This window comes from Diospyros lotus, chromosome 14, assembly GCF_014633365.1.
Source record: "Diospyros lotus cultivar Yz01 chromosome 14, ASM1463336v1, whole genome shotgun sequence".
NCBI classification, from domain to species: domain Eukaryota; kingdom Viridiplantae; phylum Streptophyta; class Magnoliopsida; order Ericales; family Ebenaceae; genus Diospyros; species Diospyros lotus.
In genome coordinates, this window is record NC_068351.1 from 4,004,575 (window position 1) to 4,123,385 (window position 118,811).

The 118,811-nt window shown below is 33.9% G+C and overlaps 10 protein-coding genes and 1 long non-coding RNA gene across 14 annotated transcripts; 5 read left to right on the forward strand and 6 right to left on the reverse strand.

Moving 5' to 3' along the window:
• Positions 1–17,892: 17,892 nt before the first annotated feature.
• LOC127790832 (vacuolar protein-sorting-associated protein 37 homolog 1) lies at positions 17,893–24,456 on the forward strand. The gene is made up of 7 exons (XM_052320535.1): positions 17,893–18,077; positions 19,773–19,994; positions 22,338–22,425; positions 23,480–23,519; positions 23,642–23,688; positions 23,777–23,897; positions 23,983–24,456. The coding sequence occupies exons 1-7, from the start codon at positions 18,061–18,063 to the stop codon at positions 24,144–24,146; spliced, it is 699 nt and encodes a 232-aa protein (XP_052176495.1). The 5' UTR covers positions 17,893–18,060; the 3' UTR covers positions 24,147–24,456.
• Positions 24,457–31,351: 6,895 nt separating this feature from the next.
• On the reverse strand, positions 31,352–32,397 carry LOC127790882 (pistil-specific extensin-like protein). Its single transcript, XM_052320611.1, has 2 exons — positions 32,161–32,397; positions 31,352–31,844 (listed from the first exon to the last, which is right to left on the reverse strand). The coding sequence occupies exons 1-2, from the start codon at positions 32,348–32,350 to the stop codon at positions 31,519–31,521; spliced, it is 516 nt and encodes a 171-aa protein (XP_052176571.1). The 5' UTR covers positions 32,351–32,397; the 3' UTR covers positions 31,352–31,518.
• Positions 32,398–33,549: 1,152 nt separating this feature from the next.
• LOC127790129 (protein PELOTA 1-like) lies at positions 33,550–34,650 on the forward strand. The gene has a single exon (XM_052319419.1). The coding sequence runs from the start codon at positions 33,550–33,552 to the stop codon at positions 34,648–34,650; it is 1,101 nt and encodes a 366-aa protein (XP_052175379.1).
• A 98-nt stretch (positions 34,651–34,748) lies between these two features.
• Positions 34,749–40,703, reverse strand: LOC127790755 (DEAD-box ATP-dependent RNA helicase 38). Its single transcript, XM_052320412.1, has 8 exons — positions 40,255–40,703; positions 39,866–40,159; positions 39,277–39,504; positions 38,646–38,711; positions 36,439–36,855; positions 36,248–36,359; positions 35,310–35,398; positions 34,749–35,112 (listed from the first exon to the last, which is right to left on the reverse strand). The coding sequence occupies exons 1-8, from the start codon at positions 40,486–40,488 to the stop codon at positions 35,050–35,052; spliced, it is 1,503 nt and encodes a 500-aa protein (XP_052176372.1). The 5' UTR covers positions 40,489–40,703; the 3' UTR covers positions 34,749–35,049.
• A 4,816-nt stretch (positions 40,704–45,519) lies between these two features.
• LOC127790134 (aspartic proteinase 36-like) lies at positions 45,520–52,558 on the forward strand. 3 transcript variants are annotated; one of them, XR_008020730.1, is made up of 10 exons: positions 45,520–46,219; positions 46,731–46,860; positions 46,966–47,213; positions 47,772–47,999; positions 48,898–49,060; positions 49,978–50,051; positions 50,165–50,261; positions 50,410–50,586; positions 51,721–51,792; positions 51,878–51,954. XR_008020730.1 is itself a non-coding variant. In XM_052319425.1 (10 exons), exons 1-10 carry the CDS (start codon positions 45,972–45,974, stop codon positions 52,048–52,050), a joined length of 1,500 nt encoding a protein of 499 aa, XP_052175385.1. In that variant the 5' UTR covers positions 45,524–45,971; the 3' UTR covers positions 52,051–52,558. The 3 variants fall into 3 exon arrangements, 1 of the variants encoding a protein (XP_052175385.1); XR_008020731.1 differs by having other exon boundaries at positions 45,521–46,219; positions 50,393–50,476; XM_052319425.1 differs by having other exon boundaries at positions 45,524–46,219; positions 50,410–50,476; positions 51,878–52,558.
• Positions 52,559–54,690: 2,132 nt separating this feature from the next.
• On the reverse strand, positions 54,691–60,736 carry LOC127790135 (uncharacterized). Its single transcript, XM_052319426.1, has 4 exons — positions 60,186–60,736; positions 56,236–56,319; positions 56,059–56,148; positions 54,691–55,401 (listed from the first exon to the last, which is right to left on the reverse strand). The coding sequence occupies exons 1-4, from the start codon at positions 60,594–60,596 to the stop codon at positions 55,135–55,137; spliced, it is 852 nt and encodes a 283-aa protein (XP_052175386.1). The 5' UTR covers positions 60,597–60,736; the 3' UTR covers positions 54,691–55,134.
• Positions 60,737–65,076: 4,340 nt separating this feature from the next.
• On the forward strand, positions 65,077–71,305 carry LOC127790560 (polyadenylate-binding protein 7-like). Its single transcript, XM_052320122.1, has 10 exons — positions 65,077–65,460; positions 66,025–66,143; positions 66,288–66,481; positions 66,623–66,876; positions 66,957–67,063; positions 67,154–67,343; positions 69,121–69,404; positions 69,513–69,659; positions 70,289–70,489; positions 70,846–71,305. Exons 1-10 carry the CDS (start codon positions 65,265–65,267, stop codon positions 71,041–71,043), a joined length of 1,890 nt encoding a protein of 629 aa, XP_052176082.1. The 5' UTR covers positions 65,077–65,264; the 3' UTR covers positions 71,044–71,305.
• Positions 71,306–72,288: 983 nt separating this feature from the next.
• Positions 72,289–84,852, forward strand: LOC127790359 (cactin). The gene is made up of 13 exons (XM_052319831.1): positions 72,289–72,645; positions 72,763–72,854; positions 77,315–77,414; positions 78,915–78,986; positions 79,184–79,246; positions 79,380–79,520; positions 80,268–80,363; positions 82,977–83,261; positions 83,343–83,481; positions 83,555–83,694; positions 83,784–83,960; positions 84,039–84,305; positions 84,416–84,852. Exons 1-13 carry the CDS (start codon positions 72,325–72,327, stop codon positions 84,533–84,535), a joined length of 2,013 nt encoding a protein of 670 aa, XP_052175791.1. The 5' UTR covers positions 72,289–72,324; the 3' UTR covers positions 84,536–84,852.
• A 319-nt stretch (positions 84,853–85,171) lies between these two features.
• LOC127790360 (peptidyl-prolyl cis-trans isomerase FKBP16-4, chloroplastic) lies at positions 85,172–88,581 on the reverse strand. 2 transcript variants are annotated; one of them, XM_052319834.1, is made up of 10 exons: positions 88,418–88,581; positions 88,172–88,312; positions 87,347–87,402; positions 87,177–87,232; positions 86,797–86,854; positions 86,511–86,585; positions 85,977–86,066; positions 85,781–85,858; positions 85,551–85,591; positions 85,172–85,450 (listed from the first exon to the last, which is right to left on the reverse strand). In XM_052319834.1, the coding sequence occupies exons 1-10, from the start codon at positions 88,485–88,487 to the stop codon at positions 85,423–85,425; spliced, it is 693 nt and encodes a 230-aa protein (XP_052175794.1). In that variant the 5' UTR covers positions 88,488–88,581; the 3' UTR covers positions 85,172–85,422. The 2 variants fall into 2 exon arrangements, with proteins under 2 accessions (XP_052175794.1, XP_052175795.1); XM_052319835.1 differs by lacking the exon at positions 85,977–86,066.
• Positions 88,582–89,038: 457 nt separating this feature from the next.
• LOC127790599 (protein CHUP1, chloroplastic) lies at positions 89,039–90,693 on the reverse strand. Its single transcript, XM_052320170.1, has 2 exons — positions 89,819–90,693; positions 89,039–89,637 (listed from the first exon to the last, which is right to left on the reverse strand). Exons 1-2 carry the CDS (start codon positions 90,596–90,598, stop codon positions 89,206–89,208), a joined length of 1,212 nt encoding a protein of 403 aa, XP_052176130.1. The 5' UTR covers positions 90,599–90,693; the 3' UTR covers positions 89,039–89,205.
• A 10,073-nt stretch (positions 90,694–100,766) lies between these two features.
• On the reverse strand, positions 100,767–103,017 carry LOC127790579 (uncharacterized). The gene is made up of 3 exons (XR_008020795.1): positions 102,642–103,017; positions 101,866–102,522; positions 100,767–101,028 (listed from the first exon to the last, which is right to left on the reverse strand). It is a non-coding gene; the product is annotated as an uncharacterized LOC127790579 (long non-coding RNA).
• Between the last annotated feature and the right edge of the window lie 15,794 nt (positions 103,018–118,811).

The window sequence follows — 118,811 nt, forward strand, 5'->3', positions numbered from 1 at the left end:
CGGCGAGGCGGACCGCCTCGCTTCTTCGAACAGCCTCCAAACCTTGACGAAAATGCTCCAAATGCTCCAGAACCCTTCTAATCGATGTAAGGAGCAAAAGCCCCTTAACCACTCCCTTCGATTTGCTCCCCATCGCGAGAAATTTGAATGTTAATTTTCGGCCAAAACCTAGGTTTTTATAGCGAACCTCCGGCCCATTTCCGGCCAATCAGCGACCGAGGCTTGGCTTACAAGTTTCCTAGCGCCGGATACTACCTCCCCCGAACCACCCTCGGCCGTCCCATCGCCTGAAACGACCTCCACGTGCGGCGGAAGGCGGCGGCCGAAATCCTTCTTGCGTTCACACTGTGCAGCTTTTGTTAATTTGCACTTTAGCCCCCCCTAATTTCATCAATTCTCAATTTGGCCCCTTCCTTAACACTCCTAATAAATCCAATTATATCACCATGTCCCGCAAGTTTAGTACATCTCATTAGACCCTCGAAACTCCTGAAAAATTACCGTTTTGACCTCCCTCGGGTAAAATTAGAAAATTGCACTTAGGCCCGATTGGTCAAATTGACCTTAAATCCATTTGATTCAACCCGAAATCGCTTAAGGGTTGTTCTACACATTAAATACTAGTCCTTGACGCGCTCCGTTGATCTTCTGGACGTTTCCTACGTCGATTCGATTTTCTCAGCCCGATCGACAGCTGTACCGAAAACTGTTCCCGATCCCACTTCTTTCATCACTAAAAATCATAATTCGAATCACTTGTCGATACTGTACAATTTTCTTTAGCTATCTAAGGTCCAGGTTACTCCCTCCGACTGATTTAATCATCTAAGACTGCGTTAGTGTGTCCTAAAGCCTTATTCTTTTGATAATTCCACTTGTACCATTCATCAAATATCATCTATACTCTTAATAATTTCCCGGGTATTACACCCGGTGTGACCGGTGTTAAGAGGATGAGAAATGGAGTAAGAAAACTTTCAAAAATGCCCTTGAGAATGTGCTAGATCCTTGAGATTGAGGGTGCCCTATGAGATGGGTATTTTGGTAATTTGGATAGTAAAGTCCAATAAAGGGTATTTTGATAAACTAAAAATAATTCCTATGTGGAATTAGGTGTGTAAGTGAATAAAATCTAAAATTGGTATTTATGTGGAGATATATGGGATTAATAAATTCAAAAATGGTATATTGGGAATTTTGGAATTAATTCCATAAAGGAATTTAATTATGAAAAATAGGGAAATTGTGGAAATTAGTCCCATTAAATTAAATGGGAAAGAAATTAATTATGTCTCTCAAGTGTGATAGTTATGAAAATAGTCTCATTTAATTAAATGAGAAATTCAAGAGATTTAATGGATGAGATGTATTCTTGAAATAGAGAATAAATTCAAGAGTGGGGATTTAAAGAGAGGAAATGGCATGGATTGCCAACCTATTAAAAGGTGCTTTCTTTAAATGGTGGGGATTAAGTCTTGAAAAGACCAAATAATCCAATGAATGAGATTAATCAAGACAAAAGCACATGGATTGTGCTTTCTTGTGTGGTTAGGATTTTCTCTCAAAAAGCAAAGGGGAAATCAAGGGCAAAGATGAAGCCTTGAAATTGAGATTTCAAGACAAGAGAAGTATAAAAAGGAGAATAGAACTTTTATCTCAAATTTTTGCCATTTGAAGAGCCTTGAAGAAAGAAAGAAAGAAAGAGAGGAGATGAAAGAAAATAAAAGAAAGGGGGAAGCTTTCCAATGAAAGGGAAAGAGAAGAAGAAATGTATGGTTTCTACCTAAACATGGTGTAAGTTCTTTTATTTCTCTTATTGGTGGCTTAGTTCTTTAAATTTTTCTTTAAGGGTCTCTTGGGAAAAATGGATGGAAGGAAGCTAGCAAAGGTTTAAAGCTTCAAAGAAAAGAGGTAAGGGATGGCCCCATGGGAGGGTGGCCTTGCAATGTGTTGTAAATATGTTTCATAAATGTATATGTTGCATTTGGCATATTCTTTTATGTTCATGAGACTTGTAGCCATAGGTTAGTTTGGGAACATGGTTGAAATGGTGGGTTGATGCCTCTAACCTTGGAGGGTTGTGAGGGCAAAGAAACCTAGCCACACTTGCATGCATTTGACATCATATAATCTTGTTATGTTCATATTTATTTGGCATTGCACCCTTATTGAGCTTAATAACTCATAAAGTTTTTACCCTCACATGTAGGTTATGAAAGCATGGTAAAGTAAAGGCAATGGTGGAATGGCATATGAAAGCATGGAAAGAAGATCCAAGAATAGGGTGTAGCATATGAAAGGCCTACATTGTTGTGATTAGTTCATGCCTTGTAATGTATTTGGTTGTTAATGGCTTGTTAAAGCCCAAGATCATGTGTGTATTTCATATCTTGGAAGTATTTGATTTTATTTTAAAATGAGATGTTGGCTTATGGCATGTTGAAGCCTAAGTTGTGGTGTAAGTCTCATTGTTGGGTGTGTTGTGGGAAGCAACCAAGAAGTAAAAATAAAATGATTTTGTTGGAAAATTAAGTCAAAAATTGGATGAAAGTGGAGTCTTTTATTTAATTAAATTTCTAGAAAAATTTGGGGTTTAAAGCCCAAGAGAAAGAAAAAAAAAAAAAGGGAAGAGAAGTGAGCAGGGGCAGCAAGCAACAGGTAGCAACAGGGTGCAGGCAGGCGGGCGCACTGCCAGCGCGCAGCTGGGCCTCGAACGGGCTCTGGGGCACCCCGTGGGCCCCACCAGCCAATTTTTTTAAAAAAAATTAAAATTTTTGGGGTAATTCTTAATTGATTTTGGGCCCAGGAGGAATTTTCAAAATAAAAGGATTTTTTGGGGCATTTTGGAGAATAATGTCGAAATTGTGAAAAATTAAAAATTTGAGTTTTTCCTCCAAAATGATTGATTTTAATGGTGATTTACAGAGCCCGGAAAAATTCTTGGATGGAAAAAGAATTAAATGCAAATAAGAAAATGGCGGTTGGGCATCTTCGTGAGTTTTCTTTCAACCAAATGCGGTGTGGTTGAAGCCCAATTCTGCTAGTGAATCCTGGGGTTGAGGGAAGAGAAGGACGAGCCTAGTTCCCACCTAGGGCGTTTCGTCTTGAAATATGGTCCACCATTCACCAAAGATCGGGCAGGTGGGCAATTCGGGTAATTGTTCACGAATAACACCCGTAAGTGGGAGCGAGGCATTACAGTTTAGTTGTTTAGGACTTGGTTGGAGTGCATGGAAAGTCAGACACCCATTGGTATAATAACATATCAGCTAGGCTCTGTCACACAGGACTAATTATCCATGATTCGATCATCCTCGATAACCACAGTTATCATATCTTTCATTGTAAGGATTTTGACTAATGACCTCAAATCAACAGTCCCTAAATATCTAGGATCCATAATCATGGTTACCGAGTTAACCTTACATCCGAATCACATCATTGGATCCTAACTTCAATAGCTAGATCATTTCGCTTATACCAGCTTCCATCAGGCTTCCACTATTTACTGAGAATAGTAATTGTATACTAGAATAGTGTCTATTCGTGAATAGTACACCAGGTAAGTTCCCAAGAAAGAGAGATGGATCATAAACGGACACACTTAAATATCAAGTCTTTTCTTAGCCAAAACTTTCCTAAACATGCATTTTCATTATACCACACTTAAATCCAATAACCTTTAAGACTTCAACCGAACCATTAGTCTAGGAATTTTTAAGTAGGGATTTCATCTTACGAATCATTAGTCTTTTTTCCTCTAAGCCTCCACTTGGGATTTCTACTAATTGGCTCTAATTGAATCAGATTCTCTTAAGTCTCCAAATTAGACTTCTTCTAAGTCTCCAAATAACATTCCGCTCTAATATCAATTATATCAGAGTCACTTAAGACTTTTCCTATATCTCTGAATAAACATTCTCTCTGATACCAATTGTAATACCCCACTTTCTCGAGTGTGTTATAACTTAGGACAATTATAGGATAATAAATTTTTTTCTTAAAAATTATTGCTAAACCATATCATTTCTCATATCCATTCCAAATTTTCATACATCTATCTCGAAAGAGAATTATCATAAACATCAAATGCGGAAGGTAGAATCGAACCTAACATCTTAACATTAATCATAAATCAATTCTTACATTCTCATTAACCATAATTAATGTTATACATCATCATTTCTCAAAACGTTCAAAATTCAAAGTAGCAAAACTTAAATACATGGGCTACATAACATACATTCAACTTATCATACAACTCATTATGCACTTTGTGAAGTGTCATTTCATGCCTCATTCATAATCGTTTATACTACAATCTCTATCTGGAACATTTGAATATTCCAGGGGCAAAGCCCAAGTTAGATGATAAATCATCTAAGTAAGGGAACAAAACATTTAATGCTCATGTATGTATGCAATACACATAACATCGTAACTCTCTATTTGGGTCGACCGTACCTTAAGATTACCCGTCATTTTTTACAGTCTCTTTACCAAACCAAGGTGTATGGATGCACCATTGGCAAAGTAACGGCACCAATACCTAATCCCAAACCCATGCAACATATGACCGTGAATCTCATCATGCTCATATGCATATTTTATCATCAATATATGTAAATGCAATCTATATGATATACTCACATCAAGGCATGACAACATGACAAAATCATTTACATAAAATCAGATTTTGAGTCAAACCACTTACCTTTAGCACGAAGTTCGGGATATCTCGAAAAACGCGCATTACTTCAATTTGGATGCTCGACCTCGATTTTCATACCAAATCTCAAAAGTTGCACAAATCACTAATCCTCAAGCACAACAATAATATAAAACATATTTATCATGAAAAATATCAATACTCTAATTTCTCCACATTTTTTCCTTCATTTTTCTCCCATTCTCACTTCTAAAATTTTAAATAAATACCTCCTTAACTATTTTCTACAATCTTTTTCCACAACAAATCATAATAACCTAAGAACTTCAAAAGAATTACTGAACTTACCTCATTGCTTCAATTTCACGCAAAACAAGGCTGGTGGATGCCAAAATCGAGACATCGGGAAGGCAAACACCAAATATCTTTGCACAACCCTCGAGAACACAATTTTCTAGGAATTATAAGATTTTTTCCACCTTCCACACACCCGCACGTGCTCACACACGCTAGGGCAAGTGGCTGCTCATGAAGACCAGCGCGTGCAGCTATTCACCAGTCATCTTCTCCGGCAACGACAGATCTTGATGCCATCGTCTTCTCCTTCCTCAGTCGATCCGAATGGTGTATCATTTGGCTCGAAATAAGCACGTTAAAGCCTCCGATTTGCTGGCCAAAATCTCGGCATCACGGACCGCTTCCTATCTCCGGCCATCTTCGAAACCATGCCAAACAACCATCAAAATGCTTCAAACTTACCAAAATGCATCTACTACTCATGAGCAACAAAATCCCCTTATTTTCGAGCCTCGGTTCGTTCACAATCAGGAGCAATTTGAAGCTCCATTTGTTTGAAACCTTCGGCCACCCATCGCTATTTATAGGCAGATCCGAGTAATGAAATGCCCTTGGCCGCTCAATACAACCTCTTAGGTGCCTCAACCTCCCCTAGATCGACCTGGAATCAACCCTAGTCGACCAAAAGTCCCACTTGCAAAGCTTGACAAAAATAACCGAACTTTCGGTTGGAAATCTCAATTTTTCGGCCACCCTCGTGGCTATTGTCGGCCAAGACTTAACCCAAAGACGTCCCCAACCAACCCTCGTGGGTTCCCTGTGGCCGATTTCAACGATTGGAAGGTTGGTCGTCCATGGATGCTTTTTTTGAAAATTACACTTTCATCCCTTGAATTTTTGAAATGCCATTTTGGCCATTTCCACAAGGCTCCCAAATTTTCCAAAACTCCTGTTGTGACCCTCGTATTCTAACCTTCTCATTTGACCCCCAAAGTTTTGGAAATAATGTCGTTTCGACCTCCCTCTAGCAATTTCAAAAAACTATACTTAGGCCCGAATCTTCGTTTTGGTCATAAACCCTCTCATTTCTTCCTGAAACTGCTAAAGGGTTGCTCTACATGCCGAATATGAATCCCATCAAGATTCTGTTGACTTCCCAAAAGTCCCCTATAATATTTTGATTTTTTCAGCCTGAATCGCAGTTGCATTTTAGTTGTACCGAAAATCGTTCATGATCCAATTATTTCTGATACCATAAATCATGCCTCAAAATGCTCGTCAAACTTGTATCATTTTTCTTAGATATCTCGGCTCCAGGGCACTCTATGCAGTCGATTCGGTACTTATAACTGCTATCAAGTCAATTTTTCGGCATCTTAAACTTATTTAAATTATGTGGTAATCTCATGAAAATATGGGTTCTTATAAGAGATGTGTGTAGAGCATACACGAGAGTTAAAATCAATTATAATGGTTGGGTTCGCATTCCTGAGCATGTAAGATACGATCAATTGCAAAGTTTATCTGCCAATGTGGTAAATTTGGTAGTATACGATGAAGAACGTACTTGCGAGTTCATGGAGTTGCTCAAAAATCAACTGAACAATCTGACCATATTAATACCGAGAAGAAGTTGTGGCAGCAATCTCCTTTCCCAATACAGTGTTCAAATCTCTATTGCAAGGACATCATCCAGACCCATTTTGGATCCGTAATGTATGAAAACAAAGAGATTTCTTAGAAAACTTCGTCAAAATGGGCCATTGGAAACGAGTACTAATAAAAACATGATATGTTTACAACTCTATTTTAGTTATCTATTATCTACTGGTAGTATCAAATGTTCGCATATAATGGCCCATACTATTTTTGCACATGTAACTTTAAAGTCAAGCAAAGGAAACCGCCTAATGGAAAATGATGCACAACATGGTCAAGCTCTAATACAAGTAGCAAAAGATGCAGTAAATCCCATGTTAACCCCACTCACTTACTCACAACAATTGATGGTGCATGATTGTTAGATCATATACTTATATATTATATTTTGTCATTTTTTATAGTTAAACTAAAATTTGTTATCCTCTTTGCAGGGTGCTAACTATCAAGCTTATGGAGTGAATTGGATGCCAACTTATGGAATAGCTCAACCATTTATGCTAACCTATGTGCCACATCGATGTCCTAAGGAAGACGAGATGGGGATAGAGCTGATGAACACCAATTTGCTCAAAGAGATGTTGCTTTGACCAAATTCCATCAGAAGAGGAAAGAAATCAGTTCGTGCTTTAATCATATATATTGTTTTTGCTCTTGCATTGTGGTTAAGATCCTTATCTATATTGGATTAAATTGGTTTCCTAATTAATTTTGCAAATTTGTCTGGATAGATGTTGAAATACATGTCAATGATGTCAAGCCAAAGTCTTACACTCTTGGAAATCATTTCATACCTTTTTCTAGCATATAAATAGTTGCAAATAAACTATTTTTAATTTAATTTAGTTAAAAAATTATTGGGTTCACAAAGCAAATGTTATATTTTTTAATTTAATTTAATTTAGTAATATTACACTGCTATAAACCATGTCAATGGGTTCATATCACACGATATTACATCACAAAGCAAATGTTATACTTTTGATACTGTCTTGATTCAAATTTAGAGATTGAAATTTTGGTTAACTTTTTATCTTGGGGTGCCATCACTACAGTCACAAGAGATATTGAAGACAGTGACAGTGTAACACCCTAAAATTTTGTAAATAAGCATTTTCATGGAAATATGAAAATTCGTGAAAAATAAGATATCAAAATACCCTGAATAGGTGATCGAATCAACTGCGGGAAGTACCCTAGGGATTACATGTCTAAAGAAAAGGGTATGTCAGTGACAAACGTCTCGAGGAAAGATTTATGATGTTGAAAAAAAATAGATAAAAAACAGTTTTCGGTACAACTATGATTCAACCTGAAAAATCGAATGGTTGTAAGAGACTTTCGGGAAGTCAATGGAACCCTGAGAAGGTTCACATTTAGTATAAGGAGCAACTCTTAAATAGTTTTAGGATAAAACAAAAGGATTTACGGTCAAAACACGATCTTATTTTTATTTGGGTCTAAGTGTAATTTTTTAATTTTACCCAAGAGAAGTTGAAAAGATAATTTTTCTAAATCTTCGAGGGTGATATGAAGGGTTTAGAACTTATGGGGCTTAATGGAATTATGGGATAACTCAGAAGGTTCAAGGAGAGGGCTAAAATGCAAAAGAAAATTTCAACTGAGCAAAAGTGTAAATTTTGAAAATGGTTGGAGTAAGTGGTCGGACCTACCACTGCGCATGGGTCAAAAATTCAGTGATGGGACATCCATCTCTTATTAAGGCATAGCTAAGCATGGTCTAAAAGGCCTGTGGGTGAAGCTAAGGTCGGTGATTGGTCAAGGCATGATTGGATTTTGCCTATAAATAGGTGAGGGTTTTGGAGTGTTTTCAAGAGATTGGATAAGGGGCTTTAGTTCCTTAGTGTGTGAGGATCATTTCTAGAGGATTTTGTGAGGTTTCATCAAGGTTTGAGGGTGTTTCAAGCTTGGTTGAAAAGTCACGATCGGTGCTGGAGTCGGTTTGTTTTTTACCAAATCAAAGTGTTTTCAATGATTATTTCGGGCCAAAGGTAGTGCCAAGATGACTGACTGAAAGAGGGCTTCGAGGTGGTGAGGTCGGGAAAGATTTTTGGTCATCGACCGGCAAGAAACTCGCCGGAGAAGAAGATGCGAGTGCATTAGACAAACGATTTCACATGCATAACCCACGCGCAAGCTCGTGAGGGATCAAGGTAAAATTCTAATTTTAATTTTAAAAATTTTTAGAAAAATATTTTATGATTTGTTAAGGAAAAATATTTGGGAAATATTTTAGGATATTTATTTTGAAATTATCTAGGAAAAAATAGGGAGCAAATAAGAGAAAATTATGAAAAAATTAGGAAAAATGGATTTTGATATTTCTTTGAATAAATACGATGTATAGGATCGTTGAGACTAGAGGTTGAGTAAAAGAACGGTTGTTTGAGGTCTAGCATGAAAACTGAGGCCGAACACGTTATTCGAGACATTCTGAGTTACGTCAAGATAAGAGTTCTTACCCTAAACTTGGTTTATTTTGGGTGGTTCGACCCTATACTTGATTTATTTTATACAAACGGTTTGACCTGTGATAGGTTGGTTTTATGTGGGAAGTTCGTCCCAAATTGTTTTATACCTGTGCATTAAGTTTCGTACGTTATAAATTCATACATTGAAATGTTGATTTTATATAACACATGTTACGTGTTGCGGCATTGACATGTTTATGTGTTGTCCATGTGCGATGTGGGTTATCAACCTGTGTTGTGGCACTTGAGTGATAGCACTCAGGATGCATGTTAAGGATTAATGTTATGTGACCCACTTGGGATGGCACTGAGATAGATATCACCCTATGCTACTCAAGTGGCGGAGCTGAGAGTGGATACTACCTCAGATGTTTGCTCAAGTGATGGGGCTGAGAGTGGACACCACCACAGGTTCCTTTGAGAAATAGCATTAATGCCGAGATAAATGTTGATTCTAGGGACAGTGCTGATGTGATCCTCTTGTGGCTAGGTTTGTGTTGAAATCTGGGATACTTTTTGAGTGGGAACGTAGTACCTAACATGACAGTAGGGTAATTCCCAAGTTCATGCATTGATGTTGCCCCTCTTAAGCATAATTGTGTTATGCTAATGTGTTATTGTGGTTATGTTGCCTTTAAAAATATTTCATTTTCCCTGGTTAGGGTTAAGTGTTGTGTGAGATTCTCTTGGACTGGGACATGTTGAGATTTATCGATTGTATTCATGGTTTTGCATATATTCATGAAAATATTTTTGAATTCTCGCTTATATGATTCATCATCTAATTTGGACTTTGTCCCTAGAACATTCAAACGTTTCAGGTGAAAGCAGCAACGCCAAAGGAAATGAGGTTTTCGAGATATAATCGTTATTTCATTGGAAATATTTAGCATATATTTTGTCTATGATCAAGTTGTTAGTAGTTGTTGTTGAGAAATGAGTCTCTATGTATTTTGTTTTGAAATGTCATGTCAAACAATGGTACAAATTCTATGTTATGAATAAAGAAATTACGATTATGTATCATTGAGGTTTCGATCTTACTTTCGCTAATGTGATGATATTAGTTGTCTTAGCTCATTCCTTTAAGTTAATATGCTAAGAAGGTAGAATTGGAATTGTCGAGAAATGATTTATGTTGAGTGTATGTATGTCGAAAGACTTACGTTATGTGTATGATGAAAAAAAAATATTTCAAAAATCTCGAGTTAACGCATGTTTGGAAAAAGTAGGGCGTTACAGGCAGATTGTAAGAAAGACTGTAATAGTGGAAATTTGAAAATGGGTCAATTGGAGCTGTGTTGAAATGATTGTCATGAGGGAACAAAGACAAAACTAAATTTATTTTTTTATTAGAATATTGTATGTTCTGAAAATAGTTGTTTAATTGTGTTGAAATAATTGTTATGAGGGAACAAAGACGAAACTAAACTATGTTTTTTTTATTCGAATATTGTATGTTCTAGAAAATAGTTATTTAACTGTGTTGAAATGATTGTCATGAGGGAACATAATGACATGTGAGTATAATGAAGCAAAATTTAGTGCTAACTTCCATGATTATAAGATACATATTGAAGACAAAGAGAAAGTAAACTCCTCATGATATGCACAACTACAACTAAAATTGCCCCCACCTATAACTTTTCTTTCCCCTTCCCATGCACAGTTCCATTACCCTTTTTAATGGTTATGTTAAGGTATATCTCCACGTCGTCTTCATCACTTATCTGTGCACACATTTTTAGTAGTCATGCCAAATCTTCAGTGTCAACCTTTGTAATACCCCATATCTGTGTGAGATCATCGCGTAATTTGGGCAAGTTTAAAATACCGAAAAGTGGGTTTGATAATAAAATAAATCATCGAATTAGCTGCAAGGAATGTCTTGAGATTGAGATTTCAAAGGAAAATAATATGTCATTGCTAAGCCTCCCGAGATAGGATTTTTAGCATCAAAAAAAATCAAATCGGAGTTAATTTTCGATACAGCTTCAGTTCGGGCTGAAAAGTGAATAGTCGATAGGGAGCACCTTAGAATTTAGATATTTAAAAGAAATGATATATTAGATTATAGTTATTATTATTTTTTTATAAAAGATATTATAGTTATCATGTAAAAAAAAAAATCAAATTTCGGCGTGAGGCATGGCCGAACTGGCATGGACGTGAAGGGAAGGGTCTCTAGCTCACGTTACCCCTTGTGATTGGTTGAGAGAGGCTCGGATTTGGCTATAAATAGCCAAGTTTTGGTTGAAAATTTTCATCAAAGTTCATAATCTTAAATCGAGAGTTTGGGAAAGAATTAGAGCGTTTTGATAAGGGGCTTTTGTTCCCTAGGTTGTGAGAAGCAATTCTAGAGATTTTGAGAGTTTTTGGAGTGGTATATGAGTGTTTTTGCATTCAGTCATATATATATATATATATATATATCGAGTGAAGGTGAAATTGGGTTATAGAGTGATCGATCGAGGGATCTAATAAGGGGCTTTTGGTCGCGAGGTTATGGGTAACTAATCTGGAAAGTTTCGTGTCAATCGGAGTTCGAATCGAAGGTCAATTTGGCTCGCCGGAAAACGCAAAGCTTTGCCGGAGTCGGATTTTTATAAACTTCTGAGAAAATTCCAGAAGGATAAGAAATTTATTTTATGAGTTTTGGTGATTTTTCTTGAAGTAGATTCGAAGGAAATCAATGAGAAATAAATTTTCTCAAGGAAAATTAATTATGAAAATTTGAGAAAATAAGAGAAAAATCTGAAAATTTTCCAGAAAATTCCATAGGCTTATAAATATTGTTTTATGAATTTTTGTGGAGAAAAATTTAGAAAAATGCTTGAAGAGGTATTTACTTGAAATTATTGAGAGAAAAATAGGAAGAAATTAGAGAAAAATAATGAGAAAATTGGGAAAATAGATATTGATTTCCCTTTGAATGCATATGATGTTTAGGGTATCATTAAAGCTCGAGGTTGAACTAAAGAGCGCCTGGCGTGAGAATCGAGGTCGATCGGGCACGCATTTCGAGGAATCTTGAATTTAGCCCAAGGTGAGTGATTCTACCCGAAAAGACTTATAGTGGCATGTGAACGGTTTACTGTGAGTGTTCATCCCTATGGCTCGGTTTATTGTGATGGTCTGTCTAAACGGTTATTTACACATGCATTGAATTTCGTACGATCGCATACATCGAACTGTTGATTTTTAAGTTATACATGTTATGATTTTTCAGCATTGGCATGTTGTGTTGTCCATGTGGGACGTGGGTTGTTAACCTATGACGTAGCTCTCGAGTGTTAGCACTCGGAATGTGTGCCAAGGGTTAATGCTATGTGACCCACTTGAGACGGGGTTGAGACGGACTTCACCCTATGGTACTCAAGTGGCAGGGCTGAAAGTGGACACCACCCCGATTGTTGGATCAAGTGGCGGGGCTGAGAGTGGACACCACCCCGGGTTCCCTTGAGCAATAGCATTAAGGCCAAGGTGTCGTGGATTTCGGGAATAGTGCTGATGTGACACTCTTGGGGCTAGGGTTACGTTGGGTTTTGAAATGCTTTTGAGTAGGAACGTAAAGCCTAACAATGACAATGGGGTGATTCTCGGGTTCATATGTCGAGGTTGTCCCTCTTAAGCAGGATTAGTTTGCCAATGGGTTGGTGTAGTCGTGTCGCCTTTAGAGAGATTGCATTTTCCCTGGTTAGGGCTAAGTGCTATGCGGGATTCTCTTAGGCTAGGGCATGTTGGGATCTATCGGTTTTATATATAATTTTGCATATCTGCATGAAAATGTTTTTGAACTCTCACTTAGATGATTCAGCATCTAATTTGGACTATGTCCCTGGAACATTCAAACGTTCCAGGTGAATGCAGTGGTGCCAAGGGAAGGAATATCATCGAGATGTAGCTGCTATGTTTAGTTTTCATAGGTTTTTGTCTATGATTACGATGTTTAGACGTTATGTAATATTTTGATATTTTCATGTGAAACGTCGATTTGGTTATTGTAAAAGGAATTGTCGGTTATATATCATTGAGGTTTCGATCTTGCTTCCGCTGATGTGATTGATAATACATGTCTTAGTCTATTAATTATTAAATTTTGATATACTGAGAAGGTACGATCGGGACTGTCGGGAAATGATGTGTATCGAGAGACTTATGTTGTGTATGAGAATATTAAAAAAAAAAAAATATTCCCGAAATCTCGAGGTAATGCTCGTTCTGGGAAAACGAGGCGTTACAACCTTACTACCTGATTTATCCGAGCCACATCCACTTGATTCCCCTTCATCCCACTTAAAAATCCGCACTTCTTGTCACAATAGAAGAATAACCTTCCTCGGTTCGGTGACATCTTCTCCACCTCTAGCCATCTTACAAATCCTCATCCATAGTTTGGGCAACGCCATTTTGTTGGGTAGTTATCTATCCAGTGCCCCGACTATCTACAACTGTTGCATATTCCGTAGTTCTTTCTCATCGTTATAGTTCTTGTTACAGTTCTTGTTGTTCAAAGTGATAAACAGTATTTATTGACTCAAAGTAATCAAATCAGCAAACAATCTACTAATAGAAGATGAGTCAATGTAAACAATCTACCTAACAAATTCACTTATTTTCAATTAAAGTGCAATTTTCGAGTATTGGCAATGAATTGATATAAATAAACAAAATACACCCAAATTCACTTCCCATACATTACATTTACATTTACTGAAAACAAACCCCAACTTGGTCTATCATAATGTTCAAGAAATTTGCACGTGCAAAATCTCTCAAACAAACCCCATTGATATCACTTCGTCTATCATAATGTTCACAGGTAACTAGCTAAGCACCATAATATCAAATCAAAAACCAAACAAGAGACATTATAACATGAGAGCTATCAATATAACATGTGAAGGGTCTAAAAAATTAATCAACTAAGATAAATACAAATAAAATCAATTGATTGAATCCCAAAAATTATAAATATATAATAACTAAATTTATAAATGTATAATAAACAACTCACGCACCAAAGGATCGAGGACGGCCAAAATGCTTTGAAGGATCGTCGGAGACGCTCACGTGTGCAAGGAGGGGAGAAAGAGAAAGTAATGCTCGGAATGAGCCTTTGGATTGTCGGAGAAAGAGCGACGTGAGAGATACCGATGGCCGGAACGAGTCGAAGGCACTTTGGAGGGCCAGTCGCACATGTGCGCGAGAGATGCACGTCAAAAGAGACGTCATTTTTTTTTATGTATTTTCTATTGATTACTTCAATTTTTCTCGATTTTTTTTTTTTGTGTGTGTGTTTCTTCAATTTAATTGATTCGGTTCACTTTACGCAAGTTAGGTTCAATTTTTTTTATTATTGATTAGTTCGATTTTTTAAGTTAATCGATTTGATTTTGTTTCTCAGTTTGATTTAATCAGTTTATAGATTTTGGTCAGTTCAATTATCAAATCGACCATTTAGACACCTTTACATGCTTTTACATAGCTTTTATAGATTTTGGTCAGTTCAATAATCAAATCGACCATTTAGACACCTTTACATGCTTTTACATAGCTTTTAGTATATTTGATATACATCTAATTTCACATTCAAAGTTCTTTATATTATTAAAAATATAGTATTTTTCGCTCAACTAATTCATGTCCACTATTCATATTTAAACTAATATTTTAAATAATTTTTTAATCTAAAAGTCAATAGCAATGACAAATTATGCTTCATTCAAAACGCTTGAAGGACATCTTCCATTTAAAGGCTTTATATACCTCAGCACTCACCAAACTATATAAAAAAATATTGTGTTTCATTCTTCTCTAATTCATGTTTACTATTTATCTTTAAATTAATATTTTAAATCATTTTTAATTTAAAAATTAATTGAGAGTAAAAAAAAAGTTTAACACTAACACATAATAAGGTGAGCAAGAAAGATGTCAGATAAATTTATACACATCATAAAAATATTTACATATTAGTGTTTAAATGGCCAATTATTTTTATATATATAAAAGTACGATAATCTTGAAAAAGTAAATTTTCTCCCAAAACTTGCATTAATGATTTGTAATTAATACTTATTGCATTAATAATTTGTATTTTATAATTTACATTAATAATTTAAATCTTTCAATTATTTTGAAATAAAAAGTAGTAATAAAATTTTTTCCCAAAACTTGCATCATTGATTTGCATTTAGTACTTATTACATTAATAATTTATATTTTATAATTTATATTAATAATTTAAATCTTTCAATTGTTTTGAAATAATATATACTAATTATTGTAAAATTAATAATAAATTTTAAATACACGAGTTTTTCAATGCTAATCAATACATTATTATGTGAATATTAAATATTTAATTAATTCGTCAATCAATCAAAAATAAATACTATTTATTAGTAATATGAATAGACACTTAAACTATTAATTAAATCACAGAAAATTGTTCATTTATATAAAATTATATCTTTATATAATATAATATATAATATATAGTAGAATAGTATGCAAATATTTCTTCCTTTCAAAAATTTACCAAACTATTTTTTACATCTAAAATTTGTATTAAACTTGCATGAATTTTTCAATATTATTACTTATTCAAAAATAAATATTTTATGTTAGATCTTCTCATTAATTAATTCTTCAATAAATCAAAAATAAATATTATTTATGAGAAATATGAATAGACACTTAAAGTATTAACTAAGTTATGGAAAATTATCCATTAAATAAAATCTTATCTTTGTATAATATAATAATATATAATATATTATATTAAAGTAGAATAGTTTGCAAATTTTTATTCCCTCTAAAAATCTGCCAAACTGTTTTTTGCCTTTAAAATTTGTATCAAATTTGCATGAGTTTTATGAGAAATATTAATAGATAACTTAAACTATTAATTAAGTTATAGAAAATTGTCTATTTATTTAAAATATTATCTTTATATCTTTATTCTATATATATTTATATAATATTAAAATATGATAGTCAAACAAAGCATTTTGCCAAGTGTCATCAATGGTGAATTTTTTCCCTCAAAAATTTGCATTAAATCAAAGGTAGTGATTAATTAATTATTAATTATTTTAGTGATTATATTATAGTCTTGAAAATGTGATATCTTAACAAATTCATAAAAAAATATTTAAGATTGTTAAATGCTAGAGTTTTTTAATGCTAATTAATATTTAAAGTATCACATTTTTAAGATTATGAAAAAAATCAAAATTCATATTTTTAAATGTTGTTATTATTGAAAAAACTTATTCTTACTCATATTTAAGAGTTTTAATTTATAATTATAATTATAATAATATGATAAATAGAAAATAACGAACGTATTTGAGTGGATATATTATAGATTTTATAATATTTATTTATAAATAAATATAATATAATAAATAAAAAAATTATAAGTATTTTGTCAAATGATCTACTTAATGTGTTAATTATTCTTTAACACATTGAATGATAGTTTATTGAATTAAAAGTGTTTTACATTAATATATTGAATAATGAATAATTAATTGAACTTAAATTTTAATAAATAATTAAAAATTTAAAAAAATTTATAATTATCAATTCTGATAAAATTATTTAAAATAACAAGTTTATTTTTTTTATTTTTAAATTAAATTCTCCGGTGTATCACACGGGTTCATCACTAGTTAATAATTAAAATATTTATTGTCCTTCTTGTACAAATAAAGATAAATTTTAAATAATATTAGTAATTTAAATGATAGGTCATCAGGTGATTTAAATGACATGTTAGCATTTAATTGATACATCAAAAAATGTAATTGTGAAATCAAGGTTCGCCCGAGTCCCTCGTCCAATAAATTTGTAATACAAGTTTGATATTTTCTAAGAAATTAAAGGTTTGTTCAACTCTCCAAAGTATCAATTTACATATATAAAAATTTGAGAAACCAAATTAAGTTGTATTCAACAATTAATGTATTTATGTGATAGAAAATGAGTAAAATATTTATATTGTCCATGTCGAATAACATAAAATTTGTCCGACGCTAATAAATTGAGAAATAGCGGGCGTGAGTCCTATAAGGGGTAAGTTCCACACACTCATCCCCTATGAATCCAGATCTGCTATCCCAATTTGGTGTCCCTTTCTTTGTTCAGCCAATCAAAAACAGCCACATCACCTATCATCAAATAGTAATTTTTGTAAAAATATTATAAAATCAAACAAAAAAAATTATAAATGATATATACGTTCGTTATATATATTATATTATATATATGTTGGTATCATTTACGTTCGTTATATATATTATACTATATATATGTTGGTTATATATATTTGATTTTATAATTTTTTTTATTTGATTTTATAATAATTTTGCAAAAATTACTATTTGATTATGGGTGATATGGCTATTTTTGATTGGCTAGACAAAGAAGAAGACACCAAATTGGGACAGCAGATCTAGACTCATCCCCTATAGTCCTCGTCGAACAAAATGGGTCTATTTAAATTGTTTTGAATATATTTAATTATCTAATCTTGACAAAATTTAAATAATAATAAATATTATTTTAAGTCCATAAACAAAATTCAATTAGACACAACATAAGGTTATTATTATTAAATTTGATCTTTTGATATTTTATTTATTATATTTTTTAATTATATAATATATTTGGAGAAATTAAAAATTGTGATGGGAAAGGAAAAAAAAAAAATTACTTCCAATTTCTTGCGTTCACGCGGTGCTTCCTTCCTTAAGCACCAGGCTTACGTACACGTGTATTTCAACTGCAGTTGGACGAAAACCTGTTCTTCTAGAGAGACACGGAGAGCCGATCTCTGATTCTCTGACTCGTCTCGGGGAATCGCCGTTTCCGTTATCTGACGTTCTTCGCTTTCGATCAATCGGACGATCGGCGGTCTCTCTTTCCCAAGTCATGTTCAAGTCCTTCTGGTAATTGATTCTCTTTCGAGCTAAAATTCCAGTTTTAATTCGTATGTTAGGGTTCTTTTTTGGGCACTATGATCATTGAGTTGAGTCCGATTCATTCTGTACGGTTATTAATTTCATTGGCCGGCTCAATTCTAAGGCGGTTTATATTGTTGCGTTCCACACAAGCATCGGTATCTCATATAATCGGGAGCAAGGCTCGTTGAGCCGAGTAGACCAGAGTTGTGTTGATTATTATTAATCAGGTAGCATCCGATTTAGGGGTTCTGGTGCTTAATTCGAGGATTATGATTGTATATTTTTGGAGAATATTTGGATATGGGTCTAACAGCTGTTTGGATTTTCTTTTAATAACTGGCAGTGCGTATTTTGTAATTTTCTCACCAAGTTCAGGCATTTTTTCTTCTCTAGAATTTGTTCAATTCTAGAGCTTTTGGTTTCTATAGTTGTATTCTACACAAGTAGCTGAGTAGGATGCAGTTGGATTTTGCTGCTTGATTTTTTTTGCATTTATTTTGGCCCCGAACATTTTTTTTTAAGCATCCAGTAGTTATTTCCAACATAGTGGTTTTTAGTCCTTAAAATCTTTTTTGTTATGAGGCATATGATTGGAAGTTTGAAGTATTTGAGTATTCCTCAAGCTGCTGTTTTGTAATTTTGTTTCTTTTCTAATAGCTGGCAGTAAGTCCTATGTAATTTGGTCAACCAAGCATGGGGAGGTTTTTTTATTTTGCCTCTTTGCTTATATTTGATGGGAATCTGAATCTTCATCTTCATCTGGTTATTCTATGAGTGTGGGGTTTGGGAAATTCAAAGTAAACGACTCCAAATTGAAAGAACACAAGGTTTTGCTGATTGATGGTGTTTTTGAGGTTAACAATCGTGGAGGATAGGGTTGGGTATGATATGTAATAGACAAGAACAGTATGGGTGAAGATCAAGAAGATAGTCATAATTTAAGAAAGAATGATGGGTGGAAACACTGGAGAAGGTAAAGGTAAAAGGGCTTTAGTGGGTTTGTCTTAATGGATGAGATTTATGGGAATGGAGAAATAGGGAAGTTAAGAGGATTCCTGATGAGTGTTAAGAGAAAAGATGAGAAGGGCACAAATGCTGGTCTCCTGCAAAACTGGATGGACCAAAAGGTAGCAGAATAGCTCCTCTGCAATGAGAAAATCTTATCTATTTGATGCATAATAGTAACTTAATTTCCCCTTCCACTGGGAAAATACAAATTGGGCTCTACTTGTTAATAAAGGGCAACTCATATCAGGTCTTAGCTTCTGCTATGAATTTTACTACACATGCTACCATCAATGCACCTCATGGATACATCATATTTTAAGTATTTAAATGTTCACACCTCTTGTTTCTCTCTCAGATTTAGTATACTTTGCAACCCCTTTTTATTACTTCATATTGCTTCGACTTGGCTGATAAATGCTTTGTGCTGAGAATATTAGTTAGTGCTAGATTATACAAGTTTTTTCTGTGATTCCTCTATTATTTTTATTAGTTAGCTTTGTCTTTCAAGTGTGCGCTGTATTTTCTCTTATATACGTATACCTATTGAAATTAATTGCTATAGATTTAAAAAAAAAAAGAATCGCTTTAAATAGAATTAATGAGCTTTGATATAATTGTTTCGATGCTTTAAATATTATAAGGGGATTTACTAATCATTATATTCACTTACAGGGGTTCACCAGAGCAGCAAGCTCAGCCACGTCCACAAGAGATTTCAAATTCATGGTATCCTCCATCTGTAATTAGCTCTCCAAGTTCTTCCCGTCCTGGAACACCTAGTAGCAACACTTCTGGTAGCTTCAATCTACAAAGGCCTTCAGATCGGCCACATTCACCATCACATGTTTCCCCTGCTGAGGCTGCAGGAATTATTGCTGTTCTAAGGGATAAGAGGTAAGGTTGTTGGATTCCTGTTAATTCTTTTATTTTCCTCGTGATTTATTGCTTTTCTGAATTTGCAGACTTCTGAAATCAGCTTAGATAGTTTAGTTGATTTTCCCACATTTGTTTTTTGTCCTAAGTTATGTTTTATGACATGCCATCTTGTGTAATGATTCCAATGAGAGTGATTAACAGTCCCTGAGGATTAAATTTATGCTTGTTGAACCATGATGCATGGCAAATCAATAGGTGCACTCGGAGCAGATTCTCATTTTTACCTCTCACTCAAAGGAAAAAGCATGGTTGAGAGAAGTTTCTACCCCCATCACTTCAATACCCCGTTGATTAGGACCTTGAGGTTGCTATTGGACATCAAGTAGCTATGGTATTATAAATAGCTAATGGTAGATTCGTTAAGATGTGTAAAACAAACATAGGATTAAAGAATAACAAAGTACGTTAAATGTTTCACTGAAGTTGATCCACAGGCAATATTAGAAATTAATACTATCTCTATAGAGGTTTGTTGGGAAAAAATCCACTTCTCTTTTGTAGGTAAAAATGCACTGTTTTCAGTGTTATTAACAGTTAGCACAAAGAGCAAGATTCAAAGTAAAGTTGAAGTTAGTTTCTGATTTCAAATTTATATTGTTTTCTTTTGTCTAGGTCAAATTTGTAATATTATTGTGATATACTTTTATCATTATTACATTTGACAAGGTGTGCTAGAAATGTGAGAGAGAAAAGATTGCAGATAGGCATTAGAATCATAGATTCAGGATTCTCATAATGTTATTATTTGAGATTTAAAACAAAAATTCATGTTCAAATTGTCCTTTTACATTTTGCTTTATTGGCCTGAGAATGTCGGTAGTAATTTAAAAATCCAAAAGGATTTTGTTTCAAATTTCAATGTATGGAATGAATGTCTCATTTCTGTCCTAAGTAAGATGTGTCATCCTATGTGAATACACGTCCTTGATAGCACACAAACAATCAACATCACTGTTATTTCATGCATGCGAATTTATATATTAAAACAGAGACTTATTTCAGTTGTTTACTTTGATTCTTGTTCTGAAATGGAAATTCATTGCAATCTAATTATATTAATGTCAATTTTATAATACCTTTATATAATCTGATTCTTATTATAGTTGATGTGGCATGCCAAAAAACAATAATAATGATATACTATTAACATTATCAAAACAATGAAATTGGCATTTTTTTGGTTTTGTTTTTGCATTTTGGTGCAGTCAATGTCCCTAAAGATTAATCTGATTTTTTTCATTTACACAAGAGCTTCTAGATAATGTTGCAAACAGATTTTGATGGAACTTATTAAAGATTACTTTCCTTTACTTCTATTAAAGATGTTTTGGGTGAGTATAAATAATTTGATTTAGAGCTCACTATTGACTGACATGATAGTGAAACTGAAAATTGTACGTTTTTCTTAAAAATGAGCAGTGCAATGTTGATGGCCTTAACCAATGGGTGGAGGCTCTTTATTTGTCCTGAACTCATGAGGCCATGAACTTTCTGTTTTTCGGGCAAAAGCTTGAAGAAATTAAATGGAGGCAAAGGTTTAAAGAGTATGTAAGGTATAATATTTACACCATATTTAAAAACCTGACCCTTACAACTTCCAAATAGAGGAATTTAAACACATGAAGGTTCAATTCCATTTTTTTAACATATAAATAAATATAAAGAATAAAGTATTTGTTAAATAAAAATTCACGTGTTTTGTTGCTGGATGACTTATATGTTTATTTGTTCTTGTGTTCCTGCCATGTCCTTTTCATAAACTTTTTCCATGTGCCAGATTAAAATCTCCATATTGTGTCATAAACTCCGTGTGTGTGTGTGTGTGTAATTTCTTTACTTTATAGAAGGTTTTAATGTAATTACATAACTACTTAGTTCCTCCTTTGGAGTATCAGAACATATGAGAAGATTTATGCTGAGAATGCTCACTATACTAGTGATAGAAGGAAAGCATATCAGGACTTTAAATTGGACTCCTGTTTAATGAAGAGATAACGTTCCTTTTCTACTGTTTGCTGGAGAAAGCCTATGATTACCATTTCAGTTGTTTGGGCTTTTGATAAATATATTTTATTCTGCTAATCACAAAAATATGTGTTTTGAGGGTAGAATAAACTATTCGTTTGTTTGGACAAGTAGACAGTAGACCGGTGTTCGGGGTTGGAAACTCTTATTGAATCAATTTTCATTGATTTTAGATTGCCAAAATTTAATCTATTTATCTTACTTCTTAAGCTTCTTGCTTCCATTTGTTTTTATATTGTTTGCTTATTCTCTTCTTTTCTTGTTTCATAAATTTAGTGTTGATGAATTACGGAAGCTTTTGACTGACAAAGATGCATACCAGCAGTTCTTACTTTCACTTGATCAGGTTAAAACCCAGTACAATGTAAGTTGATTTTGTTTCCCAATATTTAATTTTCGTAGCTTAGTTGCTTGAATTTACTGCACTATGTATTTCTCCATATTTGTAAAACTAGAAATGTTTTGCTCAGCAACCAGAAATGAGCATAGAATATTATGGGAGCAGACCCCATCTGGCTAGACCTGAAATGGTTTGGCTTTCTAATTGAGGAAATAACTATGAATCAGATGTATTATGAAAACTAGAAAATGGTGAGGCTCACAGAGGGCTGATTAGTATTCTAAAAGCTGTTGGAAGTTGGAACGCAAGAATCTGGTTCCCTGTGTATCTTGCATGCTTGCAAGGATGCAATGTTGGGCCATTGAAGAGAATGTTTTATCTGGTGTTAGATACGTGTAGCCCTTTTGTAGTGATGAATGGAAGACTCTATTACAGATAAATAAGGGATATTTTGTTTATTTGCTGTTTGGTGTGGGGTTGTGACAGGCTCATTCAGAGATGCAGGTAGATGTTGAGTCATACATTAAGTTTGTAAGATACATACAGCAGCAGCAGCAACAACAATGATCGCAAGCCTTTTATCCCATTATGTTGGCCGGCCACATAAACTTTAGCTCTTGACCCATCTCTATTTATGGTCATATGATCTGTAAGGCCATTACGTTGTAATATCTCATTTAAGGGATGTTTTATTTTTCTGGGATATGGATATCAGCATTGTTTGTAGATTTGTTATTCTAGTATTGTATAATTTTCCAGTCTTGACAGTGGCACACACTTTGCAGCAGTCCAGGGTTGCAAAACAATATTTTCTTTTTGATTTTTACGTTATGAATATTTGAAAAGTGATCATGATATATATTTCTCAACTTAAGATATACTTTAGGGTGGATTGCACGTAGGCCTCCTGTGGTTTGGGTCATCTGCAAGGAGCCCCCATGTGGTTTAAAAGTGTTTATGGAGATCCCTGTGACTTTTCATGATATTTATAAATAATTTTGTGATAAGATGGCTTCTCTTTTAATGTCTCTGTAATTGTTCTGACTTTCTCCCTCTGTTTCTGTGTGATAAACTTCAGTTAAGAGATGAACTTCGAAAGGAGACCTTGCAGCTCGCCAGTGAGTTCTGACACTTTCTTTGTGCTCAACATTTCTCTGTCTCTCCAACACATGCACTTATGCACACTCATTTGTCTCATAGGCAGTGGAACCATTGTATTTTAACTGACATCTTTATGTAGGGGAAAATTTGGAGAAAGAACCTCGCATAATGGAACTGCGGAATCAGGTGAGCTGTTTAAGCTGTTACTCCAATTTCTTAATTCTGAATGAATACTAAATGCGAACGGGTTCTCCCTGCTGTTTCAACTCTGCAGTGCAGAATCATTCGCACAACTGAACTGGCTGCTGCTCAAGAGAAGCTAAATGAGCTAGAGAGGCAAAAAGAAGAGACCCTGAAGTTTTACTCGCCAACATCCCTGCTCCACAGGCTTCAAGGTAAGAGTTTTATCATCATTGAGAGAAATAGACAGCTTTTTATGTCACATGCTCCAAGTTATAAGATACCTTTCCGTGGTTTCAGAGGCAATGAATAAAATAGAAGAAGAATCTGAGACACTGCATAGGCAACTTATCGACAGGGAGATCGAGGTTGGAGTGTTCGTGCAGAAATACAAGAAGCTCCGCTACACTTACCACCGGCGCGCTCTCACACATCTGGCAGCCAAGACTTCACTGGTTGGATGATCTACATTACCATTACAAAACCTGTGTGTATAGTTGGAGGGCTGAGTCTGTTGTGGTTTTCAAACCCTCCTAATTTGTCTAGCTGTTAATCTGGAAATTCTTCTTGTTTTTTAACTGAAGAAGCTTCTGGAAGAATTTGAACCTTCTAATTGCATTTTGGTGCTTTCTAAGCTCCTCTTTACTTGCTCTGTTTTGTATCAAATTCACCAATAGATTCTGCAGTATAATGCAATTCGGTTATGTGTTTGTGTAGAATCAGATGTTATCCAAACACAAATATGGCCCTTTTATTTCAGATTGTGTTATTTTAGTTTCTCTTCCCACATGATAAGATAAAAGCTTCTTATCTAGTTGATTGGTGCTGCTTTTGTTCAGAATTGAGCCCTTTTATCTAGCAACCAAAGAACCCATTTATATTTCCTTGGAATTAATAGCAAAAATTTGTATCCCTCTTGAGGAAAAGATTCATGAGTTGGTTTGATTCTAGTCGAGTTAGGATGTGTTTTGCTATGTTTATAAAATAAATAAAATTATGATATAAAAAAAATTGAAATCATAAAATTCATCACTTTTAACATTTAATAGTAGATTTAAAAATATATCAAGTAATATTATTTCACAATTTAAAAAGAATATACAACAATAGCATAAATTTTTAATGGAAAAATAAATCTCAAGATTAAATATTTAAACTAAAAATAAAAAAATTACAAAAAAATATTAAACATACATAACATACATAACACATAACATACATAACATCTCAAATTACTATTTTTCATATGCCTAAAAATTACATACATAACACATGTTTTTTTAGATTTAGTTTAAACTAAATCTATCTCCTTATCTAGGTAATGCTTAGAATCAACTTGTTACCTAGGTCAAGCCCAACTTTGACTCATTATTTTAGTCTAGTTCAATCCAATATTTAATGGGGTCGCTCACAAATCCAAAGACAAATCAATCCAAGTCAGGTTTAGACAAGTTTTATGACCTTCTAAGGAATAAAATCAACTATGATTGAGATATATTCCACTCAAAGTTTAATGATGAATGATGGATTATCAAGTTCAATTGGAATTTTCTCCTAAAATTGAGAGATAAAGTCCGATTATGATTCCTTCCAGAGTTTAATGATTTCTTCAAATTTGTTTATAATTGCACTCTCAAATGAAGCTAAATAAGGTGATCTAATCTTAACAAAAATTAAACTAAACAAGTGTTATCTCAAAATCCTTATAAATAAATGAGGATCTCTCATCCTCTAGGATAAGTATTAATATCAACACAGACTATAATTATATTATGTTCTCTTTGTTATTTTTTCACATTTGACTTAGATACCGAAGTAGCTTTTTTGATAAGTCTCAATATATTCTAATGATTCATCCATTTGTAAAAATCCAACTTATAAATATAAGATTTGAGATTTGAGGTATTTGAGTCATCGGTTACATTTTTTGAACAAATAGGTTAATAGTTAATTTCTTATATCATCACTTAGGATCAAGGTCCGATTTGTGCACCATTATATCTAGGGAATTTCCTGACATATTTAACCATTGCCATGCAAAAGTAGCTAAGTACTTTTGAAGTAAACCCACCAACTACGATTGAAGATCTTCAAGCATTGTTACTCCAATCTTAACAATAATGTTCTTAGGTTTGGAATCGATGAGTGTGATTGAAATCAAATCCTCCATCGAAGCTGGTGAAGATAGTTGGTATTCCTCCAAAACCCTAACTCATTTCTACTTGTTTCCCAATAGACTATAGTCTTGGGCCATGTTTTACTCTCCAACCACAACAATTCCCACTCGATTGGGACTTGGTTGGAAATTTAACCTTAGGATGAAAGGTTAACACTATATATAGCTTCAAGGGCATTCAAGGTAAGCCTCTTGAGGATGGTAGTATACATGCTCGAGGTCTTAATGACCATAAAATCTCTCATGATTGTTCTTTGGTAGAGTTTTCCTTAACCCTTAATGCTAATGAAATTACCCCTTTTGGAGTGACACTGTCAATTAAAGATGAAATATGTTGGAAAATACACCAAGCAAAAATGAGAAAATACAACTCTGCCAGATTTCTCTGTTAAAACATAAACATCTTTCCATTGCAATCAAATGAGAGTTACAAAGCCATTTATATACTAGTAACGTAATATATTAATGCTATGAATGTGGACTAGAATATTAATAATAACTCAAATTCCTAAGAGACTTAATACATGCATCCAGAGAACTTATCAACTTCCTAATCAATTAAGCTTTATCTTCAAGATTCATGGAATAATTCTCAATTAACATTCTCCTCCTTGGGAATTGTTCCATGTACTCCCAACATGCTTCTCATCTTCTCAAATCTTCCCTTTTGAAGACTTTTGGTCATGACATCTGTTACTTGAGCTTCAGATGGACAATAATTTAGCTTAATTTCTTTATTAGTCACCATTTCTCTTATTGCATGAAACTTGACCCGAATATGTTTGGCAATGCCATGAAGAACTGGATTTTCTGCAAGAGAAATAGCAGATTTGTTGTCCACATTTAAGACCACAGGTGAACTGACATTTATGCCCAAATCTGAAAGTATTTTTTGAATCCAAATAGCTTGATTTGCAGCATTTACAGCTGCAATATATTCTGCCTCAGTAGAGGATTGAGCAACAATTTCTTGTTTCTTTGAACACCATGAAAACACACCATTTCCAAGGGTAAATGCATAACCTGAAGTACTTCTGCTGTCAGCTTCATTTCCAGCCCAATCTGAGTCTGAATATCCCATTAACTCCCCTGAATTTCTGGAGTTGAACCAAATACCATAATTTATGGTTCCTTTCACATATCTCAGAATCCTCTTAGCACATTTAAGATGCCTTTCACATGGCTTATGCATAAATCTTGATAAATAGCTCACAGGAAACATAATATCTGGCCTGGTGTGTGTGAGGAAGAGAAGACCTCCAATGATGCTTCTGAAAAAGGTTGTATCAACCATTTCACCTTCATCATTTTTTGACAACTTCTCATTGCAAGCCATTGGAGTTGAGACTGGCTTGCAGTCCTCCATCTTACATCTTTTCAACAGATCTTTAGCATACTTGGATTGAGACATGAAAATACCTTTTTCTGTTTGCATGATCTCCATTCCAAGAAAGTAGTTCATAACTCCAAGATCTGACATCTCAAATTGCTTTTTCATTTCCGCTTTGAATTGCTGAAGTGCATCCTTATCATCTCCTGTTATTAATAAATCATCAACATACATAGAGACAACAAGAGTTTTGTTGTTAGAACCCTTCTTGACATATAATGTTGCCTCATGTAGACTTCTTTGAAAGCCACATCTGGACAAATAAGCATCAATCTTTCCATACCAGGCTCTTGGAGCCTGTTTCAGCCCATACAAAGCCTTATGAAGCTTCAAGACTTTATCACCTTCTACCTCAGCTGGAAAACCTTGAGGAATATCCACATAAATATCCTCTTTCAAATCACCATTGAGAAACGCTGATTTTACATCCAAATGATAGATTTCCCAGCCAAGTTTTGCAGCTAAAGCAACCAGCAGTCGAACCGTGTCGTGCCTTGCAACAGGAGCAAATGTTTCCCCATAATCCAAACCAGCCTTTTGAGCATATCCTTTCACAACTAATCTTGCTTTTAGCTTGTTGACTGAGCCATCTGGGTTTCTTTTCACCTTGTAAATCCATTTCAAACCAATTGGCTTTCTTCCTTTAGGTTTGCTTACAAGACTCCAAGTTTGGTTCTTGTTGATCATGAACAGCTCCTCCTCCATAGCTTGAATCCATCTAGGATCTTGAGAAGCCTCTTCATATGAATCTGGTTCAGAAATGACCAAATTACAGCTCTCATATATATCAGTAAGACTTCTGGTTTTTTGCTTTAATGGCTCATTTTGACTATCAAATTCATCTTTGGCATCTACATCTTCATTGCTTTGCTGTTGAAATTGCAATTCCTGAGTGGGTTCAGAAATGATATCTTTATGTGGCTTTAGTTCATTCTCATCAAAACTCCAATACGAGCCTTCATCAATCACCAAATCTCTAGTGATAAGGACCTTTCCTTCTTGCACATCATAGACTTTATAACCTTTAGTCATAGGAGCATAACCTAGGAGTATCCCAGGTCGAGACTTTTGATCTAATTTGGATCTCTTGATTGCTGGCACATGAACATAACATCCAGAACCAAAGATCCTCACATGCTTTACTGAAGGTTTATGACCTGTCCATGCTTCAACAGGTGTAACTCCCTTTAAGGCTAAAGTAGGAAGTCTGTTTATAAGATAAATTGCTGTGTAAGCAGCTTCTGCCCAAAATTCATTTGGGAGCTTCTTTTCAGCCAACATACACCTTACCATCTCCATGACAACTCTATTCTTCCTCTCTACAACACCATTCTGTTGCGGGGTATATGGAGTTGTGAGTTGATGCGAAATACCATACTTACTGCAAAATTCTTTAAATTCTGTGGAGTTAAACTCAAGACCGTTGTCAGTTCTGAGAGCCTTGATCTTGCAACAACTTTGAGCTTCAACCATCCTTTTGAACTTCTTGAAAACATCAAAAGCTTGTGACTTACTTTTGATAAAATAGATCCAGGTACTCCGAGTATAATCATCCACAAAAAGGACAAAATATTTATTCTTGTTCAAGGATTCCTTCTTCATGGGACCACAAAGGTCACTGTGAATGAGTTCAAGCTTGTTCTTCGCTCTCCATGTGGCTTCAGCAAGAAATGGAAGTCTGTGTTGCTTCCCCATTTGACAAACCCCACACACTTCATTTGGGATCATTACATCTGGCATTTTTCTTGCCATGCCTTCCTTACATAATTTAGAAAGAGCATTATAGTGAAAATGACCAAATCTACAATGCCACAACTTGGATTCATCAACAGTTACATTACATGCATCTTCCTTTTGGATATTAAAATTTAACATGAAGGACTTGTTAATCATAGGCATCCTTACGGTTAAAGAGCCTTCTTTATCATAGATGTAACATGTATTTCCTTTGAAAAGAACTGAATAACCATTCACTAGCATTTGAGGCACACTTAGGAGGTTATGAGAGAGTGAGGGGACATAAAGAACCTGATTAATATATCTTGGCCCAACCTTGGTTTGAACCAAAATAGTTCCCCTTCCAGCAGCTTCAACAAATTGACCATTTCCAAGTCTGACTTTGATCTTTACAGACTTGTCCAGGCTATGAAATAGACTCTCCTTCTTTGCCATATGACTTGTGCAACCACTATCAACCAGCCATGTATGAGAATCAGTTTCAGATAATTGCGAGGCAAGAAATACCTTTGCTTCAGGCTCATTTTCTTCTTCTTTTGTGATATTTGCTTGTTGAGTTGCCCCCCCCTTTGCCTTGAGCTTTTTTCAGTCTGCAATGTTTTTCAAAATGGCCCACCTTGTTGCAAAACCTACATTGAATGGGAGGCTTGCCTTTGTATCTGCAATCTTCCTCTTTGTGGTTTGTTCTAGTGCAATGTTTGCATGGTGGATAGCTTGACTTTTTGTCTGAATCTGCAGAAATCTGCACGCCTTTCCCTTTGTCTGAACTTCCTTTTGCAGGTTTCTTGCCATATCTTTTGTCTTGCTTGCCTTTGTCCCTTGCTTGGAATGCTCCTTCGACATCATCTTCTTCATCTCTAATGCTTAGCCTTTTTTCAAAGGCATGGAGCCTACTGATCAGTTCTGAAATACCAAGAGTCTTGGGATCAATAGACTCTTCAATGGCTGAAATCTTCGATTCATACTTCATTGGTAGGCTGAGAAGAATTTTTTCAATAATATTTTCATCTGGAAAATCTTGGCCCAAAAATCTGATCTTGTTTGCCACATCAAGTAGCCTGGAAGTATATTCTTTAACACTTTCTCCTTCCTTCATTTTCATGAGATCAAATTCCCTCCTTAAAGTTCTTAAATTGACAGACTTCACTCTGTCGTTGCCTTCAAATTCCAGCTTCAGTTTGTCCCACACTTCCTTTGGAGACTTAATATTGATAATTCTTGTGAAAATTGCCTCAGAGACAGCCTGGTGAATGCAGGTCAAAGCTTTTGGTTTCCTTTGCTTTGCCTCATCATGAATTTTAATTTGATTGAGAGTAGGATTTGCAGGTAGAGGAGGTGGATTAGAATCAAGCTCCACTACTTCCCATAGATTGAGGGCTTCGAGATATGCTTCCATCCTGAAAGCCCATAAATGGTAGTTGTTACCGTCAAACCTTGGAGGACCAGACCCAATTTGCTCACTTGAAGACATTTTGGAGTTAAATGAACAGATCCCTCAAGAATATGGCTCTGATACCACTTGTCAATTAAAGATGAAATATGTTGGCAAATACACCAAGCAAAAATGAGAAAATACAACTCTGTCAGATTTCTCTGTTAAAACATAAACATCTTTCCATTGCAATCAAATGAGAGTTACAAAGCCATTTATATACTAGTAACGTAATATATTAATGCTATGAATGTGGACTAGAATATTAATAATAACTCAAATTCCTAAGAGACTTAATACATGCATCCAGAGAACTTATCAACTTTCTAATCAATTAAGCTTTATCTTCAAGATTCATGGAATAATTCTCAATTAACAGACACACTGTCCATTGAAACCAACTAAGGGACTGATTAGTTCAAGGAGAACAACCAGTATCAACAAGAACTCAAGTACCTTGTAGTAGTTGTCTATCATTGCCTTTTCCATGATGGCATCATCGTAAGGTAATATAATTCCTTTGAGATCAACCTTAGTGAAGGTGATAACAACTTCTTTCTCTATTCACAATCTCTTGGTCGTGATTAAGATTTCGCAAACAGAATTTAATTGCTTAACACTCATCAAAGAAGGACTAATTCAACAAAGAAGTCGTAACCACAAAGTTGGATTTCTACAAAAGAGAATCGTGAGGCTACCTCAAGACTTGTTGAGAATGCCACTCCAATTCTAAGTCAAACATAGATCGATAATAAATAGAACTTAATATGGTTGTAGAAAGTGATTGAAAAGGCATAATCTAAAGGAGAGATCCTATTCTATATATATATATATATATATATAGATTTTCCTAGGCGAAGGAAATGGACTCCAATTTTTGTGGGAAAAACAGAGGATGGATCGATTGAATCATGAAAGATGAATAAACAATAATTAGTTAACCAAGCAAAGACCATTTGCTTATTGAATGGAAGCCCATTTCATTTGAACAAACAAACAAGATCATCACCAATACCAAAACAACAATTGATTAAACCCAAAAAAATAAATCAAGAAAACTGGTTTTAATCTCAGTAATTTCTTTCTGATCTGTAGTTGTCATCATCGGAATCCCTGGTTGGTGTCTGGTTCTTCACACATGGGAGTTGTGTAGTAGAAGGGACCGAGCACGTGCTTGATCAGGTCCCGGTACACCACAGTGGGCCGCCGCAGCCAGACGCCGGAGCGGCCGCCGGCGAAGTCTGTGGGGATGTTGCAGACGGGGTCCGGCGAGGAGACCAGCCTCACCGAGCATTTCTTGAGGTCCAATGGCTTGCCATTGATGCTCTTTTTCAAACTCATCTCAAAGGCTTCGCCTTCATCTGTCTCGTCGCTTCCGTAATATGCAACTCTTCCCCCATCCATGCACGTGATGGAAACCATACAACCTGCATGCATCAATCATATACATATATACATACATTCATATATATAGACAATGAAGGAGGATGTCCTAGCTTGGAGTCTTTTGTGAGCTTTATTTCCTTTATGGTTTGGTTAGCGACTCGACATGAGATTACTATCACTCAAACATAATAGATAAATTGATATTATTATTATTAAAAATTGTAAAGAGATTGTTGGTCTTGAGTGCAAAAAGAAGAAAAGTTAATTAGCATCAATTTCATCCTATTAAAACTAACCTAATAGGTGGGGAGCAAGAGGCAGGATATATAATGATGTCAAGAGAGAGAGAAAGAGAACCTTTGATGGGTTTGGCACCATGGATCCATTCATTCCAGCCCTGGGTGCAGTCTTGACACAGAACTTTGCCACCCACATATACAGTTCCGGCAGCTTCCTCCTTCAACGCATCCGAGCCATTGATCCAACTACCCATCAAAACTATTGACCACGCTCCAACCATCATCAAATATGTTGTTAATGCACCCATCTCTCTCCCTCTCTCTCAAGTTGGCGATGACAAAGAACAAGTACTACATGCACACATACACACACATATATATATATAGTAGTCAATCAAATAAATAAAGAATGGAGGAGGGCTATGGGTGGAAGAGCACTAGTGAGTGACGTGCAAACCATTATATGTTAGGCCCTTTTAATTAATTTGAAGCGTCAATGGAAGCGGATGCTTTGATCAAGGAAAACAGTATTTTTAGTTCTATATATACAGTTTTATCGTGCTTCTCTATTATATATGTCTATGTAATCATTTAAACTTAACAATTCAATATCATTTCATAGTTAATAATAATTTTATACAGAATTTCTTTTCTTATATTAACTTAGCAACTAATCATTTCTTGTGTAGTTCTTAGTCTGGCTAAGTTTTTTTTTTCTTTTTTAAATTATTGAATTTTTATTTTAAAGGGTATTATTTATTTTATCATGTAATGATTATGTCTTGCTTATAAATATAACAAAGTCCATGAAACATATAAAAAATAATAATTCTCAGAGAGTTAACAACAACTAAATTGAACATATGATTTAATATATGTCTTGCTTATTATAGTTACCGAATTCACAACAGTTATTAAATAAGAATAAAGATTAAGTGATTAATAAATTCGAAATCTCTCTCTCTATATATATACCCTTTAGTAGTTTATTACTATAATAATAAGAAAGTAATATGTTCATGAATTTTGTAAAAGATAATGACATTTTATAAAATTTTATACTTAAAAATATAATATGTTCGTGAATTTTGTAAAAGATAATGACTTTTTATGGGATTTTATACTTTTAAGACATTAAAATAATACAGTGCTAGTATTTTTGTAATTATAGATATTTTCATTTATAACTACTAATAATAAATCACATCATTCTATATGTGTGTGTATATATATATATATATATAATTACGTTATTAATTTCTATTTGTATACAATTACCAACCCATCTGTGAAAGACCGCTCCTTGCGCTGAACCGCCCTCATATTGTGTTGGATTATGGGAACTAATAGTTTTAGATAAGGTTTTTGAGATTTAATTTCAGGTTGAACCCTAATTTAGAGTAGAACTAACAAAAAATCAACTCCATATATATATATATGTTCCTTTTGAACAAGAATTGATCCACCCACCCTAGAAAAAGTATCTTAAATTTTGTTTCACGCAAGGATGAAGATCTTGGAAAAGAAAATTTGGGTGAACCAGCCAGGTACATTGAAGATCATCCCAGAAGAACCAGATGACTTGTTCTTAGCCTACAGCCTCATCTCCATCGGCGACGTGATCACCACCCAGACCTCCCGGAAAGTTCACCAGAGCACCGTCTCCGGCAAGAACAAGAACCCATGTCGGGTCCATGTCAAGCTGGAGATCAGTGTGGCCGCCGTTGACTACAAGGGCTCGTCGGCGCTTCGGATCAGCGGCAAGAACCTGGCAGCAACCGAGCATGTCAATGCAGGGCTGTTCCATACCCTGGAATTGGATGTGAACAAGGAGTTCAGTTTGAGGAAGAAAGTGTGGGATGCTCAAGCAGTGAAGAAGCTGGAAGATTATAGCTCGTCCGGGTGTGATGATTTGGCTGTTCTTTTGATGGATGAGGGGCTGGCGAATCTGTTTTCAATTGGGAAATCTGGTTCCAAGTGTTGTGCAAAGGTTGAAGAAAGGCCAAGCCCTAAGACTGGGCTGGCCAAGTTTTTTGAGAGAGTGTTCTGGGCTCTCACAAGGCATGTTGATTTCAACACAGTTAGGTGCGTGGTGATTGCCAGCCCTGGAAGAACAAAGCAAGAGTTTCGGCAATACCTGGTTTCTGAGGCTCAGAGATTGAAGATGAAACAGATAGAGAAGAACAAATCACGCTTGGTTTTGGTGAACACAAGTTCTGGGAAGGAGAGCTCTTTGAAGGAGGTTCTGTGTGATCTCACAGTGATGCAATTCGTGAAACATACCAAGGCTGCCGTGGCTATGCGGGAGTTCACAGAGTTGTTGTCGACCGACTTGGACCGGGTTTGCTATGGGTTGAGGAGCGTTGAGGCTGCGGATGAGCTGAGGGCCATTGAAACCCTAATGATCACAAATGAGCTTTACAGAAGCGGAGAGACAGTGCTGAGGAAGAAGTGTGTTGGGTTGGTGGAGTCGGTGAAGGAAGCTGGAGGGAAGGCGGTGGTGTTTTCACGGGGGGAGGAGGAGGAGGAGGAGGAGCTGGCTAAGCTCACTGGTGTGGCTGCAATTCTCAGATTTCCATTGCCTGATCTTGATCAGATGGTTTTGTAATCAATTTTTTTTTTCTTTTCCTCTCAACACGCTGTTACTTACAACTTTATTAAATAGCAAAAACTACATTTGTCTTTCTTTAACATAAACACAACAAATACGCGGAAGCTATAAGAAAAACTTGGAACAAACAACCATTCAGCATGAAACTCGTGTATTCAACATCCACGTTGAAAGCCCCATCTCAACTTCCAAAACATGAAGGACCCCTAACAACTTAAAAGCGCCTCCAATAATAATCTTCGGCCAAAAATAGAATAGATTGTTGAGATGCCAAAGGCACTGGAGAAAAAAGATTATGCTCTGCTGTCTATTTCCAAGTGCCAAGAAATCATCTGTTGTTTCTCTTCAAGGTTCATGTATGAAAATGTAATGAGATCAGCCCATCATAGCAAGCATTTAAAGCAAACCAGCTTTCTTAAGAGCAGCCTCAAAGTCTTCGTTGCTTGTCCAGGAGGGTACCTGCACCCCAAGAAATAGATTAGAAATAGTGCCGTTGCCTGCATCTTTAGAAACGGGCATTTTCACTGTTACTGTCTCCTAAATCTTATATTTACAACACCAAAATTTCCCTACTACCACTGTTAGAAAAGAAACACCAAAAAGAAGAAACAGAACAAATAGCTCTCCGGAAGACATTCTTTGGATTTAACCTTTACCTCGGCTACTTCCATGTTAAAATGCCTCTCAATTTTAGCCATGATCATGCCATCCCCCCTATCATCACATAGCAAATTGAACACAGCTCCTGCAGGAATAAGTAAAAATCATTTACAATTAGCCACGAGGTGGACCCTCAAGCTCATCAAGAGTTAAAACAAACATAAAAACACAAACAACTCAATGCTTATTTAGCGAAAAAAAGAAGCCAATACTTGAGAAACATGGAAACCCTTATAGCTCAATGTAACTTGAGAACCATGCGGCTATGCCAATACAAGAGAGAATGCAGGCAGCCAGACAGATTGTCCAAGTCCGGAATTATATAGAGTCAGCAAAAAGAAAAGGTAACTAATCTTTGGACAAATATTCAGCACTGATGAAAATGAGAATCCAGAACACAACAGTCAATGTAAACAACAAAATACCAGAACTTATTAATGCAAGAGATGGACAAATAGATGTCACAATTCAACTCAACTAAGCATATTTCTAACCTTCTGAAGTTGGCAAAAAACAGGAAACCACTGTAAAGATACAAATGTCCAGCAAAATTCAGTCCTGAGACCTTCTACTTGTAGTCACAACTTGACTTCTGATTATTGATGCTGGTGCACAAAATTCACTCTCATTTACAAGTTTAAGTAGAAGAATGTATACTCAAAATTATAGAGGATCCAGTTCTACACTTCAAAGGTAAATAAATATCTAACAACATATCCAAAATCTCATTAACTAAGGTACAGGAATTGCAACAAAAAAAGTGTACTTGTTGCTAACTCAACAAGATCTATAATTGTGGTTTGACAACTTCTGAAGGGGAGGGGGGATGGAGAGATTCTCACCAACAAATAATTGTATTTCTTAGAATAAACACTTCGTGAACGAAATATAGATGCAATAGCAAATAAGACATCCAAAAATGAATAGAAATTACCCTTTCGTCCAAAGCGTCCTGCCCTCCCAACCCGATGCAAGTACACCTCACAATCAGGCTCTGACGGATTGCTATGCTTCACTGGAAGATCAAAATTGACCACCAAGTTAACCTACAAAAATAGACAACAATTAGGGCATAGGCATACCACTAGATAGAAAAAATAACAAATGAAGCTAAGAGTTACACACCAGTGATTGGTCAAAACCACGGGCCAGAACATCAGTTGATATGAGTACTTGAGTTAACCCATCTTTAAACTCCTTGACTATCTTGTCCCTGTCTTCTTGCTTTAGAGCACCTTGAATAGTTGTTACCTCATAGCCATAATCGGTAAGTGCTTTATGCAGCATGCCGGCACTGTTTCTTGTGCGAACAAAAATGATTGTCTGCCCTAACTTCTGTCCTACTTCAAAAATCTTGTCTTTGATAACCAGTATCTTTGCAAGCTCATCAGGACATCTCACCTTGTACTGCTTTACAGACTCCAAGGACAGTTCTTCTCTGTTCACAAACATTTGGTTGTAGTCACCTTTGAACAGATCTTTAACAATCTTCGACACGAAGGCCTTGACAGATTCATCAAAAGTGGCAGAAAAGAGAAGCACCTGGTTTCCAGCATATATTAAATGTCACATCCACATGCCCAATTTTGAAAATGCATAAGAATTCCGCAGATAAACCACTGAAACATACATTTCTGGGAGAGCGAAAAAAAGTATCCATGTGCATAAGACCAACTTTTAGAGCTCAACCAATGAATATCATCAAACAAATGACACAAACAATAAAAAAAATTGCTGCATTTCTTAGTTTCTTCTCTCTGTTCTTGTGAATGTCTCCCAGGATTTCTTTAGCAGCTAGGGTTCGAGGCAAGAGAGCATTCATCTTATTTCTTATTTATTTTGGTGATGAGATCAGTGTGTCTAACGTTGAAAAAGGTTGCCTGCAAATAGAGTCGCGCCAAATGGAACGCCTTGGTGACTCACCTCCTTTCTGCTGGTGATACCCTTCAGAGTTTCAACATGAGAATTCAGATACCTTCTTCTTTCTAATGATATCACCCTTATTGTTTTAAAACACATTTTGTATTTCACAACCGCTAAACTAATGAGATCATTCCAATTGGGGAATGTTGAGGTTAAGCCTTCTCCTTCAGGTTCAAGGTTTGCTCCTTTATTGTCACTTGTTTCAGGCCAACCCTTGGGCTCTACTTTCAAATTCAAAATGACTCAGAATAATGTCGTACAGAGATTTCAGCATTGCATTGTGAGAAACTGGCCTTGGTTACGTGTATCCTCTCAATTCTGTTTGATGTACTTTTCTGTCAATTTTTTATGATCCCATCTTCTATGGCCAACAAACTTAAGAAGATTTAGAGACACTTTCTTTAGAGAGCATTAGGGATGAGGTCAAGTTTGCACTAGTTGATAGGAACAGTGTGTTCACTCGTGATTTAGGAGAATTACACATTGGGAAGCTTGGGTTTTTTCAATAATGGTCCTTTTAGGCCGGTATTTTGGAAGACGCCATGATACCCAACTATGGTCATGAGTGAGGTAAGCAGCCTCCAGACAGAGTGTTACTGGTTTGCATAGGTTGTTGGAGGAGGATTATGAAGTTTTAGGACTGAGTCTTTTGTTTCACCTAGTACAGGAATCATAGTGGGATGTTTTTTTTTGGCAAATTGTTACCAATCTGTAATGGAAAAGGCAGCCTACTTCAGAAGGTGTTTCTCTTTATCCTTGGCATCATTTTAGCCCATGTGTTCAAAGTACAATCTTCAAGATTGGTTGGACAGATTTTATGCTTGGCCTACTCCGTAACCATCCAATGTTGACAGGGGGAGCACAAGTGGCTTTGACACCTAGTTGAGACTACAAAGACCCAAGTTGGAGATTGAGTGACCTGCACATTACTGTGTGTGTCTAGAACAATTCGTTTGTTTAGTTCCAACAATTTGAGATGGAAGAGGTAGATGTTGATTGCAAGGCACTTTGTATACAACTGATTACCGATTTTATTAACCACTTGGTCCTTCATTTTCTTTTGGGGATCAAAGCTAATGCATCCCACGACTGTTTCAACTGCCTAAGATTGACAGTAGTCATTTGAACAGTAAGCTCAAACTGTAGACTCAACAATCAAATTGTGGTTTCAATTAGAAAAACCACCCCAAGAAAAGTAATAATAATTGACATTAATGGTGCAATTTTGATTGCTAAACCCCCAACCCCAAAAAAAAAAAAATGTCTACATAAAGACAACAGAAGGGAAAAAAAATAAACCCTGTTGGACAGCACTCACCAGATAGAAACTCCCAATATAAAATAAGACATGCAAAGCAATCTTAGGTAAAGAAATATTATAAGCATATCAAACATAGAGCAAAACATACCTGGCAGTCTGGACTGCTTCGGACTATTCCCTTCATGATCCTCAGAGAATCATCTTTAAAGCCACTCTGCACCGAAAAAATCTCACATCATGTCATAAAATCGTTGAAATTATACTTGCATACTTTAATCCATCAAGGTAAAAGTACTATCAGCCAGGAACTATCAAGAGACTAGTAGGAGTGACCTTATTTGCATGACAATTCAATGCAGATTGACCAAGCCCAATTTGAGTGAGCTTACTGGAAGTTTTTTCTTGTATAATCAATGTCAATTGATGCAAGTTTACTCCACTTAGTTCTCTTGCAACCTTGCAATTTTTATTATAAATATAGTTCTAGCAATGCTAATGAACTGAGACAGTTAATGGCTTAGAGATTGAATAGATATCATCAGATACCATCAACAATCACCAGAGACAGTCAATGGGGCAGATATTCCTTAGCCAAAAGTTACGAGCAATTAACGGGAACACAAAGCTGCCATAAATGTTAAGTTGAGGGATCATTGTACAGGTACCAATAAAGTAGCCGGCAAGAAAATTTATACCTAAAACAAGATAAATATAGAAAAGGTGAATATTTTTGGGGATCTAAAGTATCTAAGTTGAAATAATCTCAAGACCTATAGTACCTCTGCCAACATGTGGTCAGCTTCATCAAAAACCAGAATCTTCAAAAAATTCATGCTCAATTTTTTTGCTGTCAGCCATTTATTGATTGTACCAGGTGTGCCAATCACTACTTGTGCTGTCATGGGTGGTCGCTTCTGAATTGGAATATAATTGGAGCTATCCATTGGCACAGCACATTCAGAAGTAATTCCGGTAAACTTCCCCATCTTCTTTAGAACTTCCATGTTCTGCACCATAGTACATTGATTACTATTAGTTAAATCCAATGAAATGCTTATGAATAATCCACTACCTAGTACCTACCACACCATACATCAAACTAAAATAACATGAATCCTTACCCATCGAAGAAATATATACTACTTCAACTGGCACCAAAAACATTCCAGTCTTGCCTTAGTGAAGTGAAACAGAAAACTCAAGAACAACTCACAGAACAATTTAACTGATAAACAATTATAAGAATATGAAAAACCATCTATATACAAATACAAACATTGTTAATCATTATTGGGTGCCACAGATCCAAGTTCCAAACATATTGTGGGATAAAAGCTACCCCCAACTGACACTAATGCACAAAGATACCTGAATCGCCAATTCTCGAGTGGGACAGATACAGAGCGCCTGAGGAGCATTGAGTTTCGGATCAATGCGACTCAACATGCCGAGCACGAAACAAGTGGTCTTCCCGGAACCATTGTGTGCTTGGGCAATCAGGTGCTTATAGGGCGGAGTCAGAATCATGGGCAGACTGACGGCCTGGATCTTACTAGGTCTCTCGAACTTCATTTCCGCATACAGTCCCTTCAACAGGTCCGGGGACAAGTTCAAGTCCTCGAACGTCTTCGCAGATGCATACAGCGTATCGCCCGCTGTGACCTGAACGCCAAATCAAAACCCTAACAACGTGAGATCAAAATCCTAGGCTCAAAGTCCGTAAGAGAGAGAGAGCGAGCGAGAGAGAGAGAGAGTACGGCTTTGATGTTGGAGTCTTCGGGGTCGTCGAGGAAGTCGTGCTTCTTCTTGGAGTCGTCGATGGCTAAAGAGTCGATTTTGAGGTCGGCGGAGGTTGAAGGAACATCTCGTTCTTCGGAGGCTTCTTCTTCCGCTTCGTCGCCCCATGATCGCTTGACCTCCGGCTTCGATGGGGCGGGGGCGGGGGCGGGGGCGGGGGCGGGGGCGGTGGTGGTGGTCTCGTTGTCGGCCATGGAAAAGGAAGAGGCGGCGATCGACAAAGAGTTGCTCTTCCAACGCTGTTAAAAGCAAGCAGTGAGGATAGTATCGGCGTAAGTTCACAGCTAATTGCACCTCCACCGCCTCGATTAGCAGTAGCTACTATAGATTGAGCGCCGCCTTCGATTTGCCGATCCCGTGTTTGTGAAATTGTCTCAAAAGACAAACTTGGAAATAAAGGAATTCATGGCGGTGTTTGGAAGTCGGGCTATATATTGCCATGATATTTTTTTTCCTTTAATATCCATATGTAAATAAAAAATATAGTATTTCTAATAATACTTTCTGTATACATAATTTAGTTTTTATTTTTTAGATTAATCTTTAAAAAGGATGAATTTTGTCATAATATTAGTGTTATCTTTATTTGATCACAACTTAATGGTCATTAGCTTTGTATATTAAAGTTATCTCTAGTTATCATTTCTCTCACCAAGTCAAATTTTTAGCAAGAGAGACAATCGCTATTTGTTTCAACGCACTATCCTATATCACTCGTCATCTCTCGACTAGCCCGATGTCCACAGCGTCTATCACCATCCATTCCCACAATAGTCACCACCAAATGAGAGGCATCACCATCGTTGTCAAAGCATGTTGCAACCAATTTTTTATCGACCGGAGACATCGCTATCACACACGACCAGAAAAGACCTTTCACGAGTTGCCATCACCCACAATCGAATAAGACAAAGAGTCATGATCGCCCACGTCCAAAGAAGACAAAGCGTCGCCATTGCCCAAGGCCGAATAACACAAATAAACACAATAGGCTTTTGATTTTTGTAATTAGGGTTCCCAATTTCAATTGTGGTTGTTAGATAAATTCGGTCAGTCACAACGAAGATTGGATGAAAATAGAGTTTTCGATCGCCCACAATGACGATTGGATTATGGTTGGGTCTCAGTCATGTTTTCCAATTTCATATGTGTTTGTGTTTTTTTTTTTTTTTTGTGTGTTTTTTAGCATATTTGGGCTATTAATGTATTGTGTTTGTGTTTTTTGAATTGATTTGAGTATTAATTTATCATATTTGGGCAAATAAATAAATGAAATAGGAATACAAATAGAGAGTGAAATATGTAACGTGGTTGGAGTAAATATAGTTTTTTGAAATAAAATAATAATAAAAAATAAATTATTTATAATATAATAGAGACAAAAATAAGGAGTGTGATTTGAGATAATTCAAATGACAATAACCCTTGGGATGACATTCCCTTGCAGACGCCTTGCCATCGTACTTTTTTAGTGACGAGGAGGTAAACTCGAGTATTATTGTCCAAATGACAATAACCCTTAAATTTTATACATGCATAATAAGGAGAATTAAATTTTTAAACAGTTAACTAATTTAGTTTTATTTAGCCACTTTAATTAAACTAAGCATCATTATGCACTTCTCTTAAGAAAATATAATGTAAAATACGATAAATTTATCTTTAATAAATTATATAAAATTAAATCTTCTCAAGATGTTTAATATGAATATGTATAATTATTTATAACTGGAAAAAAAAAATGATTCTTGTGAAGGTTCAGACACAATGTTGGGTTTAGTTTGGTCCGCAAGAAAGTTTCGTGCACTACCATGTTGGTTTAGTTTTGATAATTTAGTTTTGGTTTGGAATAGTTGGGTTTTTAATAATTTATTTTTCATCTTATAAGTAAGAATAAATTATATATATTTTAATATATTTTAAAAAATTTAACAAATAATTTAATAAAAATCTTGAAATACTTCACAAATTTATATTAATCATTGCATATACGAGTTTGAAAAGCATTCTAACCTTATATTAATATAATTTTATTTTACTCATTTTAACAAACGCTATCTAAATAAGGTTTGTTAATCAATATATAAACTGAAAAATGTGGGATATAAAAATTATTTCAGACAAAAGTGTTTTTCATTGTATTTGTTAAATTTATCTGGTAACTAACTGAAAAGAAGTCACGTGATTTTTTATCTATAATTATTTAAATAAATTTATCTCTCTCCCTCCAGATAGATTTATCTAGAACTTCACAGATAAGAAAAAATGACTCATATGCCCCCTATATATTTTAAAAAATTTAACAAATAGTCTGATAAAAATCTTGAAATACTTCACAATCTTATCTTGACCATTATATATTTTTGGTTCGGAAAACATTTCAACCTTATCTTTATATAACTTTATTTTGCTCATTTAACAAATGCTACCTTTAAAAAATAAAAAAATTAGTATTTGATGTATAAAATATCAATAGTTGGTGTTTTAATTATTAAAAATTATTACTTTAAATTCTTATTGTGACTTAACATTAGCACATTTATGAATACACCCGTTTTTGCTAGTGATACACCACGTAAATTATTAGTTGGTAGTATTTGAATATAGTAATTAGTTTGGAGTTCTCCCTCAATAATTAAAAAATATGATATTTAATCCTTAATATACAAAAATATTAAGATTTTGTATTTCAACTATTAAAAATTATCATTTTAAGTTTTTATCATGACTATAAGTAAACAGAGTAGTTATTTATACCATGTAAAATATATACATAGAAAAGAGAAAATGCCACGTCATAAAAAGAAAAAGAGAAAATGCCACATCATAAAAAGATCACGTCAACGAAACATGTCAGATTAAAATTTATGTTGATGGAAAAAATACCAAATTATCCATAGCTTAAATAATCCTTATTTTTTGAACTTGATTCTATTGCTCTCTCATTCTCTTGTTTATATCTTATATTGTGTATCAAGATAATGACTTAAAATTAATAATTTTTAATAGTTAAAACACAGAATCTTGATGTTTTTGTACATTAAAATTAAATATTACATTTTTTAATTGTTGGGTGTGCACAATGAACCAATTAACCTATTCAAATACTGTCAATTAGTCATTTACATAACATGTCACTTACAAAAATAGACACGTTCATACATACGCTAATATTCCGTCACGATAAGTATATCAAAGATTTATTGTCATATTTTTTAATTATCAAGTGGATGTATTATACATTAATTCTTTTTAATAATATCTATATATTACAAGAATGAACAAATGTCATTAAAAAAAAAAAAGATTACACACTTCTAATGGACAACAAGTAACATTTTTGTTTATTTTATTTTTTAATTAAGGTTGCTGGTTTTGGCTTTCTTGCACGCTTTTCGTTTCTTAATTCAGCCACCTTCCACGGCTTCAAGTCCTCAGCTTGTATGTGTGTGTATATATCTAATAATTCTTTTAAGGATAATAATTAATATGTAATAAATTTATTTTATTTAAAAATACACAATTAATTAATATAATTTATTTTTAAATAATATATATTTATTACCTAGATTACATGGAAACAAAAATAAAAAATGAATACAATACGAAATGAAAATAAAAAAATGTTATTTTTTAAGAAGGTAAAAAACAAAAACATAAAGAAAACAAGTAAATAAAAAAAATGAATCTTTTTGTAAATATAATTTTTAATATAAATATAGTTATTTAATTTAAAAATAAATATAAATTTCATAATATATTCAAACAAATTATAGAAAGAATTAAAAATTTTGATTCAGAGATAAAAAAAATTTTATCTCTATGGATCGATATTTTTCTAATATTATGAAATGGCCACAAAAATTTTTTAAAATTACAAAAGTGGCCTGAAAATGTTTCTTGATGTTTCAAAAATAAAAATATTTTAAAAACGTCAAAATGATACCCCTAAAATTTTTGTGTGTATATTAATTTATTACATTTTATTTTTAACACACAAGCAATCTTATTAGCTAAAATAATAAAAATATTATTTTAAATCATTTAAAAAAAGTATGAAAATTTGATAATAAGGAAAAATATGTAAATATTAAAAAGATTTCATTTCTTTAAACAAAGTTCCTATATTCAGATAAAAAAACAAAATTATATATTTAGAGAACAAAATAAAAATATTTAGAAATACATGTGGGAAGAAGGACCATATCCTTCCACCCACAACTCCCTAAGGCCTGTTTGGAAGGTAACTAAAATTTAGAATGCACAGAAACCTTTTTGGAAGTGTTGTTTTAGTATTTTCGAAACTTTTCCTTAAACACTAAAAAATGTTTTTGGATAATTTTTAAAACTTTTCATAGTTATTTCATAATATTAAAAAAATATCAAAAATAAGTTTTCGATTTGAAAACTCATTTTCATTCACAAATATAAATGATTTTTTTTTCTCTTTAACTCAAAATTCTTAATTTTTTTTAGATATATTATAGAATTTATGTTTATTTTTAAATTAAATAATTATTTTCTTTATATTAAAAATTTTATTTTTTTATTTACATGTATTTGTTTCTTACTTTTTTTTAAAAATGACATTTCTCTATTTTTATTTTTCATTGTATTCATTCTTTATCTTCACTTCGATACAATTTAGACTAAAACTCTCCTCATTATAACTAAGAAAAAGAGCCATGTAACCCCCCTAGGCATAATTGAGTGAGAAAGGGACAGACTGAAAGCTTGTTTAGAGACTCTCAGTGTGGGTTCAATTTTTGGGAAAAACATAATATTTTTTTCTGGAAAAAACCTTGAGAGTGGTATTAGTGGTACAAAGACTTACCATCACCCTAGTCACTCGGACACATTTCTCGATTTACCTCTTCAATGTAGTTTTAGGAATAGGGTAGTTTAGGACGTCAGTAATGATGTGTAATTCCAAAAAAGAAAAAGAATCATGTAATATATATATATATATATAGTGTATTATTTAATTGTTATGTAGAATTTTTTCCACGTCATTTATATTATACATCATATTTTTACGTTATTTTTAGATAAAAATAATAAAAAAAGCATCCAAACGATAAAAAAGTTGGTGGTGGCTGTGGTGGTGACAGCCAGCTGAGTCACATTTACGTACTTATCTTATATTCATATTTTTAATAAATATAAATATATATAATACATAAAATGTGGGGGAAAAAAAAAATGGTGTTTACGTTTAAGCCAAAGGCATGGAGATGGAGGATGGAAAGCGTGAAACATTGTGATGAATGGGATATACACGTAAAAACAACTGGGTTTAACAATACAGAAATAGGAAAGGGCATCAATGGCGGCGAAGCCTCCAATCTGCGGCTTCACTCTCACACTTTTGACGAGGCTTGCCCATTTCCACAAAGTACAATCAAAGCCTAACTCAGAGGTGACTCGATTTGAAAAGGTTGTTTAATGCAATCTTGCCGATGATTCTTCTTCATCGTGCTGTCTGTCTGAGTGCGAGTCCAGCTCAGCCGCCTCAGTAGTAGTTAAACACTAATCTCTTTCTTTCTTTATCGTTAATCCAAATCCAAAGTCTGAAACGACACAAGACCATCCCTTAATCAAATATATATATATATATATATGTTCTCTCAATCGCCACAATTCTGGCTCTCTGATTCTCATCATATATCGTTACATAATGCGGGCGATATCTGAGGCGGGGATTTTGGTGGTGTGGTTCTTCGCCGCTGCAACGGTGGTGGGGCGTTGCGGCGGGCTTTCGGCGGGCGTTCTGACGCTGGAGAGGGCTTTTCCGGCGAACCAGAGGGTGGAGCTGGAGGAGCTCCGAGCTCGGGACCGCGCAAGGCATGCCCGAATCTTGCAAGGGGTTGTCGGCGGCGCTGTCAATTTCGCCGTCTCCGGTACCTCTGATCCCTACCTACTCGGGTAGTGCTATCAAAAGCCACAAAAACCCTTCTCCGTCTATGTTTTGGCAGTTCATAGTTTGTTTAATGTTTTATGGATCAGTTATGTGTGATTTTACTGCTGTAGATGTAGAATTAGGTATTAATATGTTTGTGTAGCATGATCTTGGCCTAGCTGGATGTTCTCTAATCTTATTAAATTGAAAGTTCATTTTTCTAAAATTTGGAATTTTTGCTGTTTTCTTGTTTTTGATCGTCATTTTTTATGATGGGTCCATGAATTTCATGGGTTTCCCTTGTTCTTATTTCTTCTATTTTCCTGTCATTCTAGTTTTTGTTCAGGATGCAAACTTTACTGTGTGAAACCTGATTAGTATATTGATATAATGGCATTGACTTAAGTTTACTCTATTATTCAACTTGGTGTATCAGTTTTATTTTTTATATTCTTTTGGTTATCTCAAACTTCAAATTTGTGGATCTATTCATATTGCCTTGACTACGTTGTCATTTTCTGGTTTCATTTGCTGTAGCCTTTATTATACAAAAATTAAGTTGGGCTCTCCCCCAAAGGAATTCAATGTGCAGATTGACACCGGAAGCGATACCTTATGGGTTAACTGCAACACCTGTGCTGACTGCCCCCGCTCAAGTGGACTTGGTGTAAGTATTTGGTTTGCTAAATATATTTTGTCCCTTCAATTTATTCAGTCGTTAGAGTAAATATGTCTACTTAATGATACATATGCTATTTTTTTTGCTTGACAGATTGAGCTTAATTTCTTTGATGCTGCCAGCTCAACGACTGCTTCTTCAGTTTCGTGTTCAGATCCATTATGCACTTCTGTAGTTCAGACTACAGCTGCAGAATGTTCTCAGAGTAACCAATGTGGTTATTCGTTTCAGTATGGAGATGGAAGTGGAACATCTGGCTTTTATCTATCTGATTTGCTATATTTTGACACAATCATGGCAACTTCTTCGGTTGCCAACTCTTCTTCTACAATTGTCTTTGGGTAAGCTTTTATGGCTTTGTCTAGATGGTATGGTGTGTCAATAAGCATTATTGAGAATGTCCCGTCAGATGGAGAGAGCAGATGGTCAATAGCCTCCCTCCAATTGGGGGAACAATGACTATACATGGTTATGATTAGCATAACTAAGCCTTCTTTTTTTTAATTTGTGAAAAAGAAGTAAACAAATATGATTGCTCACCATGAGTTTGCCAATCCCCCAATGAAAAGGAATTAAGTTGTTACTGATATTTGTTCTCTTAGTATATTCTACATTTTTATGCTGATTGCAGAAAGAGGATTGAGATTTTAAATTTTAAACCTGAATGAGAAGTAAGATTATTAATGTTAATTGGATAAAGAAGGATCAAGGAAGTAATGAACTTAGTAGAATATCCTTTATCTGCGATATGTCCACAAAATGTCAGCAGATGTATTTAGATCTAAACAATTATTCATCACTTTTCTACTGTGTTTTTTAAAGTTCAATATGGATATTATCTTTGGTTTTGTATGTCGGAACATAAACTTTTGGATGGCTGTGCTGGAATTTGTAAGCAGGTGTAGCACCTTTCTGTCTGGGGACTTAACTAAGACAGATAAAGCAATTGATGGGATTTTTGGGTTTGGACAACAGGATCTGTCTGTCATATCACAGTTGGCGTCAAGGAGAATTACCCCCAAGGTGTTCTCCCACTGCTTGAAAGGAGAGGGCAAAGGTGGTGGCAAACTAGTTCTTGGTGAGATTCAGAATCCAGGCATGGTCTACAGTCCTCTTGTGCCATCACAGTAAGTATTCTTGTTTTCACAATTTCACTATGGAGAACCGTCTTCTTTAATGCTAGTTTTTCGATTACGGATATTATCTTAATATGGCAGTGGGCAATCAGAAAATCCCATACACTAACATTTTGATATACTTGAAATGTAGCTTATGCATGTAACATTTATTTTCTAATTCAATTACCTGTTTCATTTAAGTATACAATGCTTCTTGGTTCAGTTTATACCTCTTGCAGACCTTAGCAATGCAATTCCAATAGGACAAGTTGGTTAATCTAATTTATAACATACACGTGCAGGTCATGGTTGGGTTAGTGAAGATGTCTTGCAGACATTCAGTACTCATTATTAAAACTGTCCCATGCTTGGTTTAGATGACAACTGCAAAATTCTTTTAAAATTTACGGTTATTTTTCTATCTATTCTATGCAGTGCTTATAGAGTTTACATAATGTGATTTTCATTTATTCTCTTTCCTGCATTTTTTTTTTTTAATTCTAGGCATGCTTATTGGCTTTCTTTTAACTGTGTTCACCACCTTGACCTAGATTTAGTTCCTAAACATCTTACTTTGTCATATGATGTTGTAAATGGATCCCATCCAAACATTTGGGGTACTTACATCAAGTACCAAACACCTGGCTGAGGGTATATAAGATGTATGTTTGAAATGTGTAGTTGGAAATTTATCCATTCAGTTTACCATTTAACTATGCAATAAACTCAAATGGTATGCATGCAATTCTATGTGGCACCTTGTAAACTCAACTTTAACCTACAAAACAAAAATGAGCATGTTAAGAAATGTGAATATTTTTCCATTTCAGTGTCCGCGGATAAGTGAAATAGACGAATTAACATTTTACTGGATGTTTAATTTTCTTTTTCCCCAAAAAACTTTTAGGCCTCATTATAACTTGTACCTGCAAAGCATTGCTGTCAATGGGCAATTATTGCCTATTGATCCAGCCGCATTCACAACATCAATTAACCAAGGAACCATTGTTGATTCTGGAACAACTTTGGCATACCTGGTGGAAGATGCTTATGATCCTTTTGTCAGTGCTGTAAGTTTGTTTTTCTCCTTTTCTTCTCTTTGTTTTTCTTTTAACCTATATTTATATAGACGGGACAGAATTAAGGGAAACCAGTGGCATATGCTATGAAATTGAACCAAATTATGAAGATCCAATTTACTGCACCTTTCATCCAAGGTACTTTGGGGATTTTTTTTTTTGCATCCAGCGTAGGCCCCGCCGGGGGGGGGGGGGCGTTGATGCAGTATGGGAGGAAGTATCAACAAAAACAGTAAAAAAATTGGGCGAAAACAATGTAAGATCAATTTTGGAACAAAGATCTTAAAATAAGGTTTAAGAAATTCCCAAAGTTGAAATAGAATAAAATGGCTGCCTACAAAATCTCTTAAAAGACTATTTATAGTAGGTTACTAATCCTTGTTCACATAGGAATCCCAGTCCTTGATCACAAGGAATCCATCTAATTGAAGGAAATCTATCTGTTTTTTTAACAGTCACATGCTAGTCATATGACTACTTAAATAAAAAAGTATTTAAAACCTAATAACTTAAATACAAGCATAATTAAATGAATAAAAATAAAATAAAAACACTAATAACTAAAAAATTGCTCCTCATCTAGTACTTATCTAGTACTTATTTACTTCTGCTTCCTCATCTAGCTATTATTCCCATGAGTGCCAAGCAGTTGGCATGGTGGTTGTTTCTGCAAGAGTATCATTAAAAGCAATGCAAGTCTCATCATCCATTTTTTATTGATGTCATCAGCTTCAACATTGAAATGGCTCTTAGCAAGCATTGGATGAAATGATTGTATTGGCTGTGAGATAAACTAGTGGATAAAAAAAGCTTTAAAAAAAGTGATGGGTTGCAAATTTTATGTTTGGAAGTACCAAGACATTTAATATTGATTGCCAAACTAGTCTGGAACTTACTTGACCATGCAGATCACTGCAGCTGTTTCACAATCTGCAACACCCGTCAGTTCAAAAGGACACCAGTGTTATCAAGTGACCTCCAGGTTCATCCTTCAGATGATTTATCAGATCATTTTTTGGAATGACTTTAACAAGAATAATTATTACTGAATGATTGTTTAGACACCTGAAGGGTCCATATTTGTTTTGTGTGCAGTGTAACTGAGGTATTTCCTCTAGTTTCTTTAAACTTTGCTGGTGGTGCACCCATGGTTTTAAGACCAGAGGACTACCTTGTTGATTTTGGTTTTATTGTGAGTTCTCAAATATCACTTCATCTTCATCACTTTTCTCCACATCCTCTGAAATGGACATGACTAGTTTTTTTTCCCTCTTTTGGAATAATGGTTAAATGTACCAAGCTTGATATTTAATTTACTACCAGACAATTCATTATGACAGGATGGTGCTGTAACATGGTGCATTGGCTTTCAGAAAGTTCAGGATCTGGGGGTAACTATTTTAGGAGGTGGGTTCGAGGACTATATATATATAAATCAATGGACAAATATGTTGGAGTGGTATAAGCATATGACAATTTGCTTCACCCATCCACTGCCTCATCTTTGTATTTAGCAGGTTTTTATTCACTCCATACAATTGCAAAGTTATTTCTGCCTTAAAAGATTTGCCATATGAGCAAATGGATGACAATTGATGAGCTGTTCTAAATGCCACTGAAAATTTTGTCAAATTGGATCTGGATTGCAACTAGTTACTGCTGCTCATATAGGATTGTTGATTTTCAGTGAAATTGTTCCATAATTAGTTCCTTCTTTCTTTCTTTCTTTCACTTGTGAGTGTGGCTGGATGTGAATTCATATAATATTCCTAAACTTTTTTGTACAAATATTTATTTTCTGTGCACATTCCATGATTGTTAATACTGTAGAAATAACAAAGCACGTGAGCTTGTTAGAATACAAGTTGATTCTTTTAGTAGATTTGTGACATCACTTATCAGTATCCCTATCTGGCATGACAACTACATAAAGTGACACCTTACCCTGCCATGTGGCACCACTAGACTGATGATAACTTGCCTGAGAAAACTGTGAGCCAGACTCACAGCATGGCTTGTGAGCTATTCACCTTTGCTTTCTTGAGCCTCTCCTGGAGATCAATGCCATCGAACAGAATTCTTACCTGCTCCCTCCAACTTGGAAGTGTTGTCTGTCCAAACTGGGGACTCCATAGGTTATAGGTGGTGTGGGTTTTGAAATAGCTAGCTGTTGTAGGTTGCTTTTGCTTGGGGGCAAGTCAGGCCTATTCTCGATGACGCGGTAAGTTACTTGTGGAGCCTTACCTCCTTCATGTAAAGCATTCAAACTACCATTAACATGCCTCTTAGAGGAACAAGGTCTTGCAACACCACAGGACATCACCCGAAAGTGTGATTATTTTTTTAGTAGTTTATATTTTTTATACTTATAAAAGTTTATACTCTTTATTTTATTTATATGCGCTTAACTTCACTTAAGCATGCTCTTCGCTTTGCATCAAGCACCATAGATCTTCTGCACTTAGCACTTTTCAAAACACCGTGCTAGACTATTGAAGTAAGATTGGGTTGTGACAAGCATGTAATTTGTGATTTAATTTTTACCAATTTTATCTCAAAATTTATTAGTTATGAAAGCATTCAGATTATTAAGCTGCCTCGCTTTCCTGTTACATTGAGACTTAACAAAGTTGCTTCAATTCGTTGTGCAGATCTTGTTCTTAAAAATAAGATCTTTGTTTATGACTTGGCTCGGAAACGGCTTGGGTGGGCTGATTATGATTGTAAGTCCATCAAATCACTCCCTTTTTAAGGATGAACTCTCAGCTGCAACACCAGTCATTTTTTAATTTGTGTTTGCGTTTTCAGGTTCATTGCCTGTGAATGTCTCCACAACTACTGGAATGGATGAGTTCGTCAGCACCGGGCAGCTGAGTGTGAGCAGCTCGTCAAGAAACACACTTTTCAAGTTGATATCTGCCAGCATTACTCTCCCCTTGCATATAATTTTGTTCATGGCGTTTGTCTTAATAGTGACTTGAATCCCCTCCTATGGATCTCTCATTCATTCTTTGCTTGGTATCTATTGGTTTCATTGATTCTTTCTCTAGCAGCCAGCAGGGTGTGGTAGTTTTCTAGTGCCTACAACTACCAAGGTGCGATCGCTATCCTGCTCTTTTCCCGACCTCATTTCTGGGTAGCAGCGAATGGTGCCCTGCCATTTGCTAGCCCTAGCGTTATAAACAATCTCCACACTCCATTGTCTCGTCTCCAATGGAAGTTCAAAATGACAGCTGTTTGCAGTGGCTGCCTGCAAGTGCAAGAATGAGGTCAATTTTTGTCCTGTTTTGTGTATGTTTCTATTGTGCATTAGTTTCATTTCTCTCTGTCTTACTTCTTGTGGCTGAAAATAACCCTTAATTAGTTCACTAACTCTATTGTATGTATGTAGACTTAAAAGATTCATCCATCACTTACTCTACTGTAGTTGTTTAAGTTCCATGTGGATGTTATGTTATATATCTTTGGTTTTGTATGTTTGAACATAAACTTTTGGATGGCTTTGCTGGATTTGCAAGCATGCGTAAACCAATTCATGGGATTTTCTGGTTTGTGAACCAAATCACATGTTTTTTTTTTTTTTTTTTTTTTTTTTGGGGGGGGGGGGGGGGCGGGCTAAGGGCACGTGGGTTTATATGTAACATTTTTGTTTGTAGTATTTGAGAAGCTTAGGGTCTGTTCTCTTTGTCGTTTTCGGACCGTTTTCTGTTTTTAGTTTTTCAAAACACTCAAAACGCGTTTACTTACTCATTTTCAAAAATGCATTTTTCGAAACACCAAAAAACTTTACACACAAAATCGAAAACGCCAAAAATACGTTTTGGCCGTTTTCAGCCAAAACCACGGTGCCAAACCCAAAACATAGAAAACGCCTCCCTCTGCCCTTATGTATTCTCTTCTCTCTCTCTTCTGTATTATCTTCACTCTTCTCTTTCTCCTTTGTGAAACACCATCGTCGACCAAGATTAGCTTTTCGGATCGCCGCCGTTCGTTTTCTTCTAGCCACCATCACCTCAGATCGACCCTCTCCGACGGCTGTCGTTCGCCCTCTAGCCACGGTCGCCGTTTGCCCTTAGCCACCGCTACCGTTCGTCCTCAGCCATAGCTGTTATTCGTCCTCCAACCATCGTCTCTTCCAGCAACTCAGATTGGCCCAGATTCATGGCTTTCTCCAGCCAGATCTGCCGCCTCCTCTTCTCTTCATCTTCTGCTCTTTCTCTTTAGGTTTAAGAGATAGAGCAGATGAAGCAGTTGCGATTGCATCATCGCCTCTAGCATCATCGCCTCATTCAATGTTTTTTAAAATTATTTAAAAATTAAAAATACAGTGTTACAAAAATATACTTTATCATCTTTATATTTGTTTTAATTTTTTAAATAATAATAATAATTAATTTTATTTTTCTTTTAATTTAAATAGCCATTAAATGTTGAAGTAGTTTATTATTATTAAGATAGATTCTTAGACATTATCAATAACAAGTAGATACACACTACACACAAATAAAATAAATAAAAATTGGGTTAAGTAGACAATATTTTGTGAATAAAATAATTTTTTTTAAAATTTGAAAATAAATGCGTTTTTAATTTTCAATTTTGAGAAATACTTTCTCAAAATGACAAAGAGAATGTATTTTCAGAAATCTCAAAACAAACACTTAAAACACAAAACGCAAAATGAATTCAAAACTCAAAACTCAAAAATAAAACACAAAGATAACATCACCTTATTTTCTCTTTTATACTTCTTGTCTCATTAGTTATTATTGTTTGAGTGGGGGGATTATTTGTGAATATCTTTAGAAAAAGTAGTTTTGCCCTTGTTTAGTTGTAGATAATGTTTTTTTTGAAGAATATCTTTCAATGCTTTTTATTTATAATATAAAGTTAAAAAATTAAAAATTTTGAGCTTTTATATTCTAATTCTAGATTTAATAAAAAATTAAATAATATTCTCGACAACTATATACAGCTACAGGGCTTTAGATTAGAGTTGTGGGGTTTCCAAATTACTGCAATCTGTAATTAGACTGTAATACAACAGTATATAGACTTAATCAATACAGCAAAACTAAATCAATTTTGAGGGTATAGCAATATGAATTAAGACTCAAATGCATAAAATTTTGCATCAGAGAATAAGTTTTAAGAAAAATCACATAAAAAAATTATTTTGGGTGCTTGGCTTGCATTTTGAAAACTTTCAAAAACAAAATTAAATCTACCGCAAAGATATACAAGTGCAAATTTAGCATTTTTATATAAAATAAATATATTTGCCCAAACAATACATCTTTTACATATTGTTTGAAAAAATAGTTTTCCTTAGAGCATTTCGTCAAATTTTTTAGTATATGAAAAAAAATCATTTTATGTGAAAATATTTGTTAATCTTATTATTAGCTCAAATATTTAAGTAAATTACCATTACATTTTTAGTACTTCAACCCATTAAAAATTGGATGTGACAGATTAAGATAATTTGATCTTATAATAATATGACTAATAAAAAATTTTATAAAGAGAGTTGATAGAATAATGTAATAAGAATAAAAATGCAAAAATGGACCAAGTGCTTCCACAATTCGCTGAGGTAGTCACCAAGTAAAAACTCCATAAATCACAAAGGCCAACTCATGTTATATAGTAATAGCATTACCTTCCCCTTGATACAACATAGGAACCAGGTGCTCCCATAACTTCATTCATCAAATACCTTGGAGCTCATGATTGATTCAAGTTCAGTTCCATTGAAGGACATTGATTAAAACACAACAAAGGTAAAACCCTCAAAAAGAATATAAATATTAAAGAAAGAAAGAAAGACGATGAAACTCAGTATCAATCTAAGAAGGTAAAACTTCCTCTAGGGCTTATGAGTGTCAGGTCCACCAGTACATCAAAGACACCTTTCTATTTTCAGACTTTGCCACCACATGTTTTCTTTCCTTGATCATCTAAGGAGCCAAAAGAACCCAAACATTATGTAATTTCATCAGCAGAACAAAATCTGTCACATGCTGATGAATCAATGTTCAACAGAATCTCAACAGAAACCAGCCTCATGAGGGAGATGCACTAGCCACAGCCTCCTTTTCTTCTGGAGTAAATGGAATTGGCTTGGTCGGTGCAGGGAGGCGCCCGATGCTATCAACTTTATCTCTTTGTTTTGGAGGAGGCCTAGCCGCTTTAGGCAGCAACCTGCCCTTTTTCTCGAACCACTCGGGCTTGAGCAGTGCCCTCAACCCAAGCTTGTTATAGTACACTCTCCTCACTGACCCACCGGCAGCTTCAACTGCGGCCTTTGCCCTAACAGTCACCCTTGAAACCTGCATAACGTTTGTATTAGTTCGTTGTTGCACCTTCTGTATTAGGTATAAGATTGTCTGCATATGCCCACTAGAATATGGAATCACAAGCTCTGGTTCAGTTCAAAGAAGTTAGTGAAAGTCAATCAACTAAAGAAACCCACATTGGCTACAACAATTGTGCTGCCTAAGATAGTGAAGAGCAATAAGTTTTTAATTAGTTGAAGCCAATAATTATGTCCAAAAATTGAGATTTTACTGTCTTGAAAACAAGGAACTGAATTTACTCCAGGAGAATCATATTAAGGTCTTATTTCTTAACTGAAAAACAATATTCTTAAACAACACTACCCTCAGTGCCAAAATTGACAGCACAATGTCATCTTGTCAACTTGCTTAGCAGAAACTTGGTATTGCCTTGCACATGAGAAGTGTGAGAAAAAAAATATTAAAAAGCGAACGAAAAGCTTTTCATATTAAGTAATTTCAGTGGCTGGTAAAAACCCATACGACATCAAGAGGGGGAAGACAGAAAAAGGACACAGAACCTGAATTCAACATAACCAGCATTTCACAGAGAAAAAATGAGCAAATTCAAGGAATCTGAAGAACTAGTTAGAAAAAAACAAAACGAAACGAAAAAGGATTGTTTAGGTATAAGCTTTCAACAAATCTTACCTCAAGATGAATGGGCCACATTATCTGTTCAGAACCCCGTGCCATCAATCTGACTCCATCTCCTATCTGTTTCCCTATGGCCCCTGTATCCTAATATTATAACTAAAATGTCACCATCAACCAAAGCATATGAAGTAAAGGTCGACATTACATCATCAGATAATGGAGTTCCTATACCTTCAGAGTTTTCATTGTTATCAACTCCGATGAATCTATCTTCCCAGCATTTATCAGTTTTGCAATCTTTCCCAATCCCACAGGCTGCCATAACATGAGTAACTTATCAAGAAATGAACTTAAATAGAACATGTAATAAAAAAAGCACAGATCACAGAGGGCATTCTTAAATGTAAAATTGGAGAAATATAACATCAATAGCTTCAACCACTAGTTTTAGATACGAATAAAACATTCATCATCTTAAACTGAAATGTACAGGTAATTCTTCTCATTTTTGTTTTTCCAAGCAAAAGTATAACCATGTATCAACACACAATCTATGATTTTACATCTCATAATGGGCAGTTGTGGGTTTTCAAGAATTAAAGACAACATAGTAACATACCATATAAATGATTTGAGCCAGAGCTCCAACACAGCAGTTTATGTAAGAAGCAAGGAAATGCTATTCAACTAGTTCACAGTGGCATAGTGTAAACAAAAACAAATGTGCAATATACACAAAAAATTGAACTATTTTCTTTTTTTATCACGTTAAAAAAATTATTTTCCACATTTAAATTAAAGGAAAAAGTGTGAACTAATGCCTACTATTTATTTTAAAAATCTCTTGATAGATATTTTGAAAACATTGGATTTCAAAATTGCTAAAATTGAAGAGTGCACAGGAGGAACCAGTAATAGATATAAATCCAAATAGCAATCCAGACACTTATATGATTCATATGATGTCATTTGTTTAAGTGAAGGCAGAATGTACATGTATCCTCCAAAGAGTTTGGAAAGCATTTGGTTCTAGTTAAGTAAAAGAGTAAAATGGTACAGCATGTATAAAGGAGTGCTTGACACTTATTTTGAAGTACATGATGAAACTTGTTCAATATGTTGTCAGCAACAACATGGCACAATCTTAGAGGTCCTGATACTTTTTAGGTCCCAACCCCAAGACAAATAACAAGTTGTCATCAAGACATAATTCTCTGTTTCAGTCACAATCAATTGCATTACACTTTTCAGTCCTTACTGAATCTTTTGTGGAAACTTTTTAGTGATTTTAATAAAATTACCAGTGCGACAGCAAGTGCCAGACCCCGCACCTCTCAGGGGCTGTGACCCTTCTTAGAGATATCACAAAGGAACACAAACTCTTTATTTCATAACTAGAAATTTGCTTAATGTAACCTCTCTTTTATCTGTGTGCAGAATTTAGCCCAATTGTTATGCATGTCCATGCCACAAACATTTTCAATTGACTTAGCTCACGTACTATATTATTATTACTAATATTTTTTTTTCACATCAATGTTTTTTTTCAACCATCAATTTCTATTTCAGTTCTTCATTATCTGGGCCATCCTTATGCTCATCCATCCAAGGAGACTTTCCCGCCAAAACCATTTATATCATATAACCCATCAGATAGCTTGCTGAATTTATCCCATAGCATATATAAACACACACTTATATATAGCAACCTTCCTTGTGTGCATTATTTCCATTCTCTCTCTTACCTATTTCCAGTTCCAGCTCTGTACATTACTTCCAGGAAAATCTCACTTGAAGTGTACCACATTCACACTCCCACTGAGGAATACAGGATATCACGCAGCTACCCTCAAGGCCCTTTCCATTTTTTTTTAACTTCCCTAAAACACACCTATATCTTCCTCCATTGTTTACACACTCACATATGTATTCAACTGTTCCATATTTTCTCACCATTCAAGATTTGAATCCTATTTTTCATGCCCCACCAAATTCTCCATTAATGAGACTTGGAGCCATATGGGTTCTATCCAACCCTAGCTATATCCTATATATATATATGTGTAAGTATATCCATCTTTACTTTCCATCTAAGGTGGTAATGGCCGCTGACCCTCCAGCTACACCCCTCGATGTATATCTATATGCATGAAGTTCTATCTCTTCTCTCTCTTCATCAACAGAAATCAAAAACCAAAATTAGTTGGCTAATACATAAAAGATATACAGACCTGTATTCTTACCTTCTTTCATCATGTTATCTTCTCCTCCTTAAATTAACACTAGGCAATACCAGTCCCATCTCCCTCAGATTTGTGTATGTAAGTTGCATAGCTTCCAAAATTTTGAAGTATTTGCTCTCCAGTCATCAACGCAGTTTCCTCTCTTTTCATTAAATGTTACCATTAGCTGTACGTAGTTAGCATGTGTCTGTATATTCATTATCCTCGTCACCCGACATAACTTTTCTCTCTCCTCTTACAATCTCTCTCTGGCACTGGAGGCACCCTGAGTTTCTCCCACTACCTGCATACCTATATTCTTAATTTCGCACACATGTGCGAGGGTTGGGGGGGGGGGGGGGTTATGCCTTTCTGCATCTAGTTTCTACCACCCCAAGGTAATGTATGAAAGGTCACTTGAGTTTTCCGGGGACAGGGTGTTAGGGGTAGACAATTTAACAAGAAGTCGTAGTAAAAGCTTGATAGAAGAATTCCAAAGCCAATACATCACAGTTTATATTGATTACAACCCACTTCAAACTTTCCTCTAAACTGAGAAATCAAACATATAAAATTCATATTACACTCTCACATCTTTGTCTTCATCCAAGGCCATTTACATATTTAAAGAATGACTACACAAGTTGCCTATTAACTGGAGAAATCAACAGAAAATGCTGGGTCTCCTGCAAATTCCATTCATCTTCAAGGTTCTAGAACTGTCTGAGAACAATATTCACAAGAGCCATGAAGTTGAGAAGAAAATCCAGCCCGTTGACATTGACGAGCATATGTGGTTCCACCAAGCACTCTAGACACAATAGCACATCAATTTCACCCAAAAATGCAGATTTCCAGAAATTTTGGCTAGCCTCTTTTTGCCTTCCATCATACACACCCTTATTCCCTTGAAATGAGCAACCATCGAGTATACGCCCTTATCAATCAAGTGAGCATTGAGCAATGAAATGATTCAGCCTTCAAGTGTCCATGAACACACACAAAAGATGCTCATGCATGCAATAGTGTAAGTGTAGTATCAATAATAACAATAGGGCTTAAAACAAAGATCTCTTACCTTTATCAGTACCTCTACATAGTTGATTTTCTACGTGTTCTTCAATCAATAGGATGTGTTTTTCCCTTTCATTTTTTCTTCCACGCTGCCAGCTCTATTTCTTCTTTGCTGAACCCACAAACTTCTTTCCCCATTTCTTATAGGCATCCAATGTTCATGCCAAGTTAGATATTCCTTTCACTCATTTCTACTAACTACACAGAAGCACAAGCCTTTAGAGAAACTAGGGTGTGAGCCCACCACCTACAAAGACTCTACCACTGATGTGAGAGCTCTCCTTCCACGGAGCTAGCCCTTTCGGTTGAGCACTTCTCAACACTCCATTTCGTCAAGGACATTTTGACTAAAAATGGCTTGGGCGTCACTGCTCAAACAGTTCAACTGCAACATTTGTCTTCCGGCTCATTTCTCAGCTCAGTATTTTTGTTCAGACATTAAATAGTTAAACCATGTAACCTTCCTACTTTTCAGTTTCGGTGTTGAATTCAAGAAGCATGTCCACTTCACATAGACATAGACATAACCTCTAGTACTACCATCTAGATCAATTTAACTCCAACAATAAATGGAATAAAAAAAGGGGAAACAAAAAGATCTGAACTTGAGGCAAGAAGGAAAGAAAAGGAAGCAAAGAGCTTTATTCTTTCACAGTTAAACGAAAAAGTAAAATAATTTTTTTCGTGAAATTTCCTGCTTCTGAAACAAATGCTAATTTCTTTTCAAACTCATCTTCTTCCTCCTTTCATGTTCTTTACAATCAAATCCACGCGAAGAAAAACAGCCACTGTTCCTTCTGTTCTGTTTCCCTCGAACATCTTCTAAACAAAAACAATGCGTACATCGAACGTGCACGTAAACAGAAACCGGTTGAATCAACATACCTGAAATGTGAGGCTAAAGGGATTCTTAAACCCCCTCTTCGGCAAGCGGCGCCGAAGAGGCGTCTGGCCGCCTTCGAATCCGAACTTCATAGTCCCTCTCGCCTTCTGACCCTTATGGCCTCTCCCAGCCGTCTTCCCCTTCCCGGACCCAATCCCACGGCCTTTCCTCGTCTTCTGCTTCCTCGCCCCCTTGTTGTCCCTCAGATCATTCAAACTCAGAAGGCTATAAGCCCTCGCACCCTGACCTTGAAACACTCCGTCGAAACTACGAATTCCATTAGGTCCTGGCACGAGCTGTAGAGAGAATCTTGCTGGTGGAGCTGAAGAAATGATCGATCTGGGTGTGCTATGGAATGAAGAACGGTTGAGGATGGAAGTTGCCATCAGTGAACATAGTTTCCTTCTCAACATTTTCGTCCGTGGAGACGGATAACATGCGTCTGTGGAAGATGATTCTTCAGTGTTGTTGAAGCATTACAGGCTCTGGGGCTTCTGCAATCTTTGGAAACCGAGGGTTTTGAGAAGAAGGATTCTAACTTTCTGGCCTCCTCCCAGTGGCCAACTGTGCTGACTAAAACATAAAAAATATATATTTAAAAAACGAATATGATAAAAAAAATGAAAATAAATATATTATATTTTTAAAAAAAATTGAAAACGTAAGATAAAGGTACAAATAACAAAATATAATTTTTTTATAAATATAATTTTTAATATATAAATTATAAAAAATAATTATTCAATATTAAATAAATTTAAGTTTCATAATATATTTAAAAATTTTCAAAAATAAATTGAATTTAAAAATAATTAAAATCTCGATGTTTTTAATATTTTTTAATATTATTACTAAATGATCTCAAAATATTTACAAATATTATAGAAACATTCTTTTTACATTCTTTTTATATTTTAAAAATAAAGATACTGAAACAACACCCTCGATACGTTTCGATACATCATAGTTTCATAAACTTTGATTTCTGTTTAAAATGTAATATTATTTTTTATTCTTTGTCAAATTATTTAAAATTACATGATGTGTTAATCCAAATTTCAAAATTACCAATATTAATATTAATTTAAATCTCGTGATTAAGCAATTTGGGTTATAATAATGTATGTGAAGTCAATTTCCGTTAAAAAAACTATTGAATTTTAACAAAAATCAAAGTTGTGAGAGTACAAGTAACTAATTTATTAAGAAATACAAAGTTTAAGAACTAATATTGAGGTCCATTTTTATTCTAAATACCTTCCGAATGATCTTGACTTTTATATAAATTTAATTTATTTTTTCAGAGTAAATTCACAAGCAAAATCAAATAGAAATAATATTAGAAAAAAAAAAGGACCACTAGATCATCATTTTTAGATGAATATTAATGAGAAACGACATTTTGACTCTTATTTATTGAGTAAATATTTTGTTCGTTAGTCACAATTTATTTTTTGAAGTTCTCAAAGAATTGATAAAATTTGTATTCTTATATTGTGACGACATTAAATTATAAATAAGATAGAAATATTTTTTGGTATATAATTGTACAAAAAATGTAGACATTCATGCAAAAAATCAAACAATTCTTAGGGATATAAATGGAAATTAAAAAAAATAAAAATAAGTGGTTATTATCTTTTTTAAGTATTATTTAAGTGAGTAACTGAATATCGAGATCATAAAATATTGACATCCATGACAAGAGACTTATAATATTTAAAAAGATGTGAAAAATATAGATTATGCCTTCAAAATTGAAAGTGCGCTCTCTCTACAGACTTCATATGGCATAATTTATATATTTATTATGTTACGAGAAATTAATCATTATATACTGGTAGTTTAGATATTAATATTTTATCGTTTTATTTGTATATTCAAGATATGCCTTATCAAAAGTTGTAGATATTATGGTAGTATTTGTTAAAATAAGTAAGATAAGATTATATTAATATAAAATTATAATATTTTTCGAATCAAGATATAGAATAATTAATATAAGATTATGAAGTATTCTAAGATTTTTATTAAATTATTTATTAAATATATCGAATGACATATGTGTTATTTTTCTTTATCCATAAGATTTAATATATGCTTATATAGAGATAAAAGAGTAAGCATATCTAAAAAATGTTATATGAGAAGTTACGTGACTTATTTTTTAATGATTATCAGATAAAGTTAACAAATACAATGAAAATGACAGAAGTCTTTGATGCTTTTCATATATTATTTTTTTATTTATATTTTTGTTAACAAACACTAACTTTATAGTTGTAAATGGATTAAATTACCAAAACAGTCACTAAATTTAGGGTGAGGTTACAAAAAAAAAAAGTGATTGTCATTTAATTTGTTTTAAATCAATATTTTGATTTTGTTATATTTTCAATCATTCATATTAAATATGGTTAAATTTCACTAAAAATATTTTGCCATCTCAACATTCTATTAGTGAAACGTAATAGCAATTAGAATGAACAACTGAAAATATAATAAAATTGAAATATCGTGATTGATTTGTAACAAATTAAAAATCAATGATCTTTTTGTACTTTGTCCCTAAGTTTAGCGACCATTTTTGGCAATTTATCCTCTGATGATTGGGCTTCTAATAGAAAAATATTATATCACGATAGCATTTTATGAGCAAATTCAATTGGAGTCAGTATAAGTGATTGAAAATATAATAAAATTAAAATATAATGATCCATTTGTAACAAATTAAAAGTTAGTTACCTTTTTTATACCATACCCCTAAGTTGAAAGATCATTTTGATAATTTATCTTTTAAAATAAAATATGAGTAATTGTTATACGTATTTTTCGTATCATTCCTTATAGACTAGACTCAGTCTAATGAGTTGGCTCAATCGCCTGGAGCCTAGAAGGTCCAGGCGGCATCATCAAAGAAAGCCCATACACCATCAAAATTTGAAGCTCATAAATCGAGCTCCTTGCGAGCTTCCGGTGAAGCTCCTAACGAGCTTTCAACGATCAACTAACGAGCTCCTAGTAAAACCTTCAGTTCGCAAGACCATCCAGATCGATGGCTTAAAACTTTCAGCTCGCATAAATGGCAAAACTGCTGAGAAGTCCGAGGTAAGGTCTATTTATTTTATCTACAACAGCCCAGGCTCCTCGTAATGAGGATCCCACTCCAGATTTTGTACAGATGATAAGGACTATTTGTCCCCCGTTATATCATATTTATATTTCTATATGTTATCCAAATTATAAAGGCCCCTTATTATAAATAAGAGTCAGAGATACCATAAGGGGGCAAGAAGAATAATCAGACACCTCTATTTTAAAAGAATAATCAAAGTATGGTCGTGGAGTAGGCATCGTTTTGGTCGAATCACGTGAAAATTGCTTGTGTTTTACTCGCATTTGGGATCTTTGTTTGCTTTTTCTTGACATTTCGGACTCACTTACTGCGACCCAAAACAAATCACGATCGATCGTCGACAGTAATAATATGAAATAATATGCATCTAATCAATTATTGTCTCTACTTTTCTGCCTTTAAATCTAGACGGGTGGTCACCAAATTCTATTTGCCACATGATATCCAAAATAAAGACTTTTAATTTATAGTGCAACTTAACTCCAATTATCTTGCCACCTTAAAAACTTGCATTATATGATAATATTTTTTTTAATTGTATAATGTGATGATTAGATTAGAACCACAAATGGCAGTCGTATAATTCTTAATTAAAAATAAAAAAATATTATTTATATTTTATGAATTATACCTTAAACTAGTTAAAATAATAAAAACATCTTTTATCTAAGATGATGAGACAACGTAAGGTGGTGAAACGAATAACTAAAATACTGCTCACCCAAAACAGTGACACGATGCGAGATATATTTTAGTCATTTGTACGCGTGTATCTAGTTCAAGGTATAAATTACAAAATACAAGTAGCATGATCCTTAAAAATACAAGTAGTGTGATCCCTAAAAATATTAAGATTTAAATTAAAAAATTAATTTAATAAATAATGCCAATTTATTTCACTTCTTATTTTGGTTCTTTAATTCGGATAATTATTTTTTGTCTAAATAATTATGAAATCAGAGCTGTTACTTGAATACCAATTTGGAAAATGTTTGACGAAACCAAACGGAAAACCCAAACCCCAATCCGAATCCGATTAACTGGAAAGTGAAATTAACGCGCCATGAGCGCGTGGCCGGATTCTCCACCTTCGTCCCTTCTCATTTTCAGCGTGTTTCGAGTGAAACGGTCCAACTTCCCAATTCGCGGGACCATGCAAATCATCGCTTATATTCTTTTTATATATTTTAAATAAATATAAATATATTTTAATTAAATAAATAAAAACATAAATATAATTATTAAAATACTTTTATTATTATCATTCATAGACATTAAATACAAATCAATAATAAGTTGAATAAAAATATTCTAAAAAAAACCTGAAAATAGGACGGCAAAGCTGGCTTTTGCTTCACGCTATGAGTTGAATGGCAATTTCCAAAAATACCCCTATTAAAACATTTTATTTGTTTGCTTTTAATTTCAATGAAAAAAATTTACTAAATTTTGCGCAAAGCAGTGGGCCCTCAGTTTCATTCTCAATTTAATTAAAAAATTATTTTCTATTTATGCGATATTTACTCATTTAATTGATTTGTTTCTCATTAATTACTCATTTAATATTAGTAATCTCTCTCCCATGACGGGAAATTATATATTTATAAATTTAAATTTACCACTAACACGTGTCAATAAACTATTAGCTTGAGGTCTCCAGAGACTTGATGTTTGCGAGACACAGAATAAATTTTCCATCAATGGAGGCAAAATCGTAAAATCCCGGCCCTCTCCCTCCCTCCCTCTCTCTCTCTCTCTCTAAAATTTATCTGTGTATTTACTACCAGAATCAACACCAAAACGAAACGCCACTTACCCACTTCGCTTCTCTGATTTCTCTCTGTCTCTCTCTTCTCTCTGAGAGTTTGAGATTTTCCGTTTTTTTTTTTTTTTTGTGTAAGGCGGTGCAGGGTTGCGGTGGTGGTGGTGCCGTGGTGGTGGCGCAATGGCGGCTCCTTCGGCGCTCCCGGGGGCGTCGGCGTCGCTGTACGTCGGCGACCTCCGTCATGATGTCACGGACGGACAGCTCTTCAACCACTTCTCGGAGTTCAAGAGCCTCACCTCCGTCCGCGTCTGCCGTGACTTGGCCTCCGGCCGCTCCCTCTGTTACGGTTACGTCAACTTCATCTCTCCTCACGACGGTAATAAACCCTGCCTCTTCTCATTGCTTTTCTCGATCGGCTTCTTCATTTTGATACGCATTTTTCTGTTGATTTTCCTTCATGTGTTTGCAGTCCGTAGTAAGTGTGTATATGTGCATGTGCATACGGTGTGCACTTCTCATCGATGTATGTGATTTAATTTCAATCTAAAACTGATTGAAGATTTTGATGTTTTGTTTATTCATGCTTGGAGCTCTGTTGTTTTTCTACCCTTTAACTGTTGTTCTAGTTGTAACAAATGAATGAAACTGATACTCACATATATGTATCGGATGGTTAATTGTGTGAGTGTATCTTTTGTGCCTCTGATCGTTATTAAAAATAGAACGCGAAATCTTCGATCTTCTGTTTTTTAGGATTTTTGGCGAGTTCTTTCTGTCTTTCTGATAAGTGTGAGAATGAGTGTTTTATGATTGTTATGGATTTTCTTTGTATTATCTTATTTGTTTGTGTGGGCTCTTTGATGTTAATTGTATTTGTTTGTGGATTAAAATTTCGATTTGTTTTTTGACACCTATGCTTCTATAAATTTTGATTGAATAGCTGTTCGTGCTATTGAGGTGAAGAATCACACCATGTTGAATGGGAAAGCGATAAGGGTCACGTGGTCTCATCGTGATCCTGGTGCAAGGAAAAGTGGAATTGGGAATGTATTTGTCAAGGTATTCATGTTTTTGGATCGAATAAAGGATCACACTACTTTTGATTTTTTTTTTCTTAGGTTGCTTTATTTCCCTCTATCCCACTTCTTGCTTTTAATTGTAATTTATGGCTTACAAATGTAGATTGTTCTTTTTTTTTGGCAGAACTTGAGTGACTCAATTAATAATGCAAAACTTCAAGAGATGTTTCAAAAATTTGGGAATATATTGTCTTGCAAAGTTGTCGTGTCTGATGATGGGAGGAGCAAAGGATACGGTTTCGTCCAGTTTGAATCTGAGGAGTCTGCAAATGCTGCTATTGACAAGCTTAATGGATTCCATATTGGAGGCAAGCAAATGTATGAAACTCCTTTATGTATTCCATTTCTCATCTAGAATACTTAGTTGAAGCATTCATCCGTTCTCTAAGAGTATCCATTGAATTTCTCATTCCTTCTTGGTCCCTGTTATTTATTTCTACCTAACAATGTATGATGCAGGTATGTCAACAAGTTTGTAAGAAGGAGTGATCGGATTTTACCTGATGCTAAATATACTAATCTGTACATAAAGAATTTGGATACAAATGTCACAGAAGACTTTCTTAAGAAGAAGTTCTCTGAGTTTGGGAAAATTCTTAGCTTAGTTATCTCAAAGGATGACCATGGGGAGTCCAAAGGTTTTGGATTTGTGAACTTCGATAACCCAGATGATGCCAGGAGGGCAATGGAAGCTATGAATGGATTGCAACTTGGTAGGTTATGTTGTCTTAATAAAACATGTGGCTGAGAAGGTTGCAATTGCTCAGCTTTGTGTGACATGTTCTTTGACCAGGATCAAAGATTCTGTATGTGGCTCGAGCACAGAAGAGGGCAGAACGCGAGCAGATTCTGCGCAATCAATTTGAGGAGAAACGCAAGGAGAAAATCATGAAATACCAGGTATCTTTGATGCTTATTATTTCCTAGCTGTTATTTAGTCCATTGTATATATATTTCCATTGCACTTCTAAGTTCACTTTTCAAATGTAGGATTCAAATGTTTATGTCAAGAATGTTGATGATGGTGTCACTGATGATGAGCTGCGAGGACACTTTGCCCAGTGTGGCACGATCATCTCTGCAAAATTAATGCGAGATGAAAAAGGAATTAGTAAAGGATTTGGGTTTGTGTGCTTCTCTAAGCCTGAAGAGGCCAATAAAGCTGTTGCTACTCTTCATGGTGAGTTTGTAAGTTTTATATATGTGAATTAAATTTCATTTAATCAGGACGTATGAGCATATAATCCACTATTTGCTAAGTTTGGATGATATATTTTGATCATAAAGAATCTAGTATCCTAATACTTACTATTCCTTTTTCCATGATATTGCTTATAAGTGCTAATAGATCACATTGATTTGTGTTGCTGTGTAATTTATATTCTTACCATTATTTTTCATCTAATACTTCCAATTCTACTTGACTAGATTACTGCAAATCTTGATATAAGCTAAGAGATGAATTCTCTGTCATTTCATTTTATTAAGTCAATCCAGAGACTAGAATGCATTGAATGGTTCCAAAACGGGACACAAAATTCATACATGTTGTCTGTTTGGAGGGCAAGATGTAATAATACCACTGGAGGTATAATGAAGAGGGCTATGTGGCCTTTGACACATTCATGAATGGCCGTGAGAGGCTTGAATTTCTGAGCTTCATTAGATGTTTGCATGACGACTTTGTTATTCTTGTCTAGGACTGAATATTCATACCTCCAATTTATAGGAAGTTGGGGCTTTGATGTCAAGTTCAACCATGGATACTGATTTAGGAAACAAAGGGACAGATGAATTGCCGTCTTTGGCCCGATTAACTGTAGAGAAGCACTGCAAAGCTGGTTTTATAACTGTAGGTAAACCCAACATTTTGTGCCATACAACAAAGCTGGCTGTATTGTTGTTTCAAGAGATAAAATAATAAGAAATTAAGCTATTGGTACCTCATAAACTTTGTCTATTACATATGCAGTGATAAGGTAATGGGTTAGAATCAGAAGAGAATGAAGAAAGGATAATGCATCAAGTTGTTGACTTGACTTACGCTAGATGAATTTTCTGAAAGAATCTTAGTATATGATAAATGTTACTCTATTATATGATTTAGCTGGGGGCTTTATCCATTAAGCATTATGTGCTTAGTAGTAATTTTATCATTCAGGATTGATTCTCGTTCAAATCAGGTTCTTGTGCTAGAGGCTCTTCCATTAAATGGTGACCTACTAGATTGGCTGTTCTGCTATCTGATATTACCCTTTTCATTCATAGTCTGCAGGATGCTGTCACATTCCTAAGGGTAGGATAGTCCATACAAAAAAAAAAAAATTGTAAGCTGTCAAGGGTTGTACCAAGGCAGTTACCAGCTAGGCTTTCCCTGGGGTACCTTCTAGAGGATGCCCCTGACTATAAATATGTAATTAGGCCTTTGCCCAAATTATAATGAATGAAAGATTCTGATTCTCTCTCTCTCTCTCCAATTCTGTTATTCTCTCTTTCTCTCTCTCTCTCTCTTGAATTCCCATAGAATTCTCTCAACAGAATTCTAAATTACCCCTTGTCAGCTCTAAGGCACTGACATATGCTTATCCAAGAGTAAAAAGAGAGGGAAACGAAGGCAAAAATTTATGTCAGTGAAGCATCATGTCATGATAGTTGCTACTTAGATATGAGAGTTAGCTGTGTACTATTACCAAACATTACTTCAGAAACTTCTATAATGGGCCTCACTTGCGTACTTCTTGTCGTTAAAGATTTGTAAGAAACAAAGTCTCTTCTTATCCAGAAGAAAAAATGAAAATATGATGAGAAATTTGAAGTATTAAATTTTAATTTCTTTTATTAGGATTTAGGTTTTTTTCATCATAATGTCCTTCCATATAGGGTGGAACTTAGAAGTAGTTACCAAATACATGTCATCCATGTTCCACTTGCAGTTATCTAATCTGCGGCCTTTACAGGATTCATGTTCCATGGAAAGCCACTATATGTGGCTATAGCTCAAAGAAAAGAGGAGAGGCTAGCCCAATTACAGATTCAGTATGCTCAGCATATGGCAGGACTAATGGGATCTTCAACTGTTATTCCTGGGTTATATCCTTCTCTTTACTATACAGCTCCTCCTGGTGTTGTTGCGCAAGTACCTCCACAATTGGGGTTGATATATCATCCTGTGCCAGGATGGAGAGCTAATGGCTTTGGATCTTCAATTGGACCAGTTTTTCATCCATCACGACGTCCAATGGTCAGCACCCAGTATCAATACTTTATTTACTAAATATGGCTGGTTGATTTAGGTAAAATAAAATATGCCAAACATGTTTTGTTTGTCATACTCCAATTTTCTTTTCAGATTTCTAATACTCCAAGGCAACAGAGACAAAACAGAGGAAGAATGAATGGTCAACGAACGCAGGGTGGTGGTCGTTTTTATTATGTTTCTCATGTGCAACAGTCCTCAGAGTCGGTGAATACATCAAATGATTCAAGCAATCAACAGGTCTGATTTTTCTTATTTGTCAAATTGTTTCTTACTGAGCATCTTATGATACATAACTTTGGTTTGGTTTGGGGTAATAGATTTCTGTGGACACTTTGTTTTTCTAAAGAACACTGGCATGTTATGGTTAAGTTGAAATAATTGTGTGAACATCTTTCTGGACAAGTTTGATCCTTTAGAATTTCTAATTGATATTCTTGTGTAGAACCTAATTATACAAGGGATGTGCTGAAATAAGTAAAAATCGAATCCTTCAACTTGGCAGCTGCCTGGATAAAAATCTAATCCTCCCTTCCTTTCACTCTGCAGATAAATTGCTTTATGCAGCTAACAGCTGCATATATATGGCGGATATTAAAAAATTATAACAAAAAGTTAAAAAATGCTGAGCAAGAATACTTGCAACAAAATTGCTGCATTTATGCAGCATATTAAAACAATTTAAAAAAAAAACAGAAAAAAGGATTGCCCATCCTACTCATTTCCACTGTCATCCCACTACTCTCCTACCATAGGTTGATATGAAGTTTTCCTCTTTCATATTCCTGTAAGTGGGTAGGTGTAGTGTGCAAAAGCATTCCACCATTGTGCTACAAACTTCTAACATCTATATCTAATGTCTTTTGCAGACTGGGATGGCTAGGTATGTGTCAAATGGACTTGCACGGGAGATGACTAAAGGATCTGAAGTCTCATCTGTTGTTCCCATTTCTGGTGGAGCTGGGTATGAGGGCTCAGAGATGTTGAGCAGCAGACTTGCTGCAGCTCCCCCTGAGCACCAAAAGCAGATTCTTGGAGAGTGGCTTTACCCTCTAATGGAGAAATACAAGGTAATATTGATCTAGTTATTTGGTGAGCATTTCCACTTGCAATGATTACTACATTAAGTGCTTTACTTAATCAATGTGAAACTCGTATAAAATATAATGTCAAGTTTTTGCTTCAATCCTTCAGTTCACCATCTATCTCCAACCTTGATGTGAAGGTATCATCTAAAAGCATCAAGTACTGCAGCATTATCTCAAGGAAATGCCAGGGTCTAATTGAAAAGAATTTTGCAGAATGTTTACATTTTAAACTTTGCCATATTATTTTCCTAAGCACTACTATGGGCTGGAAGTGATTAATGTAGTATCGCAACGGTTAAAACCCTTTGATCTGAACAAAGTTTGCATGTCTATTGCAGCCTGATCTTGCTGCAAAGGTAACAGGGATGCTTTTGGAGATGGACAACTCAGAACTGCTTCTCTTATTGGAGTCGCCAGACTTGCTGGCTGCCAAGGTAGAAGAGGCCGTGCAGGCACTGAATCTCTCGAGGACAACGGTATCCGGCCAAGACTCGCTTCAGCCTAGTTACCTCTCTGCTGAAGTTGCAGTTAGCTGAAAGCATAATTGCTGTTGCCTGAGTTTTTGGACAATTAAGTTCAGTAGTTACCTACCGTCAGTGGACCACATGCATACATATATCCTTTTAGTCTTATTTCGCAGCATAAAATGCTACTATATATTTGAACATTAGTTATTTCTCTGCCAAGGGATTGGACTGGACTTGATAGCTCGTCTGATATCTGGTAATGGCAGTGTTGGTTGTAGTTCTTAAAAATTAGTGTCCAATTGATTGATTCTCTCCATCAGCTGGTTTTGGGATGTGCTTAATTGTTGAAATTAGAATTTCATCCCTTCACCTTGAATGTTACTGCCACTCTGGTTATCTTGAATGTTTATGCCCTTGCTGCTTAAATGCTATTTCTATCGTGATCATAAAGGGTTACCCCCACCCACCTGCCACTTTTACTGGATATTCAGCGTCCTCATGTGTTAATTGGGTTGAAAGTTCGGCTAAACTAGTTAAAAAAAGGAGTAAAAATCCCATTCTTCTCTGCATTCACCCTAATTCAAAGTAAGCCTGATTACAGAGCCAGAGATTAAATATAAAGATAGAATGGGCATTTTACTTATTTCATTTGTCTTATAGTTAATTTGTCACATGAATTTGAAGAGTTTTAAATACTATAATTTTACATATATAAATTAAAGACAAAAATTTTATTCTTTTATTTTATTTATGAAAAATGTTATTTTATCTCATTAAATGAAAATTTGAACCGATAGAAGGTTTTGAATTGACTAGATCAAAAAAAATATTAACGATTCAATTTTGTAGCACAACACAGTTTATAAATTTAAGAATTTTAATGTTTACTTAGGCCTAATTTGCTTCTGTTGCTATATGATTTTTTTTAATCCAAATTAATTTATATATTAAAGGGACGTTTTGTGTAAAAAAAAAAATTAAAAACTTCAAATGAAGGTTGTTGTTGCCTTGTAGTTTGATTTTTAGTTTTTTTTAATATAGTAAATTTTGATGCAATAAAAAATTGTTCACAAACTCATTTTAATTTAAAAAAGTCATAAATTTAAATCTTATCAATATAAATAATAATAATTTTTAAATAAGACATAAAAATATTTTACAGACTTCACACACTAAATCAGTATCTACATATTTTTATTAAATATGATAATAGATATTTTATACGAAAGAATCGTTTCTGGGTCAGACCCGGGATCCGGACACAATAGCGAGCCGCCGTGCCCGTATATAGTAGGCCAGGCTAAAACGTAAATTATTGCAGACCTCGCCGTGCCATCGATCACTTCAAGGATGGAAACGCACAGAAGCAGCGAGAGCAAGAGAGAAACGTCGTCGTCTAAGAGCAGCCGAAGGCGAGCCAGAAGAAGATCGGACGCCGACTCCGAGTACGAGTCCGACCCCGGCAGCCAGGACTCGTCGCCACGGAGCCGCTCTGCCAAGCGGAGTCACAGGAGTGGCAGCCGCCGAAGCCGGCGCTCGCCGACGGATTCGGAGCATTCCGGCGACAGCGACGATGGAAGTAACCGTGAGAGGAAGAGGAGGGCTTCGTCTTCCAAGAAGATTACAGATGAAGAAATTGCCGAGTACTTGGCCAAGAAAGCCCAGAAAAAGGTACTTGTCCTACTTGTTTGTGTGATTGGTTATTTTTTCATGCGTTTTCGTTTCTAGGGTTTTTCTTTTTTTTATGTTGGGTTGATAGCTTTTGGGGTTTGCTTTTGGTGGTATCAGGCGCTTAAAGTCGCGAAGAAATTGAAGTCGCAGACTGTTTCTGGTTATTCCAATGATTCCAATCCCTTTGGCGATTCCAATCTCAATGAAAAGTACGTCTATTGCATATGTCTTTACAGTTGCAATGCTTGGCTCTTGTATTTTCTTAGCTTTTTCCAGCCTAGTTAAGGCAACTTAAGAGAGAAATGAATTTATGGAATGTACAGATGAGTGACTTCGAGATGATTGAGATACTTTGTTTTGTGAAAATGAAATTAAATTTCAATGAAGTGCTAGAACAATACAAAATATATGTGTGTGTGGGAGACAGATGAGATGAATGGCTTAAGCAAATCTATGTCGACTCCCCGCAATATCTTTCACAAAACTTGCACTACTAGCTAAGGATTGGGGTTTAATTGAATAAGGTAAGGGTATTTTGGGAGATTCAAACTTACCTGAGTGCAGTGACTTTGCTGGTTGTGAGAGCTATGGTTCCTTTGGTATTAGCATAAGGTTGAAATTTGAAAAAGCTTGGGAAAAATATAGCTTGGGAATAAGGACAGTGAATGGGCCATGAGACACTAGCCCCTTTTTCTAAAGGTCCCCAAGCTTCAGATCTTTGTCATTTTTTGGGGGAGAAGTGGGTTGATGTGGTAACTGTCACGACCCAAAGGCAGACAAAGGGTATGTGTTGTTGCCAAAATACAACAATATGTATATATATATATATATTTTGCGGGAGAATATAGGGTGTGTGGTTGATCACGAGGGTGTCGTTCAAGCCTTGTGAGCATTTTGAGAGTCTCGTCACCGTGTGCTGAGGGTTTGACGACCAAGTGGGTCTGATGACTGAGAGGCTTGGAAGACGAACACACGGTTAGGGGCGCGAGTGGGTGTCCCCGCGTAAAACCCTCCGATGCTTAAGTTAGTTCTTGAAAGCGAGAGTGCAAAAATGAATTCAAAGTGTGAGTCTGAGCATACCTGAGGTCGGAGGCGTGGCCTCTTATTTATAGAGGAGGGGGAGGGGGACATGTGGCGGCCATCCCAAGAGTCTTGCAGCCCATTCCGAGAGTCGCAACCCATCTCGAGAGTCTCACGGCCCATCTTGAGGGTCTCTCGTCACCTTTTGGAGTCTCAGCGCATTTTGGAGTCTTGGCGCATATTGGACCCTCAGCACATATTGGACCCTTGGCGCATATTGGAGTCTCGATGCATATTGGAGTCTCGGCGCATTTTGGACTCTCAGGGTCGTGAGGTACCTACCCACTCGGTCATTTGCAGAGTGACTTGGTTTTTTCATGCATTTGGAGGATAAGAGAGAGAGAGAGAGAGAGAGAGAGAGAGAGGGGGGGGGGGATAAGACCCCTACCCACTCGGTCATGACCGAGTGAGTCTTCACTCGAGTGGCTCCCATGCCTTAACGTCAACAACGCATGTGCCTCAAGTTCAAGCCCAGTTTTCACCTTGATGCAACCCGTATCTCTCAAAACTCAAAATATGAAAATTGTAGATAATTCTCTTAGCTTTGATGTTGAATCACTTTAATTGGAGCTCAAACGAAAGAGTTATGCCCAAAAAACCAAAGCAGTGTCGCATCCACTCGGTCATGACCGAGTGGGTAAAAAGAGAGGGGGAATTGGTCCCTACCCACTCGGTCATGATTGAGTGGGTCTTCATCCACTTGGATTTGAGCGCCCCTTTTGCCTTTTGTCTTGGTTCAGATCCATCCTCGCTCCAATGCTTGACTCTGCTCCTTAATAATGCGGGTGCATCAATTTAGAGTCCGATTTCAGCCTTGATTTAGCCAGTATCTCTCAAAACTCAGAACATGAAAGTTGTAGATAATTCACTTATCTTTCTATAGGATGTTGAATCACCTCAATTGGAGCTCGAACAAGAGAGTTATGCCCAAAAAACTAAAACAGTATCACACCCACTCAGTCATGACCGAGTAGGTCCTCCCTACTTGGTCTCGGCTGGACCTCTTGCTCATTCGGCTTGTTTCCTTGATCTCTTGCAATCCGTTTGCCCTTTGGGCTTCATGTCCATGTCTCGTGACTCTTTTAGGTCCCTTGACTCTCCAAGTTTGCATGGCATATCAGTATGATTGTAATTAGTAGGTTTGGGTAACGCTGTAATTAGATGAATGCATGTAACAAACTAGTGTAGTACTTTGCGGTTATAGCTATGGGCTGCTTGTACTTGGACGGTTATAACCGAAGGCGGCCTATAAAAGGTAGCAAGTGTTGAGGATGGGAATTATGAATGAATTGGACATAATTCTTTCCCTCTCAAATTGTTTTCCGTCCAATCTCTCTCTCAATTTCTCCTTCCATTTCTAATTCTCTCTCCTCACTCAATTCAAATCCTTACAGCTACTCTAATTACCGAATTGTTCAAGCCTCTGATCCGAGGCCTAACAGTAACATTATGGTACAAGGGGTGGTCTTTCTGGTTATTCAAAAGCTTGAGCTAAGGTAAAGAGCTATAAAGGAGACTCCTAGCTAGCTGGAACATCTGGTTTCTTGCTAGCTGGAGAGTTATAAGGCAGGGAGCTAATGTTGTTATTTCCATTTACTTGTTTATTTATTGAAAAAAAGAGTGTTACAAGGACTTGGGTAATCTTGACAAAAAAAGATTTCTACCACCAAAATACAAGCAAAGTGTGTCTCTACATGGATGAAAATTGTTCTTGCTTTTGTTTCCTTATCATCATATCTATTTAGACCTTGCTTGCTTCATATTTTGAATTTCTTTTTGCGAGTAATGTTATACCTAGGGTCATTGGATTTGTTTTCTTGGACATAAATTATGCCACACTCAATCGCACACACTCACTAACTTGAACTTAAGAACGAACAGATTTAATGGTTTCAACAGAAAAAATCAATATAATCAAAACAGAACAGAATGAAAACAAACAAGAAACAGAAACACAAACCACCAACATCCACAAGAACACCGAAATTATCCTGGTTCGGATTGCCTTTTTGGACAACCCTACAGTCAGTCTTGAATCTCCTTGAGTCACCTTCTTTATTCAAAAGAATGATCAGTTACACAGTTGAATTCTCTCCCTTCTATTCCCGAGTACATCAATCCTTCGCCCCAAGATTACAAAACTATCAAACTCTAGCCTTTCTCTCTAGCGATTAGTACTCTTATAAACAGAAAACTGAAAACTCTACCCCACTCGCTACCCCTTGCCCTCTATTTATAATAGTGGGCAGATATCCCAATGAAGATTATTAAATATTTACAGTTTACCCCCCCCAACCCCCAACTATCACTAATTACAATATAGGATATAAACTTCTATTTAATGCTTCATTGGCCTTAAAAAAAACACTGCTTTCACTGATCTTCTTATCCTATACTCTAGACAACTTTTAACAAGTAACTTTTGAGAGAGTTAGCTTCCACTGAAGAAGGAGAAGATTTAAATGTTTGATTTTTGTTGATGAATACATGAAAGAATTTGTTTAGTTTAATTCTAGTCCTTGAAATATGTACTATGTACTTTGCAATAAATGATAATTAAGTTTACTTCTGTCTTTCACCACCTCCTACCCACCACCAAAAACAAAAACAAAAATAAGGGATGAAAGAAAGGAAAACTCAAATACAATTGTTTTTTCATTTTACAGGTCTTATGAAGGTGAAAATCATAGTTCTTGCTCTAGGCTAAAACTTTTTATCCATTGATAGGATTAAGAAGTAATCATAGGAATTGGTTAGATAGCAAATTATACAACCACAACATATCAAGCCTTTATCCCTTTAGGTGGGTTCAACTATGTGAAGTTTATCTTACCCATCATTTCTATTCAGGGCCATATCTTCTATAAGCTCTTATAACTCATATCATACCTAAGATTCTTCCACTAAGTTTTCCTTGGTCTTCCTTTACCTTTTTTGCTAAAGAATTGTTCTCTTCTATCAATTCTCCTCCCATGAGGCTCTATTGGTCTTCTTCTCACATGACCAACAACAACAATAACATATTCAGCCTTTATCCCACTATATGGGGTTGGCTACATGAATTATAAATTTTCATGTATTTCTGTCTTTTGTTATATCTTCATTTAAACCCATACACTTCATATCAAACTTCAATGTCTCTCCCAAACTCTTTTTGGGTCTGCTTCTACCTCTTTTTTTGACTAATTGTTTCATTTCATCAATTCTCCTCACAGAAGCATCTCTTAGTCTTCTTCTCACATGACCAAACCATCTTAATTGTGGTCAATAGTGGTCACTCCAACCTTATTACAAATAATCTCATTTCTAATTTTATTTCTTCTTGCATGGCATCCATTGTACCTCTTCTTTGTTATGCATATTTTGCACATATTGGTGTTGTATTGCCACATTCTGTTCCATACAACAAAGTTAGTCACATAGTCATCTTATAAAATTTTCCTTTTACTTGTAATGGAATCTTATTATCACATAAAACTTTAGACACACTTTCCATTATAAATATCATGCCTTAAATGCAGTGCAAATTACACACCAAAAAAATATAGTGTGATTTATTTGATGATAATTTAACATATTTGATTTACAGATTTGTGTGGCGGAAGAAGATTGAGCGGGATGTTAGTCAAGGTGCGCCACTTGAAATGTTTTCACTAAAAGTTGAGAAGACGAAGCAAAGAGAAAGGATGGTATTTACTTGAGGATTAACTTTCTATTTCCATATTGTTTCTTCCCTTGTACCAGGAAAGTTTTTTTATTGTAAACTTGCATAGTCAAAAGTAGTAATCCTAACATGCGGAGGGGGGAATTGGTGGATCATTTACTTGTGCTCTTTCTTTGTAGCTCTTGAGAATTGGTGTACAGTAGCCAGCATCTTTGATGGGAGTTTTTGAATTCTTTGGGAAGGCTTTGGAGAATTATTCTTTTTGATGTGTTGGAACATCTAGCTTGAGGTGAATAACAAAATGTTTGGGAGATTATTATTATTATTATTTTGTCTTTAGGGAGCTATTCTTAATTTTCTCTTTTTTGAACGAGTGAGGATTTTCCCCTTTCTCTAGAGTCTTTTGTTTAGTTTGTAGATGATTTTGTCTTTTTATGTAGCCTCTTAACTTGTTCTTTTGTATAGTTTTCCCCCCTTTAAGACAGTTTTTTTTCTTTTATGCACTATTACTTATGAGGGAAATTTTTTTTCCATTTGCTTATTCTTGATGCGAGGGCAAGCAAGATACATTGATTCCAGCTCTTTTTGTATGAATTAGGTATTTGCTAGAGACATAGAGTTGTGGCTACCATGATGCATGGACAGTGAGATTGTAATATGGGTAAAACAACGAGAAAAGCCTGGTTAATTGCTTCTTTTTTTTTTTTTTTTTATGTGCTTTGACGTGGGTTGTGTGGAGGGAAAGGAATAGGTTCTTCAAAAGGAGTGTCAAAGGTGAGTTTGTTTTAGGCCCGTTTGCGCTAGGTCTATTGGTAAGATTTTTCCTAAATATTGGCCAATTTATGATTTCTTCTCTCTTGAAGATTAGGAGATCAGATGCTTCTTTACTATTTTTGAGGGTAAGCCTTTTTGGATTTGCTTTAATATTGGCCAATTTATGATTTCTTCTCTCTTGAAGATTAGGAGATTAGATGCTTCTTTACTATTTTTGAGGATAAGCCTTTTTGAATTTGCTTTATACAGTTATTTTACATCTTAACGTCTACACATCTGGCATCCTCTTATGCTTACTCTAATGTAATTATCTCCAGCTTATCTGGAAAAAAATAGTTACTCAATTGTATATGTTCTTTTTACTTTTTATTGCCATGTGTTGACAGTCATGTAGTCCTTGAAATCAGACGCATATTATCCATTCATTCAAACCGTTTCTTCAACAAGCTTGAAAAAGGTTTTTTGGAATTGTTGGCCTTGGCCTAAAAAAACAAAAGAAAAATATCTGATGCCTGTTTGCAATTTGAATAGTGGCAAAAGATGTTGCTCATATGAGCATTAGCTAAAGAGTTCATCACTCTGTTTTATGTCTTCCACTGGCACATTTCTGTCATATCTATCTCTCCAAGCTGTAATAGATGTTTTAAGCAAAAATTTAAGTGGTGTATGCGCATGCAAATATTTATTTCGTTGGATGGCTGTTCTTTATTAAATCTATTATTGATGTGCATTCCCCCTATAATAATTTCAGGCAGAGATTGAAAAAGTGAAAAAGAGGAGGGAAGAAAGGGCAATTGAGAAAGCACAACATGAAGAAGAAATGGTAAGCCGTGATTTCTTGTTAAATGTATTAGGTACAATGTTGAATATGTATATTTGCGTGCATGTGTGAGAAAATTTTTTCTTAAATTTTCACTTGGACATAGTTATATGGTTTCTTTTTTGGCGGCCTTGGCTCTAAGTTCAGGCTTGGGTTGATGCAACTGATGTCTTTCTTCTACCCATGCTCTTCTCATACAGGCATTATTGGCTAGAGAACGTGCTCGTGCAGAGTTCCAAGACTGGGAGAAGAAAGAAGAGGAGGTACAGAACTGAGATACTGAAAATATTCCCTTGTCATTTTCCCTTTTCATGTTTGACACAGTACTGTTTTATTAATCTTTTTCTTGAATGGTTTTATGCTACATGACAAGTTACTAACATCTTTGATATATAGTTTCATTTTGAACAAAGCAAATTTAGGTCTGAGATTCGGTTGCGGGAAGGGCGTACAAAGCCAATTGATGTTCTTACAAGGCAGCTCAATCCTTCAGATGATTTTGATATAGAAATAAATGAACCATACATGGTCTTTAAGGTAATACTTCTATTGAATATTCTGAAATCAGAAGTTCACTGCAATTAGTGCCCCCCCCCCCCCCCCCCCCCCCCACCCAAATGTTCCATTCCTTTTCCCTCTGTAGCTAACTTTTAAAGTGCATATGAAAAAAATTATTGTTCTATGTCTAGTGGCAAGATAAATAGTTTACAATGTGTGAACGCATGCACATATTCCTTTCAGGGCCCAGAATTTTTGTGCATGGGTGGGTGTGGGGGACAGGGCATTCTCTGATTTGGGGGTGCAAATTGATCGAATACAAAAATAGGAAAACATGAAAACATTTTAAACTACTTCAGCATTGCAAATTCTGAGCATTGGCATAGCATATGTTTTTACTGCCATATTGCTATCATTTACATGATATGTTGCACATAGAAGTGCACATTCCTGACTTGTTGCATATGGTGACATTAAGAACATATGCTAGACTAAATGGTAAAAAGAAAGCCACAGCAAATGCAAGTTACTTCATCTTAAAACCCCTATATGGTTTGCAAAAAAAAATCCAGATTAATAGATTTGAATTGCTTGGGGTTATCCCCTCTTTATTTCTAACCTAAAAAACCACCTATCCACCCTAATCTAACTGAATTAGTGAGGAGAAGACTTAAAAGCCTCCTTGTTGATGGAGCTTCAATTCACCACAAGGGAAATGAAGCCTCTTTTAGTACAATGTTATTTGGTTATTGCATAACTTTTATGACCTTAACTATGTAAATACAGGGTTTGACAGTAAGAGAAATGGAAGAACTTAGGGAGGATATAAAAATGCATCTGGATCTGGACAGGGCAACGCCTACACATGTAGAGTATTGGGAGGTATTCTCTCTTTCCTTATGTCAGATTAATATTTGGTTGGTCTGGCCTCATTAGTACAGAAATATTTTTAACCCTTTCCAAACTTCATCTTCTAAATTTAAGAGTTTTGCTTGCGTCTTTCTTTTATAGTTGCTTTATGATGTACCAAAAACTTTATTTCTACTTGAGGAATGGTTTCTGTTAGGTCTCACTAGTATGAGACATCTGTATGCTTGTATGCATGGATGCATGTGTGGGAGAATGTGATACCTTCTGATGGCCAATGGCATCCCTAGTGGATGAAGTTCCAGACTTTGCGAGGGCTGTGGGAGGGTTGATTTTGTATATAGCCTTGTCTTTCTTTGCAAAGTGGATAGTCCCACGACTTGAATCTGTGGCCTTCCAGTTACAACAGAGTAACCTGATTGTTACTACCAAGGCACGCTCTCAGAGTGATGCCTTTTGGACATTCTTAAAATTCTAGCTTATGAGAGGTTTAAAATTGGACTACTGGTGTCTAACATTGTGATGGCGGAGTAGGAGGAAATCATAATTGTTTTATTACATGGAATTATGACTAGTTTGTTATTGGATTGGAAATCAAAAATCGTCCAGCATAGTGCAAGGATGCTGGAAATTCATGCAATGAAAATTCCTGAATTCTAGTATTTTAAGGAACAAGTCTTGATTACCAGTCTAGTAACTGCCATCCAAATAAAGCAGACTTTCGCCCAAAAAGGACAATATGACTAAAATGAGCCCTCATTAATTAGTTACAAAATTATCTGTTGTATATTGAGCTTTAAATGATCTAATGGCCAATAATCTAATATGGTTTAAAGTAGACAATATTATGTAGTCACATTTCAACCCAATATTTTGATACTTGCATGTGTTTGACCCAATTATGAAAAAAAGATCTGATAACTTGTGGGAGCTTGTGTTGAGAATATAATAGTATAAAAAACAAAGTTGGTCCCCTTTTTCATAGCTTAAGCTTTCAGATAAGTTGCTGGTCAATAATTTAATGTTAATAAAAAAGAACTTGGGTTTTCATATTTAAAGAGAATATAGCATAATGTTAGGACTACATTTAATGATTGCATCACCATCCCTTCTTTACTCTTCAATTTTGTTTTCCATGTAGAGGGGTCTGGTTTTGATTGTATGTCCTACTAAGTAAATAATCTCAATGAACTCAAGCAGCCATGTGCTCCTATCAATGATACAGTAAATATTCTGTTTTACTCATATACTTCAACAGTGATTGTGATTACTAGTTAAATAAAGGTTAATGGACTATAAAGGTTTACGGGCTACATACGCTGAGTCTTCCCTGTCTTCTTACATTATTTTATTTTCTGAGTGCTCTGAGGCAAGAATATCCTTCAGCAAGAGACGAGGCCCAGATTTTTTCTGGCATTTATGCAGGCAGAGGTCTTGTGTATTCAGTAATGTGTAACTTCTTTTAGAAATTGTTCCATCTTGCTTGTTATCAGGAAATCTGTACGCCCTGTATGTTGGAACGCTTTGAAAGGATTTGTGTATCCTGCTGCAAACATTTGAGATTTTGATCTTATTCAATCATTCTATATGACTTTTTTTTTAATTATTTTTTCCACTGTAGCAATGCCAAAGGGGGCAAACCCTATACAACCGGGGGGGGGGGGGGGAATGAAGAGAAAATTTAGAATTGTTTTAAAATTTTAAATTTTCTATCTGCAATAAAACTTGTTTATGAACAAAGGAAAGAGTATGTATAAAAATTGGGAAAGAGGAGTATTCCCTTAAGAAATAAATTGGGCTATGGGTGCCCTAAAAAACTTTTCTACTTCTCTCTCCAAATGCTCCATAATGCCCATAGCGAGATGCCCCATATTTTCTTGCAGTCTCAAGAGGCTGGCTTGTAGTTTTCTCTTAGTTTGAGTGATTCTGGTACACCAATAGTGCCACATGGCGAGTTAAATTGTCATGTTATGGAGAGGTTGTCATGCTACATGGAGGTTTACTGCCATACCAAATTAATGTAGCTGTAGGTGCTACTGCAGAGCTGTCGTGGACTTCTATGAGAGGCCTTATATTTTGGACTACTGGAAACCTCAGTGGACTTAAATTCTTTCAAAGTGTCACGTATACCATGGTTCTGATGTCTAAAAGTAGACATGTTTTGTTCTTTCTGTTTTCTGGGACAGCCAATACAGGAAAATTTATTTGCTTTTCTTTTCTCTTCTGTTCTTTGCCCAAATCCATGGAACATCAGCGCCTTACTGAATCATTATAATATTGAGGCATGGAGAGTGTATCCATAGAAAGTAAGAAGAAAACTAATTTTCTTTGAGGATTCTTTAGTGGATTGGCGTATTGGAAGCTGGTGCTTCTCTGAGTTGAATCATAATTTTTTTGGGGATTCTGTGTCAATATAATTCATCTTGATTATATAGGTTGTCTTCAGTTTTATTTTGCATTGATGGAGAAGACCTCATTCTTTTCTCCAAAATTATGTCATGTCTTGGATGCACAGTTCATTTGATGCATGCCATAAGAGTTGAACTGAATGTCTCATGGACATTCATACCTGTGTACTGTAGATCTTAACATCCTTTCCAAGTAACTTTTGAGTATGGAATTCCGCAGGCGCTCTTGGTGGTTTGTGATTGGGAACTAGCTGAAGCTCGAAAAAAGGATGCACTTGATCGGGCTAGAGTGCGTGGAGAACAACCTCCTTCTGAATTGCTTGTTGAAGAAAGGGGTTTACATTCTAGCATTGAAACTGATGTCAGAAACCTCTTGCAAGGAAAATCTTATGGTGAACTTGAAGCATTACAGTCCCAGATTGAGTCACAGATGCGATCTGGCACGGCTAAAGTAGTTGAGTATTGGGAAGCTGTTCTGAAACGGCTTCACATCTATAAAGCGAAGGTACATAGTTCATCTTTCTATGGATGCTGCTGTTCATAATTTTATGATTGGATTGAGAAAAAGTTAATATTGCAAGCACAGGCTTGTCTGAGGGAAATTCACACCAAGATGTTGCGGAAGCATTTGGAGCATCTTGAGCAGCCATTGAAGGATGAAGAAGATAACTTGGAACACGAGCAGAGTTTGAGTCCTAAAGAAGACATTGATCATGATTTGAAAGGTACAGACCACTGTCACTCATTTGTTTTGGTAATTGGATCTTTAGTCCTAATTGTCCTATATAAAATATGAAGCTCCCTCCCCCGAACCCATGCTGGATGAAGAGGCAAATGAGGTGGCAGAGGAGGCTGGATCATTTTCACCACAGCTTTTGCATGGCGATGGTGATGAAAATGAAGAAGCAATCGACCCTGAAGAGGACAGGGCTATATTGGTAACTTGTCTTTAATGTTTTTCATTTTGTATGACTGGTTGTGCATAAAAAAACATGATTGACCTGTACGTTTTATTGTGCATTAATAGGAACGGAAACGTAAAGCTGTGTTGGAAGAACAACAAAGACGTATCCAAGAAGCTATGGCTTCAAGGCCAACTCCATCAGAAGATAACTTGGAGATGAAGGCCATGAAAGCAATGGGAGCCATGGAGGAAGGTGATGCAGTATTTGGCTCAAACGATGAAATAAACCTTGATTCACAGGTATGTCATCTTGGCCTATATTCCCAGTCGATCTGTTTAATTTTTGTAAAATGCTTATGCAACAATGTGTGGATGCAGGTGTACTGGTGGCATGACAAATACCGCCCAAGGAAGCCGAAGTACTTCAACCGCGTCCACACTGGGTATGAGTGGAACAAATACAACCAAACCCACTATGATCACGACAACCCACCGCCAAAAATTGTACAAGGGTACAAATTCAATATATTCTACCCTGACCTTGTTGACAAAATAAAAGCTCCTACTTATACCATAGAGAAGGATGGAGATAGTGCTGAAACTTGCATCATAAGGTTTCATGCTGGGCCACCTTACGAGGATATTGTAAGTTTCTGTAGCCCGTTGCTTAACTACCTATTCTTTTTTGTTTCGTTTTTTTGCCGGGAAAAAAACCCAAAAATGAGTCAAATATCCTGTTACTGTTGTTGACACAGGCATTCCGTATTGTGAACAAAGAATGGGAATATTCCCACAAGAAGGGGTTCAAGTGCACCTTTGAACGTGGGATTCTACACCTATATTTTAACTTCAAAAGATACCGGTATCGTCGTTGAAATCTACCGGGTTGCCTGGAGCACAGGGTATGTGGTTTCTTATTGGAAAGGCTTGTCTTATATTCTTCCATCAAAACAGCTTTTGGTGGCTCTGGAGTAGTCTGATGGGGTTGAGATTTTGTTCCATCCACTGTTTCATGTTACGCCTTGTATTCCATTCCACGGCTTCTATACCTTCCTCCAGCAATATTGATTTTTTACTTTGTGCTAAGCACACTTGAATGTAATGAATGCTGTATTGAGCCCAGTAACTAGCTACGGTTGTCAGAACAGTTTGATGTTCATATCCAATCAACTTCTCTGACAGCTTTAACTTATTAGATTGTTAACAATAGATCTCTGCTTCATTCATTTAGAGTTTTAGACGGAGCCATTTCTTCCATACGGTTCTCTTTGGTCCTTTTTGTTGTCTAGTGCTGGCAATGTTAAAGCTGTCTCGATGCGTAAGGGTTTAGACTATGAATAAAGAGCAAGAGCCTCGTGTTCAGGAGGAACTTAATTGCCATCATTTATTTCAAGTTGTTCATTAGGTGCTTAAAGGAGTCTTGGCAGTCCTGTAGTCGTTACTGATTGCATTATTGCTTGATGCTTTCACTTAAAATGTTCACATTCTCAAACTAATCTACACCTTAAATATACTTTACTTTGGTGAGATATTAATCAAATTTTTAGCATTATACAATATTGTCCTGCAAATTTCATAACATGAATGACGTGACAAGAATGCATGAAGGCACATTTTTGCACTGCAGGAAGAGATGAAAAGCTTCTTCATGGTCTCCTCCTCCACCCTGAGGCAAACTTGAGGAGCCGTTCCAAGTTCCAGAAAATAGTTGGCTTTATCTCCTTGCTCACCAAATGAACAGTGGTAGCAGAACACATTTGAATTATCCTTCAACAATTTTCACAGGAGACCTGAGCAAAAGAATAGCATATGTTTTGAGTGCAAAACTGGAAGGGTTAAAAGTACAGCTGAAAGCCGGTAATGTTCTTCTTAGAACCCATTATCGCATACCCGAAGGGGCTTTGTTTGATGGCCAGAAGTTCAACATCCAACTGCAGATCCACCCCAACAAAGAAAGGGGAAGAAGTCAAGCCCAAGGATACGTATGTAAAGAACAAAAGGGCAACGGGTTCATTCAGTAGACATCATCGAGAAAATAGTTACTTAAATTCAAGTAATATACTGGAGACTTTTTCAGTAAACCACTAACGTGTGATTTCCTGGATTAGAGACAGCCTCACCTCAATTGTGGCATTTGGAGGGATTTCCTGGACTCCTTTGCTTCCATATGCGAGTTCGGGAGGAACTATCAGCAGTCGCTGCAACAGGGTTATGTGAGATGAAGTTGAAGCAATGACATCTTGGAAGAACAGTTTGGAGAAGTAAATGGCTTCTTTATTTGGTAACCAGAGGGAATGGGGAATGACATTGACTTACCTGGCCTCCTACCCGCATGCCTTTAACTCCTAAATCTAATCCTTTAAGGACTGTCCCATTTTCTGATTGACCCACATCAAAACCATATGGCTGCAAGCAAGTGAAGAATATGTTTGGTAGTAAGAGGAGCACAAGGATTGAGGGTGATGTATAAAACACTAGAATTTATTCAGATTTTTGGGAAAATACACTGGGAAATGTAAATGCAGTTGTTGCTAGATTTCTAGTCTCTATCTTACAGATGATATATATATAGAACTCTCTGTTGGTGTCTAGGAAGGCCTCTATAGAAACCTAATTTGAGATATGCCCTTAAGCATGAAGAAGTTCTGAAGATTTTCATGGAGGAATCAACTTAGCCAATTAATTAGGGAAAGGGAGGGGGAAGAGAAATGAACAACAACAGCTACCAGATGAATCATTTTTAATTGCTTCTTCTCATAGTGTTACTTTGAACTGAGCTAGCAAAGAGTTTACTTTGTCTATGTGGAGCCTTTTACCAGCCAGAATTAGTGAAGAGAAGTGGGGCCTTACCGTCCCACCACCGACTCCAAGTCCCTGTCTACTCGTCATGAAAGTGATTCCCTTCCATTTGGCAACATAGTGCACCTACAAACCAAAATTGCATTAATCTACCAAGTTTATTTTAAAAAAATTCAGAAAATATAAAAAAAGGGTGTTTTCTAAATCATGGTATAAAAAAAATTAAATTTTCATTTTTGGGAATTGAAAAATGAGATGTAGCTTCCATGTAGTGACATTTGGTTGGCTTTTCCCATCACTTGTGTAATGAATGTAAAAGGGAAGTTGAGGAATGTACTGCAACTCGAGATCCCTTCACAGCTTCAGTTCCATTCCCAACCTTGAGATCATAATACCTAAATGAAGATGGCATCAGAATCTGGGTAAATTTTCACTTCTGGGAAAATCATGCAAGAATGCACAAACTTTACATTATTATTTTACAAGTGAAGATGGATAAATGAATTAGCACAAAATTAAGGAAATCTAGTTTAAACTTGAAACTTGAAATTCAGAATCACACCATTTTCAGATTTCACCATCACACCAAGCCTCGACCCCATAAGGCAGGATGATGGATGGAAGCTTATAGCCTTAACATAAGGAGTTGTAACTGATCATACAAATATGTTTGAAATATTAGACAGAATGTGTGAAGTGTTAGAATAGAGTACTAACTTTAGGCCGTTGGGAAGAGTTTTAAAGTCACTCTCGGGTATCTTTTCTCCTCTAAGCTGCAGCAAACAAGATAATTAATTCGTTCTTCCACCAATATACCTTTTGATGACAAATAAAACTTCAAATTGTAGCAGTGATCCGAGGTGAATAATACATTAGCGGAGTCTTACAGCTCTTCTACTTGTGCTTGCTGCACCAGCCACATCACAGACAGAAATTCCAGCAGCTGAATCAATGTAGAAATAATAATTTTCAGAGAATTAATTGGTACACAGAGAATTGGAGTTTTATTTATTTTTAATTTTTTTGATGAATAATTGGAGGAAAGTTGACAAAGCCATTAACTGAAACATTGATGGTGAGGGAAAAGTGTATTGACATAGTTCATATATGCAAGCAAAGCTGGAGATGGTACTGAGAAGTGGGTCTTATGACACTCAAATGGAGAGGGAAGATTAGGAAAAGATTGAGACAAACAACCCATAAAGGAGCTGTCTATTGGTAAACAACTATGTAAAATTTGTTAACCAGAATTAGCCGTCGAAGGACAAAAGAACAAAACAAATTGGGATCTGATGTTCAACAAATCTTGATTCTTTGGCTTGTGATTCACTGCGAAGATGGGCAAATTCAACAATTGCCGGGTCTTGGTCAGTTATTTGGGAATTAGTAAAACTAGAATCAAAAGTACCAAATCTAGGTTCCACAACACAGGAAGAATAAGAGGTTCCAGATATTTAAACCTCTAATCTAATTTGATGTATTTGCACTATCCATTGGCAAACCCTTCTTCAATTACAACCCATTTTTAGGTCAAGAAGATGAATCTTCTACATTCAGATTAATAGGAGAGGAGGACAGGGTTCTAGGGTTTGGAATTTGGATAATATGGCTACAGAAACTACGTCTAAAAATCTTCCACCAATCAGTAAGGAGAGAAATACCCAAATTTCAATTACATTAGTTAAAGCAAGTTATTTTAGTAGTGAACTAACCTGCTGCTAGAAGACAACCCATCAATGCTCTCCTTCCCTCACATTGTGAAGACAGAGAGGGTACTTTTGCTGTAGCATCTGAGGAAGAAGATGAGCAGTGACATGACAGAATTGATGTATTCCTGTTGAAGGGTCTCTTCCCTGTGGATTCAGAGAGAATACGATAACTCCTCTGTGTGTGTGTGTGTGTGTGTGAGAGAGAGAGAGAGAGAGAGAGAGAGAGAGAGAGAGGGAGAGGTTTGTTACCTGTGGAGAAGATGGAGGTCAGAGAGTGGTGAATGAATGTGGGTTTTTGATGCAGGAGGGAGAGTTCCATGGGGACAGTTAAAAGTGACGGTTAAGGCAAGCGGGAGAGCAATAAAAGAACACGAGAGAGAGAGAGAGAGAGAGGATAACATCCTTAATTTCAGCCACATTTGCAAGTCTCCGGAATCATGAAACATTGTCCAATTGGTCCCCTTTGGTGATCTGTCCGGTCCACGAGAAGTTATTCCCAGTTTTAGGCAAATTGAATGAAACGGGGAATATTGAAAGTTAAAAGGAGTTGATGCGCTCAATAAAATCTCTGTTGATTTTGAGTTTCCTTATCACTAGTTTTTTTTTTTTTTTTTGTTCTCATGGGTTTGGTCGATAATATTTTACGTGATTATTTAGTATTTAAGAATAAATGAAATAATAATATTATCATTAAAATTTAACAGATATACTGTTAATCTTACGATCAATATTTAAGTATAGTAACAAAAATTAGTGTGAACTTAGCGAGTTATTCCTCAAAAAAGAGAAAAGGAGAAATGCTTAAAAGTCAAATTCAACAAATCAAAGAAAGGGAAAAAAGTAAAAACTGAGATCATATATTATATATGTGAATGCTTAAATCATTCAATTGACTGTTAAGGCGGTCACTTTCAGTCATATATATATATATATATGGTTTCCATCATCAATCACTAGTAAGAACATTCTTCCTTTTTCGTTCAAGAATATGTACAATTGCAGTCCTGAAAGTTTCCTTCATTTTCCTTGTGATTTTCTCATGGACTGGAACACGAATTCCCCGGAGGAAGAAGATGATGATTCTCTGTTCCATCCGAAACCGAAGACCCTCTACAGCACTTGCCTCCATGCTTCTGATTTCCATCCACTTTCTGCTTCATTTTTTCGCTTCCTTCAACCCATCTCTTAAGCTTTTGGATTAACTTAGGCCTCTTGGAATGATCATGATCATGATCATGTTCATGTTCATGTTCATGATGAGCTCCCAAATCAAACTGGGGTTTTGGATTTCTCTCCTCTGTTTCTTCTTCTTCTTCTTCTTCCTGGTTCTTCTTCATCAGCTGGTGCCTCAAGCACGCGTTGCACCATCGCAAGAACACCAGTTCTTCCGCCTCCACTGATTGATCCTTCTTGACTCGCTCTAGCTCCTTCACTAGCTCGTTGTAATCTTCCTCCCCCTTTGCTTCAATCTGCAAAAACAAGCCAACTTGTTAGGCTCAATTTTCTTCTTTTGGCACATAGAGTGAAGAACCATTCTTCTGTACAGATTATCCTATTGCTGCGGGATTGTGGACGTGGTAAGCATTGAGGCCGGGCCATGTTAAATTTTGTATCGTCTTTATGAAATCGTGATATGAATATTGGTCTGACCTGAGATGAAGCCGAGTTTTCTGCCAACTGAAGCTGGTTCTGAAGTTCGTTCTTCTCCTTCTGCAGTTGATCGATAAGAGATCGAAGCTCTGGAATTTGATCTTCCATTGCCCTGATAACATTGTCCTTTCTTTCTCCCTCTTTCTGATTTCTCAAAAGTTCAGCTTCTCCAGCTTCAATTTGCATATTCTTCTGCCTTATGACACAGGACATTCCTCTGGTTTTCCTCAGAAGCTTCTTAACCTTCCTATGAAGCAATCTCTTCTCCAATCTTGCAGCCCCAAGCTGCTCCAGGATTTTCAAGTACTCCACCCCCAGCTCCTCAAGCCTCCGGTTCTCGGCTTCCATGGATGAAGCCTCTCTGCCCAAGAACTCGACACACGCTATCTCCAGCAGCAGATTGCTCTGCAGCTCCATCAGAATCGATTCTTCCTCTTTCGCGTTGCAGTACAGAAGAAACCGCGCTTCTAGCTGCCCCTCCTTCTCTTGAAGCTCTCGAATTCGATATCTCAACCTGAAAATCTCTTCTTCTTCATCACTTCCATACCGGGTACCTGTTAAAACATCTTGTTCATCATCCCCCATACTAGCCAAAGACTTGGAATCAAGGCCATGAAAACTCTCATCTTCTCTGGACCCTTCTTCATGCTGATTTGAAACTGGATTTCTTCTTGCGGAGAGCCTGGCAATGATGAAGCCAGCCACAGATATAGCAAGAGGAATCCCAGCCTTGAGCAGCACTGGCTTGATCACCTCTGCCTTTGCTCTTGCGCCTTCCATGGTGATCAACAATGGCCAGTTTATTGATCTGGTTTTGCTTTGTTTTTTATGATCAAATTCCAAATATGAAACGAAATAAAACTCACTTTATTTATTGTTGAGATTCTTTGCCTTTGTGTTGGCCTTAAAACCCTACATTTTGCCTTCAGAAATAATGCAATCTGATGCTTTTTGACCACGCTACAGCCACCCACCATTGCCTTCTTCCTCCACCATTGGAATCTGGTTATCTCTCTGTGGGGGAATTGACACGCATTTGAAGGGTTTATGCCACCGGGGTCATTTGTTTGATTCCTAGTTAGGTTCTGATAGTAATAGTAATATTATATTTTTGTGATTTTAAGATTGGGTTTAAGTTGTAAAAATTGTTTCTTTACAAATTGAGAGCAATGATGCATAGAAACTCTACCAAGACAAAAAATTAATTATATCTTTGATAATATTTTAAATAAAAAATATTAGGAGTCATGATTGATGACAGGTATTATATTTTCGTTGGAAAAGGTGTTGAATAAAATAAACAATAGCATATGATCTCTTTAATCTCATTTAATGAAGAGACGTCACACTATCATCAGTCATGATTATTAGTATTATTTATTTTAAATATATCATATTTTAATTATATTGAATTAAGAAAGAATCATCTATTTATGGGGAATTCCTTAAGAAAAAAAGAGAAAATTAATACTATTTTTTATTTCAAATATAGAGGTTGGTTGTCACGTATACAAGTGATGAAAGGTAAAAATTCATGTCAGTGATATCATATAATATGATTAAGGATTGACATATTGCTGCTAATTATAAAACAATAAGTATAAATTTTGTACATAATATTTAGAAATAATGTGCCACTGCGTGTTAAAAAAATATATCATTTATAATTATTAGAACATCCATGCTACGTTAAGTTTTGTAGATTGGGCCATATTGGGCTTTGTTCATATGCATTTGTGATTTATTAATATCAACTTGATATTTGGGCGAGCATCAGAAGGCCCATTTGTAAAGCCTGGGTAAGATTTTGGGCCGGCCATGGACAAAATGGGACCTAGGCCCATTTCACTTGGATATAGAGACATCAACAAGGCCCATTTGATGAGGCCGACCAGTTTTATTCATGTCAGGTCAGGTTGGGCCGGGCTGTCCCCTCTGAACGGGAGTTGAACGTGGCCCGACCCGCAGGTTGGCTAGCCAACTCATATATCTTTTTTTTTTTTTTTTTAATCTTTTTTAAATATTTTACTATTGGGTGAAGATTTTAGGTTGTGTCATTAACCCAATTTGCTCGTCATCTCTACCAAGAATTTGAATGTTCTTCTTTCGACTGATTAGAAGGAAAAAATATTTTATGATGATTTAATATCGACAATATTTTATCATATATATGTGTGTGAGTCAAATATGTTTTTAAATTAAATTTTTATAATTTATTTTATAAAATAAAGTTTATCTTTCGGTCACCAACAGGGTGGGGTTAGAATTTTAATTCAGTGAAAGTAAATTTAAATATAAAAAATATAATTTTAAAAATAAGACAATAATGATAATATTAAAATACAAAAACTTTTTACAATAGTAAGGAAGTTACAACAATAATATTTATTTATCTAGGGATCAACTTGAGCAAAATTATCCATCAATGTCATGGGTTAGGGGTGTCATTCGCGAGGCTTCAACGGATCCGGATTGGGCTGGAGTTGAAATTCAACAAGGCTTGGATCTGGACCTGGAATAGTCTTCAGAATCCTCTTTGTCAAGTACCCGAAGGGATCTTCATGTGACAAGCGACGTGGGACTTGACGAAGCCTTCAATAGATTGGTCCTCCAAGGCTAAGATAAAGTCATCCAAAATTTAGCCTGCGGGCACAACAACAATTAGAAGGCCACGCGGGGGAATTCCTCTCGCAGGCCCTCCGACGGCCAAGTCAGACAATATTCTGAGAAATATGTCCAATGCATGTCGCAGATATTATGCATGACATTAATGATATGTGCATAAATGTTCATGTTTATGCTGATGAATAGTTGCGGGTGAATAATTGTTCTTTCATGAATAGTACTGTTCAAATAACCGACTAGTTGCTGATTATAATTGACTGGCTGAAGAATCGATTGGCTGCTGATTATAATCGACTGGCTGCTAATTATAACTGACTGGGTCTTGGTTAAAACCGATTGGCCTAAGAACCGACTGGCTGCTGATTATAACCTATTGGTTGCTGATTATAACCGACTGACTGCTAATTATAATTGACTGGGTCTTGGTTAAAACCGATTGGCCTAAGAACCGACTGGCTGCTGATTATAACCGATTGGGTCTTGGTTAAAATCAATTGGCCCAATAACCGAGTGGCTGCTGATTATAATTGACTAGCTGCTGATTATAATCGACTGGGTCTTGGTTAAAATCGATTGGCCCAAGAACTGATTGGCTGCTGATTATAATCGATGGCTAAGAATCGAGTGCCTCTAAAGAACCGATTGGCTCCAAAGAACAGACTACCCTTAAGAGACTTGAGAGCGAAATAGACCCTTTGTCTCTCCCCAAAAATCCCCCTTAATAAAGAGGCAAATCTCCTATTTATAAAGGAGAGAGTGAGGGACACGTGGCAACTATCGGGAGCTTCCCAGATGGCATATTCTCAATGTATTTGACTCGGAGATTTTGAAGAAGCACGGGCTAAGAATTGAGTGGGACCCACTTAATTTAAAGGAACCGAGATCCACTCGGTTCAAGGGAACAGAGTGATTCTCGGTGGTAGTGGCCACCATTTGAACCAAGAGAGGGGGGCCTAGAGGCCCCTTAATAAAAATCGAGACCCACTCGGTTGAAAGGAACCGAGAGGGTCTCGGTTCCAAGGAACCGATTGGGGGCATTCGCCACCATTAATAAAATGAAATAGGGGAGCTCTCGGCTCCCCTAACCAACCGAGTGGTGTCTCGGTTTTGGTCACCCTTGGGTGGCCAAATTTCAATCGAGTGGGGGCCTTGCTCCCCAGTTGCTGCTTCTTCAAATTATTTAATCACTGTGCAGTCCAATTGCCTCTAATCCCATGCCTGCTACATATATTTAATATTCATAATTTGTTGGACTCTCAATTATTTAATCTCCTCCAATGCTCACTTTCAATTGTTTAATAATATTCATGTAGGTTGAATTGTGCTTTCACGTGAAGGGCTTCAACTTCAATCGCCAAGACACCATTAATTGTTTAATCAATTAAATATTTCAATTGCCAAAGTTTCATATCACCTTATTTTCTGTTTGGCCGTGGCTTTTCCGGGGTGGCTTGGAATTAATAGGTGTATATTCCAATCAAGTTTTTTTTGTACGGCATATCACCTACAACTTTTTATATTTTGATAATGTCGTATAATGACTTCATTATCAATTTTATTAAATATATTATTTTTAATATACACAACTAAGTTATCATTTATCTATTAGTTTTCAATTCTATTACGTAATCGATTTTTCATAATGTTTATTATAGAAAGTACTCTTTTAACTATTGCAATAGCAGCTAAAAGAAATAAAATTATGTGAGTATTGAGAAAAAAAAAGTAGAAGCAAGAAATATGATAAATTTAAAAATTAAATGGATTAGGACTTAGTGGATTTGGACCATTTGACCTATTTAGGCTAAGTTTTAATACAATAATTTTAAATTAATTTTAGAAATCAAACTTAATTAAAAATAATATAAAATAAAAAATTATGATCTGGTTACCCTAATAGGCCTCACTTGGCTCTTACCTTGATCGCCAACATCTACTTGTTATCTATACTCCTAATAAAATGTTATTTGATCATGTCATCATATCACATAATATTGAGTCAACTTGATGATGCGACATCACAGTTAGGTTCGATTCACTCTTTTTATGATATTCTAGACGAAAGAAAATAAATTCTAGAATAAATTATATTTAGACTTCCTATTATTTAGACTATTTCATGAAAGTTCCTGTGATTTAATTTTTAGCATTTAAGGATCTTGTGATTTATTATTATGTATTATTTTCAAATACCTCATTCGATTGCTAATAATGCTAAAAAAAACTTTAGAAAGTCTATAATTCTCATTTAGAAAATAAGATTTCATTTTAATTTTGTATTATAAACATCCAATAAACATATTGAGTATCAATTATTTAAGGTGGTGTGATTATTTGTTATATCATGCTATGTAAGACATTGTCTCTAACAGCTCTTACTAAGTCAAGACAAACAGACCGGAGAACCTTGGAGATTACTCTGAGTATTGGAGATAACTTTGAGTTTGACACTATCTTTATTCTATTTAATGAATTTGTCTTTTTAAGATAATCGAGCTTAAATCTTGAAGATAAATTTAAGTGTATTGACTCACTTTACCTATATAAATATTGGGTCTTCTGCAGGTAAACTAAGAAATTCTTATTGCTCATTACATATTCTTTACTCATTTATTTAACTAATAAACTTGAGCATTTTGGAGATTATACTAAGGAACCAACCCAATTTTTTTTTTTTACAAGTGCTTGCATTGAAAGAAAACTACGGTCATCAAATCCAAATACCATCATTACCTTATTTAGAATCGTTCTCTCTTTTTATTCAATCAAGGTTGCTTTTGATTTTTTCTCTTCAATTATCTTTTTTTAGATATCTTGATTTACGAGCATAATAACTTGATAAAAAGTTCACTATTTTAGAAAGATAAAGTACTGTATAGAGAAAGGAGTCGCATATTTTTAAAAAGTAGCAAATTTTAGAACAAATGAGAGTTGCAAATGGAGGAGGGAAAGAGAGAATGTTGATGGGTCACCAAACTATCCAATCCAATTGGAAATGAATGAATTTGAGTAGTCATGTTCTGGCACCTCTAGACATTTCGAGGGTTGTTAGGAAATTTTTCTCAAAAAGGGAAAGGGTTTTTGATATTTAAATTAGTTGTAAATTTTAAATCATACAGTTACAAGAAATATTTAAGTGTACTATTTGTTTGCTATGAATGAATGATGGATACTTGAATTGATTTCATGTCTATTCAAATTGAAAGTTCATATCTTTTTGAATTAAAGTTAAAATTAGGCCACAACGTTTTCAATTCCGGTCAATCAAAACTAATTTTTAATTTATGACCTTATTAACTCAAGTCTTTTTCAACTGCAATCAATTAGACTCAATTTTTAATTTGTTACCTTAGTAGCCCAAAATTTTTATTGCGAGGCCAATTAAACCCGAAATAGCCTTCCCATTAGCGCATGGTTTTCACTCAGCTCAAAGGAAAAAAAAAAATTTATTGTATGAAAATAATTTTTATAATTATTTAAAAAATATTTTTGTATAGTTTACTGTATTAAAATAATTTTTATAATTAAAAAATCATAGTTGAAGTTTAGTCTATTGTTGCAATATTGTCATGTTGAAGATGATAATACGTGGAATGAAAAACGAGAAGAAGAAGTTGGCATTCTTGATATCGACTCGCAGTTGATTGTGAGTTTATTATCAAATTGAGATTTTAGATATTTGAAATTATTAGAGTGGATTTCACGAAGACCACCTCTTTTCCTTTTAAATTTTTATTTTTTATTAAATAAATACTTATAAAAATATTTTAATACATTAAATTATTTTTTTTCTTTTGAGCTCCCAATGGAAATATCTCGACTCACTTCATCTATATAAATATTGGGACCTTTGCAAATAAACTAAGAGACTCTTACTATTATTTACATATTCTTTATTTATTTGCTCTACTAATTAATTTGAGCGTTTCAGATTATATTGGAAAACCAATCTTACATTTTTTTTACAAGTGCACACATCAAAAGAAAATTGCAGTGATCAATTTCAAATACCATCATCACCTTATTTAGAATCGTTCTCTATTTTTATTCAATCAGGGTTGTTTTTGATTTTTGCTCTTCGGTTATCTTTTTCAAATATGTTGGTTTATGGGTTTGACTTGATTAAAAGCTCACTATTTTAGAAAGAGAGAGTATTGTATATAGAGAAGGGTTGTTGTAATACCCCGAGGGCCCAGAGAAGTTAGTATATATCGAGGATAGTGTAAGAAAGGAAACAACACCAGCTGGATACCTTTTGGGCTGAATGTTGGCAAAGAACTCCCAAGTTAAGCGTGCTTGACCTAGGGTAATCCAGGGATGGGTGACCCCCCTGGGAAGTTCGTGTAGGCCCATCAGGGTAAGTTGTTCCGGTCCTTCCTATCGCTCGAACGGGATGTTACAAATGGTATCAGAGCCGACCCTTGGCGAAGGCGGTCCGATGAGGGCGGGGAGTGGCGCCGGGGCTTGAGGGCCTGTACAAGGAGCGGCTTCTGGCAAGCTTCTAGGATGGCAGCCCCCAAGGGGAGAAGGTCTGGGACCAGTTGTAAGGTCGCATGACGAGGACGTCATGTGCTTAAGGGGGGAGAATGTAATACCCCGAGGGCCCAGAGAAGTTAGTATATATCGAGGATAGTGTAAGAAAGGAAACAACACCAGCTGGATACCTTTTGGGCTGAATGTTGGCAAAGAACTCCCAAGTTAAGCGTGCTTGACCTGGGGTAATCTAGGGATGGGTGACCCCCCTGGGAAGTTCGTGTAGGCCCATCAGAGTAAGTTGTTCCGGTCCTTCCTATCGCTCGAGCGGGATGTTACAGTTGTAGATTTTTAAGAAATTGCAAATTTTAGAACAAAAGAAAGTTGCAATTGTTTTCTTATTATTTGAGAAAGCCTAAATATTTTTTGAATTTCAAAATTCATATTAAACTTTTCTTTAATGACCAGTGTGTTTGGAAGATGTATATATATAGGGTAAGTGTGGAGGCTCAAAGTGTAGAACAAATTTGATAGAGCATTCAAATAAGAGTAAGAAGATTCGAAGTGTTAGAAGTGTGCTAACTGGTGGAATTCTCAACCGTTGGTAACTTGTTTGTAATTGTCTTTGATTGTAAATTTGTTATTTTTATTCACTTTTTATGTGAGAGAATTGTATTTCCTAGTACTGTGCTAGTAGTTCTTGCTTAGGCAAGTGATTATATGTTAGTTCTAGTTCCAATTAAATCTAGTGTTGGTTGTACCTCCAATTAAAAACGAGTGTTATTTTTCTCTAGTGGAACCTCAAGCTAAGTCTTGAGAGAGATGATTAGATTTTTTAGAGCCAAATCTCTATAAATTTCTCTTATTTCTTGTGGTTGTGTGATTTTATTGTTATTAATCTTACTGTAATTATCATATATTAAGATTATAAATTTAAGAATTTTCAAAAGAGTTAAAAATTATTAATTAAATTCTTTAAAAAATCCAATTCACTCTCCTCTTAGGTATTTTTCTGGGCAACAAATTACATTTAGCCTTCCTATTATTTGGACTATTTCACGAAAGGTCCCATGATTTAATTTTTAGCATTTAAGGTTCTTGTGATTTATTATTATGTATTATTTTCAAATACCTCATTCAGTTACTAATAATGTTAAAAAAAACTTTACAAAGTCTATAATTCTCATTTAGAAAACAAGATTTCATTTTAATTTTGTATTATAAACATCCAATAAACATATTGAGTATCAATTATTTAAGGTGGTGTGATTATTTGTTATATCGTGCTAAGTAAGACATTGTCTCTAACAACTCTCACTAAGTCAAGACAAATAGACTGGAGAACCTTGGAGATAACTCTGAAAACCCCAATTTCGTTACTAACTCGATATAGCCAAGCGCAAGAATATTAAAGATAACTCCGAGTTTGACACTATCTCTATCCTATTCAATAAATTTGTCTTTTTAAGGTAATTGAACTTAAAAATCTTGAAGATAAGTCTTAAATATCTCAACTTATTTCACCTATATAAATATTGGTTCCTCTGCAAGTAAACTAAGAGATTCTTACTGCCCATTACATATTCTTTACTCATTTATTTTACTAATTAACTTTAGCATTTTGAAGATTATACTAAGAAACCAACCTCACATTTTTTTTTACAGGTGCTTGCATTGAGAGAAAACTGCGATAATCAAATCCAAATACCATCATCACCTTATTTAGAATCGTTCTCTCTTTTTATTCAATCAAGGTTGCTTTTGATTTTTTTCTCTTCAATTATCTTTTTCAGATATCTTAGACTGTATTCTCTTTACTTTTTAATTTTCAGTTTTGAATTTTGAATTCATTTTCAGTTTTTTGTTTTGGTAGTCAGTTTTTAAAAAATTGAAAACGCGTTCTCTTTATCGTTTTAAAAACTATTTTTCAAAACAGAAAATTAGAAAACGTGTTCTCTTTGAAATTTTAAAAATATTTTTTTAATGATATTTTATTCAATAAATTTGATTATTAAGTAAATTATAAATATTTAATGTTAATATATTATTAAAAATATATATACATTTTAAATTTGATGAATTTTATAATATTTTATCTCATTACAATAATAAAATATGAATAAATAAATAAATAAATAAATATGTTTTGAGTTTTAAATTTGTTTTGGATGAAAACACTAAAAACAACTTTTTGTTGTTTTTAGTTTCCTTTACAATTTTTTTTTTTTTGTTTTCAAAAATACATTTTTAAAAACAACAAAGAGAACGTGTTTTCATTATTTTAGAAAATTGAAAACTAAAAATGACTTAAAAACAGTAAAGAGAACGCAACCTTAGTTTATGAGCATGGCTTGATAAAAAGTTTAGGTTGTGTTCTCTTTATTTTTTAATTTTCAGTTTTGAATTTTGAATTCATTTTCAATTTTCTATTTTGATAGTCTATTTTTAAAAAATTAAAAACGTGTTCTCTTTATCATTTTCAAAAACTATTTCTCAAAACAGAAAATTAGAAAACGCGTTCTCTTTGAAATTTTGAAAATAATTTTTTAATGATATTTTATTTAATAAATTTGATTATTTAGTAAATTAGAAATATTTAATGTTAATATATTATTAAAAAAATATATAGATTTTAAAATTAATGATTTTTATAATATTTTTTTCCATTACAATAATAAAATATGAATAAATAAATAAATAAATAAATGTGTTTTGAATTTAGAGTTTATTTTAGATGAAAATACTCAAAATAACTTTTTGTTGTTTTAAGTTTTCTTTATAATTTTTTTTTATTTTCAAAAATATAATTTTAAAAACAGTAAAGATAACGCGTTTTTATTATTTTAGAAAATTAAAAATTAAAAATAATTTGAAAACAACAAAGAACGTAGTTTTACTATTTTAGAAAGAGAGTACTGTATAGAAAAAGGAGTCGCAAATTTTTAAAAAATTACAAATTTTAGAACAAAAGAGAGTTGCAAATAGAAGAGGGAAAGAGAGAATGATGATGGGTCACCAAACTATCCAATCCAATTGGAAATGAATGAATTTGACTAGTCATGTTCTGGCACCTCTAGACATTTCGAGGGTTGTTAGGAAATTTTTCTCAAAAAGGGAAAGGGTTTTTGATATTTAAATTAGTTGTAAATTTTAAATTATACAGTTACGAGAAATATTTAAGTGTACTATTTGTTTGCTATGAATGAATGATGGATACTTGAATTGATTTCATGTCTATTCAAATTGAAAGTTCATATCTTTTTGAATTAAAGTTAAAATTAGGCCACAACGTTTTCAATTCCGGTCAATCAAAACTAATTTTTAATTTATGACCTTATTAACTCAAGTCTTTTTCAACTGCAATCAATTAGACTCAATTTTTAATTTGTTACTTTAGTAGCCCAAATTTTTTATTGTGAGGCCAATTAAACCCTAAATAGCATTCCCTTTAGCGCATGGTTTTCACTCAGCTCAAAGGAAAAAAAATTTTTATTGTATGAAAATAATTTTTTTAATTATTTAAAAAATCATAATTGAAGTTTAGTCTATTGTTGCAACATTGAGCCTTTTTGTTGTACTTTAAAAGTTATAACTTTTAGTTTCTAACTTCAAAAAAGTGGGAATATAGTATTTATTCTACCTTATAAAATTCTAACTTATAATTTCTACTAACTTTTAGAAGGGGTAGAAACTGACTTTTTCAAAACTGAGGTACCCCATCTTCTACAACTTCTGATTAAATAGTCACATTTTAATAACAATTGTAACGGCCCGCCTCCCGGAGTCCCTACCGCGGATAGAGGATCCGTGAGAGGGTCATTATAAAAATGATATCGAACAATGACGCACCTACAACACACACATAACCCTTTTTGAAATCATAATTTTTCTTTATTATAACATCTCATCATAATCTTTACAACCATTCATCACTTGGGCCCCACCTGGGCTTACATAACATGCGACAAACTCTGAAAACATAAACATTAACCTTATTAAGACACGATGACACCCAGGATCTAGTTTTGGGAGAGCTCTGCACTGGCTACCATGACTTGACGATCTGGACCCAAACCCCGATGAACACACTTGCGATCTCAGGATATGCTGACCTAGAATGATGTAAAACAACATGAGTCGCGAGACTCAACAAGCTCTAGAAAGAAAGGTTACGGGTTTAGGATAGGACTCTTCCCATGACACCCCATGCAATTCATGTCAATGAAATCACGCCATGTCATGAGCTATACGTACCTTACTTCTACATGCATAACATAAAATAAACTGCACATAAGGAACCAAGGGCCCACATAAGTCAAACATTGGCACTCGGGTCCCACATACAAACCTGTTGTAGCCTAACATAGGCTACCATATCATCATTCTCTTAGACCAGCCTTTTCCTGACATGGTCGGCTTTTCCTGACATTCAACTTTTGTCTTTTCCTGATACTTGTTACATACTTTTCCTGATTCCCATCATATTCTCATGTGTTCATCATGTCATACATCACATAATCATATACTTCCGCGATCTTGGTCTTCCCTCGGGCCAACCCCGAGCTAATATCTAAGCCGAGCCGAAGCTCACATGAGTCGGTACTCCCGACACCTGGCACGGTACTCCCGTCCAGAATAACAGTAATATTAGAACCATGCAATGCAACACATAAGAAATGCAAGGGCTTCCGTAGTATAAACGTGATGACAAGGCCCCCATAAACCAAGCATCAGGCCCTACTACGCCCACACATAAGAATTCACACATGCGACATGTTCTAAATGCATATGCTCATCTAGGATACCCAAATTGGCTCTTGGACCAATCGGGTCATGTAAATGCTCATACATCCCATCACACACAAAGCATGTCCCCGCGTGAATGCAACCCAGCCCTTTGTAGCACACACATCATGAAATGCACAAACCAAGGCGGGAATCTGGAGTACCAGCTCTTCTGGCCGTCTAACGCTTATCGTAACAACCAATGACTGGCGCCCATACATCCAGCCATCAACTGCCACGACCCACGATCAACAGTCAGTGGCTTTGTACCTATACCCTTAGACACACTTACTGACATTATTAACTTTATATCTTCCCAGCTTAACTTTACATAACATTTCTCCATAACTCATAACTCTTCATGTACATAACCACATAACATCGTAATACCATTCTTATTACTTTTCATTCACATAAAGTCATCTCAACATACATAATAAACTCTTTAACACATTTTCCTAATTCTAACCATAACCAATTTCTCTAAGAACCTAACCCCAACGGGTTCGGCATCATTCCCAAGGGAAGCGGAACGATACGAAGCTCCGTAACGGACAGAAAGAATAACACCAAATCATCATTTTCTTAACTCATTCCATTAATAATAATCCCATTTAATAAAACATAAGTCATAGGGTAGTTGCCACGCGGAATATTATTATTAATGCGTGGCACTGAATCAAGGTGAGGGAGGGTTTAGAGTACAAGAAACCTCAAAGACTTTCACGGGAAATAAATAACGCGAAGAGAGGGTTAGGAGCTTGCCTGAAAACGACTGATTTCAGCCTCTCTTGTGCTCCCGATGCGAAGTAAAACGTTTCCTATCAAATAATACAACCGTGACTTAAATCGGTTAGTTCTAACGCGTAAACTATATAATCTAACCGTATAAAATTCATGATTTAAACATATAACACTTATATAAATTTTACCCACTTACCTGAAAATTTTAAACACCAAATAACCTCAAAAACCCTTTAATTCCCTCACTTTCCTTCCATTTTCTCGCTGCCGAGCACCTCCTTTCTTCCTCCTCATAGCACCTTCCAATTAAGCCTTTAATGGCCGCTGCTTGCTGCCCAAGACAACCAATTTATAACCTAATTAAGTGGCATTAAGGCCACAAAAAAAAGTAGGGTCGAGAAGCGGCCACGTTGCAGCCAAGGCTGCCATCTCTCTTGCGTGAAACGGCGCCCCAAGTGGCGCCTCCTTGCTGGAAAATTCCAGCAGCCTCTTGATATATATATATATATATATATATTTATATAATATATACACACACGCACATTTTCAATTCAGCAGCCTTCTCATTTTAATTTTGTTCCCTTTTAACTTCTACTTGCTAATATACTCATTTATATGGACCACATATACTATTAATATATTCTCATGCATGCTTATCCTCGGTTACCACTTCCAATTTTTCAATTGCTATGTTATTATTTTATTTAGTTTTAACATATAATACATACTTCACATAGTAAATTTTAATAATTATTAATTATTTTCAAATAAAATAATTAATTACCCTTAATTTCCTATTTCCTCAAACAATATAAATTATTATTATTATTATTATTATTATTATTATTATTTTTAAATCTCCAAATACCCCCATAATCATTTATCTCCAAAATTCGGAATATTACAACAATTTTGTGACAATTTTGTCTATGTTTTTAATAAAGAATTATCCTTGTGTCTACTCAATCAAGCGTCTCTTTTCTCCATCGCCATCTCTATTTTTGATCTCTTTCCCTCTCTCGCCATCTCCATCTCTCTCTTTCTCGCAATCAAGCATCTCTCTTCTCATAATTTATTAGTTATAACACTTGAAACTTATACATATATATTAATTAATTTTTAAATTATTATTCTATAATTACTAAGGGTATTATGGACAATTATACAAAAATAAATTATTTTACAGTTTATGGTATCAAACACCACAACTGCTTAACTACAACTTATTCTAAATTGCAACAAATAGGTTCACAACTTATTCTAAATTTTAGAAGTTATAATCTGAGAAACTGAAAACTATAATTTCTCTAATTAAGCTGCAACAAACGGGATCATTGTTCATGTTGAAAATGATGTTACGCGAGATGAAAAACGAGAAGAAGAAATTGACATTCTAGATATCAACTCACAATTGATTGAGAGTTTATTACCAAATTGAAATTTTAGGGATTTGAAATTGCTAGGGTGGATTTCACAAAGATCACCTCTTTTTCCGTTTAAATTTTTACCTTTTATTAAATAAATGCTTATAAGAAATATTTTAATACATTAATTTTTTTTTTTCGTTTGAGTTTCGAAAGGAAGTATCTCGACTCACTTCATCTATATAAATGTTGGGACCTCTACAAGTAAACTAAGAGACTCTTACTATTCATTGCATATTCTTTACTTATTTACTCTACTAATTAATTTGAGCATTTGAGATTATACTGAAAAACCAACCTCACATTTTTTTTTACAAGTGCACACATTGAAAGAAAACTGCGGTGATCAATTCCAAATTCCATCATCACATTTTTATTCAATCAATGTTGCTTTTGATTTTTTCTCTTCAATTATCTTTTTTAGATATCTTGGCTTGCGGGGTTGGCTTGATAAGAAGCTCACTATTTTAGAAAGAGAGAGTATTGTATAGAGAGAAGAATTGCAGATTTTTAAGAAATTGCAAATTTTAGAACAAAAAGAGTTACAAATAGAAAGAGGGGGGGGGGGGGAGAGAAAGTGTGGGTCGATCACCAAACTATCGAATCTAATTAGTAATGAATGAATTTGAGAAGTCACGTTTTGGCATCTCTTGACATTAGGTTGTAAACTTGGGAAAAGGGTTGCTAGGAGATTTTTCTTGGAAAAGGGAAAGGGTTTTCAATTTTAGAGATTTCACGAATATCACCACTTCTTATTTTTAATTTTTCTTATCTTTTATTAAATAAATATTTATCAAAAATATTTTAATATAGTAAATTATTTTTTTTTCTTTTGAGCTCGCAAGAAAAGTATCTCTACTAACTTCAGCTTTATAAATATTGAAACTTCTGTAGATAAACTAAGAGACTCTTACTGCTAATTACATATTTTTTACTCATTTACTTTGCTAATTAACTCGAGCGTTGAAGACTATACTAAAAAATCAACCTCACTTCTTTTTTTTAAAGATGCACGCATAGAGAGAAAACTATGATGGTTAATTCCAAACTAGTGTATCACCCATGCGATGCACGGATATCGTAAGGAAAAAAATAATCGTTAAAGTGAAAGTTACATAATTCAATAGTTATAAAAAATGAATATCAAAATAAAGAAGTAGAAAATAAATAAAATAATCATATTGCAATCATGAGAAATGAACAAACATACAATAAAATTAGTTTTTCAATTATTTCGGAATATGTATGCCTCTTTTTGTCTGATCTTTTTTTATTTTTTAACATTTTTTATACTTTTATTATAGTTTTTCTACTAACACATATGTATTGTCTTTAACAAAATATTATATCCAACGTTTATAGTATTCGTGATTTGTTAGAGTGAGGTTAACGTCTACCTTTTTTAATACACTATTTTCACTTTGATGCACGAGACACTAAAAATGTGATATGTCTTATTCTAAACTTTCAGTAGCAAGATAGTTGATTACTTAATATAAATGGTGATTTCTCGATCCGTTTTATTAATTATTTGATTGAAGATGTTTTTCGTTCGTTATGATTTCAATATTGTGTAAATTATTAAACTATAGCTCAATTGTGATAAATTCTTATGTAATACGCTAAAAAGAATAATTTGTGCAGTGAAAAAAAAAAAGAATGCAAATAAGAATGTACTTATGAACATTAAACATCCACTATAAATTAGTAAATTAAAAAAAATATACAAATAAATAGAAGTGAAAGAACATAAAAAATGAACAAATACATAAGTATGAATCAGTAAAAAAAAAAAACCTAAGTAATAAAAGAAAACAAAAAACAAGTAGATCAAACAAATTGCCTAGATATAAATCCAACAACAACCAAAATGAAACCAATCAGATAAATTTTTTTCAGTTATTCTCGTTCTTGATCATCGATCGAATCTTCTTAGTTGCATTAGTCAATAAATTGCCAAGGAGAGCCCTTTTGACAAAACACCCTTCATAATTTTTTAATCTATCTATAACTCACGACCCGACTTCAGCGACATAATAACCTAATCATTAGATGAAGAAATCTAGAATATAATATCATTAATTAGTACTTACATCATACATATTAGAAACCCCCAAACTTATTTTACAAATATAGATATTAAATTCTAAAAATTGATGAAGCATATTTTTCTTCTCAATTTCGATCTTTTCAATATTTCAATAAAGATCAGACTCTTACTGTTAAGAAATGTGAGTATAACACGATAAAACATGTTTTAGCACGTAATCATTCTAAACACATTACAAACCTTAAACACTATACTAACTTGACTTGCTTTTAACATACACATGTACTTAGAGATCAAATTAAGATTAATTACCGACTTCATCACACTAAAAACTTCACTATGTTTGCAAATAAAGTTAAAAAATAAAATTATAACATTTAAGTTATATATAAAATTATAACATTTAAAATTATAAAAAATAAATTTAAATTAATTAAGCTATATATAAAATAAAGATAATTTAAATAATCAATTAATTATATAAATGATAATAATCAAATTTTTAAAGTTGATTATCCATATATGACTTCACATATTCCTCCTATCAATCAATTACCACATTTAAGATAGGTCACATGTTTAAGAAAAAAAATAATGTTAAAAAATAAAATTATAACATTTAGTTATATATAAAATTATAACATTTAAAATTATAAAAAATAAATTTAAATTAATTAAACTATATATAAAATAAAGATAATTTAAATAATTAATTAATTATATGAATGATAATAATCAAAATTTCAAAATTGATTATCTATACATGACTTCACATATTCCTTTTGACAATCAATTATCACATTCAAAACATGACAAATTTTTAAAAAATTAACAAAAAAAAGTTAAAAAATAAAATTATAACATTTAAGTTATATATAAAATTATAACATTTAAAATTATAAAAAATAAATTTAAATTAATAAAATTATATATATAAAATAAAAATAATTTAAATAATCAATTAATTATATAAATTATAATAATCAAATTTTCAAAATTGATTATCTATATATGATTTCACATTTGATAATTAATTACCACATTCAAGATAAGTCAAAATTTTTAGAATGTAACAAAAAAAAAAAAAAAAAACTATTAACTGAAAAACTTAGGTTGCGTTTTCTTTGCTATTTTCAAGTCATTTTTTATTTTCGATTTTCTAAAATAATGAAAACGTGTTCTTTTTACTATTTTTAAAAATGTATTTTTGAAAATAAAAAAAATTATAAAGAAAACTCAAAAGAACAAAAAGTTATTTTGAGTTCAGCCAAAATAAATTCAAAATTCAAAATTCAAAATACATTTATTTATTTATTTATTTATATTTTATTATTATAATGAGAAAAAATATTAAAAAATTCATTAACTTTAAAGTACAAATATATTTTTCATAATATATTAATATTAAATATTTTCAATTTACTGAATAATCAAATTTATTAAGTAAAATATTATTAAGAAATTATTTTTAAAATTTTAAAGAGAACCCGTTTTCTAATTTTCTATTTTGAAAAATAATTTTTTAAAATGACAAAAAGAACGTGTTTTTAATTTTTTAAAAATAGACTATCAAAACAAAAACTAAAAATTAAATCAAAAAAATTAAGGTGTTACACAAAATCTGTTCACATTGATATAACTTTACATATTGATTATCCATACATGAGTAAAATTTTTAAGAAAACAACAAAAAGAAAGTTAAAAAATAAAATTATAATATTTAAGCTATATATAAAATTATAACATTTAAAATTATAAAAAAAAATATTTAAATTAATTAAACTATATATATGAAAAATAAAGATAATTTAAACAATCAATCAATTATATAAAGGATAATAATCAAAATTTTAAAATTAATTATCCATATATGACTTTACATATTCTTCCTACCAATAATAAAAATATAAAACATAATAAATTTTTTAAAAGAAATATAACAACATATGATAAATATAAATAGCCTATATAAAATATTTTTTATTTAAAATTATAAAAAAATAAATTTAAATTAATTAAACAATATATATAAAAAGTAAACATAATTTAAATAATCAATTAATTATATAAATGATATTAATCAAATTTTTAAAATTAATTATCTATATATGACTTTACATATTTCTTCTATTGATAATAAAAATATAAAACATAATAAATTTTTAAAAAGAAATATGAGAACATATGATAAATATAAATAACCTATACAAAATATTAATTTTGTCAAAATAATTTAAACGACTTATTTAAAAAACTAAATTTAAATTAATTAACTAACATATATAAAATTAAGATAATTTAAATAATTAATTAATTATATAAATTATAATAATCAAAATTTCAAAATTGATTATCTATACGTGATTTCACATCTTCTCCACATTTAAGATAGGTCAAATTTTTTTGAAAGTAACTACAAAAATAAAGTTAAAAAATAACTATTAACTAAAAAACTTAATACTATGACGACTTCCAAAATATTAAATTGTTACACAAAACCTATTCATATTAACAAATCAAAAAAATGATTAAAATTAATTGATTAAAAACCAAAAACACGGTTAAACTAATTAAATAAATGATAATAATCAATTAAGTTATATATAAAATTATAACATTTAAAATTTTAAAAAATAAAATTAATTAATTAAACTATAAAATTATATAAAACTATAACATTTAAAATTATAAAATAATAAAATAATTAAACTATATATAAAATAAAGATAATTTAAATAATCAATTAATTATATAAATGATAGTAATCAAAATTTCAAAATTGATTATCCATACATGATTTTACATATTCCTCTTAGAAAACTTAAAATTAAAAAATAACTATTAATTAAAAATTTTAATGCTGAGACGACTTCCAAAGAATTAAATTGTTACACAAAATTTGTTTGCATTGACAAATCAGAAACATGGTTAAAACTAATTGGTTGAAAATAAGAAAATATGGTTAAACTAATTAAATAAATGATAATAAATAATTAAGTTATATATAAAATTATAATAAAATAAATTTAAATTAATTAAACTATAATTAAATAATTAATTAATTATACAAATGATAATAATCAAATTTTTGAAATTGATTATCCATACATGACTTCAGATATTTCTCCTGACAATCAATTACCACATTGAAGACATGTCAAATTTTTAAGAAAGTAACGAAAAAAATAAAGTTAAAAAATAAAATTATAATATTTAAAACTAAAAAAATTAATTTAAATTAATTAAAACTATATATAAAATAAAGATAATTTAAATAATAAATTAATTATATAAATGACAATAATAAAATTTTTAAAATTGATTATCCATACATAACTTTACATATTCCTCCTGCAATCAATTACCACATTAACATAAGTCAAAATTTTTAGAAAAAAAAAGTTAAAAAATAAAATTATAATATTTAAGTTATATATAAAATTATAACATTTAAAATTATAAAAAAATAATTTTAAATTAATTAAACTATATATAAAAATAAAGATAATTCAAATAATCAATTAATTATATAAATGATAATAATCAAATTTTTAGAATTAATTATTCATATATGACTTTACATATTCTTGCTGTCAATAATAAAAATATAAAACATAATAAAATTTTCAAAAGAAATATTACAACATATGATAAATATAAATAGCCTATACAAAATATTAATTTTGTCAAAATAACTTAAATGACTTATTTAAAATAATCCAATTTTACCTAAATAACTAATTTAACATAACCTACCAACTAATTAATTTTTAAAATTAAATAATAACATAAACATATATATGATTTGTACTTTTTTTGCATGATTTTGAAACTAATTAAGGGTTTTAGAGTTTTGAGTGGTAGCTTTATCAAGAGAGAATGAGAGATAAATTATGAGAAATAAAATAAAAAAATTAAATTTATTTTTTTAAAAAAATTACTTGGTACCCAATGGTATTACTTGATATCTCAAAATTTCTCTCGATTTAAAAAAAATTATTTTTTTGTAATTTATTTTAATTAAAATTTTATATTAATATTTAAGAATTAATAATATGGATTATACATTGTCTCTTCATATACCATACTTACACATTCTCCAACCACTTTTCAGTTAAAAAAAATTATGTACAGGTTCCAAGAACTATACGTTTTTCATAAATCTAGATTTAATTAATGATCTACAAAAATTCTGTTTCGGGAAAGAAAAAATAAATAAAACATAATAAAATATTAAAATAAAAATTAAAAATGGGCGGGAAAAGAATTTGGTGACTGTTTTGTTATAATATATATATATATAGATATAGATACCATCATCACCTTATTTAGAATCATTCTATCTTTTGATTCAATCAAGGTTGCTTTTGATTTTTTCTCTTCAATTATCTTTCTTAGATATCTTGGTTTACAGGCTTGGTTTGATAAAAAGCTCACTAGTTTAAAAAGATAGAGTATTGTATAGAGAGAAGAGTAGCAAACTTTTAAGAAATTGTAAATTTTAGAACAAAAGAGAGTTACAAATAGAAGGGCAGAGAGGGAGAGGAAATGTTGACGCATCACCAAATTATCCAATCCAATTGGTAATGAATGAATTTGAGTAGCCATGTTTTGGCATTGTAAACTTGGAAAAGGGGTTTTTTTTTTCGAAAAGGGAAAGGGTTTTTGATGTTTAAATTAGTTGCAAATTTTAAATCATATAGTTACTCGAAATATTTAAGTGTACTATTAATTTGCTGATGAATGATGAATATTTGAATTGATTTCAAGTCTATTTCAATTGAAAGTCCATATCTTTTGTTCAAATTAGGCCACAATTTAAAGTTCAAAGTTCAAGTTAACATGCGCTCAAAGAAAGGATATTTTGGGTTTAAATGGCCATAAAATAAAAATATTAGGCTAATAAGTAGGGGTGTACATGATTCGATTTGGCCTGTTTTTGGCCAATTTATTGTGCCGAACCGCACATGCGATTTTCGCATGTAGTCAAACTGACCGGTTTGATTTGGCATGAAAAAACCACACCAAACCGCACCGCGTAACGCGGTGCGGTTTTCACGATTTGCAAATAAATCCCAACAACTCCAATCGACATACAAATAAATCCAAATCCAAATATCTTGATCAGACAATGTTCCCCAAAGATCTCAAGTTTCTGCACTAAACCAAAACTATCTTAATAACAAAACATTCAGGACTGGAAGTGCAAATGGAAGAGATACCTTGTCAGAAATGGAGTTGGTATCGTTGGATCTACTGATCTAGGATGAGGGGGAAAACAGATCTGAGTCGTCCATGGACTGGTGCGACCGACAACGAGGGATAGGTCATCGCAGTGGGGGTCGTCGCAAGTCTTCATCATTCGTGCGTGGACTGGTGCGACCAGCAGCTGGGGTCGTCGCTCGCTCGTGTGTGGACTGGTGCGGCCAGCAGCGGGGGTCGTCGCAAGTCTTCATCGCTAGTGCCTTGTGGTCCGGTGTGGCTGCCGACGGGGGATGGGTCAGGTGGTCTGGTGCGGCAGCCGACGGACAATGGGTGGGTGCAAGACTAGTGCGACAGTCGGTGAGGATTAGTGCGTGTGAAGCTTTGAGAGACGAAGAGGGAGAGATGAGAGAAATGGTGAAATGATTTAGGGTTTCCCCCACCCCTTTTATATTTTACATTATATTTTTTATATTTTTAATTATTATAATATATATTGGGCGGTTCGATTTGAAACCGAACCGCGAAACCCCCAAATCGCAAATCGTGCGGTTTGGGGGTTTCTCAAACTGTGTTGGATCGCCACTCTAAAAAAATTGCACGATCTGGTGCAGTCTAGTTCGGTGTGGGCAATTTTCGTGATGCATTGGTTTTTTGAACACCCCTACTAATAAGGCCACAGCCTAAACTAGAGTGCAAGGAAAAAGAAAGGATCAGAAGAGGCTAAAAATATCAAAACCTTCTTATTGCAAAAAGGAGTATTATAGTTTATTGCATTTTCTTTTCTTTTTTTTCTATAAAAAATTTAATTGTATATGTGTTCATTTGGTTTAGATTGGATTGGGGAAGAATTTCCCAAATTGATAGGAATCGGAGACTAAACACCACTTTGAATTGATTCACTCCAAACATTTTTTTCTCTTATTATTAGTATAAAAATTTTAAATAATATGTACGTACATAATATTTATATATATTATTCAAACAAAAATTTTTGTTAAGAAAAACATTCATAGAATAATCAATACGATGCAACATTTTAAATTTAATTTCTAACTCCAAGAGACAAATTAAACAATACCAAATATATATGCATAAATATCTTTATATATATAAAAGTAGGATAATCTTGAAAAAAGAAATTTTTTTCCATAACTTGCAATAATGATTTGTAATTAATACTTATTGCATTAATAATTTGTATTTTGCAATTTACATTAATAATTTAAATCTTTCAATTAATTTCAAATAATAAGTAGTAATAAAATTTTCTCCCAAAACTTGCACCAATGATTTGTATTTAGTACTTATTGTATTAATAATTTATATTTTATAATTTACATTAATAATTTAAAATTTTCAATTGTTTTGAAATAATATGTATTAATTATTAAAAAATTAATAATAGATTTTAAATACACGAGTTTTTAATACTAATCATAAGTTTTCCAATATATTATTATGTGAATATTAAATATTTAATTAACCCGTCAATCAATCAAAAATAAATACTATATATGAGTAATATGAATAAACATTTAAACTGTAACGGCTTGCCTCCTGGAGCTCCCGTGCACTAAGAGAATCTGTGAGAGGACTATTACTTAAATGATATCGAACAAAAACACAACTACAATTCTTACTAAAATCATACTTTTTTTATTATATAACATCTCATAATCAACTTTACATAACCATTCACAACTTGGGCCCATTTGGGCTTACATAACATATCTCCATCTCACAAACATAAAACATTACCCTTAACACAAGCATCATGACAGTCAGGATCTAGTTTTGGGAGAGTTCTACACTTACTACCATGACATGATGGCCTAGACCCAAACCCCGTTAAACATACCTGCTATCCCAGATGTTTCTTTTACCTGGAATTATGGAAAGCAAATGTCAGTCGCGAGACTCAACAAGCTCTAAAAAGAAAGGCTGGTTACAGATATGACTCTTCCCCAATATCCCATGCAATTCATGCCAATGCAACCTCACCATGTCATGATCCATACGTGCCTTATTTCTAAATGCATAATATAAAGTTAACCACATAAAGGTCCTTGGGGCCTACATAAGCCACATACTGGCGCCCAAATCTCACATATAAACCTGTCGCAGCCTAACATAGGCTACTATACCATCATTCATAAAGACCCGCATTTTCTTGACATTGGTCGGCTTTTCCTGACATTCATAACATGCTTTTCCTGTCATTCATAACCTATCGCCACAATTGGCCTCTTCTGTTGTCGTGGGTCTCACTCCCAAGGTTTTACCGTGGGCCACGCCGCCGTGGGTCTCACTTTCAAGGTCTTACCATGGGCCACGTCGCCACCCATACTCATTACTATAAGCCGCACATTCTCACCATGCAGTGCAACAATTAGGAAATGCAACTGTTTTTGTAGCATAAATGTGATGACAAGGCCCCCATAAACCAAACATCAAGTTATGCTACGCCCACATAAGAATTCACACATGCGATATGCTTCTAAATGTACTGGCTCATCTAAAGAACCCAGGTTAGCTCTTAGACCAACCGAGTCATGTAGATGCTCACACTTCTCATCACACACAAAGTATGTCCCCAAGTGAATGCAACCCAAGTCCTATGCAGCACACACATCATGATATACACAAGTCAATGCGAGAATCTGGTAGTACCATCTCTTCTGACCTGTCTAGAGCTTATCGTAACAGTCGCTGACTGGCGCCCATACATCCAGCCATCAACTGCCACGACTTACGGTCGACAGTCAGTGGTTTTGTTCCCCATACCCTTAAGACACAAATAGACAACATTAAACTTTAATACTTTATACTTATTATTTCGCACACTTTATTCATGACAATATAGACACCATTATGTCATTCACATTCTCATATTTTCTCAAACCCAATAAATCATCTCTACATTCATATTAAATTATTAACATAACCGCATAATCTTGACCACATCCATTTTCGAATAACCTAACCCCAACGAGTTCGGCATCATTCTCAAGGAAAGCGGAGCGATACGAAGCTCCGTGACGGTCGAAATGAAAGACACTAAGATGACATTGCTTAACTCATTCAATTAACAATAAATTCATTAATAAAATATAAGTCATAGGGTAGTTATCACGCGAATTATTATTATTAATGCGTGAAACCGAGTCTTGGTGAGGGAAGGTTTAAAATATGAAAAATAACGAAAACTCTCACAAGAAATGAAAAACATGAGAAGATGGTTAAGAACTTGCCTCTAAATGGTCAATCTTTGCGCTTTTCACTCTCCCGCTACGAAATAATACACTTTATTATAAAGAATCTACGGCTCAAATTAATTAAATCTAATAATGAGAAATTCACAATTTAATGCACAAAACACCCAATAATTTATTTCACTTACCTGACTTCTTTGAACTTTTATTAAACAACTTTTCTTCAATCTTCATTTTTCTCCCATTTATGACGGCTGCTCCTGCTGCTTCTTCTTTAATTTGCTCCTTCAATTTTCTCTGTTTGCAGCCCAAATTCTTGCCTCCTATTTATACTTTTAATGTGATGCTTCCTACTTTTCCAAGTTTCCTAATTTTCAACTCTCTTAAACCATCAAAATTAGCTCCACATGGCCTCAATTACTTGGCCCATTTTCGGCCACAATTTCACCACAAAGTCAAACAATATTATCTCATTTATTTAGCTAATTTTTTAGGGAAATGTGGTGAAATTCAGGGCTGCTGGAAGCTGTCCGCTGATGCAGCCGCTTGGATGCTTACTTGGGCGCCTAAACGACACCGTTTGGTGCCTCCTATAATTTCCAGCAACTTCTCCAATTCCTTCAACTCCCAAAACCTCTTAAAAATACTCTTGAAACATGGCTAAGATACGCTGGAACAACAACTTATCTAATCTTTGTGAATTCAATATATTATTATATGCTATTTACTCCTCTTATCAGATGGATTACACCATATTTGTATGCCACATATCATATATATATATATATATTTTCCTTAAGTATAGTCTATAATATTCACTAAATATTTTATTTTGCCAATCTTAACACCCCACATTAATAATTGCATTTTTTTTTACCTAATATATTTTTATTTCCTCGAACCAATATAAATTATTTTTTTCTCTTAAATCCTCAAATAATCAATAATGACTTTAAATACCGGAATCATTCATTATTATCTTCCTCCAACTGTCAGGATGTTACATAAATTATTAATTAAGTCACAAAAAATTGTTTATTTATATAAAATTTTATCTTTATATAATATAATATAAATAGTATATATTATATATAATATTTAATATATAATATATAGTAGAATAGTATGCAAATATTTATTCTCTTCAAATATCTGCTAAACTATTTTTTACATCTAAAATTTGTATTAAACTTGCATAAATTTTTTAATGTTATTAATTAATTAAAAATAAATATTTTCTGTTAGATCTTTTCATCAATTAATCCGTCAATCAATCAAAAATAAATACTATTTATGATAAATATGAATTGACACTTAAAATATTAATTAAACTACAAAAAATTATCCATTAAATAAAATCTTATCTTTGTATAATATAATAATATATAATACCTTTATATATATAAAAGTACAATAGTCTAGAAAAAAAAATTTCCCCCAAAACTTGTATTAATAATTTAGATTTAGTACTTATTGCATTAATAATTTGCATTAATAATTTAAAATTTTTAATTATTTTAAAATAATAAGTACTAATTACTGTAAAATTAATAATAAATTTTAAATACATGAGTTTTTCAGTGCTAATCCTAGGTTTTCCAATACATTATTATGTGAATATTAAATATTTAATTAATTTGTCAATTAATCAAAAATAAATACTATTTATTAGGAATATGAATAGACACTTAAAGTATTAATTAAGTTACAGAAAATTATCTTATCTTTATATAATATAATAATATATAATATCTTTATATATATATATATATAAGTAGAATAGTTTAAAAAAAAAATTTCCCTCATAACTTGCATTAATAATTTGTATTTAATACTTATTGCATTTAGTAATTTACATTAATAATTTAAAATTTTCAACTGTTTTAAAATAATAAGTACTAATTATTGTAAAATTAATAATAAATTTTAAATACATAAGTTTTTCAATGCTGATCATAGTTTTCCAATACATTATTATATGAATATTAAATATTTAATTAATCCATCAAACAATAAAAAATAAATACTATTTATGAGAAATATGAATAGATACTTAAAGTATTAATTAAGTCATAAAAAATTATCTTATCATTATATAATATAATAATATATAATATCTTTATATATATAAAGTAAGATAGTTATTGTTAATACAATTTCCCACTTAAACTGTGTTAATTTATTTTTTTTCCCAAGCTATTACTCTGCCGACATTCAATTTAGTGAATACAACAACCTCAATGCATCAAAAAATAAATTATTCAATTTATTAAATACAACAAATAAATATTTAGGAATAAAAAAAATATATCTTAGACACATTAAACAGTGATAAAAAGTTTTTAAAATTTATTCAGTTTGGTAAATATGATTAATAATGGTTTCAATGTTAATTCTTCAAGCAGATAAATATTACCGAATGTACAACTATCAATTAAAACTAGGAAGGCGGAACTTAATAAGTTGACTATGCTAATTTTTTTTTCCTTCCAAAGCTCAACATTCAATTTATTGAATATAACAGGTTCCAACGTACCAAAAACTGAATTATTTACTAATGATTTATTCAATTTATTGAATACATCATGTTCCAATTCATCAAAAAATAAATTATTCAAATTATTGAATACAATAGATAAATATTTATAAATAAAAAAATATATCTCAGACACATTAAACAACAGATAAATATGGTTAATGATAGTTTTAACGTTAATTCTTCAAGCAGATAAATGGGTAATTATACGTTACAATATCAAGAGTCACAAGATGCAGTGGGTTGAAGATGCTAATATGTGAAAAAGATGGTGCACAAATAACTTCAACCACAAATGTTGTATACAAAGAAGTCTTCCAAAATTTACTTTAATCACAATAAAATAAAATTGTTGTTTATTCACTAATTCATATAGTATATTAAATTTGTTGTAACGTGCATTTCATATTTTGAACTATTATTTTATACATATTTTTGTTAGATATTGTATCCCGTGGGTCAAGAACTAGTATTATGAATAAAACTACTTTGGACCCGAATTGAAAATAGTCAATATGATATATTATTGTTAATGTTTAATATTATTTACTATTATAAATTATAATTATAAATATATTATTATTAATAATCTTCAATTAATTTTTGGGCTTGGATTGGATTGAAAACCAATCATCCCTATTACTAACAGTGAGGGCAAGGTTCGGACTAGACTCCACTCGACCTGGGATTAGACTGATAAATTTAAATCAAAGTTTGAACACGCTTAATTAATTGTGTGTTGAAATTAATTGCTTATAAGACAATATGAAAGCCTCCAAACAAAATAAATAGTGATGTTTAAGAAATTGAACCAACTAAGAGTCGTAAATGAATTAAGTTGCTCATAAACACGTGTTCAATTTGTGTTATAAACGAGTCGATATTTAATTATAATTTAAAATTCAACTCATAAATGAATCAAGTTTAAACAACACAAATTTATAAGCTCACGAACAAGTTCATTGACATGCTCGTAGAATAAATATTTTTTTCTTATTGTTTTAATATTTTGTTATTTATCATTTTGTTTGTGATGGGAATACTTATGTTTGTTTAAAAAATATTATTGTATTTGTTTTGAGAATTTATGCTTATATTTATTATTTTTTTGTTATATAAAAATAAATTTTAATGATTTTAATTTATTTATTTTTATGAGCTTGAACTTGAATTCCACTCAACATAAGTTCATTTATCTTATTAATTGAACTAACTCAATCTCATTTAAAATAATAAATGAATTTTTGATGAATCAAACTTAAGTTCGTTAAATCCATAACGAACTCGAGTTCTAACATAATTTTTTATCTTGAGTCCAAGTCAAGTTAAACAAAACCCGACACAACTCAAATAGATTACAACTTTAGAATTAACATACTTAACACATGAAAAAAAAGAAAAATGAAGCCACGCCTTGGGGTCATTTGTGAGAAGCTCATTTGCACATTTCTTATACACATGATTTACTGTCAATTATGATTTGTGTTAAAAAAAAATTTATATTAAATAGAATCAAAATAGACTCATGACTTATATGAAAGGGGTTATTATCTAAAAATTATTTTTATAAAGAAAATAATGAAATGCATCTATACAATTTTAAATTATGATCAATACAATATCTCATTATAATACTTATATTATATATTTTTACTTCTTGTTACGATTCTTTTAATGAATCTACTCGAGAAGGATAAAAATTTATCTCATTTATGTAATTCTTTTTAAAATAAATTTTCATATATGATAAAAGTATAACAATATTTAAAAATACAAAAGATATATCACACATAAATAAATATTTCAAGTCTTAACACTTTACCATATCTCACTGCTTTATTATGATACAAAAAAGAATTAATAGTCCTCGAGACATGACGTAAGTAATAAATTTCTTAAATTTTTTTAGAAGTGACAAATAATCAATTATTAGTAAAGA

Excerpts from the sequence above, each read along its gene's own strand:
- LOC127790832 (XM_052320535.1), top strand. Across the intron at positions 19,995-22,337 it reads GCTGTTCTAAGGGATAAGAG|TGTTGATGAATTACGGAAGC; the intron begins GTAAGGTTGTTG and ends TCATAAATTTAG. Across the intron at positions 23,689-23,776 it reads TAATGGAACTGCGGAATCAG|TGCAGAATCATTCGCACAAC; the intron begins GTGAGCTGTTTA and ends TCAACTCTGCAG.
- LOC127790882 (XM_052320611.1), bottom strand. The coding sequence starts at position 32,350 with ATGGGTGCATTAACAACATATTTGATGATGGTTGGAGCGTGGTCAATA. Across the intron at positions 31,845-32,160 it reads TGGTGCCAAACCCATCAAAG|GTTGTATGGTTTCCATCACG; the intron begins GTTCTCTTTCTC and ends TGATGCATGCAG.
- LOC127790129 (XM_052319419.1), top strand. The coding sequence starts at position 33,550 with ATGAAGATCTTGGAAAAGAAAATTTGGGTGAACCAGCCAGGTACATTG.
- LOC127790755 (XM_052320412.1), bottom strand. The coding sequence starts at position 40,488 with ATGGCCGACAACGAGACCACCACCACCGCCCCCGCCCCCGCCCCCGCC. Across the intron at positions 38,712-39,276 it reads CTGACCACATGTTGGCAGAG|AGTGGCTTTAAAGATGATTC; the intron begins GTACTATAGGTC and ends TTTTCGGTGCAG. Across the intron at positions 35,399-36,247 it reads AGGACGCTTTGGACGAAAGG|GAGCTGTGTTCAATTTGCTA; the intron begins GTAATTTCTATT and ends TTATTCCTGCAG.
- LOC127790134 (XM_052319425.1), top strand. The coding sequence starts at position 45,972 with ATGCGGGCGATATCTGAGGCGGGGATTTTGGTGGTGTGGTTCTTCGCC. Across the intron at positions 47,214-47,771 it reads TCTTCTACAATTGTCTTTGG|GTGTAGCACCTTTCTGTCTG; the intron begins GTAAGCTTTTAT and ends ATTTGTAAGCAG. Across the intron at positions 50,262-50,409 it reads TTGTTGATTTTGGTTTTATT|GATGGTGCTGTAACATGGTG; the intron begins GTGAGTTCTCAA and ends TCATTATGACAG.
- LOC127790135 (XM_052319426.1), bottom strand. The coding sequence starts at position 60,596 with ATGTTGAGAAGGAAACTATGTTCACTGATGGCAACTTCCATCCTCAAC. Across the intron at positions 56,320-60,185 it reads CCTTTAGCCTCACATTTCAG|CCTGTGGGATTGGGAAAGAT; the intron begins GTATGTTGATTC and ends ATGTTATGGCAG. Across the intron at positions 56,149-56,235 it reads TAACAATGAAAACTCTGAAG|GATACAGGGGCCATAGGGAA; the intron begins GTATAGGAACTC and ends TTATAATATTAG.
- LOC127790560 (XM_052320122.1), top strand. The coding sequence starts at position 65,265 with ATGGCGGCTCCTTCGGCGCTCCCGGGGGCGTCGGCGTCGCTGTACGTC. Across the intron at positions 65,461-66,024 it reads CTTCATCTCTCCTCACGACG|CTGTTCGTGCTATTGAGGTG; the intron begins GTAATAAACCCT and ends TTGATTGAATAG. Across the intron at positions 67,064-67,153 it reads AGAAAATCATGAAATACCAG|GATTCAAATGTTTATGTCAA; the intron begins GTATCTTTGATG and ends TTTCAAATGTAG.
- LOC127790359 (XM_052319831.1), top strand. The coding sequence starts at position 72,325 with ATGGAAACGCACAGAAGCAGCGAGAGCAAGAGAGAAACGTCGTCGTCT. Across the intron at positions 80,364-82,976 it reads CACATGTAGAGTATTGGGAG|GCGCTCTTGGTGGTTTGTGA; the intron begins GTATTCTCTCTT and ends GGAATTCCGCAG. Across the intron at positions 83,695-83,783 it reads AAGAGGACAGGGCTATATTG|GAACGGAAACGTAAAGCTGT; the intron begins GTAACTTGTCTT and ends GTGCATTAATAG.
- LOC127790360 (XM_052319834.1), bottom strand. The coding sequence starts at position 88,487 with ATGGAACTCTCCCTCCTGCATCAAAAACCCACATTCATTCACCACTCT. Across the intron at positions 88,313-88,417 it reads GACCTCCATCTTCTCCACAG|GGAAGAGACCCTTCAACAGG; the intron begins GTAACAAACCTC and ends CTGAATCCACAG. Across the intron at positions 87,403-88,171 it reads GGGTTGTCTTCTAGCAGCAG|CTGCTGGAATTTCTGTCTGT; the intron begins GTTAGTTCACTA and ends ACATTGATTCAG.
- LOC127790599 (XM_052320170.1), bottom strand. The coding sequence starts at position 90,598 with ATGGAAGGCGCAAGAGCAAAGGCAGAGGTGATCAAGCCAGTGCTGCTC. Across the intron at positions 89,638-89,818 it reads AAAACTCGGCTTCATCTCAG|ATTGAAGCAAAGGGGGAGGA; the intron begins GTCAGACCAATA and ends TTGTTTTTGCAG.